General features: G+C 44.2%; 1 protein-coding gene and 1 long non-coding RNA gene across 2 annotated transcripts; both read right to left on the minus strand.

The window, feature by feature from the left end:
• Window positions 1-13416: 13416 nt before the first annotated feature.
• On the minus strand, window positions 13417-34524 carry LOC130300440 (uncharacterized). Its single transcript, XR_008851303.1, has 3 exons — window positions 34446-34524; window positions 19267-19317; window positions 13417-13436 (listed from the first exon to the last, which is right to left on the minus strand). It is a non-coding gene; the product is annotated as an uncharacterized LOC130300440 (long non-coding RNA).
• A 12939-nt stretch (window positions 34525-47463) lies between these two features.
• SUCLG1 (succinate-CoA ligase GDP/ADP-forming subunit alpha) lies at window positions 47464-113061 on the minus strand. The gene is made up of 9 exons (XM_056553886.1): window positions 112755-113061; window positions 92596-92699; window positions 92157-92273; window positions 88909-89121; window positions 88182-88239; window positions 77503-77586; window positions 73290-73441; window positions 56968-57156; window positions 47464-47716 (listed from the first exon to the last, which is right to left on the minus strand). Exons 1-9 carry the CDS (start codon window positions 112786-112788, stop codon window positions 47690-47692), a joined length of 978 nt encoding a protein of 325 aa, XP_056409861.1. The 5' UTR covers window positions 112789-113061; the 3' UTR covers window positions 47464-47689.
• Window positions 113062-123836: the final 10775 nt, after the last annotated feature.

Raw genomic sequence — 123836 nt, forward strand, 5'->3', positions numbered from 1 at the left:
CTGAAGATAATTGTATCAGTTGTAAATAATTTGCTTAGACGAGAAATACTGTTACAGCTCGGACATTTATATCCATTTATGTATATAAGATTCCGCCCCGGGATACAATCATCATTACTCTAGTTAGATGTGTCTCACACTTTACATCTTCCCAGAGAATTTGGATGATTATTATGGGAGGTATTGACCTTCTGCAACTAAACCTGATCTCCACTGCCGTACACTGCATACGCTTGGTTATCTTGGCAATAGAAAAAAAAGAGCTAATTTCTTTAAAAAATAACAGCACCTCAACTGTTCTTAGGTTGTGTGTGGTATTGCAACTTGGCTATGTTCACTTTAATGGAACTGAGCTGCAGTAATGCACAACCTGCTTGGTAACAGGGGGTAATGACGTGAAGAAAGTTCGTACAGTGGTCCCTCAACATACGATGGTAATCCGTTCCAAATGGACCATCGTTTGTTGAAACCATCGTATGTTGAGGGATCCGTGCAATGTAAAGTATAGGACAGTGGTCTACAACCTGCAGACCTCCAGATGTTGCAAAACTACAACACCCGGCATGCCCGGACAGCCAACGGCTGTCCGGGCATGCTGGGAGTTGTAGTTTTGCAACATCTGGAGGTCCGCAGGTTGAAGACCACTGGTATAGGAAGTTGTACTCACTTGTCCCCGCCGCTCCGGACCGTCACCGCTCGTCACCGCTGCCCTGGATGTCGCCCTCCATTGCTGTTGCCGCGTCCCCGGGGTGTCCCCGACGCTCCGGCAAGGCCTCTGCTTCCCCGACATCTTCGCTCTCAGTCGCCGCCATCACGTCGCTACGCACGCCGCTCCTATTGGATGACGGGACGGCGTGCGCAGCGATGTGATGGCGACGATGGAGAGCGCCGACGATGCAGGGGATCCCGAAGAGGAAGTGCCGGAGCCCTGAGGACAGGTAAGTGATCATCCCCGGACCACACAGGGCACCATAAACGGCTATCCGGTGGCAGCTGAAGCAGTCTGCGCAGCCGGATAGCCGTTTATGCGATGGCCCCAACGTACAAAAGCATTGTATGTTGATGCTGCCTTCAACATGCGATGGCCTCTGAGAGGCCATCGTATGTTGAAATGATCGTATGTCGGGGGGTCACTGTATATGCTTTCTCTGGGGTCTTATCCTTTATCTCCTTCATTCAACTTGATGGACGTGTGTCTTTTCTCACCCATATTAACTATGTAACCTGAGGACAGGTGTGGTGCTGTTTTTTTAAAGTTATAGACTCTAATTTTCTAAGCTTGATACCTTTTTAATATAAATTAGAGTGCCCCTTGCCAGTACTCAACAAAGTTTGGTCCCCCCATTGCGAGTGGATGGAGCACCGAGAATTGCACGCTGCTGCTCCCGTGACATTGGACCTCCATTTTTGTGATCGGTGGGGATCCCATTGCTCGGACCCCCACAGGTCAACTAGTTATCCCATGTTCTGTGGACAGAGGATAACATTAATCTTGGAGTAACCTCTTTAACTCCTTAAGGACCAGGATGATGTACATTTTTATTGGGGAGGGGATTTTTCTAATTTTTTTACTTTTTTTTTTTTTACACTTTAATAGTCCCCATTGGGAACTATTTATGGCAATCATTTGATTGCTAATACTGTTCAGTGCTATGCACAGAGCATAGCACTGATCAGTGTTATCGGTGATCTTCTGCTCTGGTCTGCTCGATCTCAGACCAGAGCAGAAGACCCCTGGAGATGTATGGAGGCAGGTGAGGGGACCTCCGTCCGCCACTATGGATGATCGGATCCCCGCGGCAGCGCTGTGGGTGATCCGATCATCCATTTAAAGTACTGCACTGCCGCAGATGCCGTGATCTGTATTGATCCCAGCATCTGAGGGGCTAATGGCTGATAGCAGCCGGGACCTGCCGGGCATGACACGAGCACTGGTCCGGTGCTTGCAGTCATGGCGGAGCGTAAATGTACGTCATGGTGCGTTAAGTACCACGCCACCATGACGTACATTTACATCCATTGTCGTTAAGGGGTTAAGTTTGGATGTAGGACACACTTGTTGGCTGAGTCACAACAAAAATAAGTGTAAATAAATGCATGACAACATGGTGTGACTGATGATCATCAGTGGTGGCCTTTCACCCCATGGCAAAACTCAAAATGGCCCTCCTATTTTGGCATATGATTTTGCCCCAGGACAGAACCGCCTTGTATTTTCTATTTACTTGCTTTTTACTACCCTTAAATTTATACCCTTATCTCTTTATTTGCTGACATTGCAGTAACCTGTGTCCTGCACTGTTTATTACTAGTAGCAAAAGCAATGGGACCAACCAGAATGGGGCCCTCTTATTTAACCCCTTAAGGACGGAGCCCATTTTCACCTCTAGGACGAAGCCCTTTTTTGCCAATCTGACCACTGTCACTTTAAACATTAATAACTCTGGAATGCTTTTAGTTATCATTCTGATTCTGAGACTGTTTTTTCGTGACATATTCTACTTTAACATAGTGGTAAATTTTTGTGGTAACTTGCATCCTTTCTTGGTGAAAAATCTCCAAATTTGATGAAAAAATTAAAAATTTTGCATTTTTCTAACTTTGAAGCTCTCTGCTTGTAAGGAAAATGGATATTCCAAAAACATTTTTTTGGGATTCACATATACAATATCCAACACCAGTAGTCCCATTGGGTTATGGGTTCAATAGTCAATTTTCCAATACAATATGTCTTCTTTATGTTTGCATCATAAAATTGACGAGTTTTTACTTTTGGAAGACACCAGAGGGCTTCAAATTTCAGCAGCAATTTTCCAATTTTTCACAAAATTTTCAAACTCACAATTTTTCAGGGACCAGTTCAGGTTTGAAGTGGATTTGAAGGGTCTTCATATTAGAAATACCCCACAAATGACCCCATTATAAAAACTGCACCCCCCAAAGTATTCAAAATGACATTCAGTAAATGTTTTAACCCTTTAGGTGTTTCACGGGAATAGCAGCAAAGTGAAGGAGAAAATTCTAAATCTTTATTTTTTACACTTGCATGTTCTTGTAGACCCAATTTTTGAATTTTTACAAGGGGTAAAAGGAGAAAATGTATACTTGTATGTGTAACCCAATTTCTCTCGAGTAAGCACATACCTCATATGTCTATGTAAAGTGTTCGGCGGGTGCAGTAGAGGTCTCAGAAGCAAAGGAGCGACAAGGGGATTTTAGAGAGTATGTTTTTCTGAAATGGTTTTTGGGGGGCATGTCGCATTTAGGAAGCCCCTATGGTGCCAGAACAGCAGAAAAAAACACATGGCATACCATTTTGGAAACTAGACCCCTTGAGGAACATAACAAGGAATAAAGTGAGCCTTAATACCCCAAAGGTGTTTTACGACTTTTGCATGTGTAAAAAAAAAAAAAACTTTTCACTAAAATGTTGGTTTTCCACCAAATTTCACATTTTTTAAAGGGTTAATAGCAGAAAAGACCCCCCAAAATTTGTAACCCCATCTCTTCTGAGTATGGAGGTACCCCATAAGTGGACCTGAAGTGCACTGAGGGCGAACTACAATGCTCAGAAGAGAAGGCGTTATATTTGGCTTTTTGAGAGCAAATTTAGCTCTGGGGACATGTTGCATTTAGGAAGCCCCTATGGTGCCAGAACAGCAAAAAAAAAAACACATGGCATACCATTTTGGAAACTAGACCCCACACAGAATGTAATTTTTCATTTTCACGGACCACTGTTCCAAAGATCCGTCAGACACCTGTGGGGTGTAAATGCTCACTGCACCCCTTATTACATTCCGTGAGGGGTGTAGTTTCCAAAATGGGGTCACATGTGGGTGTTTTTTTTTTTTTGCGTTTGTCAGAACCGCTGTAACAATCAGCCACCCCTGTGCAAATCCCCTCAAATGTACATGGCGCACTATCCCTTCTGGGCCTTGTTGTGCGCCCCCAGAGCACTTTGCGCCCACATATGGGGTATCTCCGTACTTGCGTTAAAAATTTTGGGGGGCGTTTTTCCCTTTTACCTCTTGTGAAAATGAAAAGTATAGGGCAACACCAGCGTGTTAGTGTAAAAATGTTTATTTTTTTACACTAACATGCTGGTGTAGACCCCAACTGTTCCTTTTCATAAGGGTTAAAAGGAGAAAAGCCCCCCAAAATTTGTTAGGTAATTTCTCCTGAGTACAGCGATACCCCATATGTGACCCTATTCTGTTGCCTTGAAATATGACAGGGCTCCAAAGTGAGAGCGCCATGCGCATTTGAGGCCTGAATTAGGGACTTGCATAGGGGTGGACATAAGGGTATTCTATGCCAGTGATTCCCAAACAGGGTGTCTCCAGCTGTTGTAAAACTCCCAGCATGCTTGGACAGTCAATTGCTGTCCAGAAATGCTGGGAGTTTTTGTTTTGTAACAGCTGGAGTTAGAAACACTGCCGTACAATACGTTTTTCATTTTTATTGGGGAGGGGGGTGGTAGGGGGGGCAGTGTATGTGTGTATATGTAGTGTTTTACTCTTTTATTTTATGTTAGTGTAGTGTTTTTAGGTTACATTCACACTGGAGGCAGATTACACTGAGTCTCCCGCTAGGAGTATGAGCTGCGGCGGAAAATTTGCCGCAGCTCAAATTTGTAGCGGGGAACTCACTGTAATCTGCCGCCAGTGTGAATGTAGCCTGTACATTCACCTGGGAGGGAGGTCAAAACTACAACTCCCAGCATGCACTGACAGACCATGCATGCTGGGAGTTGTAGTTTTGCAACAGCTGGAGGCACACTGGTTGGAAAACCTTGAGTTAGGTTCTATGACCTAACTCAGTATTTTCCAACCAGTGTGCCTCCAGCTGTTGCAAAACTACAACTCCCAGCATGTACTGATTGCGGAAGGGCATGCTGGAAGATGTAGTTATGCAACGGCTGGAGGCACGCAAGTACAACTCCCAGCATGCCAAGACAGATTTATGCTGTTCCTGAATGCTGGGAGTTGTAGTTTTGCAAGATTTAGAGGGGTTCAGGTTGTAAATCACTGTCCAGTGGTCTCAAAACTGTGGCCCTCCAGATGTTGCAAAACTACAACTCGCAGCATGCCCAGACAGCAAACTGCTGTCTGGGCATGCTGAGAGTTGTAGTTTTGCAACATCTGGAGGGCTACAGTTTGAGACCACTTAGTCATCTACAACCTGAACCCCTCTAAATATTGCAAAACTACAAGTCCCAGCATGCCCACACAGCAAACAGCTGTCTGGGCATGCTGGGAGTTGTAGTTTTGCAACATCTGGAGGGCCACGGTTTAGAGACCACTGTAAACTGTGGCCCTCCGAATGTTGCTAGGCAACAACTCACCTAGCAGGACCCGGAAGTATTGCTGCCGCCGCCGCCGCACGTGGGGGAGTATCGCGCTCGGGGATCCGGGATCCAGGTAGGGGACCTTCGGCGCCGACCTTCCCTGGACAGTTCCCCCGTTTTGCCCAGACACCGATAGGTGGGCAAAGCGGGGGAACTGAACTTTAACCCCCCCTCCCCCGGTCTGCTATTGGTCGGTCGCTCGGCCGACCAATAGCAGGGATAGGAGGGGTGGCACCCCTGCCACCAAACTCCTATCCCTTTAGGGGGATCGAGGACACCCCCGATCCCTCTTATTTTCCGGCCGGCCCGATCCTGGCCCGATCACCACTACCGGTGACGCGTCGCTCCCGGAACCCCGTGACGTACATGTATGTCGCCGCGCGCCAAGTGACACTTTGCGGCGCCGTACATGTACGTCGCTCGTCGTGAAGGGGTTAAAGGGGAACTCCGGTGGAATTTTTTTTTTTTTTGACAAATCAACTGGTGCCAGATTTAAACAGATTTGTAAATTACTTCTATTTAAAAATCTTAACCCTTCTAGTACTTATCAGCTGCTGTATACTACAGATATACTACAGAGAAATTTGTGAATTTCTTTAAGTACTAGAAGGGTTAAGATTTTTAAGTAGATGTAATTTACAAATCTGTTTAACTTTCTGGCACCTGTTGATTTGTCAAAAAAAAATAATTCCACCGGAGTTCCCCTTTAAGGTCTCCGTAGATGTTGCATGATGTGTACACTCTTGCTATTCAGATAACTCCAACTCATACAGTATCTCTATAGCCCCACAGCCATGCCCCACTGAAATATATTGTGCGGCTATGTGTGCCCAGAGACATACTATGTTGCCATATGTGGTCAATATACTATACTGTGCAGATTAGAAATTAAAATAAATGCATACATCAGATCCCAAAATAAATTCAGACCTCAGAAAAAAAAAAGAATAAAAAAACGTAATTTACTTTTTAGGCTTCAGACTAAGCCCCTAAATCAACTCCAATCAGAAAGCAGACCATCAACAAATTCAGACCACACACACTGTATAAATTCAGACCCCAGACCAGACTCAAAAATGAATGCAGAACCTGAGTCAGACCTCGAAGAATCAATTCATTCCCCAGACTAGACAGACCCTCTTTCTTCTGAGTCTCCTTCAATTTTTGATGCTACTACACACAAGACCTAAAAGCAGGACTGTGTGTGTGAAAGCACCTAGAAGAAGACCTTTGACCAATTACATAACAAATAATGCTGAGGATCGGCCATTAACCCACATGGTTGCCGCTGGGGACCCATGTGATCTTCCACGCCGCACCCCGTTAGAATCAGCCCCCAGAGCGTGCTCGCTCCAGGTCTGATTACTAGCGATCATGGGGATGGAACATAGTGACGCCACGGCTCCGCCCTCATGTGATGTCACGCTCCGCCCCCTCAATACAAGCCTATGGAGGGGACGTGATATCTGTCACGCCCACTCCATAGACTTGCATTGAGGGGGCGGAGCGTGACATCTCTATGCTCCGTCCCCGTGATCGCTAGTAATCAGACCCGGAGCAAGCACGCTCTGGGGGCTGATTCTAACGGGGTGCGGCGTGGAAGATCATGGGGGTCCCCAGCGATCAGGAATCTTATTCCCTATCCTATAGGGGATAAGATGTCTTAGCACCGGAGTACCCCTTTAATTTAGTTGTTATGGCATTACTTACACCCAAGTCAAGTTCTATCTGCTATACTGTAGTGAAGCGGGACAAGATTGCACAAGAATTTATGTATCGTAAAGAGAAACAAAACAGAAGAGAAAATGTGCAGGAACGAGAAAGATTGTAAGCAATGTGATAACTTTAACAATCTGCAACCACAGTGTAGCATACATGTCTTCTGATTGTTGGCTATCATATGGTTAACAGCGATCCCACTTGATGCAAACAGTCTGTCCATGTCTTAGTTTATGTACCCCAGTAAGTCTTATATGTTCATAATATTTAAGACAATACCTTAATAATATGTGATACAGTTAAAGGGGTACTCCACTGGAAAACATTTTCTTTTAAATCAACTGGTGCCAGAAAGTTAAACAGATTTGTAAATTATTTCTATCGAAAAATCCCAATCCTTCCAGTACTTTTCAGCTGCTTTATAATACACAGGAAGTTATTTTCTTTATGAATTTCCTTTCTGTCTGTCCACAGTGCTCTCTGCTGACACCTCTGTCCATGTCAGGAACTGTCCAGAGCAAGAGAGATTTGCTATGGGGATTTGCTACTACTCTGGACAGTTCCTGACACGGACAGAGGTGTCAGCAGAGAGCACTGTGGTTGGGCAGAAAGGAAATTCAAAAAGAAAATAATTTCCTGTGTATTATACAGCAGCTGAAAAGTTTTGGAAGGATTGGGATTTTTTTTTTTTATAGAAATACATTACAAATCTGTTTAACTTTCTGGAACCAGTTGATTTAAAAGAAAATGTTTCCCAGTGGAGTACCCCTATAAATATAGATAATATCTACATGCAAAATGTAGGGGTCCCAAAAGCAAAATCTGTAACACGACCCCTGCTTGCCACCTTCTATTTCAAATACTTGTATTTGGGTCCTTTGGGTCCCCTCTGGCACTAGGGTCTGGATGACACTGTTGCCTCTGCACATCCTATAGCTACAGCCATTAAAGTTGAGTTACTTTGTATGCATACTCAATGACAAAAAAAAATACCTCAAATCACGAAAAAAGAGGCCACACTTCCTGGTACAAGGGCAGGTTAGGCACCTATTCCCACTACGGACTCTGTCCTTTCTCAACCTTACAAACTATGTTACTATGATTGCGTGTAGTGATGCCCATAGTATTCAGACGGGCTGCCCAACATACTTATATGTGCACCACACAACGCACTGACACCCCGGGCTCCCCCAGCATCAAACCCCGGACCACATCATAAAAAATATATACTCCATATGATAACATGGGGTATTAGTTGATATTTTGGCCAAAATACACAAGCTTGCAACCCACATCAAGGGTCCTCTTGCGAGTACCTACACTACTTCAGGATCTAAGCATGACAGGACCTTTGCATGCCTACCGGTCATATGAATGGCGCGTCTCACCTATTAAGGGTGTGCCATTACACACCATGGATTATTTTCTCTATTTCACTTGCGGTCATTCATCTTACTGTTGGTTCTAGTAATCTATTGTATTCCTTCCTAGGCCTTTTCCTCTATTATGCATTATGTATACCTAATATGAAGGACACACCAGAGCCCGCACACCAACGCCAAGATTTCTCAAATTGGTGTGAGACCTAACGCTAATCCTACCTGTGCTTGAAGCACAGGTAGGATTAGCGTTAGGTCTCGCACCAATTTGAGAAACCTTGGCGTTGGTGTGCGGGCTCTGGTGTGTCCTTCATATAAGGATACACTGGCGAATGTCTCAATTTTAACATCAGTGTTGAGGGATAGCCAATGTCATTGTGTACATCTACCACAGTAGTGCACCCATATTCCTGTATTGTATTATTCTAGTTGTTACACATCTACACCGTTTATCTGGTGTAGGATTCTATTGTGGCACTTGTAGTCCGCTGCAGGCATCCTCCATTGTATGCATTTTTATGCTGGAGATCGCCCTTAGCAACGGACTACAAGGGCAAGATCTGCTCCCCCAGTATAAATGCACAACCGCGTTTGGGGTTGAGCACCTCCAGCCATTTGAGACCACGTTTTTTTGTTGTTTGTTTAAATTATGTATACCTAACATGTCTATGGGTGTGTTTTTGACATCTCAGAATAGTCATAGCACCTATGATAATACATTTGGGTAGACATTATCTCTGCTAGGAGTGCATTCTTGCATTTCTCATATTAGTTGATCCTTGCGACTGACCTAGCTTGTGCCATCTTTGAATTGTTTAAACATTAATCTATATAGGGTATCTACCTGTATTTGCTTACTATATTGATTGCGGGTTAGTTGCATTGTATTATCAGAGTGCACAGCCACCCTGGCTTCTTTGTTTTAAATTGCATTCTTCTACCAAAGTTTATATTCCCTGATGACCCTGTGAGAATCTGACAGGTGAAACGCGTTGGAATTGGGAATTGCGGTTTCCATTGGTGATTTTTGCTTTATTAATATATTTATTTTGGTGAATGGTTTCACAGAGCTCTTTGGTGTGTATTTGATCAATATTTTTCTTTCTTTTTTGCCATCCATTTGAGACCACCCTATTAAGGAAGTGGGTCCCTCAAAGGGCAGGGACAGAAGGGCCCCCCCCCCCCCCCCCCCCCCCCCCCCCCGCATTCTCTCTACTGGCTAAACATCAGTTTACTCCTAATACTTTCACATTTAGAGAACTGAACCCTAACCTGACTAATAGGGGAGACTATCATACCTTGACTATTTGGTTAGACTAGCACACCCCAGAGCTCCGTGTTTATTAGCATTAGTATTTTTGTATTATTTGTGGTGTTTCACTATACCCCACTTTTTGTTCTTTATTTATCAACTTATTTTTATTGTTGAGTTATGAAAGGTTATGTTTTAACTCTTTATATTGCTGTTGATGAGGAGGCATCTTTGTCGGTGATTTTTGAGTGCCTACACTAACATTACAGAAAAAAAATCGCAGAAAATGGGACAAAAATTACTATTATTCTTCTCCTTGGCTTTCTGTGGTCCATGTTCAATGTGGTTCACACCATGATATCAAACAGCACAGTGACTAAAATTCACCCTATAAATAGGCAGACTAACCAATTACAAGTTTGGAGACACCTCTGATGCTGTATGCAGGACGCACCTTAGTATAACATGTCCCTTTTGTCAAATTATATTGTTGAGAGGGTGCAATGAGGGCAGATGTTATATCCCTAGGGGCAGATGACATTAACCTCTTGCATTCGTGATGCCAGTGCGTGATTAACCTCAGCACCACCCGAGGTAGGGCCGCTGGATCCTGGGCTGGCACTGGACAAATAATGACTCCGATGCCAAGTTACGGAACAACTGCAGCTTTACTGAAGCAGACAGATGGAATAGTCTTTACAGCTCAGTTAGGCCCAAGGAGGTGACCAGTGACTTTAGAGACTTGCGAGCTGACTGGGACTTGTAGTGGACTTGGACAGAATGCTGCAGACCCACGCTGAATTTAGACAGACTTGACTGACTGTACTAGGACTGACTAGACTTCATTCCTTGTGTGGGTGAATTCACACCACTTTTTTACAGAACAGTTTCTGTATCAGGTTTTTGATGAAAAATGGATTCCTCAAAACCTGACTAAAATGCATCAAAACGTGTGTACAAATTTTAACCCGTATGTGGGTAAAAGCCGTATACAGTTTAAAAAATGGTGTCCAGTTGCTTCCGTTTTTTTAAGAAAAACAGTTTTTAACTTTTTACTCCATTATGAATAAAGTTTCACATGTTTGATTGAAATTCCAAGAAAAAAACTGTTCAAAGTCAAAAACCGTATGTGGGAAAACCGGATAGAACAGTATGCACATACGTTTCTCTACAGTTCCCATTGACCCCCATGTTTAAAAAAAAAAAAAAAAAACGGTTTCAATACAGTTTCCATACGGTTTTTCCCCCAGACAAAAAACCGTGGTAGGTTACGGTTTTGGGTATGGGAAAAAAAAGGACAAAACCGTACAAGATGCAAAATGGGTGCCACCAGATGCATCGTTTGGCATACGGTTTTCATTGGAGGGTCAATGCATATGGTTTTCAAATTGAAAACGTATACGGGAACTGTATTGCAAAAACGTGGTGTGACACCAGACACTCACAGGTCTTGACTGTTCTGCTCCTCCGCTAAGACTGAACTAACTAGCTACTCCCTGGGTTTATGGGGGAGACTTTGGAGGGGTCTCATAGGTCACCCACAAGTCATCTGGTCACTGATACCTTCCCTGGTTACATGACTTGGTAACAACATTTAAAGGTAAATAACATTATAAAGACATTCTCATACATAACATGAGGCACTTAACCATTTCAGATCCACAGATTAAGAGGGGACTCGGGGACACTGCAATATAGTCTGCCATACAGGACAGCAAGGGTACAGGGGTACAACTCCTGTACTGGGCCACCACAATATCCTATCTTTTTTATGGGTACCATCATTTTTGTCCAGGACAGTTTTATTAAAAGGATTCTGTTGAACCACAATAAAAAAAAAAAGTCAGATTTTTTTATTAATTCTTATTCATTCCACACCTGTATATGTGTGTGTGTGTGTATGTATATATATATATATATATATATATATATATATATATATATATATATATATATATATATATATCTTGGAAAAAGTTCCATTTTACTAAAAAAAATTATTTAGGTAAAATATGAAAAATAAAGTAATTGTCTTAATGTCTGAAAAATATAAATGCTTAATGGTCTAAAACTGACTAGGGGAGAATTGACTTGACAATTACAGGAGATCTTACGAACCTCATAATGAAATATACATGGAGCCTCCCTTTCAAGTTGACAGCGCATCTCCTGATGGTGAGCTCTCAAATAAATTGGAGGAAAGTGCGGTCTGCCCTCTACCCAATAAGTTATTAAAGTATTTCAACTTGATACTGAGCCTGAGGGGTCACATTGGGGGTTTTTAATAGGGAAGAGCCTTGATTCAATGATGACCTTGGAAACCATAAAATTTCTCTTTCAGGGAAATAGTTTTACACGGTTTTGCAGTAGAGTTTGAGCCATTGTTTTATTATTAATCACAACATTATATGACCATTAGGCATGATTTATGTATATTTATATCAATATTCCACACGTTCTCTGAAAGCCATTCACGGCCCTCCATTCCTGAGCTGAAGTGTCGAAGGAGCTTCGTCTTTATGATCCCCCTAATATTGTGGAGATCTAATGTTGTCATCCTCGGGCTGCTGTGCTTGAAGGCAAAAACCAGATAAAGCCTCGTTCACATCTGCATCAAAGGCTCCATTTGGGGACAGAAAACGTGACCAAGAGTCCATTGCACAACAGACACTGATGGATCCAGATGAATTGCATTTACCGAGGTTTATCTGGTGTCCACCTGGCAGCATTTGTCCTCTCAGGTCACCCTTATTGAATAGATTCTGCAATGAGCCCACTAAACAGAGCTCCAGCGCAGATAGGAACACAGCCTAACAGCAATTGAAGGAGTTAAAGGAGTATTCCAGGATCTAAAAATGTATCGCTTATCCTAAGGTTAGGGGATAAGTGTCAGATCGCAGGGGGGGCTGGGGAATCCGACCGGTGAGCCCAAAGAGTGCAGCGCTCCAGCTCTCCTATAGAGCTGCGTTGAGGGGGCATGTCAACTGCTTTGTGCAGTGGTCAAACACACCTCATCCAGGAGCAGAGCCAGAGCCCCGTTCGGGATATTTCAAGGGGGGGAGGGGGTCACCGTTCGGACCTCCCTGATCTGACACTTATTCCCTATCCTAAGGATACGTTTTTGTCTCCTCGAGTACCGCTTTCCGGTCTGTCCATATCACATTTGTCTATTGTGGTGTCAGGTGATGGTAATGTGCAAATTAACCATTTTGTGACGCCAGGGCGCGGTTAACACCATCCAAGGTTGAGACAGCTTCTCCTGGGCCAGGCACGGGGCAATAAATACTCCGACGCAAGGTTACAGATAACTGGCTTTACTGAGGCAGGATAAATGATAAAATCTGTTACAGCTCAGATTGGTACAAAGGGAGGTGCAGGGTAAACCTTGGAAGCTTATCGCCTTGCTGGGACTTGTAGTAGCATGAATTGTGCTGTAAATGACTGATTTGAATCCCCAGGACTGATTACTTGCCGCGAGGCTTTGACGTTTACCTAAGCACAGGGGACTTGCTTTAGAAGATGCGTGGTGGTAAGATTAGGCTTGTTAGATTTAGGCCTCCTCAGAACACCTCCCATTCTCTGTTCAGACTTTCTCCAGGCTGTACCTCAGCTTACACTGAACTCTCCTCTACTTCTCCGAGACTGACTCTGATCTCTGAACCCCCTTTATATGGGGCAAATTTGGACGATTCCCATTTGGGCTGACAGGTCACCTGGTTTACTTCTGCACATTCCCCTAAAAACAGGTTTTAACAGGATTAACGCAACAGGTACATAGAAAATGCCAGAACATAAACCATAGCAGAACATTGCATTATATTGAGTCCTGAGTAATGTGGGCCCAAGACGGACACTAAAGGCAACATCTGCCACACAGGATGGGCAGAATACTATATTCGGTACTGGATCAACACACATACTGTTGAAATATTTGTCTAACTATGTTGTGGTGTCCCGGTACTGGACTTAGTCCCGTACCTTAGTCGTAAGTCCCCACAGTCAGAGTTCCTCTATGCTGGTAGGGCTTCCCTGGCGGGTTAACCCCTAGTTGCCTCCTAATGTCATTAGAAAATGTATATATTTAATATATTTTATATATATTTATATATTTTATATAGTGTAGTTAATGTACAGGACCTTAGCTCATGTGATCACTAAGAATTGTGTTATGCTTAGGTTTAAGTACCTTTTGAGTTATGTGATAGGTCATGTGATGTACCATAATGCTTTGTACTAGGACTGACAGGTTTGGGGACCTATAAGCTTTGATCCTCACAGTTTCTCCATATGGACATGATGACATCACACAGTTCCTCTATATGGACATGATGACATCACACAGTTCCTCCATATGGACATGATGACATCACACAGTTCCTCTATATGGACATGATGGCATCACACAGTTCCTCCATATGGACATGATGACATCACACAGTTCCTTCATATGGACATGATGACATCACACAGTTCCTCTTTATGGACATGATGGCATCACACAGTTCCTCCATATGGACATGATGACATCACACAGTTCCTCTATATGGACATGATGACATCACACAGTTCCTCTATATGGACATGATGACATCACATAGTTTCTCCATATGGTCAGGATGACATCACACAGTTCCTCTATATGGACATGATGACATCACACAGTTCCTCTATATGGACATGATGACATCACACAGTTCCTCCATATGGACATGATGACATCACACAGTTCCTCTATATGGACATGATGGCATCACACAGTTCCTCCATATGGACATGATGACATCACACAGTTCCTTCATATGGACATGATGACATCACACAGTTCCTCTTTATGGACATGATGGCATCACACAGTTCCTCCATATGGACATGATGACATCACACAGTTCCTCTATATGGACATGATGGCATCACACAGTTCCTCCATATGGACATGATGACATCACACAGTTCCCCCATGTGGACATGATGACATCACACAGTTCCTCTTTATGGACATGATGGCATCACACAGTTCCTCTATATGGACATGATGACATCACACAGTTCCTCTATATGGACATGATGACATCACACAGTTCCTCCATATGGACATGATGACATCACACAGTTCCTCTATATGGACATGATGACATCACATAGTTTCTCCATATGGACATGATGACATCACACAGTTCCTCTATATGGACATGATGGCAATACACAGTTCCTCCATATGGACATGATGACATCACACAGTTCCTCCATATGGACATGATGACATCACACAGTTCCTCTATATGGACATGGTGACATCACACAGTTCCTCTATATGGACATGATGACATCACACAGTTCCTCCATATGGACATGATGACATAACACAGTTCCTCTATATGAACATGATGACATCACACAGTTCCTCCATATGGACATGATGACATAACACAGTTCCTCTATATGAACATGATGACATCACACATTTCCTCTATATGGACATGATGACATCACATAGTTTCTCCGTATGGACATGATGACATCACACAGTTCCTCTATATGGACATGATGGCAATACACAGTTCCTCCATATGGACATGATGACATCACACAGTTCCTCCATATGGACATGATGACATCACACAGTTCCTCTATATGGACATGATGACATCACACAGTTCCTCCATATGGACATGATAACATAACCCAGTTCCTCTATATGAACATGATGACATCACACAGTTCCTCCATATGGACATGATGACATCACACAGTTCCTCCATATGGACATGATGACATAACACAGTTCCTCTATATGAACATGATGACATCACACAGTTCCTCTATATGGACATGATGACATTACACAGTTCTTCCATATGGACATGATGACATCACACAGTTCCTCCATATGGACATGATGACATCACACAGTTCCTCCACATGGACATGATGACATCACACAGTTCCTCCACATGGACATGATGACATCACACAGTTCCACCACATGGACATGATGACATCACACAGTTCCTCCATATGGACATGATGACATCACACAGTTCCTCCATATAGACATGATGACATCACACAGTTGCTGTAGATTTGTCAACTTCACATCCATGGTGAGAATCTCCTGCTCCATCACATCCCAGCGGTGTTCTATTGGATGAGATCTGGTGACTGTGGAGGCCATTGGAGTCCAATGACCTCATTGTCACATATGAGATGATATGAGCTTTGTGACATGGTGCATTATCCAAAATTCCCAGCAGTATGTCCACTATTATTACAGGCAGGATTACAATGATAGGGGATACCAGTATGTATGTACATAAGACAGGATCAGGTCATTCACAAAATGTAACAGTCAAAGTTCCCCTACTCCAATCTCCTCTGTACAGTTCACAGGGTATGCCTACAAAACTTTTCTATTAAAATCAATGAGCCCCCTCCATTGCTCCAAAGAGTTTGCAATTTAGAAGGAAATAAGGGGGATACAAGCAGTAAAAGTACTTGTTCTGTAATGGTCCAGCCATACAAAATAGGGAAGTACCCATTGCCCTATCATACAAAACAATACCCATGTACATTTTTGGACCCAGATTTCACAGCTCAGCTAACAAGCTGTGAAAAAAGTGAAAGCTGAGCTGTGATTGGTCACTGTGGGAAAATCACTCCATTTTTTTCTCTCACACAGTTTGATAAATCTGGACCTTGGAGTGCATTAGGGTGGAAGGAGCAGGAGGGGACATTAATGAATAAAAGGTTTAGATCTTGAGAAATAATGGTGTTAATGGTGTTTCCTGGTATGGGTGAGGGCTAGGCCAAAGTACTAAGAGATACTAGGACAAGGTACTGGAGAGACAGACAGAGGCAAGTCTAGGTACAGGTCAGAGTCAGTGGCCGGCAGAGTACTACCGCAGTCATAGACAGGAAAACTAGTGTAAGGGGCAGCACAGGTTCACAGTCAACATGCTGGGTCATACACAGGAGTACCAACATGGTACATGAACTTAGGAAACAAGCAGAGGTCAAACCCTAAGGTCTTGTTCACACAGAAAAAAAAATTGGAATGTCACAGGTGGCCATATTAAAAAATAGTATGTTCACCGTCACTGGCTATTTTTCTTTTCTTTTTCTTTGTTTGTTCACTGTCAAAAGTACCGCTAGGAAATGCCCTTTCTCCATGGACAGGAATGCATTTCCAAGTGGATTCCACCAAAAGAACGAACAACTCAATTCTTTCGGTGGAGAGCGGAATCAGAAGTTCGCTGTGTGTACGGAGCAGCAGATCCCTATTGAAAACCATAGGACTTTTGGAATTTTCAAGCAGAATTTGCCTTGAAACTGAACAGCATATACAGTGGGGATCAAAAGTTTGGGCACCCCAGGTAAAAATTTGTATTAATGTGCATAAAGAAGCCAAGGAAAGATGGAAAAATCTCCAAAAGGCATCAAATTACAGATTAGACATTCTTATAATATGTCAACAAAAGATTTCCATCATTTACACTTTCAAAATAACAGAAAACAAAAAAAATGATGTCTGCAAAAGTTTGAGCACCCTGCAGAATTTATGGCATGCACTGTCCCCTTTGCAAAGCAGAGACCTGCCAGTGTCATGGATTGTTCTCAATCATAATCTGGGAAGACCAGGTGATGTCAATCTCAAAGGTTTTAAATGCCCAGACTCATCTGACCTTGCCCCAACAATCAGCACCATGGGTTCTTCTAAACAGTTGTCTAGAAATCTGAAACTGAAAATAGTTGACGCTCACAAAGCTGGAGAAGGCTATAAGAAGATAGAAAAATGTTTTCAGATGTCAATATCCTCTGTTTGGAATGCAATTAGGAAATGGCAGTCATCAGGAACAGAGGAAGTTAAAGCAAGATCTGGAAGACCAAGAAAAATATCAGACAGAACAGCTCACAGGATTGTGAGAAAAACAATTCAAAACCCATGTTTGACTGCACAATCCCTCCAGAAAGATCTGGCAGACACTGGAGTTGTAGTACATTCTTACACTATAAAGAGATACTTGTACAAATATGGTCTTCATGGAAGAGTCATCAGAAGAAAACCTCTTCTACGTCCTCACCACAAAAATCAGCGTTTGAACTTTGCAAATGAACATATAGACAAACCTGATGCATTTTGGAAACAAGTTCTGTGGACCAATGAGGTTAAAATTGAACTTTTTGGCCGGAATGAGCAAAGGTGCGTTTGGAGAAGAAAGGGAACAGAATTTAATGAAAAGAACCTCCGTCCAACTGTTATGCATTGGGGTGGATCAATCATGCTTTGGGGTTGTATTGCAGCCAGTGGCACAGAGAACATCTCACGAGTAGAAGGAAAAATGGATTCAATACAATTTCAGCAAATTTTGGATGCTAACTTAATGCCATCGGTGAAAAAGCTGAAGTTAAAGAGAGGATGGCTTCTACAAATGGATAATGATCCTAATCACACCTCGAAATCCACGGGGATTACATCAAGAGGCGTAAACTGAAGGTTTTGCCATGACCTTCACAATCTCCTGACCTCAACATAATTGAAAATCTATGGATAGACCTATAAAGAGCAGTGCATGACAGACAGCCCAGAAATCTCAAAGAACTGTCCATTTTAGGAACAGTCCAGAGCAGCATAAGTTTGCTAAGGGGATTTTCTCCTACTCTGGACAGTTCGTAAAATGGACAGAGATGTCAGCATGTCATGATTCACCAGAGAGCTCTGTGTTCCAAAAAGAAAATAATTTCCTCTGTAGTATTTAGCAGCTAATAAGTACTGGAAGGATTAAGATTTTTTAATAGAAGTAATTTACAAATCTGTTGAACTTTAAAAAAAAGTTTTCCACCGGAGTACCCCTTTAAGGGCTGTCCCCAAGCCCCAAACGCGTTCTCGCGTGTGTTTTTATGCATTTTGTTATGTTCAGTTCTTGTACCATGTTTTAATAGGTAAATTAAAAGTCAAGTTTTAACCACACCTGAAGGTGTGTGAGCTGGACCACCATTCCTTTGTCTGCTATTTTACAAATCTGTTTAATTATCTTGCATCAGTTAATAAAAAAAAAAAGGGGTTATCCAGTATAACAAAACTTATTTCCTATCCGCTTAGGGGATAAGTGTCAGATGTCGGGGGGTCTGACTGCTGGGACCCCAGCAATCTCCCACCCGGTGCCCAGCTCTCTTCATGAATAAAGTGTGTTGACCATGGCACCAAGCTGTGGTTGAGACATCCCCTCCATGCATCTCTATGGGAGAACCGAAGATACAACACAATTCATTAGACTTGTGCAATTCTTTTCGTAACGAACACGGAACAAAACAAATTTTCCCATTTTCGGATGTTCGTTACGAAAAGAATGCAAAAAAAAATCACAAAATCCCGAAAAAGCATACGAATATACAGTTAATGAATGCATTCGTTTACTAACGCATAACGAATATGCATGTTAACAAACAACGAATGCATTCGTTATCAGTATACCGAATGTCGGGGCCATGCATCAACTGTTATCCGGCAGCGCATAATGCTTAAGCTGCTGCCGGATAGCAGTTGAAGCAGCCCGGGCAGGTTCACGTACCTTTCCGCGCTGCTCCGGGCTTTCCTCCGGTGGGTCCTGGGCTGGTCCATTCTGTGGACAGATTAAACCAAAGTTGAGTTGTTTGGAAGAAACACACAACACTATTTGTGGAGAAAAAGAGGCACAGCACACCAACATCAAAACCTGTAAAGTATGGGGGTGGGGGCATCATGGTTTGGGGCTGCTGCTGCATCAGAGCCTGGACAGATTGATATCATCTAAGGAAAAATGAATTCCCAAGTTTATCAAGGCATTTTTCAGGAGAACTTAAGGCACCAGCTGAAGCTCAACAGAAGATGGATGTTACAACAGGACAATGACCCAAAGCATAGAAGTAAATCAACAACAGAATGGCTTAAACAGAAGAATATACGCCTTCTGGATTGGCCCAGTCAGAGTCCTGACTTCAACCCCATTGAGATGCTGTGACATGACCTCAAGAAAGCGATTCACACCAGACATCCCAAGAATATTGCTGAACTGAAACTGTTCTTGTAGAGAGGAATGGTCAATAATTACTCCTGACTGTTCTGCACGTCTGATCTGCAACTACAGGAAACATTTGGTTGAAGTTATTGCTGCCAAAGGAGGTTCAATTAGTTATTAAATCCAAGGGTTCACATACTTTTTCCACCTGCACTGTGAATGTTTACATGGTGTGTTCAATAAAAACTTGCTAACATTTAATTCTTTGTGTGTTATTAGTTTAAGCAGACTGGGATTGTCTATTGTTGTGACTTAGATGTAGATCAGATCACATTTTATGACCAATTTGTACAGAAATCCATATAATTCCAAAGGGTTCACATACTTTTTCTTGCAACTGTATGTGTCTTTGACATTTTTATCCAATAAATGGGACTTCTTGCACTGGCTACTTCTTACGCTGGGTTCACACTACATTTTGGACATACGGTGATGGATTTTTGCCCCGTATCCGGTTTTTCTGACTGGACCTAAAACCGTGGTATACCGCAATTTTAGGTCCGGTCAGAAAACCGGATAGAGGGCAAAAATGAGTCGACCAGAGTCACTATCTGACTCCGGTTAGCTCATTCACATGAATGAGATCAAGGCCTGGTCCAGCTGGGATACGGGAGCGCCCGGTTTTTACTCCCCCCAGCCGGATACGGTGACCGTATGTCCAAAACGTAGTGTGAACCCAGCCTTATCTTGGATTTATGCTTTTTGTGGCCCATCACCTGCCGTGAAGTGGACGAGCTGAATTACTGCACTTCTTTATGAAAAGAGGTTGTCCTCTGTAGACAGTCACCTTCATGCCTTTGAAAAGAATGTCTATTGTAAACCACAGGGATATTGGGACCAGAGAATATTTTCTATTGTAGTTACGTTCCCATTGTTGATTTTCTGGCTGCGGCACCAACTTTACTTTGAGTCCTATGATGTATCCTTCAGGAACACATCCAACAAACTAAGGTGAAGACAACTGTTAATACCGTACAGTAAATAATTTCTGAAACTGCTGCGTGAGCGCGAGATGCTGAGAGAGTTCCAGATGCTTATTACAATATTTTTTTTATCTCTTTTACTTCCCCACTTTGTTAAATGTTTTTATAGGGCTGTATTTCAAGTGGCTGCCCTTTACACGAAGCATGGTTCAGACTTGCTCAGAAAAGAGACTCTGGCGCTGTATCGATGTGGTACCTCCTGGAGCTGTCAGTATAAATACTTTTTGCTTCTTTCTTGCCTGCCCTTTCTTTCTTAGCCATCCATGAAATGATTTTGCCAGGATAAAACAAGACAAAACACCCCAAACACCCAGCGACACTTCTCTAACCTTGAACTGAAACAGCAACTAAACACAATTGTAGTGTCTGGAATCTACTGCTCGACAGCTACATTAAAATGCTGACTATGGACATAGGAATAAAAATAATATGATTATTATTATTATTATTTTTACCTATAGTGAATCTTTTATCAATTTTCAAAATGAATGTTCAGTGTTTTAGAAAAGAAAACGTGCCCCCTTTTTCAATGACCCAAATAACTACATATATAAGAGCAAGATAAGAATGCCTCTATATGAGGGGACCAGACACTGGTGCCCCATAGAAGTGGGCCACAAAAAATCCCATCAACACCAGACACAAAAACCATTTACAAAAATGTGAGCAAAGACGGCCCTCATAACTGTGTTTGCTTTTACATTTGCTTTACTTTATAGCGAGTATTGTTAGACTCGTAGTGTCTGCAACTCCAGAATACAATTAGTTCACATGGTTCTGGGAATGTAGCTATGAAGGGTGTAGAATTAGTAGTCCCATCTGAGTTCAATGGCCACTTTGTTACATATAACAGTACTATAAAAGAGATGTTTGAAGGGGGCTTTTAAGATTTTCCACTGGGGGCCAAAGGCCTCAAATTATATCTCTTTAAAGGGGTATTCCACCACCAGGTTAATAAAAAATAAAAAAACATCACTAAAAACGCATTGTTTTACCCGTCAGACCCAGATCTGAAATAAGTACAATTAATTTGGAGGTCTCTTCTTATGTCAGATAATCAATGTGCTTACTGGTTTAGCAGTTGCTCAGTACTACCTTACCCAGAATGCATTGCTTCCCCTCAGCTCTTCATCACAGTTCTCCCGCCCTGCTCACTCCCCTTTCATAATATTCCTCAGCCACAGATGCTGAAGCACATGTCTCTACACAGCAGACTGTTTGATCACACAGCAAGTCTGTAAAAGCAGTTGTATTCTTTCCCTGTCTGTTCCTCTGCCTGTTGCATTGTTCAGCACAAGGCGGCATGCTGTAACCACACTTCATTCTTCTGTAAATGTCCCATAAAATATATATATATATATATATATATATATATATATATATATATATGTATATGTGTATATTACAGAGAGATGTTGATGTAGCTGGAGGGGCTGGTCAGAGGTGATGACATCACTCAGGGGGAGGGGCTATAGCCTATAGACCAGACCCAGCCGTGCCTCTTAAGAGAGCAGAAGATGATTTGTTGTCACAGGACAGAGGGATAAGTTGGGAGCTGCGAGATAACACCAAACTGACAGGACTACACAACTTTCTGTCAGGGGTAAATCACTTAAAAAAATAATAGAATTACCACACTTTGGTGCTATGGATACGTTTTTGCCCCACAGCAGTTAAATAATGCCACGATATTGGGTCCCTGTTAGACCATTTAAGGGGTTGTCTGAAAAATCACATAGAGTTTGATTGGCAGCAGCGCTATTAAGGACTTAATCTGCTTAGTTATAATCCACATGTAAGTATAAGTGACAGGTAATAAGATTTATATGTACACCTTCTCCAGAATATCGCAAACACTATTACTCCTGAGAGTTTCGGAGCGTATTATGTTATTTACCAGGAACATGTTACCTTTCAAGCTGTCTGTGTCATTGCTGCCGTTTCGGTCCGGTCCTCCGGTATAAGCTGGTTTGTATTGATGATCTGGGTGTGAGAGAATGTCCGTGCAGCAGCAAGGAGATCTGCCCCGGCCGGAGGCATCTCTACCTGCGTGCTGCAAAAGTGAAAGGAGCTGAGTCCCATAGCTGAGAGAGACATCACTGCAGATACATGCAAAGAGGTTCTGCAGCACTCCAAAGAATATTCAAATAGTGGTTTTATTTTCCCATAAGAAAGTGAAACAACGTTTCACTGGTCTCACACCGGCTTTTTCACTACAGACAGCTAGTTGGGCCAAAAAGGTTACTCCAACGTCGTTTTGGAAAAAAGGCGTTTTCCTTCTTCAGGGGTACCCTGGCCTCCAGAGACTCAGCTATTTATACTCTTCACTATTATCAATCCTGTATTTAAAAGCTTCTACTTGTAGTGGGCTATATGGTCATGTATCCATTTTCATTATATTAAACCATTTATGCAGAGTATGGCCCATGGAACCTGGATATCTTGGAGTAAAAAAATGCATGCAGAAACACATTGGGGACAAATGGGGACAAAGTCAAATGTGTCAAAAAGTTTTTTTCTGTTATCCCGGAAAGACAAACATTTTAAAATCAACATTTAGGCCAGAAGGAACCAATGTGTTGAGGTTAAACATACATCTGCCTTCAGCTTTAGATAGTTGAGATAAATTGTTCCCTCCTCTCCAATGTGGATGTATACATTCAATCCCATAAAAATGGGATCCTTGGAAAGATGCATTGTGCTTTTCCATGTAGTGCTTGGACAAGGGGGCGTCCCTGATATTTTCTCTCTATATTGTACACATGCTCCCCGATGCGTTTTGATAACAACCTTTTAGTACGCCCTATATATATGTTTCACCACAATGCCATATATAACCCCCTCATGACTTACAATTAATATGGGTATTGATTTTCTTTTCAAAAATTCCATCTTTATCTGGTAGAAGGCTGAAATTTGGGGATTTTTTTATTAATATAAAAAAAATCCCAAAATGTAAGCCTTCTACTACACACCTAAGATTCCTAAGTCAAAAGAGAACCCTCCAGGCAGACTAATTACATCTGGAGGGGTATGTCTAACCTCTAACCTCTTCAGATACGTAGACACACATCTGCAAAAATGTGTGTCAAAACTACCCGCCTTTTTAAAGGATATAAAACATGTTTTACAAATTTTACAAAATATTAAATGGGAGTCTGACTTTGTCCTAGGGACTTTGGACGTCACTTCTCTATACACAGTAATTGAACATCAAAAGGGCCAAGCTGCTTCAGAATTATTTTTAAACCAAGAACCAGAATTTTTTAACCCCTCAGGTGAATTTTATTGGTGAATGTATTGATTTTTTTATCCTTACTCATAATTATTTTATTTATAATGAGCATTTTTATTTACAGCAGTGGGGCACCGCCATGGGGATCAGATTTGTGTCAAGTTATTTGAATTTATACATGGGGTACTGGGAATGACTTTCCATACATCCTGGCACCAACTTGGTGGAAAATCTGGTCCTATGGTGGCGCTTCATAGATGACATCATTTTTATATGGAAAGGGGATGAACTCAGTCTGACCGAATTTTTAACAATCTTAACCACATAGGACCCAGGGCGTACAGGTACGCCTTAGCTCCCTGGTACTTAAGGACCCAGGGCATACCCGTATGCCCGTGGGAATTTCGGTCCCCACCGCGCGCCAGGTGGGGACCGGGGTGACTGCTGTTATCTATCAGCAGGCACCCCGCGCAAATGCCCAGGGGGTGATCAGACCCCCCATGTCGGCGATTTGCGCCGATTCCAGGTCATACGGGTCTATTGTGATCCGGTGACCCAGAATATAAGGGGGATCGCGGTTGTCCAAGACACCCACGATCCCCCTGAAGGGTTAGGAGTGAGGTGGCAGGGGTGCCACCCGTTCTATCCCTGCTATTGGTCGTCAAGAAGCGACAACCAATAGCAGATTGGGGAGCGGGGGGATTAACTTTTGGTTTACCCACTCTGCCCACCCACAATAGGCGGGGCAGAACAGGAAACCTGACACGGACCGTCGCCGAAGTCCACTTACCCATCAGCGGCAGCAGCAGGCAGCGATTGGCGGCAGAGATCGACGAAAGAAGAGGACGGCGATGCTGCTCCCTGGATCCTACGGAAGCCGGTGAGTTACCTAGCAACATCTGGAGGGTTACAGTCTGAGTGGTCTCTAAACTGCAGCCCTCCAGATGTTGCAAAACTACAACTCCCAGCATGCCCAGAAAGCTGTTTTCTGTGTGGGCATGCTGGGATTTGTAGTTTTTCAACAGCTGGAGGGCTGCAGTTTGGAGATCACTTTGCAGTGATCTCTAAACTGGGGCCCTCTAGATCTTGAAAACCACATCTCCCAACATGCCCACACAGCAGTTTGCTCTCTGGTCATGCTGGGATTTTTAGTTTTGCAACATCTAGAGGGCCACAGTTTGGAGATCACTGTGCAGTGGTCTCTAAACTGTAACCCTTCAGCTGTAGCAAAACTGCAAATCCCAGCATGCCCAAACAGCAAACAGCTGTCTCGGCATGCTGGGAGTTGCAATTGCGTACCTCCAGCTGTTGCATAACTACATCTCCCAGCATGCCCTTTTGGTGATCAGTACATGCTGGGAGTTGAAGTTTTGCAACAGCTGGAGGCACACTGGTTGGAAAATACTATGTTAGGTAACAGAACCTAACTGAAGGTGTTCCAACCAGTGTGCCTCCAGCGGTTGCAAAAGTACAACTCCCAGCATGCATGGTCTGTCAGTACATGCTGGGAGTTGTAATTTTGAAACAGCTGGAGGTTTGCCCCCCCCCCCCCCCATGTGACTGTACAGGGTACATTCACACGGGCAGGTGTACAGTGAGTTTGCTGCTTCAAGTTTGGGCTGCAGCAATTTTTTTGCCGCAGCGCAAACTCCTAGCGGGAATCTCACCGTAATCTGCCAGTGCGAATGTACCCTAAAAACACTGCACTACACTACACTAACACATAATGAAAGGTAAAGCACTACATATACACCCCCTTACACTGCCCCCCCCCCCAATAAAAATGAAAAACATATTGTACGGCAGTGTTTCAAAAACATAGCCTCCAGCTGTTGCAAAACAACAACTCCCAGCATTTCCAGACAGCCACTGACTGTGCAGGCATGCTGGGAGCTAAGCAACAGCTGAAGGCACCCTGTTTGGGAATCACTGGCGTAGAATACCCCTATGTCCACCCCTATGCAATCCCTTATGTAGTCCTCAAATGCGCATGGCACTCTATCACTTTGGAGCCCTGTCGTATTTCAAGGAAACAGTTTAAGGCAACATGTTGGGTATTTCCGTACTCGGGAGAAATTGCACTACAAATTTTGGGGGGCTTTTTCGCCTTTTACCCTTTATGAAAAGGAAAAGTTGGGGGCTACACCAGCCTGTTAGTGTAAAAAAATAAAAATAATTTTTACACTAACATGCTGGTGTTGCCCCATACTTTTTCTTTTCACAAGTGGTAAAAGCAAAAAAAGACCACCAAAATTTGTAACACAATTTCTCCTGAGTAAGGAAATACCCCATATGTGGGAGCAAAATGCTCTGCAGGCGCATAACAAGGCTCAAGAGTGAGAGCGCACTATGTACATTTGAGGCCTAAATTGGTGATTTGCACAGGGGTGGCTGATTTTACAGCGGTTCTGACATAAATGCAAAAAAATAAATACCCAGATGTGACCCCATTTTGGAAACTACACCCCTCACGAAATGTAACAAGGGGTATAGTGAGCCTTGTTAAAGAATTTTCATTAAAGTTGGATGGGAAAATGAAAAAAAAAATGTTTCACTAAAATGCTGGTGTTACCCTAAATTTTTCAGTTTCACAATGGAAAATTGGAAAAAAGCCTCCAACCCCATTTCTTCTGAGTAAGAAAATAGCCCATATGTGGATGTAAAGTGCTCTATGGGTGCACTACAATGCTCAGAAGAGAAGGCGCGGCATTGGGATTTTGAAGAGAAAATTTGTCCGGAATTGAAGGCCACGTGTGTTTACAAAGCCCCCATAGTGCCAGAACAATGGACTCCCCCCAAATGTGACCCCATTTTGGAAACTACACCCCTCACGTAATGTAATAAGGGGTACCATGAGCATTTATGCCCCACAGGTGTCTGACAGATTTTTGGAACAGTGGTCTGTGAAAATGAAAAACTAAATTTTTCATTTTCAGAGCTCACTGTTCCAAAGATCTGTGAAACGCCAGTGGGGTGTAAATACTCACTGCACCCCTTATTAAATTCTGTGAGGTGTGTATTTTCCGAAATGGGGTCACATGTGTGGGGGGGGGGTCCACTGTTCTGGTACCACGGGGGGCTATGTAAACACACATGGCCCCTGACTTCCATTCCAAACAAATTCTCTTTCCAAAAGCTCAATGGCGCTCCTTCTCTTCTGAGCATTGTAGTGCTCCAACTCTCCAACTTTAGAAAAAAGTCCTCAAACAACTGTGGGGTGTTAAGGCTCACTGTACCCCTTGTTACGTTCCTTAAGGGGTGTAGTTTCCAAAATAGTATGCCATGTGTATTATTTTGTTCTGGCACCACAGGGGCTTCCTAAATGTGACATGCCCCCCAAAAAAAACATTTCAGCAAAATGTGTTTTCCAAAAGCCAAATGTGACTCCTCCTCTTCTGAGCATTGTAGTTTGCCCACAGAGCATTTTATGTCCTAGCATGGGATATTTCCATACTCAAAAGAAATGGGGTTACGAATTTTGGGTCATTTTCTCCCATTACCTTTTATAAAAATGGTAAATTTGGGGGAAAAAACTGCACTTTAGTGAAAATTATTTTTTCCTTTTACACATCCGACTTTAACGAAAAGTCAAACACCTGTGGGGTGTTAAGGATCACTGGACCCCTTGTTACGTGACTTGAGGGGTGTAGTTTCCAAAATGGTATTCCATGTGGGGGGTTTCTGCCGTTTTGGCACCATAGGAGCTTCCTAAATGTGACATGCCCCCCAAAAACCATTTCAGCAAAATTCACTCTCCAAAATACCATTGTTGCTCCTTCCCTTCTGAGCCCTCTACAGCGCCCGGCGAACACTTGACATACACATATGAGGTATTTCCTTACTCAAGAGAAATTGGGTTATAAATTTTGGGGGACTTTTTCTCCTATTACCCCTTGTAAAAATTCAAAAGCTGGGTCTACAAAAACATGCAAATGTAAAAAATGAAGATTTTGAATTTCCTTCTTCACTTTGCTGCAATTCCTGTGAAACACCTAAAGGGTTAACACACTTACTGAATGTCATTTTGAATACTTTGAGGGATGCAGTTTTTATAATTGGGGCATATATGCAGTATTTCTAATATGAAGGCCCTTCAAATCCACTTCAAAACTGAAATGGTCCCTAAAAAATTCAGATTTTGAAAATTTTGTGAAAAATTGGAAAATTGCTGCTGAACTTTGAAGCCCTTATAATGAAAATATAAAGTAGACATATTGCATATGTGAATCAATATATAATTTTATTTGGAATGTCTGTTTTCCTTATAAGCAGAGAGCTTCAAAGTTAGAAAAATGCAAAATTTTCAATTTTTTCAACAAATTTTGGAATTTTTCACCAAGAAATGATGCAAATATCGACAAAAATTTTCCGCTAACATGATGTAGAATATGTCACGAAAAAAATATCTCGGAATCAGAATGAAAAGTAAAAGCATCCCAGAGTTATTAATGCTTAAAGTGACAGTAGTCAGATGTGCAAAAAATGGCCGGTCCTTAAAGGGGTACTCCGCCCCTAACATCTTATCCCCTAATGTAATGATGGGTGATACAGGGGACGGAGCAGCGTGACATCATGGCTCCGCCCCTCGTGACATCACGACCGGCCACCTTAATGCAAGTCTATGGCAGGGGCATGACCTCCGCCACGCCCCCAGACTAATATTGAGGGGGCGGGCTGTGAGGTCGCGAGGGGCAGAGCCGTGACATAACAATGCTCCGGCCCCTGTATTGCCCGTCATTACGCACAGAGCGAACTTGCTCTGTGCAGTAATGACAGCGGGGTGCCGCAGCGGCGATCCCGGGGGTCCCCAGCAGCGGGACCGCGGCAATCTAACATCTTATCCGCTATCCTTTTGATAGGGGATAAGGATAAGATGTCTAGGGGCAGAGTACCCCTTTAAGGTGAAAAACAGGCTGGGTCCTTAAGGGGTTAAATAAAAATGAATTTTATCATAATTTTACTCCGGCAATAAGTCAGACTGAGATCAACTTTTTAGATCTGACTATTTATATGGACAATGGGTGTTTGTGTACTAAAACTTATCAAAAAGCAACCAATAGTGACAGCTTTATCCCTACACCTCCCATTGTGGCTTGAAAATATATATCTAGAAGCCAATTTGTGAGACTCCGTAGGAATTGCACACAGGAATAGGAATTTGAAAAGGAAGCTGTGGATTTACAGAAAAAAATTGAAAATAAAAGTTATGATATTGACATTCTTACCCAGACAATTAATGAAGTACACAAACTGGACAGAATCTCTTTATTAAGAGATAAGAATATAAGTACACAAGATGCCAGCGAAGGTACAGGGGAAATTACAGTCAAAATACCAATAATCACCACCTATAATTCTCACAGTTTCCTTCTAAAAAAAGATCATAAAAAAACATAGCGGTATTTTACAGGGTGATAGAACGATTGGAGAACTGCTACCTAAAAATCTGTGTTTTGTGTTCAGAAAAACACAGAATATAGGAAACATGGTAGCCCAAACAGTAAAAAAATTCCAAAGGGACAAAAAACACTAAAAATGCTTTTTTTCCCCCAAAACACATTTTTTTCCCCCCTGCCATATGAGCAAAGCATGCAAACTCAAAGGAGTAAATGAACTGAAATTAACAGTAAAAAATAAAGATAGGACCTTTGAGAAGAAAATCAATACCTATATTAATTGTAAGTCGGTGGGGGCTATATATGGCATCGACTGCCCTTGTGGTAAATCATCATATATAGGGCCTAATAAAAGGTTGTCATCAAAATGCAACAGGGAGCATGTGTACAATATAGAGAGAAAATATCAGGGACACACACCCCTTGTCCAAGCACTACATGGACAAGCACAATGCATCTTTCCAAGGATCCAATTTTTATGGGATTGAATGTATACATCCACATTGGAGAGGAGGAAACTATATATATCAACCATCTAAAGCTGAAGGCAGATGGATGTTTAACCTCAACACATTGGTTCCTTTTGGCCTTAATGTTGATTTTGAAATGTTTGCCTTTCTGGGATAACAGAAAAAAAACTTTTTGATACGTATGTAAGCAGATGTAGCAGAGGGGAACCCGTAGCAGAATAGTGCCTTGACAAGGGGTTTAGTTCTTCCAGTGGGTAATATGCATTTATGGGGGGTTGCTTTGCATGAGGCAGTGGTTAGTCGGGGCTGGAGTTAAGGGAAATGGGGGGGTCAATAGTTCAAGGGGTGGGGGCTAAGAGGTTACTTAAGGGCGGGTAGGGTAGGAGTTTTCTCAGTGGCAGTAAAGATCCTACCTGAAAGTTTGGCTGCACGTCTCTCGGTCCTCCCCTCATGGATTTGGAGGCCTTCTTCGGGCAGCTGCGGGAGGCGGCAGAACGTCATGGTGATGCGTGGTTTCGGGAGCAGGTCCGGTCTGTGCTGGGTGGAGGTTCTGCGGACGGACAGGTGGTGGCTTCCTCTCCTGCAGGGCGGCGGCACGGGACCCCCCGGTTCCATCACCCGGAGCGGTTAAGTCCGGAGATTACCCCGCAGAGGGTGAGTAGTCCCAGCAGTCCCTCCCGGGGACCTGCGGTGGCGGGGACTTCATCTGCAGCGGGAGCTGCGAATTTGACTTCAGGGAAGGCTGCGGGGGGGGGGGGGGGAGGCAGGGTCAAGCTCTGCTCCTCCTCCTTCATGGTGCAGTGGCAGGTCTAGTGGGGCTGTTTCCCCTGCCCGGTCCCCGGGCTCGGGTGAGTCACGGCGCGGGAGAAGCAAGGATCCAAAACGTGGCAGTTCCAGCAGGGGAACTGGCTTCCAGCACGTCACAGCTGCAGGGGCTGTACGGGTGTGTGTCCTCTTCTGATGTGTATTTACAATTGATCGCTAAGCGATCACTAGAACCCTATATTTCCCACCCAATATAAAACTTAACGTTTAATGAGCCAAGATTAAACTAACCCCACACATAGACTTCCGTATTCCACTATTGGCATGTCACTGCATGCTATCTGATAAGAGTGATTCATTTGTGGCTGCAGTCCACAATCTGTAGGTGTGAGACAAATTAAAATATAACACATTGCCCGCCCGCCCGAGGTTTCCCCACAAGCTGTGGCTTTATCAAGGGCTAAGAGGCAAGTGGCGGGCAAACAAGCCTTGCTGGGGTTTAAATAACCTCCTATCTCTGACATCACTAACACATGTCACTTCCTGTGTAGACATTGGATCTGATTGGTCACGATCCTATACAGGTTCTTTTCAACCAATAGTTGTCAACCCACTGGCTAATCAACATGTTCCAAGATGCATCATGTTGTAATTGCTTGATTGACAACAACATCAGCCTATCAGATCACTCCATTCATACCTCTATCTTCCCTATTGGTGCCAAGGCTGTCCACGTATATGCGCCGCTTCTTCTGCGCTAACAGAAAGGTTCCTGAGCAACCGAGCCGGGCGCATGCGCGGTCAGGATGAGCAGAGGAACGTGCGTGAATATTTAGTCATTGTAACATCGGGACTGAACCAAGCTGCGCGAGAGACATATGCGCCGACACTTAGCCGATTTTCTCTTCTTGTTACATTATTACAATCCTCATTGTCTGCATCTGAATGAACTTGCAGTAACTTGGTTACAGCCCGACTAGATACTATATGTTACTGTGTAGACTCATAACCATAGTGAGAGCACCGCTATCTCACTATCTAATTTACTAGATTAATGAAATGACAGTTCGGCAGTATTAGGGGGATGAATTGTCTATCATAATTATATATAATTATGATAGACAATTCATCCCCCTAATACTGACGAACTGTCATTTCATTAATCCAGTAAATTAGATAGTGAGATAGCGGTGCTCTCACTATGGTTCTCGGTGTCGGGCCTTTAGCTTTTCCATCAATTCGTCCATTTTGGCCTCCTGACGGGCCCTTTCCCTCTGCGTCCTAGGGACCAGTGGAAGGGACCTCCCAGGCAGGGGTTGGAGAACATCATGCATGTACTGGATCATTTCGGGTTCATCCCCAAAGGTCCATTTAGGCAATCTTGGTGAGCGCGGTCGTGCACTCGGCAAAGCAGACAGGGGTATTTCTGGCTCAGGGCTGGTGGAGGAAGAAAATGCAGCTTCTTATGGGGTACTCACAGAAGACTCCTCCATCGGGATCTCAGCCCACGAACCCCATGTCCGGTGGTGAGGGGACAGTCTCACCGATGAAGATGCTCCATGTGTCCCAGCGATTTCCCCTGGAGGGTTATCCGGCCAGTCATTGTTGGGCAACAGGGGAAGATTGCAGGCCCCCCTCTTCATCCAATGATAACTGCTGAAGACCGTCGGCAAGGTCGTGGAATAGTTGGGCTGCGACCGCCGCAACTTTCCTTTGCTCCGGCGCCATCTTGGTGCTCACGCCACGTGGAACGCTGCTCTCCGCCATGTCTGTACTCTCCATCTCTTCCTTGTGCAGACTGAATAGGTCGTTGTGCAGGGCTCCTTTTATAATGGGCTTCTCCAAAATGGCTGCAGGCCGGAAGGACGTCATCGGTGCAGCCCCAACTTCCGGTCCCCGCAGAAACAACAGCAGTGAATTTAAGTTCCCTTTTGGCTGCGACACATTTACTTGATAGCCACGCTCAGGGGCGGGTGGTGGTGCAGCACAGGCCTTTTTTGCGCGCTTTTCTGGCAGCAGGTTAACTCTTGTATCGCTGACCGGACCAGAGGATCGCAGCATATATTCACTTCTCACTTTACACATTTCTGCAGCCAATAAATTTTCGCCTCCCCCCTTACTTTTCGCGTGTGCTCTCTGCACGCAACACCATCCACACAATTCCGTACACTTAAATGGTGCTTCATAACACATTGATAAAGTCTTTTACATAGGGGGGGGGGGGGGGGAGAGTACACTTTAACTGGTGGCAACAGCTGTAGGCACACACCCATATCCTGTTCGTAAGATGCCAAAAAGCTATGTGATCACCCGGGGGTGTAGGGTATATGGGGTGTAGCGGTGCGGTAATTAAAGGGTGTCTGATTAACCCTTTCTATTCGTGACGCCAGGGTGTGGGTTCCTCTGCAATGCTTGTCCTACCGCTACCTTTCCCAAGAGAGATAAGGAGGTATGGAATAATTGAATGTCCACAACTGGAGAGTTTGCTTAAAACAGTCGGAACTTTTACTGAAGATTTTATGCTAGCTTTATAACCGTAACAGTCTCTGTACAAGCAAAATCTCTTAGAGATTGACAGTGGTTGAGACCTTAAGCGTTTTAAAATCCGCAGACTGATATGCGTTGTTCCGCTGAATTTAGGGGATTTAGTTGAGGTCCAGCAGTCACGCTAGCTTTAGCGGGGATTTTGTTTAGGACTCACAGTTTGATTGAGGCTGAGGTCGGCAGGCTTCAGGCCTAGAGTGTCTTTGTAAGTTGCGCAGATCCGTCCTGATAGTCCGGCATCCACGAGAGCAGCAACCCAAGAGAGCGATCATTGGCTAGAGCTCCCTTATATGGTCAGGGGCTGGACTTGAGCTGATTGGTCCAGTACTTCTGTCAATCATCTTTACAAAGGGTTATGGGTAAACATGTGACCCAAGGACCTCCAAAGGTCCTCCAACATACCATAGATGAATCAACAAGTTACATGACCGAAGGTCCTGCGACGCTACAAAGGTAAGCATACTAATATACATTATATTAAATATGTACACATAAACATTATAAAATTTGAGAAGGAGGAGGCTGTCCCACCGGGGAGACCCTACCTGAACGTTGTAAGTCTGACTTTGGGGACCACCATACAAGGTACGGTATGCACTAGGGTACCGGGACACCACACTGAGTTGCCCATAGCAACCAATCAGATCTCTTATTTCATTTCTGAAAAGGCCTGTGAAAAATGAAAAAAAAAAAAAACAATCTGATTGGTTGCTATGGGCAACTCAGCAACTTTTCCTCTGGACAGGTTTTGATAAATCTCCCCCTATGTGATTTTTCTCTTAAAGAACATGCCAAAACCATTGCAATTTGTGATAACACTAAATTAGAAATTTAAATGTTTTGGGGTAATAGTTTTATTTAAAAATAAAATAAAATTTCTGATGCCCCTCTAACAGCTATGTGATAGCTTGGGGGTGTAGGGTAGGGTAGGTAGGGTGTAGCCGTGCAGTGATGAAAGGGTGTCGTATTAACCCTTAACTGCCGTGACGCCAGAGTGCGGGTTCCTCTCTGTATATGTATCCTACCGCCACCCATCCCAGGAACGATTGGGAGGAATAAAGGATTGTCCACAACTGGAATTTTAGTAAACTGAAGATAACTTTACTGCAGATTTTATGCAGGTTAAACATAGTAACAGTCTTTACAGAGGACTGGACTTTAGGCTCCTCACAGGTTTGGTTGGGACCTTGTAGGGAATAAGCTTGGAGGATTTGCGTTACACTGTTCCACTGGATTTAGGGGTATTGTTTAGGTCCAGCAGTCACGTAGGATTAACAGAATTTGGATTAAGTAGACTCACGGTTTAGTAAGGCTCTGGATTGGTAGGCTTCAGGCCTAATTTGTCTTGTAGGTAAGCACAGAGCTCCGCTCGCTGTCATATCCCAAGGGAAAGAGCCGGACAAGAGAGCGAGGATTGGATAACAGCGCCCTTATATCTAAAGAGGCAGGCTTCAAGCTCATTGGTCCCCCAGACCTGTCAGTCCTAATACAAAGCATTGTGGTACATCACGTGACATGAGCACATGACCTGGAAGGTCCTTAACCTTAGCAGAACAACATAATTATTAATCATGTGACCTAAGGTCCTGGAAGCAACAGTTACACTATTCAATATATAAAATATATACATAAAATTAAAGAAGGAAGAGGTGACTAGGGGTTATCCTATCAGTACGGAGGAACTCTGATTTTGGGGACTTATTACACAAGGTACAGTACACGTACAGTATTGGGACACCACAGCTATTACAATTCTTATTCATGGACCATAAGTGAGATATGTGAATTATTATCCCAGTCCCTTCAGGCTGCCTAGTAAAACAGAGGAGGCACTACTAGTCTCAATTTAACATGGGATCTGGAGGGCCCCATAGCATACATGACCATCCATACCATAAAAGAGGGCACACAACAAAGACCTATTCAGTGCCACAGATATCATTACTGTTGATCAATAAAACCTCCATGTCTGCCACAGAACGTTGACCAAATGACAGTAATGCTAACCTCGAACACTCACATAAATGTCAGTCACAAATGCCCCCTTAAAGGAGTACTCCGCCCCTAGTGATCTTATCCCCTTTCCAAAGGATAGGGGATAAGATGTCTGATTGCGGGGGTCCCCAGCTGCTCCCTGCTTCACTCGGCATTTGTTTAGAACTTAGGGTGCAGCGTCGGAGGCTCGTCACATCATGGCCACGCCCCCTCAGTGCAATTCTTGCATTGAGGCGGCATGACCATGACATCACAAGCCTCCGCCCCGCATCACCAGTCATCCAGCACAGAGCGAAGTTCAGCCGAAGTTCAGACCATGCAGCCGAGATCGCGGGTGTCCCCAGTGGCGGGACCCCCGCGATCACTACATCTTAAAAAAAAAAGTACTGGAAGGATTAAGATTTTTTAATAGAAGTAATTTACAAATCTGTTTATCTTTCTGGCACCAGTTGATTAAAAAAAAAAAAGTTTTCCATGGGAGTACCCCTTTAACCCCTTAAGGACCAAGGACGTACCGGTACGTCCTTGGTCCTGCTCTTCCGATATAACGCGGGGTTACACAGTAACCCCGCGTCATATCATGGCGGGCCCGGCGTCATAGTGAAGCCGGGACCCGCCTCTAATAGCGCGCAGCGCCGATCGCGGCGCCACGCGATATTAACCCTTTAGCCGCGCGCTCAAAGCTGAGCCGCGCGGCTAAAAGTGAAAGTGAAAGTTCCCGGCTAGCTCAGTCGGGCTGTTCGGGATAGCCGCGGCTAATCGCGGCATCCCGAACAGCTGACAGGACAGCGGGAGGGCCCCTTCCTGCCTCCTCGCTGTCCGATCGCCGAATGACTGCTCAGTGCCTGAGATCCAGGCATGAGCAGTCATCCGGCAGAATCGTTGATCACTGGTTTCTTATGAGAAACCAGTGATCAACATAGAAGATCAGTGTGTGCAGTGTTATAGGTCCCTATGGGACCTATAACACTGCAAAAAAAAAGTGAAAAAAAAAAGTGAATAAAGATCATTTAACTCCTCCCCTATTAAAAGTTTGAATCACCCCCCTTTTCCAATAAAAAAAAAACACAGTGTAAATAAAAATAAAAATAAACATATGTGGTATCACCGCGTGCGGAAATGTCCGAATTATAAAAATATATCATTAATTAAACCACTCGGTCAATGGCGTGCGCGCAAAAAAATTCCAAAGTCCAAAATAGTGCATTTTTGGTCACTTTTTATATCATTTAAAAATGAATAAAAAGTGATCAATAAGTCCTATCAATGCAAAAATGGTACCGTTAAAAACTTCAGATCACGGCGCAAAAAATGAGCCCTCATACCGCCCCATACACGGAAAAATAAAAAAGTCTGACAAAATCAAACCTATATAAGTAGGGAATCATTTTAATCGTATGGACCTACAGAATACATATCAAGTGTCATTTTTACCGAAAAATGTACTACGTAGAAACGGAAGCCCCCAAAAGTTACAAAACAGCGTTTTTTTTTCAATTGTCGCACAATGATTTTTTTCCCGCTTCACCATAGATTTTTGGGCAAAATGACTGACGTCATTACAAAGTAGAATTGGTGGCGCAAAAAATAAGCCATCATATGGATTTTTAGGTGTAAATTTGAAAGAGTTATGATTTTTTAAAGGCAAGGAGCAAAAAACGAAAATGCAAAAACGGAAAAACCTCCGGTCCTTAAGGGGTTAAGCTTATATGTGGAACATATGACATCAACCCCTTCTATTTGACCATTTCAGACACATTTAATAGGGTGAATGAGATAAACAAGACAGAAAGAGAATTTGTTAGTCTTGAAGTCTCTACATTTCTGACTCTCTTACCTCTGCCTCAGTATATAAATATGCAAGATGAACCACTCAAAAAAACAAAAACAAAGGAGCTGTGAGATATCCCAACTTTTTGTGTCTGTCCTATTATAAGGCAATGTGACACTATTTTAGGAACATGACCTTACAGTCCAAATTTCCCCAAGAGCAGGTGACGGCTGATATTCCGCAGATCTTGCACCCATGTTGTGTATTTATAAACAAGAACGTGCCGCGAATAAGATTCCGATCTGAAATTCCACCTCTGTCTGAGCCGCTTTATATTACTAAGCAGACACGACAGAGGGATTAGCTGCAGTTACCTGGATGTGTCTTTCGTATTTCCTCATATTCAAATGGCGTCTTCAGGGGGTTTGCGAATATTCGTATGTCTGCTATTTTATTGTCAAAAAACATTTGGGATCATTAAAGTGGCTTAGCCATTAGACGCTTCTTGACATTTTATGATTTTTTCCCCCCGTACTATTCCTCGTATTAAGTAACTAGGTTCTAGGCACTTAATAAGAATATTACATGCAGCTGCAGCTTTGTAAGATCTGCTAATAAGTTCAAGATATTCCAAGTGGCAGACAGTCCCCACAGGCTTGGCAGCTGCAGATTGTGCTGACTTGAATGAGATACGTTGCTGCAAACACATTAGCATATCTACTTAGCTGACAGCGGGATCTGATCTGGTCCTATAACTCACACAGGTGATGTATGCATCATATTGTACATCAGTCTAATCTCTTATGATGGGAGGTTGTAAATCCTTCTGCAAAGTGCTGGGCATGAAAAGCGGAAAAAAAAAAAATTCTGCTGATAAAACTGGTTGCTCCTAAACAGACGGAGCGGGCTTTATTGCAGCATTTCGGTAACATTCTCCTGGTACCTGAATCGGATTGGATTTGGGTCTGTGCCAGAAACACTCGCTGAACTATTGTATACCAGATTACCATCAGGTATGTGTGTGTATATATATATATATATATATATATATATATATATATATATATGTCAAATTTGTTTTAAACAGCACTAAATTTTATTAATGCATGATTATTGGCTAGGGCTGATTCTTGCTTATCCCCCTCTGACTAGTCACTGTCTATGCACCAGGCCCGATAGCAGCTGACACTTTAAAAAAAGCAGTGAGTGCCGAGACAAGTAGCCTAGCAAACGTGTCCCATGCAGGCATGTCCGCCACATGATTATGCCCCTTACCTGAACTGGGAGAGCTGCAAGACACAGCATTTGTAGGGTCCCAGCGCCAATAGCTGTCCTGTAGCTTTGGACTGTCTCGGGCAGCTTGGTAGCATACAGTGTTGGGCCCACCAGAGACTTATAGTTATATTAATGATGATGATTACATTCTATTGCAAAATAATATATTTTTTCTAAATTAATTATATTCTTGTTATTTGTATACATGTTATTCTGGGTTATTGTACCCTTAAATGAGAGCAGTGAGCCTCATGTGACCCTGCCTGCCAATGGGAACCCCTAAAGTCTCCCCTCTATAGTGTAGTGGGGGAGTAGTTAGGTCAGTTGACACTAGTGTGGCTCCTGAGCAGCAGCTTAGCTCAGGTGTGCTGCGTGTCGTGTGCTCTGAGGAGAGGCCTAGCTCAAATCTAATCCCTCAACTGGTCATCCTGCAAGGATTAGTCACACGGTGGAAGTTCAGGCCCCTGCGGAGAAGGCTTCAGTACCTTGACAGGACCCTGCCTACCAGGAATTATTTTTCCGTTACCACAAGTCAGTATTAATCTGGTGTAAGCGCCACAAGTCCCAGCGAGTCAACAGGGATCCCAAAGGGTTATGCTGCACTCGCTTACCTAAAGCCAGCTGTAAGTGTATTATCATCTGCACCCAGCTCAGTAAAGACATTTATCTGTATCCTGACGTCGATATGTTCATTTACTACCCGTGTTTAGCCCAGGAGTAACTGTCCCCAACCTCGGACCGTGTATAGGATAACGGTGCCCTGGCATCACGAAAGGATCAGGTATTCTTACTAACACCCCATGGCTACCATACATTTCTTGGGGACTGACCCTGTCTAACATCTTGAGGAGTCTGAGTGTGACAGTCACACTGGCTGACCTGTGCCCAGAGAGCAACTATATCATGTCCGTCAGTCTGCAGCTCCAGTGGAGCATAGACATTTTTATATGGCTGCTGGCACTGCAACAGAGTTGGGGTATTGGCCTATAATGGGGGCAAGCACAAAGCGGGCCTAACTATATTGGAAGCAAGCACAGATGAGGCCTAACTATGCTGTGGGCAAGTACAGACCATGTGGGCAAGTACAGAGAGGGCCTACAACCATGTGGGCAAGTACAGAGAGGGCCTAAAACTATAAGAGCAAGCACAGAGGGGGCCTTAAATGGGTACTCCGGTGAAAAACAAATATTTTCAAATCAACTGGTGTCAGAAAGTTTCTTCAATTTAAAAATCTTAATCCTTCCAGTACTTATCAGCTGCTATATGCTCCAGAGGAAGTTGTGTAGTTCTTTCCAGTCTAACAATAGTGCTCTCTGCTGACACCTCTGTCCGTGCCAGGAACTGTCCAGAGCAGGAGAGGTTTGCTATGGGGATTGCTCTGGATCATTACTGACAAGGACAGAGGTGTCAGCAGAGAGCACTGTGGTCAGAATGGAAAGAACTACACAACTTCCTCTGTAGTATACAACCGCTGATAAGTAAGTACTGGAAGGGTTAAGATTTTTACAGAGACATAATTTACAAATCTGTTTAACTTTCTTAACCACGAAAGCAAGAAAGTTTTAGCTCACCCTGTATCTCACTGCAGCCCGGACCAATGCGGAGCACACCATGAACTTGGTAGTGAGTAGGAAAGAAAGGACGGTCCAGCATGGTGGCTTTTTAGAAGCTATGAGCCTTTATTTGATAAAACATGGTACCGTGTGAACCTGTGTTTTATCAAATAAAGACTCTTCGCTTCTAAAGAGCCACCATGCTGGACCATACTTTCTTTTCAGTTAAACTTTTTGGCACCGATTGATTGAAAAAATTATTTTCCCACTGGAGTACCCCTTTAAGTATTAATATAAGGTACATTTAGAACAGATGAACATGTTTGGTTATGTTGCGATTAACCATAACTTAACTCATGACAATCATGCAATTAAACATTTTAATCGATTGACAGATTATAAGAGATAGAGAGATAGAGAGATAGATAGATAGAGATAGAGACAGAGACAGAGAAAGAGAATACATACATACAGTGGGGATCAAAAGTTTGGGCACCCCAGGTAAAAATGTGTATTAATGTGCATAAAGAAGCCAAGGAAAGATGGAAAAATCTCCAAAAGGCGTCAAATTACAGAATAGAGACATTCTTATATGTCAACAAAGGTTAGATTTTATTTCCATCATTTACACTTTCAAAATAACAGAAAACAAAAAAATGGCGTCTGCAAAAGTTTGGGCTCCCTGTAGAATTTATAGCATGCATTGCCCCCTTTGCAAAGCTGAGACCTGCCAGTGTCATGGATTGTTCTCAATCATAATCTGGGAAGACCAAGTGATGTCAATCTCAAAGGTTTTAAATGCCCAGACTCATCTGACCTTGCCCCAACAATCAGCACCATGGGTTCTTCTAAGCAGTTGTCTAGAAATCTGAAACTGAAAATAGTTGACACTCACAAAAGCTGGAGGCGGCTATAAGAAGATAGCAAAACATTTTCAGATGTCAATATCCTCTGTTCGGAATGCAATTAAGAAATGGCAGTCATCAGGAGCAGTGGAAGTTAAAGCAAGATCTGGAAGACCAATCAAAATATCAGACAGAACTGCTCACAGGATTGTGAGAAAAACTATTCAAAACCCACGCTTGCCTGCACAATCCCTCCAGAAAGATCTGGCAGACACTGGAGTTGTGGTACACTATTCCACTATAAAGAGATACTTGTACATCCTCACCACAAAAATCAGCGTTTGAACTTTGCAAATGAACATATAGACAAGCCTGATGCATTTTGGAAACAAGTTCTGTGGACCGATGAGGTTAAAATTGAACTTTTTGGCCGTAATGAGCAAAGGTACGTTTGGAGAAGAAGGGAAATAGAATTTATTGAAAAGAACCTCTGTCCAACTGTTAAGCATGGGAGTGGATCAATCATGCTTTGGGGTTGTATTGCAGCCAGTGGCACAGGGAACATCTCACGAGTAGAAGGAAAAATGGATTCAATAAAATTTCAGCAAATTTTGGATGCTAACTTGATGCCATCTGTGAAAGTTGAAGTTAAAGAGAGGATGGCTTCTACAAATGGATAATGATCCTAAACACACCTCAAAATCCACAGGGGAATACATCAAGAGGCGTAAACTGAAGGTTTTGCCATGGCCTTCACAATCTCCTGACCTCAACATAATTGAAAATCTATGGATAGACCTTAAAAGAGCAGTGGGTGACAGACAGCCCAGAAATCTCAAAGAACTGGAAGACTTTTGTAAGGAAGAATGGGTAAAGATACCTCAAACAAGAATTGAAAGACTCTTGGCTGGCTACAAAAAGTGTTTACAAGCTGTGATACTTGCCAAAGGGGGCAGTACAAGATATTAACTCTGCAGGGTGCCCAAACTTTTGCAGATGCCATTTTTTTGTTTTCTGTTATTTTGAAAGTGTAAATGATGGAAATAAAATGTAACTTTTGTTGACATATTATAAGAATGTCTAATCTGTAATTTTGATGCCTTTTGGAGATTTTTCCATCTTTCCTTGGCTTCTTTATGCACATTAATACAAATTGTTACCTGGGGTGCCCAAACTTTTGATCCCCACTATATATATTATGAAGGAAGTCTAAAGCACCTCATTTGTGAATATCGCTTTCACTCCATGGCAATATTTCAAATATAAACTGCACATAATAGGGGAGATTCATCAAAAGCTGTGCAGAGGAAAAATCGACCAGTTGCCCTTAGCAACCAATCAGCTTGCTTTCATTTTTGAAAAGGCCTCTGAAAAATAGAAGAGATCTGATTGGTTGCTTTGGGCAACCGGTCAACATTTCCTTAGCACAAGTCTTGATGAATCTCCCCCACTGTGAACTGACACCAACCCACTTATTAAAGTCTAATCAGGTCCCCTGGGTAACCACCAGCAGCCTACATAGATGACCAGGTGCAGTGATCAACCACCACACTCTCTCCACACAGCTAGAAGATTATTGGGAAATGTAAACAACATCAAGTCATGGCATCCAGCATTGAGCTAAACTCATGCCTACACAAGAAACATTGGGGGAGATTTATTAACACCTGCACAGAGGAAAAGATGACCAGTTACCCATAGCAACCAGATTGATTTTTTTAAAAAGGCCATTGAAGAGAAGGGGGGAAAAATCCACCTGATTGGGAAACTGGTTAACTTTTCCTCAGCACAGGTTTTGATAAATCTCCCCCATTATTTCTAACTATAGCCTATGCTGCATTATATAAAAAAAAAACAAAAAAAAAACGGAGTGCTTCTTTAATTTAGCAGATCCCAGAGGTCATCCTGAACTTCTAAAGCTAAGTGGTTAAAAAATGGTTTATTTTTGGATCCCATTACACACTTACATTTTATAAAAGGTTTTGAAGTGTTGCATTTTTGGCACTTTGACATTTTAGAAGACAACATTTTAACCTGTTGACTCCTGGATCAGTTTTGCTCTACCTTCCCTTTTTTTTTTTTTTTTTACTTGTATTTTGCTTTGTATTATATCAGGATTAGAGTAAGGACCATTGTATTGAGACCTTATACCACTAGTTTGACATCTGATGCCAGTGTTTCAGCTGTTGTAAAACTACTATTCCCAACATGTTTGGAGTTGTAGTTTTGCAACAGCTGGAGGCACCCTGGTTTGGAAACACTGCCTTATGCCATAACATTGCAAGCGGTGCCAGTATTACCAATGGTACCAAACAAATCCTCAGAAAAGAATCTGTGTAAGTCCAGTTGCCCCTTATAGAAATACGAGTCCTCCTTTCACACCCATTATTAACCCTATAACAACGCATGATGGGTATATCAGTCATGGCAGCTTTAAAAGAGGTACTCCACTTTTTTTTTATCAGAAAGTTTAACAGATTTGTAAATAACTTCTATTTTAAAATCTTAACCCTTCCAGTACTTATCAGCTGCTGCATATTCCAGAGGAAGTTCTTTTCTTTTTGAATTTCCTTTCTGTCTGACCCCAGTGCTCTCTGCTGACACCTCTGACCATGTCAGGAACTGTCCAGAGTAGGAGCAAATCCCCATAGCAAACTTATCCTGCCACGGACAGTTCCTAAAATGGACAGAGGTGTCAGCAGAGAGCAATGTGGTAAGAAAGAAAATAAATTAAAAATGAACTTCCTGTGGAGCATACAGCAGCTAATAAGTACTGAAAGCATTAAGATTTTTAAATTGAAGTAATTTACAAATCTGTTTAACTTTTTAGCACCAGTTGATAAAAAAAAAAAAAAAAAATGTTTTCTAGGGGAGTACCCCTTTAACCTCTTAAGGACTCAGGGCGTACCACGCATTACACCGGGTCGGTCCCGGCTGCTAATGACAGCCGGGACCCTGGGCTAACAGCATGCGGCACTGATCGTTGTGCTGCGTGCTGTTAACCCTTCAGACGCGGCGATCAAAGTTAACCGCCGTGTCTGAAAACGAAAGTAAATGCTTCCCAGCAGCTCAGTCGGGCTGATCGGGACTTCGCGATAAAATCGCGATGTTCCGATCAGCTGGGACGCAGACGGAGGTCTCCTTACCTGACTCTGTGGCGTCCGATCGTCGATTGATTGCTCCAAGCCTGAGCTACAGGCTTGAGCAATCGAGCCCCTATCTAACTGATCCCTGCAAAGCTATGGCTTTGCAGGGATCAGCATAGGAGATCAGTGTGTGGAGTGCTATAGCTCCCTATGGGACCTATAACACTGCAAAAAAAAAAAAAAAAAGTGAAAAAAAAAGTTAACAAAGGTCATTTAACCCCTTCCCTAATAAAAGTTTGAATCACCCCTTTTTCCCATAAAAAAAACCCCCAAAAACTGTGTAAATAAAAATAAAACTTAAATGTGGTATCGCTGCGTGCGGAAATATCCGAACTATAAAATGATATCATTAATTAAACCGCACGGTCAATAGTGTACGCGCAAAAAAATTCCAAAGTCCAAAATAGCGTATTTTTGGTCACTTTTTATATCATAAAAAAATTAATAAAAAGCCATCAAAAAGTCCAATCAACACAAAAATAGTACCGATAAAAACTTCAGATCACGGCACAGAAAATGAGCCCTCATACCGCCCAGTACGTGGAAAAATTAAAAAGTTATAGGGGTCAGAAGATGACAATTTTAAACATATACATTTTCCTGCATGTAGTTATGATTTTTTTCAGAAGTACGACAAAATCAAACCTATATAAGTAGGGGATCATTTTAACCGTATGGACCTATAGAATAAAGAGAAGGTGTCATTTTTACCAAAAAATGGAAAGCTCCCAAAAGTTACAAAATGACATTTTCTTAAATTTTGTCGCACAATGATTTTTTTTTTCCGTTTCGCTGTGGATTTTTTGGTAAAATGACTAATGTAACTGCAAAGTAGAATTGGTGGCGCAAAAAATAAGCCATAATATGGATTTTTAGGTGGAAAATTGAAAGCGGTATGATTTTTAGAAGGTGATGGGGAAAAAATGAAAATGAAAAAACGGAAAAACGCCGAGTCCTTAAATGGAGATCGCTCGGATGCAGTCTGCTCCATACCAAGCACCTGTGAGCTGCAGATAGCTGCCGCTAACAGCAGGCATGAATTGATCTCCACTGTCAGCTATTAACTGTTTAAATGCCACGGTTAAAGCTGAAAACGGCATATAAATAGTGTTGAATGCCGTCATTACTGGTACAGTTTGTATCTGCTCCCAGCAATGTGATCGCTGTGAAGGAGCTGATCTGCTTTTATGACAGCCCGACCTACAGTGACTGATCTGCTTCTACCGTCTGCCATAGGCAAGCTGAATAAGCAGATCACATATTAAAAAAAAAAAAAAAAAAAAAAAAAAAAAAGTGTACCTCTCATGATCTTGTTACATTTTATAAACTTCCCAGTTCACTGCCCCAATCATGATAAACCACCCCTGCCTTTATTTTTATTGATTTTTCGGTTTTCTACCTTGATATTGCTCTGTATTTTCTGCTCAGTCAGATTCAGATTGGAAAGGGGCGTTCCCCAGCAGGTGACATCCTCTGAAGCTGCTACACACAGCCCAGAGCAGTTCAATGTGAGATGAGCTATGATTGGCTAAGGCTGCGCACACGTCTGTCAGGCCAGCAGTAGTCTCTGCAAATGATGGGGGGAAAATGTGCTCTGGACAAGTAGGGACACCTAGTGGCAGCTTTTCTTTTTTTAAACACAAAACAGAAAACTTCATGCAAAAATTAGGTTTTAATGAGAGTGGCAATTTAAAATGGATCAATGCAGTGTAATAGCTCTGCATTGATCTGTATGAGCAAAAATTAAACAAAAAATGTGCATGGTCAAAATAAATAAAAAGATATGTCAGAGACATATCAAAAGTTTATTGGTTGCAGTGAGTGTACAGAGCCTTATTAGCCATGAGAACAAGCTGCAAGAAGGGTGCTTAGCACATTTTCTCCTGCCTTAGTGTCACATGATCAAAGCAGACTTCTTATGTAAGTCTATGGGGGCCATCCTAGTCTTATAGACACAGAGTGGCCGCGTGTTTCTCTGCCCCTTCATTTTCATTATTGGCAATAGGTAAGACAAGAAAAGACTCAGCAATTCACTGCTGCTGCTCACTGTATGGACTTTAATCCGAAAGAACAGATCATGACATAGTAAGTGATGGGGGAGGGAGAAGATGGAGGCAGAGGGTACTGGTGGAACAGCGCTTTTTCGTGCCAACCTGGCACTTCAAGCCAGGTCGGCACCGAGGAGGAAAACCCATATGCAGTCTCCTGCTAATTAAAAAAGCATATGGGATTTCTCCAAGCACTCTCCCAGTCCTCTGGCAGGGAGCACATGGTAGGTGTGTGGTGCGCTGTGGTAGCCATTGTTTCTGTGATGCTTTGTCTTTGGGGTGGTGTGGCCCGGAGCCAGGGGCTTCGTCAGGCAGCAGTGGGGCTGCCTGGCCACTGGGTCATTCTCCCTGTGGGCTTGGCGTTGGAGGCAGTGGTCGCCGCTTGGTGCTATGCCAGTGTTAGGTTAGGGACCCACTCTGACTAGGTGGCCTGGACGTGGCGAGTCGGCTTGTACTTTTATACTAAAATGTATAAGAACAACCTGTTAGTTTTTGAAATTATGCTAAGAAGCAAGTAGATCCAAATACAAATGGTGGATGTGTGGCTGTGTTTCTCTATTTTTGTTGTACGTTGTAAGTACCATAGTGGCAGAACATGAGTGGCTGCTATATGAGGTCCTCTGACAGAGGAGGCCTCGTCCTGGTTGCTCCCATTCCTTTATTGGTAAGAAAATGTGCAGAACTTCATTATCTGTATTATCAACAAATGAATGGAAGGGGGAATTGACCAATATATCATGGAAAGAAAAGACCTTTGCTATGGGGCCCCCTCTCATGTGTATGCAACTGGCCTATGGCATTGCTCAGCACAAGGCAGTATTTAATAACACTGTGCTCTTCCCCAAATGTCCCAATAAAGATACGAGAAGAATATAGTGATGATGTAAGGTTGTAGGGGTTAGTCCAAGGCGATGGAATTATTCAGGGGACCTGGCTTAAGCTCAAGAACAAGATCCAGCCAAGTCAGCAGAGAATGAGCTGGAGACAACACTACACTGACAATGAAAAGGACTACACAACTTTCTATCAGGGGTAAATCAAGCAAAAGTGCGCTAAAGGTTAGTACAATTTTTGATAACACTATAAATAGTAAGATATATATCTTGGTGTGATAATTGTATTTAACAATTTGATACCTGATACTAGAATATCCCTTTAAGTGCCATGTGCCAGAGCACTAAACAACAAAATGGGGGTATAGGGGTTAACAAGAGCATGAAGTCTGTGAGGTGCAGCGGTAGAACAGGGAGTCAGAAGAGGGGGAGTTATTTTGGTAACTTCTACTGGTTCTCCCAGTAGCACGCAGGAATTGTTATTTACAAAAGTGAAAAGAACTGATAGGGTCGGGTCACACACATTGCATACGCTGCACACACAGGGCTACCAGTGATGGCCCTGTACGTGCAGTGAGGTGTGGAGGCAGGGCCGGCGTGCTGACATAACTAACGCGCAGGCCTGCCTCTAAACCTCACTGTGCACACAGGGCTGCAGTGGTTTTTGCGCAGCGCAAAATACAATTAATATATGCTACATGTGACCCTACCAGTAATTTACAAATCAGACTGAAAACATGCATTTGTGGGGGTGATCTAGAGTGACTAAACGACTGGCCCCAGTATATGATATGGCCAGTTATTCTTGTAATTCCACTTTGCCGTTCACCGCTCCAATGAAAACACAACACGTTTTAGGATCCAAAATAAATGGAAGTATTTCTTTTATTCATGAAGGCTGTACAGTCTAAATAGCAGATCCACAGAGATCCTCTTGATGTCGGGGAAAGGCTAAAATAACAGTTATGGCTTCACATGTAGCTTGTGCAAAGACACTGGTTCTCGAAAGAAGATCTGGACGAAAAGAAACGATGTGGACGTGATCATGTGCAGACATTGCCGTCTTCTTTTCCGGCACTTACAGCATTTTCCTCTTCTCGAATTCCTGCGGGGAGATAAATAATGTATGTTAGTGACATGGAACAAGCTGCAGGCAAACACTGCCTTCAGATTAACACCTGGTAATTTTTTATGTAGTGTGGGCACGAGGATGAATCAGACGCATCAGAGCTTTCTAGGACGCTCCTAATATATGAGAAGGTGAAGGACACTTGCAGCGCGCGGAGGAAGCACTTGGGTATTTGCATGTAGTTGCAGATCTGCCACCTATAACCTCAGTAAATCACACCTTGCTTAAATTAGCACAGGAGACGTCCACAGCGCTCGACAACAAAAACCTTACAAATTGGCTCTCAATCTGGCTGTCACCGGCAATATATTGGGGAAGAGAAAGACTCTGCTGCCATCAAGTGCAAGCAAAAGGCTCTTACATCCCTGCTCACAAATCACTCCAGAATACCGGAGCGTACCCCATTATTACACAGAGAGGTCCCCTTCTCACTGCACACCCCATAAGGCAGTCTCCAAACTGTGGACCTACAGATGCTGCAAAACTACAACTCCCAGTATGTCCAGACAGCCTTTGACAGTAAGCAGAAAGACCCACCATTAGTTCCAATCATTAAAAAATAACCCTTTATTGCGAAAGGCAATTTTTGGATTTTTTTTTTCTTTTGAGTTTTTATTTTTCACTCCACCTTCCAAGTTTTTCTTTTTATTTCAACATAGTTTATAAGGGCTTATTTTATTTATTTTTTTTTTTTTTCCATGCCACCTTTTTGGGGCACATATCATTTGTGAACTTTATTAAATTCTTTTAGGAAAAGAAATTCCGCAACTTACAATGTGGTGTGCATGGCCTAATAGGAGTTCTAAGATGGTGGACCTGGCAGCCACTATTAAAGGGGTACTCCAGCCCCAATACATCTTATCCAAAGGATAGGGGATAAGATGTCTGATTCCGGGGGTCCCGCTGCTGGCGAACCACGCATCCTAGCATGCAGCAGCCACCTGTAAGCACTGCAGGAAGCGCTGGAGGCTCTCAGTGTTATGCCTCCCGACCACGAGGACGGTGTATTGTGACGTCAAGACTCTGCCCCCGTGTGACATCACACCCCCTCCCATAGACTTGCATTGAGGGGGCAAGGCTTGATGTCACACGGGACATGTGACGTCTTGATACTCTGTCCCCGTGGTCGGGAGGCATAACAGAGCCTCCAGCGCTTCCTGCAGTGCTTACAGCTAGGTGCTGCATGCTAGAATGCGGGGGTCCCCAGCAGCGGGTCCCCCGCTATCAGACATCTTATCCCCTATGCTTTGGATAGGGGATAAGATGTCTTGGGGCCGGAGTACCCCTTAAAAGGAGAACTCCAGACCATAAAAATTGTCGCCCATACTGCCGGCAGTAAAAAAATAAAAGATGTACATACCTTCCTCTGCTCCCCCGGGGCCTTTGGTCTCTGCCGCAATCAACTTCCTGGTTGCCGGTGGTCGGATGAATCAGCCAATCACCAGCCGCAGCGCAGTCCGACTCAGCCGGCGATAGGCTGAGCGGCAGAGTGAAAACGCTTCAGGACACAAAATTCTTCACTACACTGGCACCTGCGGCCAGAGCCGAAAAAGTCATACTGCTGCTCATCCTATCGCCGGCCGAGTCGGACTGCGCTGCGGCTGGTGATTGGCTGATTCATCCGACCACCGGCAACCAGGAAGTGGTTTGCAGCGGAGACCAGAGCCGGTTACCGGAGGCCCTGGGGGAGCGGAGGAAGGTATGTATATCTATTTTTTTACTGTCGGCACTATGGGGGACAATTATTATCTTCTGGAGTTCTCCTTTAAGCCCCGGGGCTGCCACAGCAACCTGTGGCTGCATCTTAGAGAGCCAATGGAATGATAGAGGGATTCTCATCCATTTGTAAACCATTTAGGTGTTGGCATTATATAAGCTGTGCCACATACAGGTTTCTGGGGGGGAAGTACCTTTGGCTCATGTTACGTTTTGCTGGGTAAGGAACCTGAACTATGAATCTATAAAGGTTAGCTAAACTGCACAGTTGATGAAAATTGTGCATTTTTGGTTCCTTCATATACCATAAAAAAAAAAAAAATGATCAAAATGTCCCATAAAAAAAAAAAATGGCACTGATAAAAATTGCAGATCACGGCACAAAAAAAAAAATTAGACCTCATACTACCCCGTATGCAGAAATATAAAAAAAAAAAGTTCTAGGTGTCAGAAGATGACAATTTTAAACATACTAATTTTGGTGCATGTAGTTATAATTTTTTTTAAATGGGCACTGTCAGATACAAACACTTTTGATATGTTGTAAAGCATTAAGAACCAATAGGTTTTGCAATTGCTTTCATTAGAACATTTTCTGTATTTCATTCTGAAAAAGCCAGTCAAACAACTGCCCTCCCTGCCTGCTTGGACACATACTAGTCCTGCTGTGTCCATGCGTCATCACCTATGTCATGGACACACTTCCTTGATTGACAGCTGTGAGTGCAGGGCTCACACCTGGAGGAAAAATCCTCCCACTGTCAGCTTGTGTCCCTCTACTGTCACTGAGGACAAGCTGGGAGTTGTAGTTTTGCTAATGCTAGGGGAGATGTGAGCAGACAGCATACTGAGGGAGGGGGCGGAGACCTGCACAATGAGGCCACGCCCCCTACCTTTGAGAGGAATTCGGATTAGTGAGCTAAATTAAAAGTGTAGTAAAAAAATATAAAGGTGACATGTACATGGTCAGGATTAGGTACTGAGGGATATAGAAAAAAAAATGTTGTTGGATCTGACGGGTACGCTTTAAGTAGTAAAATAAAACCTACATAAATTGGGTATCATTGTAACCGTATGTACCTACAGAATAAAGGTAAGGTATCATTTTCACTGAAAAGTGCAATGTGTAGAAATGGAAGGGCCAAAAATTAACAAAATGGTGTGTTTTTAATTTCACCCCACAAATACGTTTTTTGTTTAGACGCAGATTATGCTATAAAATAAGTGATGTCATTACAAAGTACAGTTGTTGATGCAAAAAACAAGCCCTTATATGGGTCTGTAGGTACAAAATTGAAAGTTAGGATTTTTAGAAGGGGAGGAGGAAAAAAACGAAAGTGTAAAAACAAAAATAAAAATGGTCAAAATGGGCTCAGTCCTTGGGTTAAGCTATCAAAACAGTTTATAGTTCTATACAGAGGTTTAGGGAGGGAATGTAACCATATCTGTGGTCTCGGCCAAGCAGCCTGCATGATGAGGAAAACGTAAAAGCTCCCGGCCTCCGCAGGCTATTTTTGTACAGAGCTGTGTACGGTTAATTTTTTGTGTACTTTTTTTATTAGTACCATTTTAGTGTCCGTGGAAGTATTTGATCACCTTTTTTTATTTTGTCTGGTATAAGATGTGACCAAAAAGGAGTGAACGCTTGCATTTAGAATTTGTTGTTTAAAAGGAAAACTGTCATCCTGTTCACCCACACTAAACCCAATACCCTGGGGGTTACAGTGCGGGTGAACAAGAGACTGATGAGGGGTCAAATGAGTTAAATACGTTCCTGTAGTCCGGAGCTGTGTCCCACCGAAGATCCTCTTCTATCCCCACTGAATTGCACACAGGAGGCGGGCCCTCTGAGTGAATTTGAATATTCATTGGTGCTGGTCACATGAGCACTCAGTAGGCACAATCGCTCACGTGACCAGTGCCAATGTATTGGGTTTAGCGTGGGTGAACAGGATGACAGTTTCCCTTTAAGCCGCTGACCATAAGTGATCAAGTTATATTTTAATAGTTTGATGTTTCTGCACACACGGCAATTGCAAATTTTTTGAGGGGGAGTTTAGATTCTTATTTGAAAAAAAAAAAATAATAATAATTACATATAATTAAAAAAAAAAAAAATAAAACACACAACAGCTTTCTTATAAGCAATCATTTAATTGCTTATACATTTCACTGCCATACTACCAATGGACTGGCAGTAAACTGTCAAGTCAGCAATCTTATAGTACAGCCTGCCTGAGGAAAGATCACCCTATAGGAAGCATAACTGATGGGGCACCTGTCGGTTCACTCTCTGCATGCCACAATCACTAAACTTAAATGCAGGCAGGTGTTGGCTTTAAGATACAGCTGCCAAAAGTGGACTCGTGTTCAATTGCTGCTATAAAAAAAAAGAAAGCATATCCACGGTCATTAAAAGGTTAAATGGGCACTGTCAGAATCAAAACCTTTTATATCTTGTACATCTTGGCAACACAATAAACCTAACGTACTTTGTACATACATTTTAGCTCCTTTGTATAGAAATTATGGCTCATAAAGAAAGACCACTAGGGGTCCCCATAGCATCCATGTCAAAATGAGTGAGCAGCAGAACAGAGGGATTTATGAGCTAAATACAGAAGCTAGACATATGTAAAGAATCTGGAAGATTAAGTGAGGAATATATACAGACATATATTCTTGACCTGTCATGTAGAATATGGTATCATGATACACAGGAGGAGCAGAGCTGTATAAATTTATAGTGTTGAGGGGAAACAGTCAGTAAATTATTGAATCTAAACTCCTGCACTCCCCAGGCTTGGGAAAGTGTCCAATGGCCATCATAGCTGCAATCCTATGGGTATTAAAGGGGTATATACATCTTATCCCCTAGCCAAAGGATACAGGATAAGATGTATGATCGCAGGGGTCCTGCCGCTGGGGACACCCCCGATCTCTGTGCAGCCCTCGGCATTCTGTGCCGGGCGCCGCCTTTGAGACAGGGACGTGATGTCATGGCCACGCCCCCTAGCAAAGTTACACCACGTCCCCTTCATTCAAGGTTTAGTATTCACTTTAGTGAATGGAGGGGCGTGGCGTGACATCACTAGGGGGCTTGGCCGTGAAGTCATGTCCCCGTCTCGGAGGCAGTTTTCTTCACTACACAGAATGCCGGGGGCTGCACAGAGATTGTGGCGGTCCCCAGCAGCAGTACCCCTGCGATCATACATCTTATCCCCTTATCCTTTGAATAGGGGATAAGATGTATAAACTTGGAATACCCCTTTAAGTAGAGACCACTGCTGTACATGTAAGGGGCCATGCACACCACGTTTTTGCAATTCAGTTCCTTTATCAGGTTTTTGATGAAAAAAAAAGGATTCCTCAAAATCTGACTAAACTGTATAAAAATGTGTGTACAAATTTCAACCCGTATACGGTTTGAAAAATGATGTCCGGATGAATCTTTTTGTTTTTAAGAAAAAAAAAAAAAAAAACGGATACATTTTTAACTTTTCACTCCATTTTGAATAAGTTTTACTTGTTTGCACAATTTATTTTCTTCTTAGAATTTCAAAGTCAAAACCCGTATGGTGCAAACCGGATGGAACCGTACGCGCACAAAAAAAAAAAAAAAAAAAAAAAACTAACATACGGTTTAATACAGATTTTCACCCGGACCAAAAAAACGTGGTAGTCTATGGTTTTGGGTACGGGTAAAAAAAAAAAAAAAAAAAGAATACATTTAAAAAAAAACACTGTATTAGGGTACGTTCAGACGAGCGGATTTTCCACGCGTATTTCGCTGCGGATCCGCAGCTGAAGGACCTCTATACGCTGCCTTTACATGTGCCTGCTCGGAGCGGCAATACGCCGCTACAAGCAGACACTGCGATGTGCGAGTCGCCGTATGCATGCGCAGTATTACTCGCACATCGCGGCAGCTCTCACCCTAGCTTATTGAGCAGGGGGAGCGGCCGCGGTGTGTGCGAGTACACCGTGCATGCGCGGCAACTCGCACATCGCTTCAGAGTGTCTGCAGGTAGCGGCGTATTGCCGCTCCGAGCAGGCACATGTAAAGGCACCATATGGAGGTCCTTCAGCGGCGGATCTGCAGCATAAAATACGCTGTAAATCCGCTTATCTGAACGTACCCCAAGACGCAAAACGGACTAAACCGGATAATGCGGTTGACACGCGGTTTACAATGTTAAGTCAATATATACGGTTTTCTATACGGTTCCGTGCGGTTGTTACCTTGAAACCATATCGATAGGATAACGCTATAGAATAGGTGATCAGTGGGGGTAATTTTCTAATTTTCTGCAATGGCTAAAGGCAAACTGATTGGGAAACACTGCCATTGACTATGCTCAAGAGCAGTGATTCCCAACCAGGGTGCCTCCAGATGTTGCAAAACTACAACTCCCAGCATGCCCGGTGCATTGCCGTGGAATGAGATTTACCATAGAATGAGATGGTCCGCCTCCATCACATCCTATTGGCTCTCTGATGTCACGTGACATATTTAAACTTCACGCATCGATGCGCACAGTAGTCTCAGTTTGGCTATCACAGGGAGAGGATCTCCTCACCCTGTGATAGCTGAAGCTGCACGGAGCTCTCATGGCCTCTGTGGCCCGACAGAAGTTCACACATGTACGCAGCTCATACGGCTGCCTCATATACACTTACTCTATTATTACATGTACTGTTGATCCACAGCGCTATCGGGATTCCTATGCCCGATGGCGCTGTCATCAGTGTGCGTCCCCGCGAGCGCCCCACGCCCGCAGCTGTACTCCCCGTCCCCCGCAGCTGTACTCGCTCTACTCCCCGTCCCCCGCATCTCTACTCCCCGTCCCCTGTGAACGCTCAGGGAGCGATCCACAGCGATATGGGGATTCCTACGCCCGATGGTGCTGTCATCAGTGTGCGTCCCCGCGAGCGCCCCACGCCCGCAGCTCTACTCCCCGTCCCGTTAACGCTCAGGGAACGGGGAACAGAAAGTAGAGCATCGGGTGCAGGTAAAGTAGTACTGCGCATGCGCAGCACTACGCGAATAACTTTACCTGCGCCCGATGCTTTACTTTCTGTTCCCCGCTCCCTGAGCGTTAACGGGACGGGGAGTAGAGCTGCGGGCGTGGGGCGCTCGCGGGGACGCACACTGATGACAGCGCCATCGGGCATCGGGATCCCGATAGCGCTGTGGATCAACAGTAAATGAGGCAGCCGTATGAGCTGCGTACATGTGTGAACTTCTGTCGGGCCACAGAGGCCATGAGAGCTCCGTACAGCTTCAGCTATCACAGGGTGAGGAGATCCTCTCCCTGTGATAGCCAAACTGACACTGCTGTGCGCATCGATGCGTGAAGTTTAAATATGTCACGTGACAACAGAGAGCCAATAGGATGTGATGGAGGCGGACCATCTCATTCTATGGCAAATCTCATTCCACGGCAGTGCACCGGACAGCCAAAGGCTGTCCGGGCATGCTGGGAGTTGTAGTTTTGCAACATCTGGAGGCACCCTGGTTGGGAATCACTGCTCAAAAGAGTGGGCTTGCCTGGCGCTGGGAATGGGCTTCCGCCCAATAAAAGGACATGGCCTAAGTGGTGCAGGCTATGTGCTCCTCCACTTCTATTATACCTGGTAAGAAAAAAAAAAAAAAAAGTCTACAGAAATATTATGCTGCAAACAGATAACAAGGCAGACGATCATCTAGAGAACGCGCTCCGGATGAATATGACAATTACATGTTATTAAAAAAGAAAAACCGAAGCCGTTCTCAGCCTTGAAATACCTCCAACATTGCAGGATGAATGTTTCCCCAAGCAGTGTAACCAGTGCGCCAATTCCTGACAGCTGTGCTGTAATAGAGATTTTTTTCTTCTTCCTTTTTTATTTTGCCATTTGCTTGCTACAGTGCCAAATGCAATTTTAATTCTAAACAATTATATTTGGCTCACGCTGTAACGGCATTTTTCTCCGATAAGGGAAATTATAGGCAATGAGCACGACTCCCCCAATAAAGGAGTGGTTCTGCAGGTGGTGACCACAGATCACTTCTCAGTTCCTATGCTTCCTGGCTGATGTTTTGGTCACTTTTGAATGCTGGCGGTGCTTTCACTCTAGTGGTAGCATGAGACCGAGTCTACAACCCACACAAGTGGCTCAGGTAGTGCAGCTCAAACTGGATGGCACATCAATGCAAGCTGTGGCAAGAAGGTTTGCTGTGTCTGTCAGCGTAGTGTCCACAACATGGAGGCGCTACCAGGAGAAAGGCCAGTACATCAGGAGACGTGGAGGAGGCTGTAGGAGGGCAAAACCCAGCAGCAGGACCGCTACCTCTGCCTTTGTGCAAGGAGGAGCAGGAGGAGCACTTCCAGAGCCCTGCAAAATTACCTCCAGCAGGCCACAAATGTGCATGTGTCCACTCAAAGGGTCAGAAACAGACTCCATGAGGGTGGTATGAGGGCCCGACGTCCACAGGTGGGGGTTGTGCTTACAGCCCAACACCGTGCAGGACGTTTGGCATTTGCCAGAGAACACCAAGATTGGCAAATTTGCCACTGGTGCCCTCTGCTCTTCACAGATGAAAGCTGGTTCACACTGAGCACGTGACAGTCTGGAGAATGTTCTGCTGTCTGCAATATCCTCCAGCATGACCGGTTTGGTGGTGGGTCAGTAATTGTGTGGGGTGGCATTTCTTTGGGGGGGCCGCACAGCTCTCCATGTGTTTGCCAGAGGTAGCCCGACTGCCATTAGGTACCAAGATGAGATCCTCAGACCCCTTGTAAGACCATATGCTGGTGTGGTTGGCCCTGGGTTCCTCCTTATAAAAGACAATGCTAGACCTCATGTGGCTGGAGTGTCAGCAGTTCCTGCAAGAGGAAGACATTGATGCTATGGACTGGCCCGCCAGTGCCCCAGACCTGAATCCGATTGAGCACATCTGGGACATCATGTCTCGCTCCATCCACCAACACCACGTTGCACCACAGACTGTCCAGGAGTTGGCGGATGCTTTAGTCCAGGTCTGGAAGGACATCCCTCAGGAGACCATCCGCCACCTCATCAGGATCATGCCCAGGCATTGTAGGGAGGTCATACGGGCACGTGGAGGCCACACACACTACTGAGCCTCATTGTGACTTGTTTTAAGGACATTACATAAAGTTGGATCAGCCTGTAGTGGGGTTTTTCCCTTTGATTTTGAGTGTGACTCCATATCCAGACCTCAATGGGTTGATAAATTTGATTTCCATTGATAATTTGTGATTTTGTTGTCAGCACATTCAACTATGTAAAGACGAAAGTATTTCATATGATTAGTTCATTCATTCAGATCTAGGATGTGTTATCTTCGTGTTCCCTTTTGAGCAGTGTAATATAAAAAACATCTCCTGTGAGGCAGCCAGAAGAACTGGTGACCACAATGGAGGAAAAGGCAAATGCTAATCTAAGAATCAACGCTAAACAACACAGAGTCATTGAAAGAAGAAGAGGGGGAATTGTCTACCTACCTTGTGCATGGTGCTTCCAAGTTGGGCAGGAGACATACTGACAACCACGCCAGCTCTCTGCAAAGCAGCAATCTTCTCCTTGGCTCCACCTTTCCCGCCAGCAATGATGGCTCCGGCATGACCCATCCTCCTGCCAGGAGGGGCGGTTAGGCCAGCAATGAAGGACACCACAGGCTTAGTAATAGAGCCCTGTTAGAGGAGAAAATGAATCTGTTATCAGCAAATAACCTATAGTTTTAAAGGTTAAACTGAAATCTTGCAGTGTCCATTCTGGCCACTAGGCCTAAAACTAAACTGAAACTTCCTGTTCTGTACAGATAATTTCCCAAAAGTGCCCTACTTATCTTCAAGATAGGACTCCAGTAAAAAGTGATATTTGTAAATAGGAGGTACACAAAATAGCTGTTGATCACAGCTCAGCCTCTCCCTCCCTGCAGAATGACTTCTGCAAGGCACCATCTTTTCCATTCATATCAATGGGACAGCTTCAGTCTATTGTTGCCTATGGCCATGGGGCTTAGTGTTAAGCAAATCTTTAACCCCTTAAGGACTCACATTTTCACCTTAAGGACTCAGCCCTTTTTTGCAATTCTGACCACTGTCACTTTATCCATTAATAACTCAGAGATGCTTTTACCGTTTATTCTGATTTCGAGGTTTTTTCATGACATATTCTACTTTAACATTGTGGTAAATTTTAGTCATTACTTGCATCCTTCCTTTTCATGAAAATTTAGCATTTTTCTAACTGGACATTCAAAATACATTATACATTGATTCACAAATACAATATGTCTTTATGTTGGCATCGTAAAATTGACATGTTTTTACTTTTTGAAGGCATTAGAGGGCTTCAAAGTATAGCAGCAATTTTTAAAAATTTTCATGAACAAATCTAAATCTGAATTTTTCAGGGACCAGTTAAGCTTGAAGTGGATTTGAAGGGGCTTTTCTGTGAGAAATACCCAATAATTGACCACAGTATAGAAACTGCACCCCTCAAAGTAATGACATTCAGAAAAGTTTGTTAACCCTTTAGGTGTTTCACAGGAATAGCAGCAAAGTGAAGGAGAAAATTCTAAATCTTCACTTGCATGTTCTTGTAGAGCCATTTGTTGGAATTTTTACAAAGGGTAAAAAGAGAAATCCCCCAAAATTTGTAACCCCATTTATCTCAAGTAAGGAAGTACCTCATATCTGGATGTAAAGTACTTTGCAGGCGCAGAAGGGAAGGAGCGACAATGGGATTTTGGAGAGTGAATTTTGCTGAAAAGGTTTTTGGGGGGAATGTCACATTTAGGAAGCCTCTATGGTGCCACAAAAAAAAAAAAAAAACCCACATGGCATACTATTTTGGAAACTACACCCCTCAAGGCTCCCCTTGCAACGTTACCCCTTGTTACGTTCTTTAACACCCCACAGGTGTTTGACTTTTCGTTAAAGTCAGATGTGTAAATGACTTTTTTGACTAAAATGCTGGTTTTTCCCCAAATTTTACATTTTCACAAGGGATAATAGGGGGGAAAAAAAAACAGAATGTGTAACCCCATTTGTTCTGTGTAAGGAAATACCCCATATATGGATGTAAAGTTTCCTGCTACTGCACTACAGGGCTCAGGAGAGAAGGAGCGCCATTGAGCTTTTGGAGAGAGAATTTGGTTGGAATGGAAGTCAGGGGCCATGTGAGTTTACAAAGCCCCCCGTGGTGCCAGAACAGTGGACCCCCCCACATGTGTCCCTATTTTGGAAACTACACCCCTCACAGAATTTAATAAGGAGTGCAGTGAGTATTTACACCCCACTGGCATTTGACAGATCTTTGGAACAGTGGGCTGTGCAAATGAAAAATTTAATTTTTCATTTTCACGGACCACTGTTCCAAAAGTATGTCAGACACCTGTGGGGTGTAAATGCTCACTGTACCCCTTATTACATTCCGTGAGGGGTGTAGTTCCCAAAATGGGGTGGGGGGGGGGGTCCATTGTTCTGGCAGCACGGGGGCTTTGTAAACACACGTGGCCCCAAATTTTCTCTCTAAAAGCCCAATGGCGCTCCTTCTCTTCTGAGCATTGTAGTTCGCCAGCAGAGCACTTTGCATCAACATATGGGATATGATCTTACTCAGAAGAAATGGGGTTACAAATTTTGGGGGGCTTTATTCCCATTTTAATCTTGTGAAAATGAAAAATTTAGGGTAACGCCAGCAGTTTAGTTGTGCGTCCGCAGAGCATTTTACGCCCACATATGGGCTATTTCTGTACTCAGACCCCCAAAATTTGTAAAGCAATTTCTCTTTTTTTTCCCCTTTTACCTCTTGTAAAAATGAAAAGTATGGGGCAACACCAGCATGTTAGTGTACCCAAAAAAAAAAAAAAATTTACACTAACACGCTGGTGTAGATGCCAACTTAACCTTTTCATAAGGGATAAAATTTGTAACGCAATTGCTCCAGAGTACGGAAATACCCCATATGTGGCCCTAAACTGTTTCCGTGGCATATGACAGGGCTCCTCTACAAAAAAAAAAAAAAATTATTTATATGCCAGTGATTCCCAAACAGAATCAGGGGGGAGGGTACGGACAGTGTACATGTGTGTGTATATGTAGTGTTTAACCCTTTATTTAGTGTAGTGTTTTAGGGTACATTCACACGGGTGGGGTTTTTGGCTCCTATCCTTCAGGATGATCGGGATTGTCTCTGAGAGCTCCGATCATCCTTATTTTCGGGGCTATCGGGTCATCAGAGACCCGATCAGCTCCGAATCGCCAATCCCCCCCCCCAGGCATTTGCATGGGATTCCTGCTGAATGAATTGAAATTCCCACGGGCGTACAGGTACGCTCTTGGTCCTTGAGTACCAGGACGCAAGGGCGTATCCATACACCTGTGGTCCCCAACAGGTTAAAAGAAGTTGCACATTTAAAAAAAAAAAAAAAAACACACAATAGGGTAAAACATCACAGAGGAGGAATACTACAAAGTGGTGTTCTGAAGGGATTAAATTGTGCGCCAGATTAATCTTATCATAAAAAAATAAGTCGCACAAGCAAAAAAATAAATAATTGACTTCAAAACACACTTTCTAAAGACATACAATGGTAAATGTTGCTTTGTATCTCCAGGAAGGGGGGGGGGGGGAATAATAATTGCCAGGAAAGGTTAAAGGACATTAACCCCTTAAGGACTAAGCACCTTCTTTGCACATCTGACCACTGTCAATTTAAGCATTAATAACACTGGGATGCTTTTACTGTTTATTCTGATTCCGAGATAAATTCTATATTGATTCACATATACAATATGTCTAATTTATATTTTCATCATAAAAGGTGACATGTTTTTATTTTTGGAAGACATCAGAGGGCTTCAAAATTCAGCAGCAATTTTCTAATTTTCCAAAAAATTTTCTACATCGAAATTTTTCAGGGACCAGTTCAGTTTTCAAGTGCATTTGAGGGACCTTCATATTAGAAATACCCCATAAATGACCCAATTATAAAAACCCTTTATTTTGTGGTAGTGTAGTGTAGTGTGGTGTAGCAAAACACCACACTACACTACAGTGTAGCGTGGTACGTGCATGCTGGGGGTTGCAGGTGTGCAAACAACTGGAGGGACGCTGGTTGTAAAACACTGAGTGTTTGTTACTTAACTTAAACTCCAGCTGTTACAAAAGTACAACCCCCAGCATGTACGGACAGCCAAAGGGCATACCGGGAGTTGTAGTTTGCAACAGCTGGAGGCACACTGGTTGCACAACACTGAGTTACATAAACTCTCAGTGTTTCACAACCAGTGTGCCTTCAGCTATTGCAAAAACTACAACTCTCAGCATGCAGTGGCAGCCGAATGGCATGCTGGGACTTTTAGTTATGCAACAACTGGAGGCATAGTACTACAACTTCCAGCATGCCCTCTGGCTGTCCATGCATGCTGGGGGTTTTAGTTACGCAACAGCTGGAGGCATATTGGTTGCAAAACAGAGTTTGTTACTTAACTCTGTGTTTCCTAAACTGTGTGCCTCCAGCTGTTGCAAAACTACAGCTCCCAGCATGCCCAGACAGCCGAAGGGCATGTTGGGAGTTGTAGTTATGCAAGAACTGGAGGAGAACAGTTTGGAGACCACTGTGTAGTGGTGTCCAAACTTTAGCCCTCCAGATGTTTGAAAACTACAACTCCAAGCTTGCCCACACTGCCTAGGCATACTAGGAGTTGTAGTGCGGCAACATCTGAAGGGCCACATGTTGCCAAACCAACTCCCAGCATGCCTGGAGTTATAGTTTTGCAACATCTGGAGCGCTACAGTTTGGACACCACTGTATAGTGGTCTCCAAACTGTGGCCCTCCAGATGTTGCAAAACTACAACTCCCAGCATGCCCAGACCACCTTTGGCTGTCTGGGCATGCTGGGAGTTGTAGTTTGGCAACTCCTAGGAGGTAGCAGTGAAGATCACTTACCACTGATCTTCACTGCTGCCTTCCACTGCTGCTCCGACACCACCACCTCCTCACTGCCACCGGTCCCCTGGCCTCCGGTACCCACCGTCATCTTCCCCCCAGCTCTGCCCGCCATCCAGGGGGACTGTAACCCGACCAATGGCAGGGGATAGGAGGAGGTGGCACCCCTGCCACCTCGCTCCTATTCTTCAGGATGATAGGGGATGTCTCCGATCATGCCTATTTTATATCCCTATTTTCTGAATTTATATCCCTATTTTCTGAATTTATATCCCTATTTTCTGAATTTATATCCCTATTTTCCAGAACCTATGCTCTCTCCTGTCTGATAGTGCTATCAGACCCCGGAGAGAAAGCACAGAGGAGTCCTAACAGACCCCGGAGAGAGAGCGCAGAGGAGTGCCATCAGACAGGAGAGAAAGCACAGAGGAGTGCCATCAGACCGGAGAGTGAGCACAGAGGAGTGCCATCAGACCGGAGAGTGAGCACAGAGGAGTGCCATCAGACCGGAGAGTGAGCACAGAGGAGTGCTATCAGACCGGAGAGAAAGCACAGAGGAGTGCTTCCAGACAGGAGAGAGAGCACAGAGGAGTGCTTCCAGACAGGAGAGAGAGCACAGAGGAGTGCTTCCAGACAGGAGAGAGAGCACAGAGGAGTGCTTCCAGACAGGAGAGAGAGCACAGAGGAGTGCTTCCAGACAGGACAGAGCACAGAGGAATGCTAGCCCACCCTCACTTAGTGGACTTTGTCCAAGCTGAAGCACAAACATGGACAAAGCCATGATTTCTATAAAAGGGAATAACATTTTCTTATGAAGTGTATTAGAAGGCTAATGTTTTGCCAAGATGTACAACATATAATTTCTTTTTGTATCTGAGAGTGCACATTTAAATAAGCATCAATTCTAGCAATGCTTGTTAACGTATGCAAAAACTGACGATTTGTATATCCACACTGGAATAAAGCGGAACAGACATCACAGTAAACTGCAATGGGTGGATTACTTATTTTTAGTTCTATAGCCCTTTAAAAAAAAGTAATACAGCCAAAATAAACCTCAACAAACTGAACACAAAATCCTTTTAACAAAGTCAGCGATCAATGTAGAATAAGGCGGCGTAATTGCAGTACAGCGAGTGCCTCGGGGATGCGCTGTAGTGTTTGTTCTCGCACAACGTGGCCCCATGGAAGGAAGAAACTACCTCAGGACAGAGACGAGCAGATGTCAAGCCCGTGTGAGAGCGCGCGCAGCCGGGGAACTGATGAATGGGCTGTGGCAGCATTCCTAATCAAGGAGAACGTGGGATCTTTAATTCCTCATAAACCTTAGAGACAAGATCAACCCCCCTTCCTTTCCTATGGTAAGCCACAGAAGGTAATGTGTCAATTTCAAGTCTGCTCTGGGTTTGATTCAATAGTCTTTATTAAAAGTTGCCGGGGTCAATTGTTTTGTACTTCTAGTCAATAAAGAACAGCTATTTAGCTGCAAACAGGTGTTTACAAAAAAATAAATAATTCTAAAATCAATAGGCAGGAACATCAAAAAAATATAATATTATAAGAAAATGAAGTATTTCTCACAGAAAAGGATTGCAGTAACACATGTTTTTCTATACACATGTTTATTCCCTTTGTGTGTATTAGAAGTAAACCAAAAATGGGAGGAAAAAAAAAAAATAAAAATAAGCTAACATGTCACACCAAACTCCAAAAATGGTCTGGACAAAATTATTGGCACCCTTAACTAAATATTTGGCTGCACACCCTTTGGAAAAAATAACTGAAATCAGTCGCTTCCTATAACCATCAATAAGCTTCTTACACCTCTCAGCCGGAATGTTGGACCACTCTTCCTTTGCAAACTGCTCCAGGTCTCTCTTAGTGGAAGTAGCTAAGCCCCAACCTTACTTAATGTATTCTGTCTTGATCTCTGCTGCTAAAGGACAAAATTCCCCTGACAGGCAGTGGGCAGCACTTTTTCACAAAAAAAACCAAAGAGTTTAGTTTTTTTTTTCTCTCTAAAATAAGGAGCCGTGACGTCACGATGCTCCGGCCCCAGTATTGCCGGTCATTACGCAGAGAACGAGTTTGCTCTGTGCAGTAATGATAGCGGGGTGCTGCAGCGAAGATCCAAGGGGTCCCCAGTGGCGGGACCCCCACGATCTGACATCATATCCACTATCCTTTGGATAGGGGATAAGATGTTAGGGGCGGAGTACCCCTTTAAGGATGCAGGGCGTACCTGTATGCCCTGCTGCAGATTTCCACCCCCTGCCGCTCACCAGGTGGGGACCGGACCGGGATGCCTGCTGAAATCATTCAGCAGGCATCCAGTGCAAAGCCCTGGGGGAGGGTCCCCAGACCGGCAATTAGCGGTGATTCCAGGCCAATCGGGTCTCCGGTGACACGGGAAAAAAAAGGGTGATAGGTGCCGTCTCGGGTGGCATCCATCACCGTTTACCAGCAGGAGTGAGGTGGCCGGAATGATCGACCAATCACTGTCCTGCTAGGCAGTGATCACCGGTGATCGGGGCCTTCCTTACCTTGGCGGAGGTCGGCGGGTGTCCCGTCAAGCGCCAACAGCGACAGGAGCAGTGGCAGGATACAGCAGGAGGTGAGGCCTGTTCACCTACTGCTGTTGCTTAGCAACAACTCCCAGCATGCACAGCCAAAGGCATGCTGGGAGTTGTAGTTTTGCAATAGCTGGAGGAACAACTACAACTCCCAGCATGCCCTTTGGCTGTCTGCGCATGCTGGGAGTTATAGTTATGCAACAACTGAAGGCACACTGGCTGAGAAACATGGAGTTAACAACAGTGTTTTGCAACCAGTGTGCCTCTAGCTGTTGCATAAACTACAACTCCCAGCATTCATGGACAGCCAAAGGGCATGCTGTGCTGGGATTTGTAATTTTGCAACAGCTGGAGGTCGGCGCCCCCCCCATTTGAATGTACAGGGTACATTCAGACGCACGGGGGGTTTACAGTGAGTGAGTTTCCCACTGCAAGTTTGAGATACATCAAATTTTCCGCTGCAGCTCAAACTCCCGGAGGGAAACTCGCTGTGAATCCTCGCCCATGTGAATGTACCCTAAAAACAATACACTACACAAAATAAAGGGTAAAACACTACATATACACCGCCCCCCCCCCCCTCAATAATAATAATAAAAAACATCTACTACGACACTGTTTCCAAAACAGAGCCTCCAACTGTACAAGCATGCTGGGAGTCTGGAAACAGCTGGATGCAAGTGTAATGCTTGCATCTGGGCCCGTCCCTATGCAAATCCCTAATTTAGGCCTCAAATGTGCATGGCGCTCTCTCACTCTGGAGCCTTGCCGTATTTCAAGGCAACAGTTTAGGGCCACATTTGCGGAATTTGGGAGAAATTGCTTAACAAGTTTTGGGGGGGCTTTTTCTCCTTTTACCCCTTATGAAAAGGTAAAGTTGGGGTCTACACCAGCATTTTAGTGTAAAAGGAGATTTTTTTTTAGACTTACCGTAAAATCTCTTTCTCGAAGGATCCATTGGGGGACACAGACTCTGGGTATATGCTGCTGTCTCTAGGAGGCTTGACACTATGGTAACCAAAAAGTCGGCTCCTCCCAGCAGGATATACCCGCCTCCAGGCCACGGAGCAAGTCAGTTTAGTCTCAGAGCAATAGGAGGAGACCGACAGGTCAAAGGAAAAAAAAAAAACCATGAACTGTCCAAGAACCAGAAGAAATAAAAAACTGAACACTCCCTCGGACATAACCGAAAAGGAACCCCAGAAAAGGGCGGGAGCTGTGTCCCCCAATGGATCCGTCAAGAAAGAGATTTTATGGCAAGTCTATAAAAATCTCCTTTTCTCTATCGGCTCCATTGGGGGACACAGACTCTGGGACGTACCAAAGCCGTCCCTTGGGTGGGCAGAAAAAAAAAAAAAAACAGGTCAGGCAGTCGGCTGTACCACCGCCGCCTGCAACACTTTACGGCCCAGACTAGCATCAGCCGATGGGAAAGTATGAACCTGATAGAATCTCGAAAGTGTGTGCAAAGACGACCAGGTGGCCGCTTTACAGATCTGCAAGGCTGAGGCCTTGTTTTGGAGAGCCCAGGATGCTCCCACAGAGCAGGTGGAATGAGCCAAAATCCTGAAGGGTGGGATCTTCCCCTTGCAGCGGTAAGCTTCCGAAATAGCACATCGGATCCACCTAGAAATGGTGGCCTTGGAAGCAGGCTGTCCCTTCCGACGACCTTCCGTAAGGACAAAAAAAAAAAAAAGAACCGCACTGACGAAAGGAAGAGGTGACAGAAAGACAAGTCCGAACAGCCCATACCAAATCCAATTTGTGGAGCAGGCGCTCCCTGGAATGAGAAGGAGCGGGACAAAAGGACGGAATGACGATGTCCTCGTTGAGATGAAAGGCCGAAACGACCATAGGTAAGAAGGACGGGTCTGGCCTGAAAACAACCTAGTCCTGATGAATTATCAGGAAAGGAGGATGGCAGGAAAGAGCTGCCAGTTCAGATACTCTCCTAATGGAAGTAATAGCTATAAGAAAAGCCACTTTCCAGGATAGTAGGAGAAGGGAAACCTCCCTAAGAGGCTCAAAGGGTGCATCCTGAAGAGCGCCAGGAATTAAGTTCGAGTCCCAAGGGGGAGAAGGGGACCGGTAAGGGGGGCAGCATGTGCCACACCCTGAAGGAAGGTCCGGACATGCGAATTGGAAGCCAGAGGATGCTGAAAGAGAATGGAAAGGGCCGAAACCTGACCCTTAATGGAGCTGAGAGCCAGCCCTTGTTCCAACCCCGACTGCAAAAAGGAGAGGAGACTGGGAACGGAAAAGGTAACTGGAGAAAAGGTCTGAGCTTCGCACCAACGAAAGTAAGCCCGCCAGGTATGGTTATACATTTTTGCAGGGGAGGGCTTGCGAGCCCTGAGCATGGTGCGAATCACCTTGGAAGAGAAGCCGCGGGCCCTTAGAAACGCGGTCTCAACCGCCACGCCTTCAAATGCAGCTACTGTAAATTGGGGTGGCAAAGGGGACTCTGTGACAGTAGGCCTGGACGAAGTGGAAGGCGGAACGGAACTTCGTCCAGAAGCCAGACCACGTCGGCGTACCATGCCCTTCGAGGCCAGTCTGGAGCCACCAGAATGGCGGGGACTACATCCGCCTTGACCTTCCTCAGAACCCTGGGAAGGAGTGGGAGAGGAGGGAACAGGTAGGGAAGTACAAGGCCCAACCAGAGAATAACTAGGGCATCCACGGCTAGAGCCGTGGGGTCCCTGGACTGACACAAACCTTGGAATTTTCCAGTTGTGTTGAGATGCGAAGAGGTCCACGTCTGGGGACCCCCGGAGGTCCCAGATCTGCGCGAACACTTCCGGAAGAAGAGACCACTCTCCGGGGTCGGCTGAGGACCGACTGAGGAAATCCGTTTCCCAGTTGAGCACTCCCGGAATGTGAATCGCCGAAGTGGCTGGAACTACTTGTTACGCCCAGAGGATCTTTGTTACCTCAGACATGGCCGCTGAGCTGCGATTGCCGCCCTGGCGACAGGACACGGACAGGGTGGTCCTGAAGCAGACAAAGATAAATCGCCCTCAGTTCCAGGATGTTTATGGAAAAAAGGGCTTCTTGGGGAGGCCAGAGGCCTTGAACCATCTGATCCCTGAAAACACCCCCCCAGCCCGACAGGCTAGCATCCGTCGTGACCATCTGCCAGTGGAGGGGGAGGAACAAACGCCCCTGAAAAAGGGGGGAGCGGAGCCAACAGCGCAGATACCGACGGGTCCGGGGAGGGAGAGCAATCACGCGATCGAGAGGGGGCCTGTCCAATCGTGCAAGAATCGCCAACTGAAGAGGACGGTAATGAAACTGGGCAAAGGGTACGGCCGCCATGGCTGGAATGTGGAGGTAGGCATCCTTGATGTCCACCGAGGAAAGAAACTCCCCTTGATCCATAGATGCCACCACCGAACGGAGAGATTCCATTCGGAAATGGCGGATAAGAAGAGCTTGGTTGAGACGTTTGAGATCCAGGAGTGGCCGCACAGAACAGTTTTTCTTGGGAACCATGAAAAGATTGGAATAAAAAACCCCAAAGCGTTCCCTTGAAGGAACTGGGACAATGACACCCTGGACGAGAAGGGACTGAAGAGCCTCCCGAAATTCCCTCGCAAGCGAGGGAGATCGGGGAGCACGGGACTGGAAAAAAAACGATCCCTCGGAAGGGAGGCAAATTCTATCCGGTATCCGTTGGACACCACGTCCCTGACCCAGGAGTCCTGAATGTGCGTGGTCCAAATGTCACAAAAAAGCAAGAGGCGACCTCCCACCCAAGAAAAAGCTGCGGGTGGGGGCTTCCCTTCATGCAGAAGTGGGTTTATGGTTGTCCGATTTGTCCGCAAAAACGGTCGGGCCGTTTGGAGTCAGACTTCCACGAGGGACGCGCCTTGAAAAAGGGAACATTCTCGTCCCATGGAGGCGCCTGGCTGGACCCTTTAGAGGGGCCAGACGTCCGAAAGGAAGAAGACTTCCTGCGGAAAGAAGTGCTAGACTTGTTTTGAGGTAATAAAGAGCTCTTGCCACCTGTCGCCTCAGAGATAATCTCATCCAGGTGCTTGCCAAAAAGTCGGGAACCAGTAAAAGGAATGTCTGTGAGAGACTTCTTAGATGCAGCATCCGCGTTCCAAGTTTTAAGCCAAATGGAACGACGGAGGGCCACTAGATTACCGGTGGCAAAGGCAGTGCAGCGAGCTGAGTGCAAGGAAGCAGAACACAGGAAATCTCCAGCTTTGGAACATTGGAGGGCCAGAGCAGACCGTTCTTCCGGGGGAGAACCTGAAAGAATGCCCTGACGGAGTTGGGAATGCCAAACCGAGAGGGCCTTTGACACCCAGGTGGAGGCGAAGGCAGGAAGCAGGGAAGAACCCGCTGCTTCAAAGGCATACTTTGCTAACGACTCAACCTTTTTGTCTGCAGGATCCTTGAAGGCAGCTGCATCCGCCATCGGCAAAGTAGTAGCTTTAGAGAGGCGGGAAACCGGAAGATCCGCCGACGGAGAGGAAGTCACTTTGGAGACAAGGTCCTTGGCGAAAGGATATCACGCTTGGACTTTCTTCAGTCCCGGAAACTTCTTATCAGGGTGCTTCCAGGCAGATTCTAGAATGGCCTCAAATTCAGCGTGAGAGCTGAACACTTTGGGTGCCGGTTGGGCATGATGAAAGGATACTTCTGGAGCTGCGTCCTCTAGGTTAAAGGGGTCTCTTATGGCCATAACCAATGAGTTCACTGTGTCCACCGAGTCCGAACGGTCCTCCGAGTCGGATGCCGAATCGGAACCCTTGACCGCTAGCTCTTCAGGAGAGTGCGAATGAGTGGAGGCGGCCCTGGAAGAGGGAGACTCCGACCTGGTACGTGGCTCAGGAGAGCCAGAGCGGTGACCACGGGCACGTCCTCTGGAAGAGTGACGCGTGTGGCCAGAAGAAGTGGTCGGGCGAGACCTGCGAGAGGAACGCCCGTGTCTACCAGAAGACTCCTGGGATGAGTCAGAGGAGACACCCCTATTACGCTTATGCGAAGCGTAGGGAGAAGGGGAAAGGGACCTTCTAGAGGGCCGGTGAAGGGTAGACCTCTCCATGGCAGTCACCACAGAACGGGAGACCTGTGCCAATTCGGATATAGACTGGGAGAGGGAGGAAACCCAGGCTGGAGGGGCGGCCAAACCCACCGGGTCTGAAGGGGCAGCTGGGTTAGAAATAGCAGGGTAGTCTGGGGAAGCAGTGGAGCAGGCAGAGCAAGTGGGTTCAGCAGAACCTGGCATTTTTGCAGAGCAGTTTTTACAAGCGTAATGGGGAAACTAATATTCCAGATATCTGCTTAGAGGGAGGAACAGTCCTGGGCACGGACATGACAAAAAAATGAACAGTCTCACCCAAGTCTGTGTCCCAAGGCAGCTGTTGGGAGGAGAACTCCGCACCGTGCTGAGGGAAGAGAAAAGATGCCGGCCAATAGGAGAAAGAGGCCAGATCAGGGCAAGGAGCTCTGTGATTGGCCCCTGCACGGCCCCAATGCGCGAACAGCGCTAATTGGTGGCTATTTCGCGCTTCTGCGGCGCTTATGCGGCCAGATGGGCGGAGCTAATGTCCGCCAGGCCGCCGAAGGATACAGCGGGACTCACTCAGCAATGGCGCCCGCTCCAAACCCCAAGCGCACACGCCGCCTGTAGTGAGTTCCTGTGCGGCCGTGGACGGAGCGGGCGAAGTATCACTGAGACCCCTCTGGTGCCGTCGGCAGCCGCGGCTGCCGAAAGTGAAGGTAAAAAGCAAACCCGCCCGCAGGGAGAAGCCTGCGGCGCGTGCACTATAAGACACAAAGGTTTAAAATAAAGTGCCCTTTATTGTGCCCCCGTACTGTAGCCACTGCTCCCCCAATAATAAAAAAACAATCCCCCTGCAGGGAATAATAAGATATCTCAGGGCCAGCCCCAGCTTCTGCAGGATAGGGCCAAAAACAGAGGTCTCCAGCTGTTGCAAGACCTAGGGAGAGAAAGATACTCACCTCATGCCTAAGAACTTACCTAAAGAAGTCTTCAGAGTGTAGTCTCAAGTCAGCATTTTCACCTGCGGCAAGCCAAGCTCATAGCGAGGCGAACAGGGAGGTAGAGGGACCCGGACCCATGAGGTACAACCCCAAGCGCTGACCGTTGGCGAGAGGGGGTTAACAGTACATCCAAGATGCCTGCCACCTCTCGCAATGGGGAAATGGTGAACCGAAGTTCCTGAGCCCCCACCTGAAAACAGAAATAAAAAGGAATAAAGCACTAACACATTCCCTAAACCTAAGAAAATAAAAAATTATGAGACCTGGTCTGGAGAACACCAGACCAGTGTCCACCTCCTTAACACACTAAGCAAAAACTGAATTGCTCAGTGGCCTGGAGGCAGATATATCCTGCTGGGAGGAGCCGACTTTTTGGTTACCATAGTGTCAAGCCTCCTAGAGACAGCAGCATATACCCAGAGTCTGTGTCCCCCAATGGAGCCGATAGAGAATATTATTTTTTTTTTTTTTACACTAACATGCTGGTGTTGCCCCATACTTTTCATTTTCACAAGAGGTAAAAAAGGAAAAAAAAAAAAAAAAGTAATAAATTTGTAACGCAATTTCTCCAGAGTATGGAAATACCCCATATGTGGATGTAAAATGCTCTGTGGGCGCACAACAAGGCTCAGGAGTGAGCGCGCACTATGTACATTTGATTCCATTAATTGGTGATTTGCACAGGGGTGGCTGATTTTACAGCGGTTCTGACAAACGCAAAACAATAAACACCCACATGTGCTCCCATTTTGGAAACTACACCCCTCATGGAACGTAACAAGGGGTATAGTGAGCATGACTAAGGTGTTTGACAAATTTTCGTTAAAGTTGGATGTGAAAATGGAAAAAATTTATAAAAAAAAGTCACTAAAATGCTGGTGTTACCCTACGTTTTTCATTTTCACAAGGGAAAATAGGAAAAAAGCCCCCCAAAATTTCTAACCCCATTTCTTCTGAGTAAGGAAATACCCCATATGCGGATGTAAAGAGCTCTACGGGTGCACTACAATGTTCAGAAGAGAAGGAACACCATTGGGCTTTTGGAGAGAGAATGTGTCCGGAATTGAAGGCCATGTGTGTTTACAAAGCCCCAATAGTGCCAGAACAATGGACCCCCCCCCCCCCCCCACATGTGACCCTATTTTGGAAACTACACCCCTCACGTAAGGTAATAAGCAGTGCATTGAGCATTTACACCCCACAGGTGTCTGACAGATTTTTGTAACAGTCGTCCTGGAAAATGAAAAATGTAATTTTCTACAAGGGTCTACAAGAACATGCGACTGTAAAAAAATGAAGATTTAGAATTTTCTCCTTCACTTTGCTGCTATTCCCGTGAAACACCTAAAGGGTTAAACTTTCTGAATGTCATTTTGACTACTTTGAGGTAGGGATCGACCGATTTAGATTTTTTAGGGCCGATACAGATAATCTGTGAACTTTCAGGCCGATAGCCGATAACTTATACCGATATTCCGGTATAAGTTATCGGCTATTTCTCCCGCCACTCCACCCCCAGCCCCCTCCCCCAGCAAGGTAATTGCTGATACCGATAACGTCCAAAATCGTGAATATCGTCAGATAATATTGGCCAAACCGATAATCGGTCGATCCCTACTTTTTGGGGGGGGGGGTGCAGTTTTTATAATGGGGTAATTTAGGGGTATTTCTAATATGAAGGCCCTTCAAATCCACTTCAAAACTGAACTGAAAAATTGCTGCTGAACTTTGAAGCCCTCTGATGTCTTCCAAATGTAAAAAAATGTCACCTTTATGATGCCAACATAAAAGTAGACATATTAGTATACGTGAATCAATATATCATTTATTTGGGATGTCTATTTTACTTACAAGCAGAGCTTCAAAATAAAAATAAAAAAATGCAACATTTTAACATTTTTCATGAAAATTTGGAATTTTTCACCAAGAAATGATTCAAGTATAGATGAAATTTTACCACTATGTTAAAGTAGAATATGTCCCGAAAAAACAAATCTCGGAATCAGAATAAAAGGTGAAAGCATCCCAGAGTTATTAATGCACAAAGTGACAGTGATCAGAATTGCAAAAAAGGGCTGAGTCCTTAAGGGGAAAAGGAGTCCCCCTAAGGGGTAAAAAGCAGTACTGCCATTTCCAAAAATTTTGGACAGGTTATCCAGACATTTCCAAAGTTTAGATCTCACTGGGTGTCAGTCCATAATCAGTAATAATAATAAATCAGTAACAGGCGGCTGAAGTGCACTCCCCGACCAGCAGCCACAACACTGATCCAACTCGTTCACTCCATTGACTAATATGCTGTAAAAGAGCTGGATTTTATTGACAGCTGAAAATTGTAATTAAAATATATATATATATTTTTTTTTAAATCACTAATTTTCAAAAATAGTTGCGAAAAAAAAAGTGTACAGCCTGCAATAATGTCTGATTCCCCAATTTAATGTTCAAACATAAAATGTGCCATAATGTGTTTTTTTCTTTTATAGGGGCTGTTTTGCTGTTATTGTGTAATTATGCTTGTAATAAATAAAAAGATAAATTTATAAATAAATAAAATAAAGTAATTGAAATAAGTGGAGTACACACAATTAGGGATCGACCGATATTGATTATTTAGGGCTGATACTGATAACCTGGGAACTTTCAGGCCCATAGCCGATAATTTATACCGATATTCCGGTATAAGTTATTGGCTATTTAACCCCACCCCACCTAGGCACCACAGAAGCCGCTGAAGATCAATGATGTAAAGCGGGCGCTTTAAATCAATGAACTGCAGCTCCTTTACGGGGCCAGAGACCCCCACCACCACCCGCTTCTCTCCCCCTGCCTGTCCTGGGGTCCTCCCTTGTCCAACCACCGATGCTGCCCCACTGCCTCCCCCATCCCAGGTTTTATAATTACCTGTTCCCGGGATCCGCGCTACTTCTGGCTCCAGCGTCCTCCTGAGCAGTCACTGTGCGCACCGACGGTGACGTCATGTTGAGGAGATCACTCGTCATTGCGCTGTGCAGTGCCCAGCAATAGCGCAGGACGTCCCAGGAGCCAGAAGTAGCACGGACCCCGGGAACAGGTAATTATAAAACCGGGGATGGGGGAGGCAATGGGGCAGCGGCCTCTGGCCAGGGAGGCGGGGCATTATCAGCATATCGGCAAGGTAATTGCCAATACCGATAATGTCCAAAATCGTGAATATCGGCCGAACCGCTAAGTGGTCGATCGCTACACACAATGCCCCAGCGCTCCTCAGAAATGAATTGTATTACTTACAGTGTTGTGTTCTTTCAGATACTCAGCAGCATTTTCCTCAGCACTTCCACCAATCTCACCGATCAGAATGATACCTTCTGTCTTTGGGTCTTTTAAGAAGACCTCTAGGCAGTCAATAAAGTTTGTTCCGTTAAAGGGGTCTCCACCGATACCTTAAAAAAAGAAAAAATAAATAAATAAATAAATAAAAAAGGCAATAACGTTCATGATTATTATACTAATGTAAGGGCCCCAAACCCAGAAATTTTAAAACTGCTCTGATCGCTGGAGCCGACACCGGGGAGCTAGTGATGCCATAGCCCCGCCCCCTCATGATGTCATGCCCCGCCCCTCAATGCAAGTCTATGGGAGGAGGTGTGAAAGCAGTCACGCACCCTCCCATAGACTTACATTGTGGGGGTTGGGCGTGACGCCATGAGGGGGCGGGGCTGCGGCGTCACGAGCTCCCGGTGCCGGCTCCAGTGATCAGAACAGTTTGTTCCAAACGCTCAGCACCGGAGTACCCCCTTAAGGATACATTGTAAACTTAATGTGGGTTTGTCCATTTTAGCTGATACCTTTTGTTAGGTATCCTGACAATACATTTTGCATTAGTGCTCAGGCCCCTCCCAATCAGCTGTAAACTGCTGGGAAACATTGTAACAAGAGTTTGTCTTCATTGCAGCAGAATAAAGATCTATTCCCGCTCATTAAAAAACAAAAAAAAAATATAATGTTTTTGCTTCAGAGACGAGCAGTCAGAACAGGACCCGTTTGCTCAGCCAATCACTGGTCAAAGCTGTGTCCCATTTAAGGCAGTGGTTGGCTGAGTGGGCAGGTCCTACTCCACGCACTCTACTCAGTTATCAGTTATACAGATTTGTAAACAACATTTTTAAAAATGTTATCCGTCCACTACTTATCAGCTGCTGTATGTTCCAGAGGAAGTTACGTAGTTTTTTCCGGTCTGACCACAGTGCTCTCTGCTGCCACCTCTGTCCGTGTCAGGAACTGTCTGGAGCAGGAGAAGTTCGCTGTGGGGATTTCCTCCTGCTCCGGACAGTTCCTGACACGGACAGAGGTGGCAGCAGAGAGCACTGTGGTCAGAATGGAAAGGTGTAGCGAGTGAGCAACACATGCGCACTGGCTCAATAACCCTGCAGTCACCGTTACGTAGGCCAGTGTTTGCCTACTAGGGTTCCACCAGCTGTTGCAAAACTACAACTTTTAGCATGGCTTTGGCTGTCCGGGTATGCTGAGAGTTGTAGTTTTGCAACAGAAATGGCTGCATAAATGTGGACAAGGTAAACCACTTTTTAATATATCTTTATACAATTAATGTATATAAAATAGTAAGAAATAATAATAATAATAATTAATAAATATAAAACTAAATCACATCCGCTTATTTCAGTTTTGAAAAAATAAAAATAAAAAAATCAAGTGACTCCCTCCAGACTATTGCTGCCCATGTGATCTGCACCATGTGATCTGCACCATGTGATCTGCCCCATGTGATCTGCCCCATGTGATCTGCCCCATGTGATCTGCACCATGTGATCTGCACCATGCAGACACCTTTGAAATGTTCTGCGCGCTTTCCTTTACTTAGGAGGAGAGCCGCAGGCAAATCGGCTAAAGGGATGTAAATATGATGGAAAGAGACTTACTAAATGAAAACAGCTGCCATAACTTAAAGGGGTACTCCCACCCTAGACATCTTATCCCCTATCCAAAAGGATAGGGGATAAGAGGTCTGATCGCAGGGGTCCCACCACTGGGGACCCCCCACATTATTGCATGCGGCACCCACCTCTTTTTACACCGGAACCGCTGGAGGCTCCGAGTCGTGAGTCCGGGACGGAAGTCCGTGACGTCAGGACTTCGCCCCCGTGTGACGTCACGCCCGTCCCCTCAATGAAAGTCTATGGGAGGGGGCGTGACGGCCGTCACGCCCCCTCCCATAGACTTGCATTGAGGGGACGGGCGTGACGTTGTGACGGATACTGTAAATTACGTTTTTTTTTTTTTTTTTGCTGCAATGGGCTTAAAGAATAAGTAGAATTTTTAGCATAATGCAAATAAATGATACCAGAAGGACAACAGTGGTTGCTCTGATCAAAAGACAGTTTGTCCTGCTCTGTTTAAAAGGGGTACTCCACTGGAAAACATTATTATAATTTTTTTTTTTTTTAAATCAACTGGTGCCGGAAAGTTAAAACAGATTTGTAAATTACTTCTATTAAAACAATCTTAATACTTCCAGTACTTATAAGATTCTGGATGCTCCACAGGAAGTTATTTTCTCTTTGAATTTCCTGTCTGTCTGACCACAGTGCTCTCTGCTGACACCTCTGTCCATGTCAAGAACTGTCCAGAGTAGGAGCAAATCCCCATATCGAACCTCTCCTGCTCTGGACAGTTCCTGACATGGACAGAGGTGTCAGCAGAGAGCACTGTGGTCAGACAGACAGGAAATTCAAAGAAAAAAAGAACTTCCTGTGAAGCATCTAGAAACTGGAAGGATTAAGATTTTTTAATAGAAGTAATTTACAAATCTGTTTAACTTTGTCATCAGTTGATTTAAAGTTTAACTTTGTCATCAGTTGATTTTTTTTCCAGGGGAGTACCCCTTTAAATAAGATCTTTTGGTTATTTTGGGACACTTTGAATCTGCTCCTGTAGCTGACATCAGCAGGGAGGAAGTAAAGGTCTGCAATACTCCACCTACTCTGAATCGACCATGCCATCGTCAAGTAAATAAGGAATAGAGCAAAGCACTCATTACACAAAGGTGCGTATCCTAAGGGGTTTTATTTGGATGATGGGAGATACGCTTTAAATGGAACCTGTTATCCCTTTCATGCTGCCTGAACACCTGTCATGGCGCAGTCCTCTGCCTGCCGCACCGGCCTTGACTAAATGATTTGCACCCTGAGAAAATCAGTAGAGAACGGTGGGGCTGGTAGAAACCGCTGTGATGATTCGTTGTACAGGCAGCATGTAAGTGATGACAGGTTTCCTTTAGGAACACCACAGCTGGAGGTGTCCTGGTTGGGAAACACTGGTTTAGGCAATATGTAGCAACGTAGTGTTTATGATATGATTTACAGCCTATATTTGGCATTTTGCTAGAATGTTGTGCAGAACTCTTGTAATGAGAAATTATAGGCCTTTAATAGGGGTACTCCGCCGCTAGACATCTTATCCCCTATCCAAAGACACCACCCCAACTGGTGCCAGAACGCAGTATTCGTTCAAAACGGCAGGAGACACCACCCCAACTGGTGCCGGAACGCAGCATTGGTTCAAAACGGCAGGTGCTGCATGGACATTGCGGGGGTCCCCAACGGCGGGATCCCCATGTTCAAACATCTTATTGCCTATCCTTTGGATAGGGGATAAGATGTCTAGTGCCTTTGTGGCGCCAGGAGCTCATGACATTATAGCCCTGCCCCCTCAATGCAAGTCTAGGGGAGGTGGCGTGAACACCCCTCCCATAGACTTGCATTGAGGGGGCGGGGCATGACATCATGAGAGGGCGGGGCTATGACGTCACGAGCTCCCGGCGCCGGCTCCAGCGTTCTGAACAGTTTGTTCCAAATGCAGAGCAGTGGAGTACCCCTTAAAAAAAAATTATATATATATATATATATATATATAATATATATATAATATATATATATAATATATATATATATATTCCTGAAATGTTGCAGATTTCAGCCACTTGCTGAAATATCAATATAACTATGTAAAATACGATTTAAAACCTATTACACATATACATTTGCAGTTTAATTGTTCTAGTAATAAAAATAACTTTTTTTACAGTAAAGTTGACACAAGAGATGAGCGAACTCACAGTAAATTCGATTAGTCACGAACTTCTCGGCTCGGCAGTTGATTACTTATCCTGCGTAAATTAGTTCAGCCTTCAGGTGCTCCGGTGGGCTGGAAAAGGTGGATACAGTCCTTGGAAAGTCTCCTAGGACTGTATCCACCTTTTCCAGCCCACAGGAGCACCTGAAAGCTGAACTCATTCATGTAGGATAAGTCATCAACTGCCGAGCCGAGAAGTTTGTGACGAATCGAATTTACTGTAAGTTCGCTCATCTCTAGTTGACACCAGTTCAGCAGGTTTCATCTTAAGTTGCTAAAAAGTATTGGCTTTGTTGTTATACATTGTGTTAAAACTTTCCTGACCCAATGACATAAAACCCAAGAGACCTACCGATACAGAGAGACTGCCCCAATCCAACCTGCGTCGTCTGATGCACGGCTTCATATGTCAGAGTTCCTGATCTTGACACGATACCTGCGGGATGAAGGAAAAGCAAAGGCCCTTTGTGACATCAAATAAAGTGGGAATTCATGTTTTTTTCTTAGCATCGGCAATAAAGAGCCGTGAACCGCGCTGACACAATGTTTTAGGGAATCAACAAGGCAAATGTTTACAGGGGATTGTTCTTCAATGGTGCAGATATTGATGTGTCCTCACTACAGGAGTCTGTCAGGCTGTGACTAGAAGCTATCTACACTGCAGCCGCTCGTTCCTGTACAGTGACCTGCAGTAGCCGGTCGGGCAGAGTCTTCAGCTGTGCCGGATACAGCCCCCTCCATCCCATTACACAATGAGCTGTATAATGTCTTACTCTCTGCAAAAGGCATTACAGCTAATTAAAGAACTGGAAGGGGAAAAAAAAAAATAAATACAACACAACAGTAACAGATTCTCACTTAACTACAGTTTACTTCTATTTGCAGAAGCATACTTATGGTCATACAGGAGTTATGAGATACCGAAAAACGAAAATATATATATTACTATGAGATTTTCTAGAAGGATTCTGAAAAGGTTCTTTAGCACCACCTACTGGTGCTACGCAGGAACTGCAAAAGAATCAGCCACACAATTGCATGTTATTCACATACACAAATCAGGGGTGCAAAAAAAAGCATACCAACTAAAAATTAAAGAAATAAAACAAATTCCTTAGGATAATTCATGGATAGGTGATCAGTAGCGGGGGATTGATCCCAGGACCATCCTTTCCACAAGCCCTATTAGGATATATTTGCATCATACAGAGAGGGGGATCCCACAATAAGGACCAGGGTGGAGAGAAGCTTTGTCAGACTTCAGCTGTCTTTGCATTACTCAGGGAAGACATTTTACTCAATAAAGCGGTCCCCAGCGACTACTCCGTGTCCCACCAGTCTTTGTTCATAGATTTCTCTGAGTTTGGCTATGGGGAGAGATCGAACAAGGTCGGCCGGGCAGGGAGAAGCCACTTAGGACCACCCTGATGACTCCTGGTTCAGGAAGTATGAAAGTGATGACAGGTCCCCTTTAGGGTTCGTTCACACATACAGGATCCTGCGCAGATTTAATGCGCAGGATTTGTAACTGCAGATTAGAAGCTGCGCTCAGTCATTTAGTTTACATTGAAATGTGCAGCAGAAAATCCTGTGTATCAAATCTGCGTACGCGCCTTCACCACCCCACACACACAGGGGTATTCTAGGGTATTTAGAAATGGGTTTTTTAAACCAACAATATTCCCGTCTCAGCTCGTTCTTACCTATTCATAAGAGAGAGGATAAACTGATCGGTGGGGGTCTCAGTGGGACGGATGAACGGAGCACACAGCAACAGCACAGCCATCGCTCCATTCATTCTCCATGGGACTACTGACTGCCCCAAGTGTAAAACATTGGACGATCCAATATCTGAGACATTTGTCGACGCTCTGTTCATTCCAGGGACAATTATGTCTTCTTTCTCGGGGTTGGCAGGGGTCTCAGGTCAGACCCCACCGATCAGCTTGTTATCTCCTGTCCTATGGAGATAGGAATATGCCTTAAAAGGGGTACTCCGCTGCTCAGCATTTGGAACAAACTGTCTGGAAGCTTGTGATGTCATAGCCCCGCCCCCTTATGATGTCACTCCCTGCCACCTCAATGCAAATCTATGAGAGGGGGAGTGACGACTGTCACGCCCCTTCTCATAGACTTGCATTGAGGGGGTAGGGGGTGACATCATGAGCTCCCGATGCCGACTCCAGCGTTCGGAACAGTTTGTTCCAAACGCTGAGCAGCGGAGTACCCCTTTAAATCAGCTGAATTGGGAACCAGATCGCTTGAAAGAACCCAAACTAAACAATAGCAGATCAGAAGCTGTCGGGGGTTCTGGTTTTACAATAGCTGGAGTTTACAGACTGAATCCCACTTTCTCAGCATATGTCACAGTAGAACCCACTATATCCCTGCTTATTCGTGGTTAGAGAAATCCTCACGACTACCCTCCCCCCCCCCCCCAAACACTTTCTCATCCCTAAACACATCCTGCCTGCACATTTTACAATACCGTTTTTATTCAGCTCCAAACAGAGAAGCAGTGTGACTTCGCCATTAAACTTGCGCTTTATGAGCGCACAAAATATATATATCTACAAAATGTAATTGCATTCCTATTTGATTTTTCAATTTTCAGTTTATGGGTACTATCCTGGGCGCAGAGATGTTCAGAATACTAATATTCATCTTCCCCGCATGTCTATGCTTAACTCTCCCATAGGTATAAAACTAGTTTGAAGAGGGGGAAAAAAAAAAAAAAAAAAAAGTGGAATCTTAAATAAACGTCAGCCCCAAAAATCTAATTACTATTTGGAGGACAAAACGGATTTGGTGAAGGGCTCTTTTGAGTCGTTCATTTATTTCCCTGTGATGGTAGGAAACGCGCGGTGGTTTATTAACACGCAGACATTTGTCTACTCACACGTGTAATACAGCTTCTTATTATGGGAATGTTTCTAGGCATTTTAATAGGATAATATTTTTTCGCATGCAAAATCTGCCTTGTTCGTTTGCTTGTTGAATGCACAGAGTTATTTCAAGGTTTGACTGGGAATTGCGATCGGATCAGGGCCGCTAATCATAGCGAAGCCATAAAAGTTTTCTAGGTTCTCCTCACGACGCTTAAAGGAGTACTCCGCTGCTCAGCGTTTGGAAAAAACTGTGCTGAACGCTGGAGTCGTGAGCTCGTGAAGCCATAGCCCCGCCCCCTCAATGCAAGTCTATGGGAGGTTGTCACGCCCCCTCCCATAGACTTGCATTGAGGGGGCGGGGTGTGATGTCATGAGGGGCGGGCTATGACTTCACGAGCTCCCGACTCCAGCGTTCGGCACAGTTTGTTCCAAACGCTGAGCAGCGGAGTACCCCTTTAATGCATTATATCCATATGACAGGAGTGTGTGAAGCGGGAAGCTACAGAGACGCGGAATAGGGGACAGAGAATTCTGAATGCAGAGGGGACATTGCTAGAGCAAGAGGTAGGAGAAGCTTTGCTGGGAAGACTAGGGGAGTGTGCCCCAGATTCATTACTATCAACAGGATGTGTAGAACTCAACTAGCACATTTTACCAATTGACTCCTTAAGATAGTCCATCAAGGGGGTCCAAATATCAACACCCCCGCCTGACTGAAGGGACCACTGCGGCCTCTTCACCTCCTACCATGCAAACTGCCATATACGGAATATTGGGTGCACCCGGTATTGTCTGCTCACACCACTGAAGTGAAATGGATCAGCATGTACAACCAGTGAGGAACCTCTCCCGAGTCAGTTTTGCTATTAAAAAAAATAAAATAAAAAGGGGTTGGGATCAATGATACTAGGATGTTAACCCCTTAAGGACAAAGCCAATTTTATTTTTATTTTTGCCTTCTTTTTCTCCTTGTCTTCTAAGAGCCATAACACTTGATGTTTTTTTTTTTTTGCGTGACCAATTGTACTTTGTAATGACACCTCCTTTTATCATAAAATGTATGGCAGAAACACAAAAGAAAAAAAATTAATATTATATATATATATATATATATATATATATATATATATATTTTTTTTTTTTATATTTCTGTGGGGAAATTAAAAAGAGAATTTTGCTAATTTTGGAAGGTTTTGTTTTCACACTGTACACTTTACGGTAAAAATGACATGTTTGCTTTATTCTGTGGGTCAATACGATTAAAATGATACCCATCTTCACATGCTTTAATACTAGAAGATGAGGTAGGTGAGGGGACCTCCGTCCGACATCTTGGCTCATTGGCTGCCCGCTGGCATGCAACGAGTGAACCAGCCAGCCATTAGACCCGTAGCACTGCCGTAATCGCCATTGATCAAAGCACCTGAGGGGGAAATGGCGGACATCAGGGCGATCGCTGATGTCCATTATTAGCAGCTGGGACCTGCCTTGCATGTAAAGTGCACAGCTCCTGTGCTTGCTTCATGTATAGAACATAAATGCACATCCTGGTGTGTTAAGTACCAGTGCATCAGGACATATATTTACATCCCATGTCCTTGAGGGGTTAAAAATTTGCAAAATGTTTGCGCAAATAGTTACATGTGAAGAATGAACACAAAAATCTAATTATAAAATTCCTTCATGGTGCTTTAGGACTAGTTATGGGGAGTATGCATAAAATGGGGGGAGAAAAAAAAAATTTAAACAAAACTTTCGATGCTGCCATCAACTTTGCCAAGTGCATATAAAAAGGAAAAAGGTTTGTAGCTACAAGCAGCTATTGCCAAACGCTGATTATTCGCAGTGGGCCCTGCCTACTGAAATTAGCTGGGGGGGGGGGTGCCAGGATCCTGCTCCATACACTATTTCCCTGAGCCATAATAAGTGGGGAAGGGGTTAACCCAGTGTTTTCCAACCAGGGTGCATCCAGCTGTTGCAAAACTACAACTCCCACCATGCCCCGACAGCCTTTGGCTGTCCGGGCATGGTGGGAGTTGTAGTTTTGCAACAGCTGGAAGCACCCTGGTTGGGAAACACTGGGTTAAAGGGGTATTCCAGGAAGAAAAAAAAAAATAAATAAATAAAAATTATATTATATTATATTATATTATATTATATTATATTATATTATATTATATTATATATATATATATATATATATATATATATATATATATATATATATATAATCAACTGGCTCTAGAAAGTTAAACATATTTGTAAATTACTTCTATTGAAAAATCTTAATCCTTCCAACAATTATCAGCTCTGAAGTTGAGTTGCTCTTTTCTGTCTGGCAACAGTGCTCTCTGCTGATATTTCTGCTTGTCTCGGGAACTGCACAGAGTAGAAGAGGTTTGCTATGGGGATTTGCTTCTAAACTGGGCGGATCCCGAGACAGGTGTCGTCAGAGAGTATTTAGACAGAAAATAACTCAACTTCAGCAGCTTATAAGTACTGAAAGGATTAAGATTTTTTAATTGAAGTAGTTTACAAATCTATAATAAATCTTTTGGCCACATTGACCTTGAACACCTAGTTGTGAGCTGCACACGTTCTTAGTTCTGTAATTTAGAAATCTGTTTAACTTTCTGGAGCCGTGTGTGTGTTCATATATATTACACATACATACCAACAGGACTCACCGGCGTATAAGACGCACCCAATTTATAGGTGCAAACTCTTAAAAAAAAAAAAAAAAAAAAAAAAAAGATTCTGAACCCAACAGTGGTCTTCAACCTGCGGACCTCCAGATGTTGATAAACTACAACTCCCAGCATGTCCGGACAGCCGTTGGCTGTCCGGGCATGCTGGGAGTTGTAGTTTTGCAACATCTGGAGGTCCGCAGGTTGAAGACCACTGGATAGGAGGCAATACTCACGTGTCCCCGCCGCTCCGGACCAGTCACCGCTGCCCTGGATGTTGCTTCATCGCTGTCGCGGCGTCCCCGGTGTGTCCCCGACTCTCAGGACGTCTTCTTCCCCGGGATCCACGCTCTCCGTCATCACATCGCTACGCACGCCGCTCCTATTGGATGGCGGGACGGCGTGCGCGACGACGTGATGACGACGATGGAGAGCACCGACCATGCAGGGGATCCCGGCACGGAGCAGACACCGAGGAGGCAGGTAAGGTCCTGTAAGTGGTTTGGGACCGCCGCGATCTCACCGCGGCGGTCCCGAACAGCCCAACTGAACAGCCGGGTTAGTGTCACTTTCCCTTCAGACGCGGCGGTCAGCTTTGATCACCGCGTCTGAAGGGTTAATACAGGGCATCACCGCGATCGGTGATGTCCTGTATTAGCCGCGGGTCCCGGCCGTTGATGGCCGCAGGGACCGCCGCGATAGGCGTGTATTCGCCGTATAAGACGCACCAACTCCCCCCCCCCAGTTTTGGGGAAGAAGAGGTGTGTCTTATACGGCGAAAAATAAGATATAGAATTATTATTATTTTTTTTTTTTATTATTATTATTATTTATATATAAAACATATTATATATTATAAATATATATATATATATATATATATATATATATATATATATATATATATATAAATAAAACACACACATATATATATATATAAAACACACACACACATATATATATATATATATATATATATATATATATATAAATATATAAAACACACATATATATAAATATATAAATCATATATATAAATATATAAAAACACATATATATATATAAATATATAAAAACACATATATATATATAAATATATAAAAACACATATATATATATAAATATATAAAAACACATATATATATATAAATATATAAAACACATATATATATATAAATATATAAAACACACACATACATATATATATATATATATATATATACATATACATATATATTTTTTTTTTCCCCCTGGATAACCCCTTTAAGCATTACAGAGTCTCCACTTGAATCAAAGGATTGTCTGTATAATTCAGTAAAGGACAGATTCTTCAAAGCTTTTAGTAACCGTTCACAACCAAATCAAAAAGGAGAGCGCCATCCATTCTGTTTCTTTTAAGCACCTCTTCTGCCATAATGGTGTCCCCTCACTGTGGATATGTCATAAATGTCCAACACAGGAATACCCCTTTAAAAAGATAAAGTACGGATCTGGACCAGTTGAATTTTATTGTAGAAGACAAACTGCTTCATTCCCCAGCTCTTTATTTTTTAACATCCCAGCAGAAAGCATACGGCAGGTACCCATCATGCTTTGCAGCAGCTTCGGGCGAATGTGTCCCCCCCCCCCCTCTTTGAGCATCCAGAAAATGTATGTGAGCTGTAATGTCCCTGTGAGAGGCTCATGAGTCTTGTCTAATTCATCTTTTTACTGCCCGGACCTGTGCTGAATACATATGAAGGGGATAATGGATGTGTGAGGAGGCGAGCCTGGCTGCACAGTAAATAGCGGCCTCCGTAAATGACCGCCATCCCTCTCCTTTATCCCCATTGTACAGGGAAATTAAAAAACGCAGCAAGACGAAGAGATGGCTCCTGCGAGTGGACAAAATATTCTCATAAAAAGGACCTTCCCTCCAGATGAAGAGCGGCCGCACATTAAGAAACCTTCTCCAAGATGCCATAAATATAACCGGCCTATTCTCAAGGTAGATTTCTCTCCAGCAAAGGAGACAAGGGGATGGATGGATGGATATACAGTGATCCCTCAACTTACAATGGCCTCAACATACAATAGTTTCAACATACAATGGTCTTTTCTGGACCATTGTAACTTGAAACCAGACTCAACATACAATGTACAGACAGTCCAGATCTGTGAAACATGTCAATGGCTGAAAGAACCGACCAATCAGAATGGGCATTTACACCTGTACTACTGAAGTGCCTGCACTGACTGTCTGGTAGCGCACCCTACAGTACAGGGAGGTACTACATGTTCTGTACTACTCCTTACCTGTGCCAGGGTTAGCTGCTCCTTTGGATACCAGGTAAGGGCGGCTACATTTTGTGTGTACTGTACAGGACCCTGAAGAAGCTCCTGTCCTTTATATAGAATAGTCTTTCCCAACCAGGGTGCCTCCAACTGTTGCAAAACTACCACTCCCAGCATGCCTGGACAGCCTTTGGCTGTCCAGGCATGCTGGGAGTTGTAGTTTTGCAATAGCTGGAAGCACCCTAGATGGAAAAAAACTGACATAGACAGTGATTACAGCTGCAGCAGATCTTTATTACTTTTATATATAAGGATTTGCTTTATCTATATTAGATAACTACTTATTTTCTCTTTAATCCTCACTTTTTCCTATTTTTGGATGACAATTTGGGGGCTTCAAAACCAATTACCAGATTTCCATAGTTATGGTCTCAACATACAATGGCCGTCCTGGAACCAATTAATATTGTAACTTGAGGGACCACTATATTATAATATTTATATATATATATATATATATATATATATATATATATATATATATATATATATATATTTTATTATTTTATTATTATTATTTGTATTAGGAAGGATTAAGATTTTTTAATAGAAGTAATTTACAAATATGTTTAACTTTCTGCCACCAGTTGATTTAAAAGAAAAAAGGTTTTCACCGGAGTACCCCTTTAATCTCATACAGACATACATACTAGGAAGGTTCAAAGGAATCTGTCCCCCCCCCCCCCTTCCTGCTCACCTCAGGGTTCCAGTAATTTACTGCGCTCCATCTTCCTGCACACTAAGGGGCCAATCATACGACGGAATTTTCGGGTGGAATCTAGTGGAAAAATTCTGCTCAGAAATACTGATGCAGCGGCCTCTCACTGCCACCGATATTTTGCCGTGTGACTAGGCTCTCACAGAAGCATTCCAGGTTTTTTTTTTTTTTTTGCCCTTTTGATGCACTCACACCATCACTATTCCTACAGCGCCATTTGTTTTATTCTAGTACGGCTGCATCCACGCGTTTGATTACTGTAACTGGGTTTGTGTGAACCGGCCGGACCCACAGAAAATCACAATAATGGCTCCAATTTACTAAGAGTGTTGGGTATTGGCGTGGAACAGTGTTTCAGACATGCAGGATTCTACTATTCTTTACTACAGGGATTGTCAGATTTAGAAGTCGGGAAAGTTCTGACCAGCTTTTATTTGGTGGAAACGTCCGGCCATTTATTCACAGGATATTCTGTGAATTCAATAGTAAATCAATGGGGTTGAGAGAACATGCCCTTTTTAAGTTTGGAAGTTTATTCTGGCACAACGCACCACAAATTCTGGCGCAGACAATTTGTGGAGCAATATGCCAAATTATGGCGCGCTGCACTACATTTTGGGGCAAAACCTGACAAAAGCAAATGTGTGATAGGAATTTGTCCATCTTGGGTCAGCTGACTTCATGTCATACTGTAGGTCACAGGAACACCTATTAGACCCTTCCCCTCCCCACCCAGATCTGTATGCTGCTGCATTCAGTATCCCAAGATCATGGCATGAATGGTTCTATAAAAGGAACTGAAACCTCTAAAAACACAGGAGCATCTACGTGTGTCTACATTAAGTAGTAGTAATATAGCTGGTCATGATATAGCTCTGTAAAAAGCATTTTTCACCATTTTCCCTTCTGCAGGCTTCATCTTCAGTGGTCTTTGAGCTAGTGAGTGTAGACTAGCCTGTATAATATCTCCCATACACAGCTTTATAATAAAAAAAATATATATAAATATAAAATAAATATATATAAATATAAAATATATTATATATATATATATATATATATATATATATATATATATATATATATATATATAAAATATATATAAAATATATATAAAATATATATAAATATATATAAATATATATACATATATATACACATATATACACATATATACACATATATACACATATATACACATATATACACATATATACACATATATACACATATATACACATATATACACATATATACACATATATACACATATATACACATATATACACATATATACACATATATACACATATATACACATATATACACATATATACACATATATACACATATATACACATATATACATATATATATATATATATATATATATATATATATACATACATACACACACACACACACACACACACAAAGGGGAGGCGATTCTGCACTTTATGGCTTTACAGAGGCAGCAGCAGATTGGAGAACATTATACGGCAGTACTCAGCAGTTTGAGCTGTAAATTAAGCTCTAGGCAGCGTTTCCAAACTAGGGTGTCTCCAGCTGATACAAAACTACAACTCCCAGCATGTCCGGACAGCCGAAGGCTGTCCGGACATGCAGGGAGTTGTAGTTTTGCAACAGCTGGAGGCACACTGATAGGGAAACACTGCCCAGGGCTTGATTTACATACAGAGTCTAGATTTCTTCAACAGTTCAGTGAGAAATAGTAGCACTGGCACATACACCACTAGTAGCCTCACAGCGTTCACAAGGAATAATTGCTACTCTTCATGCACCTGCTCCGAGTGTGACGGTGCACAATGCTGATCCATAAATGAGATATAAAAAAGGTAAGAAAACTCCAGTAGCCAGCACTCAGCATTCAGAGGACTTTATTGTAGATATTGGCGCATTTATACAGCTTCGGCGGGCAGGATGTTAGGAGCAGAGGTATCGGGACAGCACTGTTTCGTGCAGCTTGTGTGCTTCTGTATCGGCTTGTGGAAGCGCACAAAATGCGTGAAACAGTGCTGCCCCGATACCTCTGCTCCTAACATCCAGCCCGCCAAAGCTGTATATACTATATGCACCGATATCTACAATAAAGTCCTCCGAATGGTGAGTGCTGGCTACTGGCGTTTTCTTACCTTTATATCTAGATTTCTTCAGCCTATCCCGTTCCTCTCCTCCTTACCTTTCCACAGACTTCACGGGCAGCATGAAACCTAAAATAGTTCTCTTGTCTTTTTAATATAATTTTAAGCTGTGTTTTTCAGTGTTATCCTGACCAAACATTATTTTCCAATAAGATGCATTTTAAAGTATCTGATATTCGCTTCATGAAGGATTCTGCCTAAATGAGAAGTGACCATGTAACCATTGCATCTCATTTACTTACCAATCCTTCCTTTCTTGTGAATATGTCCTGGCATGATACCAATTTTACATTCTCCAGGCTTGAAAACAAAAACAAGTAAAAAAACATAAAATAAATAAAAGGCAAAATGTGAAATAAAGAAATGTTCTAGAGAAAACTAAAAATGCTTATTTGTAATTCCACTAATTTCTTTGCCACCACCCTGGAGCTGTAGACTGACCAGGTTCTTCCCAACCACAACCCTGAAGAACATACACAGAGAGCAAGACCGCAGAGTACAAAGCCTTAAAAGGAAATTTGTCACCAGTGTTACCTGCACTAACCTGTTAGTACTGACAGGTAGTGTAGGTGACACTGATGACAATGGTACTTACCTTGTCCTGTTCCGTGCAGGGGATCTCCAGTAATCTTGGCAGTTAAGCTTCAGCTCTGGCCCAGCTTGGGGCACGGGCAGAGCTTAGTGACGTAACCGCTGCTGTTCTGTAGCAGAGGGACCCAGCAAGGAGCAGTGAAATCCTTAAGCTCTGCCCATGCCCCAAGTCGGGTGCCCGGAGCTGGAGCTAACAACCAAGATTACTGGAGATCCCCTGCACAGAACGGGACATGGCAAGTACCTTTGTCATTAGCGTCACCTGCACTACCTGTCGGTTCCAACAGGTTGGTGCCGGCAACACTGGTGACCGATTTCCTTTAAAAAACAAATAAACTGATAACATAATAGTCCCACAAATTCCCTCCAATGACTTACATTGATGACTCCAGGACAGTTGGGTCCGATAAGCCTGGTGGTGGACTGACGGAGGAGTCTGTGTTTGACCCGGACCATGTCTTGCTGGGGGATTCCTTCAGTGATACATACTACCAGTGGCACCTCAGCATCAATAGCTTCATGAATTGCAGCAGCAGCAAAGGGTGGTGGCACATATATGACAGAGGCGGAGGCGCCTGTTGCTGCCTTTGCCTGAAACAAAAGTATAACAAAAATTATATATCTCATTATTATAGTGATAGGCAATAATGGTCTGAAATTAAATATGTAAAGCACATATATACTTATAGCAAAAGTTACACACACACACACACACACTAGAATGTCACAAAAAAAAATTAATAAATAAATTTAAAAAAACACAGCCGCACATCCACAGTTTGTATTTTGATCTACTGTTTCTCAGCATAATTAAATTAATAATTTAAAAAACTCAAAGGTTGTTGTTATACATTTTGATCAAAAAGTACAAGCCCACTCGCCACGTCAAGGCCACCTATTTAGTGTGGGTCCCTAACCCAGCATTGGCGTAGCGCTAGCCAGCACCACCGCAACCCCATGCCCACAGGGGGAGAAACCTAGTGGCCATGCAGCCCCACTGCCGTCCGACCAAGCCCCTGGCTACCTACCAAGTGGTCCCTGCCAGAGGGCCGGGACAATGCTAGGAGGAAACCATTTGCAGTCTCCTGCTAGTTAAAAAAGCTTGGGCCAAATGGGTTGAGTAGAGCGCTGGCTATGAAAGAGGGGACAGACTACAATTGTTTCTCTATTTGTGTTGTACATTTGTCGTCTCTCCCTTCTTCCATGGCCAGCACTCAGCTCCACCCATCAGCCCTCTGGTAGGGAGCACATGGTAAGTGTTCACACTGGTGTGGTTTTCTGTGGCGGCCATTGTTTCTTAGATGCTTTGTCTGTGGGGTGGTGCAGCCCAGGGGCTTGTTCGGGCAGCAGTGGGGCTGCCTGGCCACTGGGTCCCACCTGTGGGTATGGTGTCTATGCCAGTGTTAGGTTATGGACCCACTCTGACTAAATGGCGAGTGGGCTTGTACGTTTTGCTGAAAAATGTTTAACCCCTTAAGGACCAGGCGGTTTTCCATCGTTTTTTTCCTCCTTACCTTTAAAAAATCATAACCCTTTCAATTTTGCACCTAAAAATCCATATGATGGCTTATTTTTTGCGCCACCAATTTTACTTTGTAATGACAGTCATTTTACCCAAAAATCTACGGCGAAACGGAAAAAAAAATAATTGTGAGACAAAATAAGAAAAAAAAAAACGTCATTTTGTAACTTTTGGGGGCTTCTATTTCTACACAGTAAGTTTTTCAGTAAAAATTACACCTTATACTGTAGGTCCATACAATTAAAATGATACCCTAATTATATAGGTTTGATTTTGTTGTACTTCTGAAAAAAAAAAAAAAATCATAACTACATGCAGGAAAATTTATACGTTTAAAATTGTCATCTTCTGACCCCAATAACTTTTTTATTTTTCCGCGTATGGGGCGGTATGAGGGCTAATTTTTTGCGCCGTGATCTGAAGTTTTTAGCGGTACCATTTTTGTATTGATCAAACTTGTTGATCGCTTTTTATTCATTTTTTTCACGATATAAAAAGTGACCAAAAATGCACTATTTTGGACTTTGGAATTTTTTTTGCACGTACGCCATTGACCATGCGGTTTAATTAACTACATATTTTTATAATTTGGACATTTACGCACGCGGCGATACCACATAAATTTATTTTTATTTACACTTTTTTTTAATGGGAAAAGGGGGGAGATTCAAACTTTCATTAGGGAAGGGGTTAAATGATCTTTATTCACTTTTTTTCACCTTTTTTTGCAGTGTTATAGCTCCCATAGGGACCTATAACACTGCACACACTTTCTCATAGGAAACCAGTGATCGATGATTCTGCCGCTTGACTGCTCATGCCTGGATCTCAGGCACTGAGCAGTCATTCGGCGTTTGGACACCAGGAGGCAAGGTAGGAGACCCTCCTCATGTCTAACAGCTGTTCGGGACGCCGCGATCCCGAACAGCTCCCTGCGCTAACCGGCATGGTTTCACTTTCACTTTAGACGCAGCGTTCAACTTTGAACTCCGCGTATAACGGGTTAATAGCACGCGGCACCGGGCCCGACCCACGTCGTGGCCCCGCGTTATAGAAAGGGAAAGGACTCAGGACGTACCGGTACGTCCTTGGTCCTTAAGGGGTTAATAACAACCAGTTTTTTTTTTTTTTTATTATGCTGAGAAGCAAGTAGATCAAAATACAAATGGTGGATGTGTGGCCATATTTCTCTATTTGTGTTATACATTATATATATATTTTTGTTACATAAGGGAAGCATATCTATTTATTCATAGATCACACAGTTCTGATAAGAATTATAATGGTGGTCCAACAAGCCATATATATAACTTATCCACACACTATCAAAATCTGAGTAGAGGAAGAAAGCGGTGCAGTTACCCATAGCAACCAGGTTGCAAACAAAAATAAATAAAAACGATTGCTACGGGCAACTGCAATACTACCTCTACACAGGTTTTGATAAATCTGTCCCAATATTTGCAATAAATCCACATAATGTGAACATACCCTAATACATAAAACTTAAAGTAAATGGAAGATGAGGCAAACCAATTTTGGGTGGATTTACTTTTTTCAAAGACCCTTCTACATCCAAAAGGGAAAGAGTATTCTTATTTGTACCTTGGAGATGAAACTGGAGTTAAGAGAGTTGTAGTACCCCTGTATGACCACTGTGGGATTTTACATAGATATTTCCATCTATTAAAGAGGTTATCCAGGAATAGAAAAACACAGCTAATTTCTTTCAAAAACAACTCCACATCTGTCTCCAGGTTGGGCGTGGTTTTGCAACTTGGCTCCATTCACTTCAATGGTACTGAGCTGCAGAACCACCCCCAACCTGGAGACAGACTGGGAGTTTTTTGTTTTATTTTAAGGAAGTAGCGCTTTTACTATTCCTGGATAATCCCTTTAAGGTCATCGCTTATCCCTAGAATATGTCAGGATCTCAACGGGAATTAAGTAAAATGAACTTTTATAGCACTGCTGCCATCTGACCCCTATTAGGGAACTACGACACAGTCCCATAAAAGTGAAGATGATGCTCCGCCCACGTATACATGCAAAGGGGCAGATTGGCGATTAGTAAGTGATGGCGTATTTGTACGTTTACACTTACCTCGGCCACAGAGTTGAAGACTGGTAATCCAAGGTGGGAACTGCCACCCTTGCCAGGTGAAACACCTCCAACTAACCTAGTTCCATATTCCAATGCCTGTTGACTATGAAAGGTGCCCTGGAGAAAAAAAAAAATATAATAATTGAAACGTCCATAAGCAAAACGTGTATTAAAACATACAACATCACAAACTATATCTTAAGACAATGATCCATCTTTTTCATACAGTAAATAAACTGGGAAATCACCCTGGTGCAGTGTTTCCACAATCAGGGTACTCCCAGCTGCTGCAAAACTACAACTCCCAACGAGTTGTAGTTTTGCAACAGCTGGAGGCACCCTGGTTGGGAAACTCCTAGACGCCATTCTAAGAAAATGTTTATAACATCACAATTTAGAACGCATTATATGTAGCACATAAAAATCTGGAGAGAAGTACCTGCTTCCCGGTGAACCCCTGGCATATCACTTTAGTGTCTTTATTAATGTACAAGTTTTTCCGGGAGGCTGTGTAGGAGCAATGCCTCGCTCCATTCTGTTGCACTAAAAAAGAACAAATACAAAAAAAAAAAAATGTAAATTTAATTGAAAGTTCTCATACACAGGGACCTGCAGCTCTGCCTTGTAACACTGCATATTGACCACTAGATGCCGCTGAAGCAGTCACAGCACTCTGGATGACATTTATCATTGTTTTTAGACTGGTTTTTGGGTGTCTAGCAAAAGGCGTAAGCAGGGTTTATTTGCGCCTTTTGGTTTACACATTTCTGCTGATTTTGGAGTTGCAATCCAGTGATTTTGGCAATACACATGATATGGACGGGTTTTATGAACTGAGCCTTTTTTGTGAAAAGGTGCAAAAAAGGCACAAAGCCACTGAAAAGTCTCTAAAACAACACCAGCCCAGACTTAGCTTTTTTTTGTGTATGTGGAGATAAAAATGTCAGAAAATGTGACCTGCATGAAATTTATGAAATGCTCTGCGACCAATAAATTTGGTGTTCCAATACATTACCAGCACAAAAAAAATAAATAAATAAATAAATAAAAAGGGTGTAGAAAAATGTTTCACTTACACCTACAATGATAAATGCCGGCTACTGTTCTTATGTTTCCCATGGACGTTGTTGGATACAGTAAATATTTGCTGACACTTCTCAATATGCAGTGTAATTTATTAAAGACGAAAGACAATAGAAAACACTATCATACAGCAACCCGCTGCATGGAGAATTTGCAATCGTAGTTAATGGCACTAGGCCCACTTGTTATTTAAGAAAAGCTGAATGACAACCCAGATAAGAGCAATGCTGGAACTCATCCATAGAAGGCTGCGAAAAAAACCTAATAATAGATCTATATTTACAAAGCTTCATATGACTAGAACTGCATTGCTGACCAGGTACAGTCCTATATCAGGGGGGAGTGGAAATTGAAAAAATAAAAATAAAAAATAAAAAACTACTTGTCCAAGGGACTAAAGCAGAACACAATCTACTTGTCCCTCAAGAAAATCCACTTGTCCTGGTAGATAAAATAATTTCAACCAAAATAGTCTGTAAATAAGGTCTTTATTAGTTTCTGCACTTCCGTTTTTTCCTCCTCGCCCTATAACAGCTGTCATATACAATGGCTAAAATATGTATCCATGTTGAATAGTGATTGCTGGTCATTCATTACTGGTGATCTATGGCCTGCAAAATTTCTATCGGTATGTACAACTTAATTCCATCACGCACTTATCTGTGTTAGTTTAACATTTCAAAGAATCCCTCCTGTTTGATCAAACTGCCAGGAGACGACAGTCTAAGTTAGGCTGGGTTCACACTACGTTTTTGCCATACTGTCTTCAATCCGTTTTTCTAAAGAAAACCGTATGGCAAAAAAACGGATGGAACAGTATGGGAAAAAAGTAAATCGTATGTGTTTTGAGCCAGAAGAAGCACAGAATTGTGTGAAACGGACGTCGCTCATTGCATGGGAGTCTGCACTTGTATGTTCACCTGTTACAAATAAAGAAGCCTGAAGCTACGTTTGGTGAGCTGCCACCTACTTTCTTTTCTTCTTTTGTAGTATATTACAGTTGTATGGACTTTGGTATGCTGAGCACTACAGGCTATAATAAGTGACTGACACAGACCTCGGCACAGGACTTCTGCATCACTCCATAGCAACCACAGTAGTGCCAGTTGAGACTTCTGTCTTATCTACAAGATCAAAAGAAGTGTTTGGGACGTAGCCCTCGCCTGTGCAAATGCCATATCTTCCAATATTAAATAGGGGGGGGTCAGGGAAAAAGGTCAGCAGCCCCTATCTTGTACGGTTAGATTCTCCATCATACTACCTTTAAATTGAGTCCTCACATGACCCTTGTCTATTGATCCCTGCCCGAACTGTATGCACTGGGTAAATCATACACAATAAGGGGGTCATGTCAGGTACCCCTAGAAAGAGGATTTGATGGAGAACCCAAATATAATTATGTGGGTGCCTGGCCCATGATAGAAGATAGAGGACATTTCCTATTCTTTGGGCATGAAGGTATCACATCTATCTCTCCCCCTTGTCCCACCCAGGGGCTGAACATAGAGGGATCACCTGTCCATAGCAGGGTATAAAACTGCAGACCTGGGGGGGGGCTAGGGTGTGCTTGCATGGGGGACAAGATAGGGCTGGGCGGTATGCCGGTTGATGCCGAATACTGAAATTTTTGGGCTGCACGATATGAATTTTTCCCATACCGCAATACCCGTTGGGCCCCTCCCCATTGGGAATGAATTATCAGCCCAGCGCAGCGCTGTCCCCACATCGGGGAACTAATCATATGTGACCCGCTAGCGCTGTTCTGCTCCCCCCACCAAATCATGTGACCCGCCAGCACTGTTCTGCTCCCCCCACCAAATCATGTGACCCGCCAGCGCTGTTCTGCTCCCCCCCCACCAAATCATGTGACCCGCCAGCACTGTTCTGCTCCCCCCCCACCAAGTCATGTGACCCCCCCCCAAGTCATGTGACCCGCCAGCGCTGTTCTGCCCCCCCCCCCCCCCCCCCAAGTCATGTGACCCGCCAGCGCTGTTCTGCTCCCCCCCAATTAAGTATCAGCCCAGCAGGCTACTTAATACTCACATGTGTCACCCGCAAGCACTGCCATCCTCCTCCTCTTTGTTGGGGGCCGCCGGCGCTGGAACTCTATACTGTACGCCAGTGGTCTCCAACCTGCGGACCTCCAGATGTTGCAAAACTACCACTCCCAGCATGCCCGGACAGCCAACGGGCATGCTGGGTGCTGTAATTTTGCAACAGCTGCAGGTTGGAGACCACTGCTGTACGCTGTATCCCTATGCCGGGGCTGCAAAAGATAAAGAAAATAAACTTTAACTTACCTACATCGGCCTTACGCTGGGGACGGGAACGTCGGACAGCTGTCAGACTATCACCGGCCGGAGCGACATCCCGCACCGGCCAGTGATAGGCTGAGCCCAATGTCATGTAAGGAGCTCTGGCCGGCTTCTTACATGACAGTGCGTTTAACCTATCACTGGCCAGGGCGGGACATCGCTCCGGCCAGTGATAGGCTGACGGCTGTCCGATGTTCCAGTCAAAAGGAACAGCGCGAGGCCGACGTAGGTAATTTAAAGTTTATTTTCTTTATCGTTTGCATCCCGGGCATGCTGGAAGTTGTAGTTTTGCTACATCTGGAGGTCCGCAGGTTGGAGATCACTGGCGTACAGTATAGAGTTCCAGCGCCAGCAGCCCCCAACAAAGAGGAGAAGGGCAGTGCTTGCGGGTAACATATGTGATGATTACCCCGCTGGGCTGATGAATTGGGGGGGGGGGGGGGGGGGAGCAGAAAAGCGCTGGCGGGCAACATGATTTTTTTTTGGGGGGGGGGGGGTGAAAGAAATACCGTTATTTACAGTGGAACAGCCATATGTTACAAAAATACTGTGATACACATATCTGGTCATACCGCCCAGCTCTAGGACAAGATCCATTTCCTACCAGACCCCATGGAATAGAACTCTGTAACTTTTTGTAAGTAAGGATTCTATTTTTTCCTATTTATTTTCTGTGTGGTGAAACTTTGTCTTGTTATCATCTATTTTTATATGTACTGTGAATATTTTTCTTTCATAATAAATCATTCATTTATTATGTCCTGCCTTATGTCTGGTAAAACGGACGTACATTGTCCTTGAAGAGAGCTACCGTATTTATCGGCGTATAACACGCACTTTTAAAACTTAAATTTAAGGCAAAAAGCCTGCCTGCGTGTTATACGCCGATAAGTCTTCTGGTCTCTGATTTAAAGCGGCTGCTTGTTAAGTATTAGCAGCACGGCCGCTTTAAACCAGTGACCAGTGGCTTCTCCTCCCCGCTCTGTAAAACTGTCACTTGTTTTCTCCCGCACTATCCACAGGTACTGGTGTGGTGGATAGTGCAGGAGACGCTGATTAAAATGAGCCCTACCTTGTCCGGATCTGCGCTACCTTTTAATCAGCGTCTCCCGCAATATCCACCATCCCAGTACCTGTGTATAGTGCGGGAGAAAACAAGTGACAGTTTTACTTTTCATTTTCCCTCCCTCCCCCCTCCCTCATCATTCCCCCTTTCCCTACTTTTCATAGTTTTGTTTATTGTCCTTACCTGGCTGCGCTTCAGCAGGTCAGACGGGGGGTCTTTTGCGGTCTGCGGTCAGTGAAGCAGATGAGTGACTTCCTCTGCCGGCTTCTCTGCACCGCATCAGTGACGTCACTTTTCATTTCCTGTAGTCGCCGCCGAAAAGTGACATCCCTGATGCCGCACAGAGAAGCCGGCAGAGGACGTAACTCATCTGCTTCACTGACCACAGCCCGACTAAGCGCAGCCAGGTAAGGAAAGGGGAAGAATAGCATATAGGAGGAACATGATGAGACAGGGTGGGGGATGATGAGACAGGGGGAAATGATGGTGGGGGGGAGGCACTAAATGCTTAATGTCTGTATGGCTAGTGGTGGTCTATGACAGGGGGAAATGATGAGACAAGGGGGGGGATGATGAGACATGGGGGGTGGCGATGAGAGGGGTAAATGTGGCACAGGGACTGATAAAAGGGAAGGAATGATGTGGCACTGGAAGGGACGGGACCAAACTGAGGTGCAGAAGAAAACGAAGTTGGGGGGATGATGTGGCATTTAGTCCAAGTCATTTATTTAACATTTTCTTTTTTTTACTTAAATTTCCCTGTTAAAATGGGGGTGCGTGTTATACGCCAATAAATACAGTAATGTATAGTCTTAAATTTACTTACCAGTTCGGCTACATTATAGATTTAGATTAATCTTTTTCCTGTTTTTATATACTACTGGGGATAGTAGATTATATTTGGGAATTGTAGCATATCCAGATTGGATTGATAGCTTCCTGTCGGTTGAAATTGACAGGTGGTGGCAGCTATACCTTTAAATTGGGTGGTGTAAGAGGGATTTTTTATCATTATTTTAGGTCTAGTGTAGACAAATAGCCATAACTCTTATTTTTCCATCTACAGAACCCATATGAGGCTTGTTTTTTTTGCAGGGCCAAGTATACTTTGTAATGGCACCTTTCATTTTTCCATAACTTATGCTCTGAAACAAAAAAATGTATATACTATCATATATATATATATATATATATATATATATATATATATATATATATATATTTTTGTGAGGTGAAATTGAAAAAAAATAAGATGCAAATTTTGGGGTTTTCTTTTTTTTCGCCATTCACCTTGTGGTCAAACTTACATATTATTTTGATACTTTAGGTCAGCCTGATTACACCAATAGTAATTATTTTTAGTTTCTCTCATGTTTTAATAAAACTTATTTTTTACTTTTTAACCCCTTAACGGCCACGGACATAAATGTACGTCCTGGTTTGGCGGGACTTCCCGCACCAGGACGCACCAGGACTGTGTATGACCGCGAGCATCGGAAGGGTGCTCGTGTCATACACGGCAGGTTCCCGCCGGTAATGGCTGACATCTGCGATCACGTGGATGTCCGCCATTAACCCCTCAGATGCCGTGATCAATACAGATCACGGCATCTGCGGCACTTTGATTGGATGATCAGATCGCCCGCAGCGCTGCCGCGGGGATCAGATCATCCAGCATGGCGGCCGGAGGTCCCCTTGCCTAGCTCTGGTCGTCTCCCGGGGTCTTCTGCTCTGGTCTGCGATTGACCAGACCAGAGCAGAAGATCACCGATAATACTGAGCAGTGCTGTGTCCTATGCATAGCACTGCACAGTATTAGAAATCAAATGATTGCTATAGATAGTCCCCTATGGGGACATAAAAAGTGTAAAAAAAATATTTAAAAAAAATTGGAAAAATGTAAAGATAAAAAGTAAAAAAAAGTGAAGTGAAAAATCCCCTCCCTCAATAAAAATTGTCAGTTTTTCCTCATTTTACCCCCCAAAAATCGTAAAATATTTTTTTTTAATAAACATATTTGGTATCGCCACGTGCGTAAATGTTCGAACTATCAAAATATAATGTTAATGATCCCGTACGGTGAATGGCGTAAACGTAAAAAATTTAAAAAAGTCCACAAATCCTGCTTTTTTTGTCACGTTATAAAAAAAAAAAAATGTATCTAAAAGTTTTATATATGCAAATGTAGTATCTAAAAAAAGTACAGATGACGGCATAAAAAAAAATGAGCCCTCATACCGCCCTATATACGGAAAAATGAAAAAAGTTATGGGTGGTCAAAATAGGGCGATTTTAGATTACTGATTTTGTACAAAAAGTTTTTGATTTTTTTTTTTTTTAAGCGGTACAAAAATATAAAAGTATCTAGCCATGGGGATCATTTTAATTGTATTGACCCACAGAATAAAGAACACATGTAATTTTTACTGTAAAGTGTGAAAACAAAACCCTCCAAAATGTGCAAAATTGTGGTTTTCATTTAAATTTCCTCCCTAAAAAAATTTTTTGGGGGGGTTCGACGTACATTTTATGGTAAAATGAGAGGTTTCATTACAAAGCACAATTGGTCACGCCCTTATATGGGTCTGTACATGGAAATATAAAGGAGTTATGGATTTTAGAAGGCGAGGAGGAAAAAACAAAAACGCAAAAATAAAATTGGCCTGGTCCTTGAGGTGAAAATGGGTTTGGTCATTAAGGGGTTAATTAAAAAAAAAATCCCTGACCCCTATAATATTTTTATTTTTCCGTATACTGGTCTGTATGAGGGCTAATTTTTTGGGCCGTAATATGATGTTTGTATCGGTATCATTTTGTTATTGATCACACTTTTTGAACACTTTTTAACTTACCGTATTTATCGGCGTATAACACGCATTTTTTAGGCTAAAATTTTTTGCCTAAAGTCTACCTGCGTGTTATACGCTGATAAGCCGCTGCAGTTCAATGATTTAAAGAGGGCGCTTTAAATCAATGAACTGCAGCGGCTTTTGCAGGTCCAGAGACCTGCCGTCGGTGCCGGCTTCTCTGCCCCTGCCTATCCTGGGGTCCAGAGACTGCATAGACACCACACCGGAGCCAGAAGCACCGCAGACCGGAGCCAGAAGCACCACGGACCCGACCCCGGCAACAGGTAATCATAAAACCGGGGATGGGGGAGGCAATGGGGCAGCGACGGCCTCTAGACCCCAGGAAAGGCAGGGGGAGAGAAGCGGGCAGCGACAGCCTTTCGTGGGGGCCTCTGCGGGGTCAGAAATAGTGTATCAAGGTATACACATGCACACACACGCACCCTCATTTTACCAAGGATATTTGGGTAAAAAACTTTTTTTACCCAAATATCCTTAGTAAAATGAGGGTGCGTGTTATAGGCCGGTGCGTGGTCAACTCCACTGATCTGTGTTCATTTGGTTGAGCCTGCTCAAGACAGGCTCATTCGTTGCAGATCTATGGGGGCAGCCATGAATGCAGAGGTAAGCCCGGTTACCTCCACAAGGGATCGCCCCCGCGATCGTGCTGCAGGGGGCCATGCACCCCGCTAGACTACCAAGGATGGTTAAAAGATCCCTTTAGACACCGCAGTCAACTTTGACAGTGGTGATCTAAAGGGTTAATAGCCGCATACCGGGCTATTTGCGGCGGCCCCCGGCTACTGAAATCAGCCGGGGGTCGCTGAGTATGGAGCAAGCTCAAGTCAGGAGCCAACTCCATACACCCTGTGCGCCGGTGTGAGGTGCAGACTTGCGTCCCATGCAAGTCTGCGTCCGCTCCTGCACCTCACACTGAATTCACCTGCCCGGTGCCTGGAACTACATGTCCCAGGGGTCGGGCGATAGGATTTCCACATCCCTGTATATAGTCTACTGGTCTAGGTAGTCTAGGCCGGATAGAGAAGGAAAATCTAATGTCTGATCAGAGAAGACGCCACCTATGTTTCACTCAGGAAAGACATCACATGTGATTCATTGGATGTAATTGATCAATTATATGGTCTGCAGAGCCTGTGCACAGCTGGTATCAACCAATATATGATCACTGTATGTGGGGATTTTTTTAGGGCAATATTGTATCTTATGAGTTTCCCATTCTTTTCTCAAAATCTTGTCACCCTGATCAAAGAGCACATATGACTTTTTATATTATGAACCTATAGGAAGTTATTTTAAGTGGTTCGAGCGATTTTCCCAGTAGTGACAACCTCACCTATCGGAGGGGGTTATTTCACATGCTGATTTCTGTCCATAAGTAACATGACAAAAAATAAAACAATCAATAAGCGTCTGATCGGGGGGGGGGGGGGGGGGGGGGTCTGACCCCCTGCCGGACACCACGGCTCTCCCTGTGCTAGAAGCGGCCACTGCTGTGTCGACCACTAGACAGAATGCCTGTTTTTACAATATTACCATATTATGGATTTCTCAAAGGATCATGGAGGAGATTTATCAAAACCTTGCCTTGCCCATAGCAACCAGATTTCTTTCATTTTTAAAAAGGCTTTTGAAAATGTGCTCTGACTTGTTGCTATGGGCAACTGAACCACTCTTCCTCTGCACATGTTTAATAATAATAATAATAATAATAATAATAATAATAATAATAATAATAATATGTCCTTTATCTGTGCATTTCCGCTTAAACTCTCTGCAGCTTTTTCCTATTGTTGCGTATGTAAATCTGCACCAAAATCAGCATAAAAAACAATAGATTTCAGATAAAGAACCTGAGGGAGACAAAATTTTCAGCATCTTAATATTGCAGTCTGAACAAGCCTTTACCAATCAAAACTATAAACCCCAGCATTCCCGGACAGCCTTTGGCTGTGTCAATTTGCTGTGAGTTGTAGTCTTAAAACAGCTGGATGCACTCTGGTTGTGAAACACAGTTTTCAGCAGTGCAAAACCCGTCTAACAACTACAGGGTTAAAGGTTACCGTCAACTGGAGAGATCTGCTGCTATATGCGAGAGGTGAGCGGAGAATCCGGCTCTAGCCCGGAGCTGAGACAAAGCACTGGAGCAAAGTTCACCGGCCGGAGAACGGCTACTGCGGAGATATACTGCAGCCTTGTACTTTGCTCACACAACAACATGTTTGGGATCATTACTTTTTACCTTGTTAAAACTGGAGTAACAGGCGTTATGGAGTCAGCGATGTAGAGAAGAGTTCACATGACTACTACATATCAGCGCACCCTAAGATGGGAAACGAGTGAATTCCATAACCCCTTAAGGACCAGGCCCATTAACCTTAAAGGACAACTGCAGTGGTAAACATTTATATATGCCCGTGCCCAGGCCTCAAAAAAACAAACAAAATAAACTCCTACATACCTTCCTACGAGCCCCCGTTGGTCCTGCACAGGCCTCACGGTCCGGCAGTGCTGACGTCATTCCACTTCCTGGGGACGTGGATGCCGCAGAGCCGTCGTGGTATCACCGGTCATAGCGATGTCCCGCCCCGGTCTGTGATAGGCTGAGCCCACTGTCATGTAAGGAGCTCTGGCCGGCTTCTTATATGACAGTGGGCTCAGCCTATCACCGACCGGGGCGGGACATCGCTACGGCCGGTGATACGCCGACGGCTCTACGGCGTTCCAGTCCCCAGGAAGTGGAATGACGTCAGCACTGCCGGACCGTGAGGCCTGTGCCGGACCAACGGGGGCTCATAGGAAGGTATGTAGGAGTTTATTTTGTAGGCACGGGCATATATAAATGTTTACCACTACAGTTGTCCTTTAAGGACCAGGCCCATTTAGTTTTTGCGTTTTCGTTTTTTTCCTCCTCGCCTTCTAAAATACATAATTTTATATTTCCATCTACCAGACCCATATAAGGGTTTGGACCATCCCACTGCGATAAGGTGACCTCATTGGGACAGACCCTACACTGTGAATGTACCTCTGGTTAAATGAAAACTCAAATGAGATTTAACCATATATAGTGTGTGGCAATGGTAAAATCTCGTGACAGGTTCCCTTTAAATTTTTGCACACTTGTCGCACTATTTGGCGCGCACACACACATGACCACCACACAAATTAGAAAAATGTAAAGCAGCAGTGGTCAGTAAGCAGAGTTTGCAAACACAACCATGGCCCAAAGTAGATTATAGATGAAAGACAACAATCGGGCATTAAGCGTTCACTATATTCTAGTAAAGGGTTTCCCCAACCAGGGTGCCTCCAGATGTTGCAAAACTACAACTCCCAGCATGCCCAGACAGCCTCCGGCTGCCTGGGCATGCTGGGAGTTGTAGTATTGCAACACCTGGAGGCACCCTGGCTGGGAAACACTGGTCTAGTATATAGCTTCTCACTTTATACTGGGGTCTTAGGCCTCGTTCACACAGCAGAATCTGGCAGAAAAATTCAGCTCGGAAAGGTCATCGCATTTCCAAGTGAACCAAGAGTCGGCATGTTCTGTCAGCCGCTGTCTGGGGAATGGCCGATGTGTGAACATAGCCTTAAAAGGAGTTATCTAGGAATAGAAAAACAAAGCTAGTGTCTTCCAAAAACAGCTCCACACCTGTCTTCGGGGCATGTCTGGTATTACAACTAGGCTCCATTCACTTCAATGGAATTAAGCTGCAATACCACACACAACCTGAGGACAGTTGTGGTGCTGTTTTTTGAAAAAAAAAAAAAAAATCCCCTTTCTCCAAACAACCCCCCCCCCCCCCATTCTTGGATAACCCCCTTTAAAAGTCTGCACACAGTGATACCTGGGCCTCAGCATTGACCATACACTATGCAAACATCTCAATTTATTTTAAAAGGAGTACACCAGCAAAAAAAATTACTTATCCCCTATCCACAGGATAGGGGATAAGTAGCTGATCATGGGGGCCTGATCACTGGGGCCCCCCCGCGATCTCCAGGATAGGACCCTGGAGCTCTCAGTGAGCCCCCAGCACTCCCAGTCCCATTCATTTCTATGGGAGCGCTGATGATGCCTCGGGTCTTTTCGGCGCTCCCACAAAAATGAACGGAGCACATGCCAGTAGCAGCACGCGCTCCTCACTGAGCGCCAGGTCCCGTCCTGGTAATCACGGGGGACCCCAGCGGTCGGACCCCCCGCGATCAGCTACCGTATATACTCGAGTATAAGCAGAGTTTTTCAGCACGATTTTTCGTGCTGAAAACACCCCCCTCGGCTTATACTCGAGTGAACTCTCTGCCCTCAGTGGTCTTCAAACTATGCCAGACACTGTATCAGACATTGACAAGCGGTGATGATGAAGGGGGGGGGGGGGTGTGGGATCATGACAGGTGGTGATGATGAAGGGGGGGTGGGATGATGAAGGGGGGGGTGTGGGATCATGACACGTGGTGATGATGAAGGGGGATGATGACAGGCGGTGATGATGAAGGGGGGGATGATGACAGGCGGTGATGATGATGATAAGGGGGGATGATGACGGGGGTCTGGATGATGACAGGGGGGGGGATGATGTATTTCCCACTCTAGGCTTATAGTCGAGTCAATAACTTTTCCTGGGATTTTGGGGTGAAATTAGGGGCCTCGGCTTATATTCGGGTCGGCTTATACTCGAGTATATACGGTACTTATCCCCTATCCTGTGCATTGAAGATAAGTACATTTTCGTCGGAGGTCTCTCTTAAAGGGGTAGTCCAGTGGTGAAAAACGTATCCCCTATCCTAAGGATAGGGGATAAGTTTGAGATCGCGGGGGGTCCGACTGCTAGTGCCCCCTGCGATCTCTCTGTACGGGGGTCAGGCTCCGCGGCCAGATAGCGGGTGTCGACCTCCGCACGAAGCGGCGGCCGACACGCCCCCTCAATACATCTCTATGGCAGAGCCGGAGATTGCCGAAGGCCGGCTATGCCATATAGAGTTGTATTGAGGGGGCGTGTCGGCCACCACTTCGTGCGGAGGTCGACGCTGTCGGGGCTCAGTACAGGAGATCGCAGGGGGTCCCAGCGGTCGGACCCCCCGCGATCTCAAACTTATCCCCTATCCTTAGGATAGGGGATAAGTTGTTCACCACTGGACTACTCCTTTAATGTGTGATTCCTATACGTTCAGGGAAGCTCCAGAGAATGAATAGAGTGCTGGCTGTATATGCCTTCAGCTCTCAAAATTGGTGGGGGGGTCCCAGTAATTAGCTAGTTAACCACCATCTCACAGAGAGCACGAGATGTACAGTGACTATAGAGAAACACAAAGGGAAGTACAGAAGGTCACATCTGGTATTATCATCCTGCACACTGAGCTGCTTCTCATTTTATAGTACTGCACCAGCTTCTCCCCTACAGGGTCACACACCGAGAGATCAGAAGCCATTACTTTATAGCTGAGCTCACGTCACTTTAACCCCTTAAGGACGCAGGACATACTCAAATGGCCCCTTTTCCGAGTCCTTAAGGATGTTTGAGTACGTCCTGTCAAATCCCGGCCCCCTGCCGCTAGCTGGAGGGGAGCCGGTGCCCGATGCCTGCTGAAATCGTTCAGCAGGCATCGGGGCATATCGCCCAGGGGGGTCATTATGCCCCCCCCCCCATGTCGGCGATGGCGATGGACAATTCAGTCCAGCGATCTGCGGCAGATTCCGGGTCAATCGGGTCTCCAGTGACCCGGAATTACAGGCTGTTCGGGGCCGTCTCCGACAGCCCCGAACAGCCAGAGCCTGCAGGGGTGAGGTGGCATTGGTGCCACCTCACGATCGCCCTGATTCGTCGGCCGGTTTCCCGGCCGACCAATCAGGGCGCCTGCTGCGGGTGTCATTCCCGCAACCGGCTCCATCCCTCTTCCGGAGGACGTGAGCGGGTGCGGGACGTGCACCCCAAGTGCTGGGGACCCCGATCCCCGGCGTCAGTGTTGGGATCGGGGCCCCAGGAGCAACGGCCGCGGCGGCGATGTGGCTGGATCGTTGGAGGTGAGTGACAGCCTCCTGCTGTTGCTTAGCAACAGCTCCCAGCATGCAAAAAGGGCATGCTGGGAGCTGTAGTTATGCAACAGCAGGAGGCAGACCACCACAACTCCCAGCATGCCCTTATGGGCATGCTGGGACTTGTAGTTTTGCAACAGCTGGAGGCACATTTTTTCTATGGAAAAGTGTACCTTCAGCTGTTGTGTAATTACAACTCCCAGCTTGCACAAACAGCTAAAGTGCATGCTGGGAGTTGTAGTAGTGCATCTGCTGGTTGCATAACTACAACTCCCAGCATGCCCGTTGGCTGTCGGTGACTGCTGGGAGTTGTAGTTTTGCAACAGCTGAAGGCACACTGAGTTATGTAGCAAACCAGTGTGTCTGCAGCATCCCCAGCCAAAGTAGTATGCCTCCAGCAGTTGCATAACTACAAGACCCAGGATGCCCTTCCGCTGTCCGTACATGCTGGGGGTTGTAGCTTTTGCAACAGCTGAAGGCACACTGGTTGCAAAACACTGAGTTTGTTACCAAACTCGGTGTTTCACAACCAGTGTGCCTCCAGCTGTTGCAAAACTACAACTCCCAGCATGCACTGATAGACCGTACATGCTGGGAGTTGTAGTTTTGCAACAGCTGGATGTTCCCCCCCAATGTGAACGTACAGGGTACACTCACATGGGCGGAGGATTACAGTAAGTATCCAGCTGCAAGTTTGAGCTGCGGCAAATTTTCTGCCGCAGCTCAAACTGCCAGCGAGAAACTACTGTGAACCCCCGCCCGTGCGACTGTACCCTAAAAACACTACACTACCACACAATAAAATAAAAAGTAAAAAACACTACATATACACATACCCCTACACAGCCACCCTCCCCAATTAAAATTAAAAATGTCTGGTACGCCACTGTTTCCAAAACGGAGCCTCCAGCTGTTGCAAAACAACTACTCCCAGTATTGCCAGATAGCCACTGACTGTCTAGCCATGCTGGGAGTTTTACAATAGCTGGAGGCCCCCTGTTTGGGAATCACTGGCGTAGAAAACCCCAATGTCCACCCCTATGCAAGTCCCTAATTTAGGCGTCAAATGCGCATGGCGCTCTCACTTTGGAGCCCTGTCGTATTTCAAGGCAACAGTTTAGGGCCACATATGGGGTATCGCCGTACTCGGGAGAAATTGTGTTACAAATTTTGGGGGTTATTTTCTGCTTTTACCCTTTTTATAAATGTAACATTTTTGGGAAAAGAGGCATTTTTTTTTTCTACATATGCAAAAGTCGTTAAACACCTGTGGGGTATTAAGGTTCACTTAACCCCTTGTTACATTCCCCGAGGGGTCTAGTTTCCAAAATGGTATGCCATGTGTTTTTTTTTTTTTTTTTGCTGCTCTGGCACCATAGGGGCTTCCTAAATGCGGCATGCCCCCAGAGCAAAATTTCCTTCAAAAAAGCCAAATGTGACTCCTTCTCTTCTGAGACCTGTAGTGCGCCAGCAGAGCACTTTTCACCCCCATATGGGGTGTTTTCTGAATCGGGAGAAATTGGGCTTAAAATTTTGGGGGGTATTTTCTGCTATTACCCTTTTTAAAAATGTAAAACTTTTGGGAAACCAAGCGTTTTAGGGAATTTTTATTTTTTTATTTTTTTATTTTTTTTTACATATGCAAAAGTCGTGAATCACCTGTGGGGTATTAAGGTTCACGTTACCCCTTGTTATGCTCCCCAAGGGGTCTAGTTTCCAAAATGGTATGTCATGTGTTTTTTTTGCTGTTCTGGCACCATAGGGGCTTCCTAAATGTGACATGCCCCCCAAAAACCCATTTGTCGCTCCTTCCCTTCTGAGCCCTCTACTGCGCCCGCCGAACAATTAACAGACATATGAGGTATGTGCTTACTCGAGAAAAATTGGGTTTCAAATACAAGTAAAAATTTTCTCCTTTTTACCCCTTGCAAAAATTCAAAAATTGGGTCTACAAAAACATGCGAGTGTAAAAAATGAAGATTGTGAATTTTCTCCTTCACTTTGCTGCTATTCCTGTGAAACACCTAAAGGGTTAAAACGCTGACTGAATGTCATTTTGAATACTTTGGGGGGGTGCCGTTTTTATAATTGGGTCATTTATGGGGTATTTCTAATATGAAGACCCTTTAAATCCACTTCAAACCTGAACTGGTCCCTGAAAAAAAGCGAGTTTCAAATTGCTGCTGAACTTTGAAGCCCTCTGGTGTCTTCTAAAAGTAAAAACTCATTAATTTTATGATGCAAACATAAAGTAGACATATTGTATATGTGAATTAAAAAAAAAAATATTTGGAATATCCATTTTCCTTACAAGCAGAGAGCTTCAAAGTTAGAAAAATGCAAAATTTTCAAATTTTTCATCAAGAAAGGATGCAAGTTACCACAAAATTTTACCACTATGTTAAAGTAGAATATGTCACAAAAAAACAATCTCGGAATCAGATTGATAACTAAAAGCATTCCAGAGTTATTAATGTTTAAAGTGACAGTGGTCAGAATTGCAAAAAATGGCTTCGTCCTAGAGGTGAAAAAGGGCTCAGTCCTTAAGGGGTACTCCAGTGAAAAACTTTCAATTTTTTTTATTTTTTTATTTTTTTTAAATCAACTGGTGCCAGAAAAGTTGAACAGATTTGTAAATTACTTCTATTAAAAAATCTTAATCCTTCCTGTACTTATTAGCTGCTGAATACTACAGCAGAAATTCTTTTCTTTTTGAAACACAGTGCTCTCTGCTGACATCTCTGTCCATTTAGGAACTGCGCAGAACAGCATATGTTTGCTATGGGGATTTCCTTTTACTCTGGCAGTTCCTAAAATGGACAGGGATGTCAGCAGAGAGCACTGTGGTCATGATGTCAGCAGAGAGCTCTGTGTTTCAAAAGGAAAATAACTTCTACTGTAGTATTCAGCAGCTAATTAATACAGGAAGGATTAAGATTTTTAATAGAAGAAATTTACAAATCTGTTTAACTTTCTGGCACCAGTTGATTTAAAAAAAAAAAAAAAAAAAAAAGTTTTTCACCGGAGTACCCCTATAAATCTAAAACTTTACATTAACAGTCTCCAAATTATAGCTCTGGAGCTGCCTGGTGATGCTGAGAGTTGTAGTATTACAGTTGTAGCCACTAACATACATAGTCCCTTTAAAATTAAAATAAAGTTTGGTCGAGATATAACATTGTCCAATACTCTGCTTCCCAATACTGCCCTGCAAGAGATCTGATCCAAGTGATCCGGCCCAAGAAGTTCTAGGACCTGTGTCATAGCACAGGCATCTCTATAGTACAACTGGGGCAAGTGCTTGAAGGGTTAACACACAATTGTGTCCTGCCAGGGACTCCCTTTCTAGGAATCAGAGGTCTCCTGCATAGAGAGAGTCTTCCATTCTAGAGGATTCAGCGTGACTATGGATTACATGGTCACCCATTTGTCTCAAACAGGGACATGCAATACCACATTTCTCCTGTAGTGGCCACTCAAAAGCAGATGTCTGTTTAGGGGGATCTTGGCTGATAAACATACATGGGGAGATTTATCATAACCTGTATAGTGGAATAGCTGATCTGTTGCCCAAAGCAACCAATCAGATTGCTTCTTTAATATTTAACAATACCTCTGGAAAATGAAAGAAGCAATCTGATTGGTTGCTATTAAAGATGAGCGAAGTTACAGTGGTTCAATTCGTCATGAACTTCTCGGCTCAGCGGTTGCCGACTTTAGCCTGCATGAATTAGTTCAGCTTTCAGGTGCTCCGGTGGGCTGGAAAAGGTGGATACAGTCCTAAGAGACTCTACTAGGAATGTATCCATCTTTTGCATCCACCAGAGCACCTGGCCCAACAGAGTTTCCTATGACCCGTGACTGTTGGGCCAACCCCAGGGTCCTGGGGGGGGGGGGGATTGGACCCCTTTGGAGGGGTCATACAAGTAAGAGATATGAACACTGTGATTCCTCCGACTGTATTAAACCCCACACTACCTGAAGCCCAGTCTCTAGACCCGGTAAAACACCTGCTTCAACCCTCTGTCCTACAGGAATTCCAGCAGTTAAAAGCTTTGATACAAGCCTTACCTACCAGGCAAGAGCTGGATATTGTGGTACAGACACTGGAAGTGGCGCAACAGGAGGCACTTTCTGAAATGCGGGCTGAAATTGTGAATATTGATAATCGCTCTGCTACTAATATGTCTAATTTGGTGCCATTATCTGAAAGAGTGTCTGCTCTAGAAAGTGAGGCCACTGTCACTCAGAGATATATACAACATACTACATTAGAAAATAGGGGGGAGGTGAAATAATATACGGCTTAAAGGCCTCCCAGAGTTATTTCCAAATGATAACTTGCCCCATAGGGTGGTGGAGATCTTTAAATATGTTTACATTGCGACCTTTGGGAGGCCTCTTTTACCATGGATAGAATCTATAGGGTGGCGCGCGCCCAATCTGCTACCCGGGAGGGCCCACGAGATATAATTTGCCGGCTTCATTATTATAAAGAGAGAGAATTAATTTTACGGGCAGCCAGGACGATGGGAGTGGTTAACTATGAAGGCTCCCAAATACGTGTTTGTCCAGACATATCATCTCGCTCATTATATATGAGAAGGCTACTTCAACCCTTGCTAGAGAGAATATGTGACTCTGGGGCTAGTTATTATTGGGGCCATCCCTTTCACCTTATTGTGCGGAAAGAAACAGAGACCTTTTTCTTGAGACGTCATTCGGATCTCCCGGCCCTATGTGTTTTTTTGGGGGAATTGAAATGATCGTATTACCTGACTGGTTGGCAATGGATCATTTGGTAGCTACTATACCCCGCTTTCCCAATCGGAGAACGGAATCTAGGGCGAGGGAACCCCACTCATTCTTTAGTGGGGAGAGACTTGACAAGTGCCCTACCTGAGGAGGCCTGAGATTTATGTGATATTATGAGGACCCTTCCCCCCCCCCCCCTTTTATTTATTTATTTATTTATTTTTTGTGGGGGGCGGGGGGGGGGGGGCAGGTTTTGGAATAGTGTATCTGGTTCTGCTATGCCTCCACTGCATAGTAATATATGTAGGGGTCTGGGTCTGGGGTGGGGATAGTATAAGTTAGGGTGTGGGATGGGGGGGGGGGGCAGTAGGTGGGATAAAGGCAAAAGTTAGTTTTAATGACAGCGCCCATTTAAACTACAGACATCCAGCTGTTTCAAAACTACAATTCCCATGATGACTTTAGCAGTCAGGGCATGATGGGAGTTGTGGGAATGCAACAACTGGAGTTCCATAGTTTAGGGAACACTACTTTATAGAGACCATAGATCAGTGGTCTCCAACCTGCGGACCTCCAGATGTTGCAAAACTACAACTCCCAGCATGCCCGGACAGCCGTTGGCTGTCCGGGCATGCTGGGAGTTGTAGTTTTACAACATCTGGAGGTCCGCAGGTTGGAGACCACTGCCCTAGATTATACAATTATCTATACTAAATCTGTATGACTGTGGGAGGGAGTACGGCCCTTAGACTTCTGGGAGTTGCAGTGCAACAGCACAATATGACATCATCCTGGCACCATCTAGGGGGCGCTATGTGGCTCAAGTCATATGTTTGGGCTTAAAGGGGTACTCCACTGGAAAAAAAATTATTTTAAATCAACTGGTGCCAGAAAGTTAAACAGATTTGTAAATGACTTCTATTAAAAAAATCTTAATCCTTCCAGTACTTATCAGCTGCTGTATACTCCAGGGGAAGTTGTATGGTTCTTTTCTGACACCTCTGTCCTTCTCAGGAATTGTCCACAGCAGGATAGGTTTGCTATGGGGATTTTCTCCTGCTCTGGACAGTTCCTGACATGGACAGAGATGTCAGCAGAGAGCACTGTGGTCAGACAGAAAGGAAATGTAAGATAACAACTTCCTCTGTAGTATACAGCAGCTGATAAGTACTGGAAGGATTAAGACTTTTTAATAGAAGTAATTTACAAATCTGTAACTTACTGGCACCAGTTGATTTAAGGAAAAAAAAATAAAAAAAAAATAAAAAATACTTTTTTTTTATATCAACTGGATCCAGAAAGTTAAACAGATTTTTAAATAACTTCTATAAAAAAAAATCTTAATCCTTTCAATAATTATCCGCTTCTGAAGTTGAGTTGTTGTTTTCTGTCTGGCAACAGTGCTCTCTGCTGACATCTCTGCTTGTCTCGGGAACTGCACAGAGTAGAAGAGGTTTGCTATGGGGATTTGCTTGTAAACTGGGCGGCTCCCAAGACAGGTGTCATCAGAGAGCACTTAGACAGAAAATAACTCAACTTCAGCAGCTCATAAGTACAGAAAGGATTAAAAAAAATTAATAGAAGTAATTTACAAATCTGTTTAACTTTCTGGAGCCAGTTGAGATTTATAAAAAAAAAAAAAAAAAAAAAAAAATGAAAAAATAAAAGTTTTTTTCCTGTATAACCCCTTTAAAAGAATGTTTTTTTCCAGTGGAGTAGCCCTTTAATAGGTGCCACAGTGCACTGACCTTTCAGACATATTGAAACAATGTACATTTTTGCACCCCCATGCAACTAACACCCCAATAGAAGCCAATGTACTGCAAAAGCACTAGTGGGACCTTTTACGAAGGTGCAGCCCAAAAAGGGCAGAGCCTGACTATAGGTCACTGTTCAGACTGAGGAGGAAGCGGTCACCGGACTGTGACCTTGGGGGGGGACAGGAGGACAGTAAAATGCAGGCGCTAAACTGCAGCCAGAATAGAAGGTGGATAGAATGCAAGACAGTGTAGACCAGTGTTTCCCAACCAGGGTGCCTCCAGCTGTTGCAAAACTACAACTCCCAGCATGCCCGGACAGCCTTCGGCTGTCCGGGCATGCTGGGAGTTGTAGTTTTGCAACAGCTGGAGGCACCCTGGTTGGGAAACACTGGTGTAGAATGACACAAGGCTAAATCACATGGGATTAACACAGAGTCCCAGGGGAGGGGCTAGACACTATACAAAGTGCAGGAAGCCATTCACATACATAGAAACATAAAACACAAGTGTATTAATCTGACAGTTACCATGACGACCGGTGAGGTGTCCCACTTGGGACAGACAGCAGCAGCACGTGACTCCCCTCAAATACCAGGTGACCGCATTAACCCTAACAGGTGGGTGTCTTCTCCCTCCTCCTCCTCCAGCTCGAGCCCTTCCCGGGTGTAAAGAATAAACACCTCCCCCCGACACCGCGCACACCCGGAGAACTTACCTAGGAAGCGGGCGAGGAGCCTTCCCTGGAACATGGTGCGGGGTCCTTCACCAATGACAGCCCAGGGCCCAGGTAGCAGCCGCAGGCAGGAAGAGGCGGGGCCTATGGCTCTCAGGACGTCGGGGCTGCCCAAAAGACTGCCGGAAGAAAATAATAAATAAAACAGCGTAGCGACAGGGTCCTAACTTACGGGGTCACGTGATCATATCCTGATAACAGCTAGTGATACATAATTCATAGTCATTACGAGCAACTAATAGGAGGAGGGGTGACCTAAGCGCTGCCTGACTCGGTTCCTAGCCCTGAGGTCCCCTAGGGCTGTCCTTTCTCTGCCTGAATAATTTCACCGTCTGTACGCTAAATTTAACGACCACAAAAAAAACGCAACGCTTTCCTAATCCGCCGTGTGGGGGCGTGGTTACCTGCTCAGGCGATATCGTGACGTCACACGTCTTTTGCGCTAATACGAAAGGGTCTTATTTTTCAGGACCCCGTAGGCGTTTACTTTATTGCCTGCGATAGGATTTCGTTACAGTAATCAATCAAAGTACACCGGTATTGGCAGTCAGGACCCCCGCCCTCTCTCCCGGGATTGTCTTCGTGAATGCCTGATGAAAATACAGACACATTTTTAGCAGCACTGTTGAAAAGTTGCCACAGTTTTGATGGGAAGTGAGGTTGGGATTCCACAACATGGCTTTTTTTCACACAGCTACTTAAAGGGGTACTCCCGTGGAAAACTTTTTTTTTTAAATTAACTGGTGCCAGAAAGTTAAACAGATTTGTAAATTACTTCTATTAAAAACACCAGTACTTATTAGCTGCTGAATACTACAGAGGAAATGATTTTCTTTTTGGAACACAGAGCTCTCTGCTGACATCGTGACCACAGTGCTCTCTGCTGACATCTCTGTCCATTTTAAGAACTGTCCTGAGCAGGAGAAAATCCCCATAGCAAACACATACTGCTCTGGACAGTTCCTTAAATGGACAGAGATGTCAGCAAAGAGCACTGTGGTCATGATGTCAGCAGAGAGCTCTGTGTTCCAAAAAGAAAAGATTTTCCTCTGTAGTATTCAGCAGCTAATAAGTACTGGAAGGATTAAGATTTTTTTTAATAGAAGTTATTTACAAATCTGTTTAACTTTCTGCCACCAGTTGATTTAAAAAAATAAAAATAACGTTTTCCATGGTAGTACCCCTTTAACGTTATCTGAGAGTCAATAGGAAAATATGAAACGCCAGACCCACTTGATACTTTTTTGGCTCATCAAAAATCACAGCATGCTGATGCTGTGGCATTTTTTCAGAGGATCTTATCGTTTTTTTCTTCCATAGACTTCATTGTGAGGTAGAAAAGAAAAAAAAATGCAATGTGGCTTTAAAATAGTTTATTTTTATATATTTTTTTTTTCTGGCTATCCCCTATCCCTCCACCCCCAATATCTCTACAGAAATCCTTAAATGGGCACTGGCAGATATAAAAACTTTTTTATATGTTGTACATCTTGGCAAAACAATAATTTTTCTAAAATACTTCTTTAAAAAAAAAAAATATTGCATTTCATTAAAGAAAACTGCCTTTGAAAATCCCACCACTAGGGGTCCCCATACCTCCTGGGACACTGATGAGTCCCACAGCAGCATAAGTGTGTCCAAGGGTCATAGACATGAGATGGTTGATTGACAAGGCTACAGGAGGAACACAGCTTACAGCAACACTACTGTAGACCAGAGTATTACCTGTGCCTCCAGCTGTTGCAAAACTACAACTCCAAGCATGCCTGGGCAGTCAATAGGATGTCTGGTCATGTTGGGAGTTGTAGTTTTGCAAAAGCTCTAGGCACAGATCTAAAGGCAACACTGCTGCAAGAAGAGTTATCCAAACACTGTACCTCTAACTAACTATTCCTGTACAACCATACAATGGGGGCCGCCGGGCACCGTTATGAATAGCGGGAGAAAAAGAAGGCACAAGCAGTAATTGTTCTGCTATTCTGCTCGGCTCTCCCGATGGCCGCCACAATGCCGTGTACTAACAGCAGTGTGAAAGAAGCTTAAAGCGTACCCGTCAGATCCGACCAAAAAATAATTATTTTTTTTATATATCACTCAGTACCTAATCCTGACCATGTACATCTAATTTTTAAGTGTAAACGCCAAAATAATGATTAATAGATACCAAGAAAGTAATAGAAAACATAACAGAATCTTTATTTAGACAAATGCAAACATACATAAGAAATGGCACAGTAAGATAACACATGGATAGCAGATGCCAAGGTAAGTCATGACTACATATAAGGTAACAGTCCAGGTAGAGAGTCTCATACAAGAAGCAATAGTGCAACAAATAGTAAATAAAAGTGTAAGGAATACAATGAAGACATAAACCAGACCGATACAGTGGTCCCTCAACATACGATGGTAATCCGTTCCAAATGGACCATCGTTTGTTGAAACCATCGTATGTTGAGCGATCCGTGCAATGTAAAGTATAGGATAGTGGTCTACAACCTGCGGACCTCCAGATGTTGCAAAACTACAACACCCAGCATGCCCGGACAGCCAACGGCTGTCCGGGCATGCTGGGAGTTGTAGTTTTGCAACATCTGGAGGTCTGCAGGTTGAAGAACACTGGTATTGGAGGTTATACTCACCTGTCCCTGCCGCTCCGGACCGTCACCGCTGCCCTGGATGTCACTTTCCATCGCTGTCGCCGCGTCCCCGACGCTCCAGCAAGGCCTCTGCTTCCCCGGCATCCTCGCTCTCCGTCGCCGCCATCACGTCGTTACGCACGTCGCTCCTATTGGATGACGGGACGGCATGCGCAGCGACGTGATGACAACAATGGAGAGCGCCGACGATGCAGGGGATCCCGAAGAGGACGCGCCGGAGCCCCGAGGACAGGTAAGTGATCGTCAGCGGACCACACGGGGCACCGTAAACGGCTATCCGGTGGCAGCTGAAGCAGTCTGCGCTGCCGGATAGCCGTTTATGCGATGGCCCCGAAATACAAAAGCATCGTATGCTGATGCGGCCTTGAAACATGCGATGTCCTCTGAGAGGCCATTGTATGTTGAAATGATCGTATGTCGGGGCCATCGTAGGTCGGGGGGGGGGGGGGGTCACTGTATTACCAATACCATATGATATAATAGGCCTTACCGAGGGATATGCTCAACCCCTACATATGTTTCGCTTCTTCAAGCTTCCTCAGGGGGCGTGGCTTACTGAGGCTTCTGACCGGCCTTATATCCTAATTGCGGGCCAATAACATTCATCCATTCAGAGGGTCTTGTCCTATCCTAGAACATGATACAATAAGAGGAGACTGCCCAGTACGGGTGTATAAGGTAAATACCTTGATGTATACCGTGCGGCATTGTATATCCGCCCGGAAGTGTTCAGCTCCTAGTCACATGACCGCCGGGTCCCGATCTCGCGAGACCACTACCCCCGCATGTAAACACAACGGCTCGGCACTGCTGCGTCTGACCACGGGTATGTTCTCAAACGCCGCGAGTAATTGCGTCACAGCCGAAATCATGTGACCAAATAAGGTCACATGATCGGCGTCACGCGAAAGTATCGCAGGAGTACGCACCCAAGTCTATTACACAAAGGTAAGCCGTCAGTCCGTCCAAGTCACGCATTTACTGGAGTATTGGCTGTACCCCCTGACAGTGACCCTGTGTACAAGGTAGGGCTGGCACATAAGCCTGGTTGTTCCCTATTGAGAGTGTTTTGTCCCCTTTCGGGTGTGTACGTCTCCGTGAAAAAATTCAATTTTTTTTATTTTCACGTCCAACTTTAAGGAAAATTCAGTAGTTTTCAAAATGGGGTCACATGTGGGTGTTTTTTTTTATTTTTATTTTTTGCGTTTATGTCAGAACCGCTGTAACAATCATCCACCACTGTGCAAATCACCTCAAATGTACATGGTGCTCTCACTCCTGAGCCTTGTTGTGCGCCCGCAGAGCATTATATGTCCACATATGGGGTATTTCCGTACTCAGGAGAAATTGCGTTCCAAATTTTGGGGGTCTTTTTTTTCTTTTACCTCTTGTGAAAATGAAAAGTATGGGGCAACACCAGCATGTTAGTGTAATTTTTTTTTTTTTTTTTTTACAACAACATGATGGAGTAGACCCCAACTTTTCCTTTTCATAAGGAGAAAAAGTCCCCCCAAAATTTGTAACGCAATTTCTCCCGAGTACGGAAATACCCCATATGTGGCCCTAAACTGTTGCCTTGAAATACGACAGGGCTCTGAAGTGAGAGAGCACCATGTGCATTTGGGTAAAACACTACATGTATATGTAGTCTTTTACCCTCTATTTTGTGTAGTGTAGTGTTTTTAGGATGCATTCACACGGGTGGGTTTATAGCGAGTTTCCGGCTGGGAGTTTGAGCTGCAGCAGAAAATTTGCTGCATCTCAAACTTGCAGCGAGAAACTTACTGTAAACCCCGCCCTTGGCAAACCTCCAGCTGTTGCAAAACTACAACTTCCAGCATGCTCTTTGGCTGTCCGTGCATGCTGGGGGTTGTAGTTATGCAACAGCTGGAGGCACACTGTTGGCAAAACACTAAGAGTTTGTTACTTAACTGTGTTTCGCAACCAGTGTGCCTCCAGCTGTTGCAAAACTACAACTCCCAGCATGTCCGGTCTATCAGTGCATGCTGGGAGTTGTAGTTTGCAACAGCTGGAGGCATTCCGGTTGTGAAACACTGAGTTAGGTAACAAACTCTGTGTTTCACAACCATTTTGCCTTCAGCTGTTGCAAAACTACAACTCTCAGCATGCACTTACAACTGAAAGGCATGCTGGGACTTGTAGTTATGCAACAGCTGGAGGCACACTACTGCAACTTGTGCCTGCTGGGGGTTGAAGTTATGCAATTGCTGGAGGCACACTTTTTCATAGAAAATTTGTATCTCCAGCTGTTGCAAAACTACAACCCCCAACATGCACAAGCTACCAAAGGGCATGCTGGGAGTTGTAGTTTTGCCTTCTGCTGTTGCATAACCTCAACTCCCAGCATGCCCTTTTGTTGCTAAGCAACAGCAGGAGGCACGGCCTTATATCCTGCTGCTGCTCTGTCTGATCCTCCTGTCCGCTGCCGCCGCTCCGGGGGCCCTGATCCCACCACCGATGCACGGGATCGGGCCCCCACTCCAGGTACTGGCAACGCACAACTCGCAGCACCCTCTCTCACCCTCCAGAGTAGGGGGGGAGCGGATGCCGTTAGGGACACCCCCACAGCAGGAGTCCTGATTCTGTTCCGCCTCACTCCTGCTGCTAAAGGGTGATAGGTGCCGTGTCGGACAGCACCTATCACCCTTTTTTTTTCCAGGGACCCAATTGACCCTGAATCATTTCAGTAGGAATCCCGGTCCGGTCCCTGCCTGGCACGTGGCAGGGACCGGAATCTCCAAGGGCGTACAGGTACGCCCTGGGTCTTTAAATGGTTAATAGGGTAAAAAGATGTTCACCTACACCACTTTTGATGCCCCCCCATGGTCCTTGTACAATGTTCTCAGTGTTTTCTTACTGGGTACTATGCTGACATCTAGTGGTCATTTTATAGTTTGACAGTAAAACTAAAGCAGAGAGTCACAACACTCCAGTCTGATCTCATCTGTGTCCAGTGACCTTTCTTAATCTGCACTGGAGTCAGGGATCTTTTTATTAGGGTCAGGGATATAATTAGGGAATCTCTAATAACAAAACTGTACATTGCAACTGAATTACAATGGAGAATGTTAAACCCTTAAGGACACAGCCCATTTTATTTTTGCATTTTCATTTTTTTCTTCTCGCCTTCTAAAAATCATCTTTTATATTTCCATCCACAGACTAGTATGAGGGCTTGTGTTTTGTGCGACCAGTTGCCCTTTTGTAATGACATCACTAATTTTACCATAAAATGTATGGTGCAACCAAAAATAATATTATTTGTGTGGAGAAATGAAAAAGAAAAACCTAAATATTGAACATTTTGGAAAGTTTTGTTTTCACGCTGTACACTGTACAGTAATAATGACATGTTTTCTTTATTTTGTGGGACAATGCAATTAAAATTATTCCCATGATTACATCATTGTCTGTTATTGTTCCACTTTAAAAAAAAATAAACTTTTTTAAACAAAATAAGTACGTTTAAAATCCCTCTATTTTTGACAACCTATAACTCTCTCATTTTTCTGTATACGGAGCTGTATAAGCGCAAATTTTTTATAAAAATTTGGTGTATATGTAACTTTATCATCGCTATATTACATTTTTTTGGAATGTGATGTGAGAAAAAAAGAGCAGCAATTTTGCCCTTTTTTTCTCTTTTTTACTTTTTTGATAGTTCGGACATTTACACACTCGGCTATACCAAATATGTTTATTCATTTTTTTACGCTTTTTGGGATAAAATGGGGAAAAGGGGCCATTTAAATTTTTATTGGAGGAGGTTTTTTTTGTCTTTTTTCTTTTTTTTACCTTTTTTTTTCTCTTTTACACTTTTTATGTCCCCTTAGGGGACTAGCTAAAGCAATCATAAGATTGCAGACACTGAACAGTGCTATGTATATACGTGCTTGATGTGAGACCAGAGAAGAAGACCCCGGGATGACATCCGGAGCAGGCGAAGGGATCTCTGGCCGCCATGTTTGATGATCAGATAAACCCCCCGCCCCCCCCCCCCCCCCCAGCAGTGTCGGGGGCGATTCATTCTACCATTCAAACAGCTGCATTGCCGCAGATCATATGATCTATATTGATCACGGCATCTGAGGGGTAAATGGAGGACATCAGCATGATCGCTAATGTCCCCAATTACCAGCGCTGATAGTACCCAGGACCTGCCATGCATGATACGAGCATCACTCCAGTGCTCCTATCATGTACAGAACATAAATGTACGTCCTGGTGTGTTAAGTACCAGGGCACCAGGACGTACATTTACGTCCTATGTTATTAAAGGGGTACTCCGGCACTAAGACATCTTATCCCCTCTCCAAAGAGTATATGGGAGGGGGCGTGATGGACCTCCCATAGAGGGGCATTTACTAAGGGGTTTAGTCATTTTTTTCTGACTATTTTTGGCGCAAAATTGACGCAATTGCACCTACCCTATTTTTTGTGCGACTTTCTCTAGCAAGAGCTAGAAAGTCAATTTTTTTTTCCCGCTTAATTTACGCAAGTTTTCAGTTTTTACTTGCAGTGGTCAGGAATTTATTAACTGAGACAGTCGCAGTTGCTCAATAAACTGTCGCAACGGCCGTAAAAAATTACTAAATTTACTCCAGCTCCAACATGGAGCAGGAAAAGCTACTGCCGCCCGGGCTCCGACATACTTTCTCCCCGCTACCCTCACTGCGCTACCGGGACATTGCAGTGATTTACATCCCCCCCCCCCTCTCACCTGCCAGCGCCACACAACTCCCATCTGTCTGCTGTAGCAAGACTACAAGTCCCAGCATGCCCTTACAGTGAGGACACGCTGGGAGTTGTAGTCTTGTAGCAGCGGGAGCTGAGCGGCACGGGCGGGAGACAAGGGGCTGGGGGGGGGGGGGGGTAGCGGGGAGGCCGTATGAGAAGCCCGGGCGGCTGCACTGCAATCTCAGCCCGGGCTCCTGCCCTGAGAGCCAAAGGCTTTGGCTGTCAGGGCATGCTGGGTGTTGTAGTTTTGCAACAGCTGGAGGGCCACAGTTTGCAGACCACTGGTGTGTGGTCTGTAAACTGTAGTCCTCCAGCTGTTGCAAAACTAAACAGCTGAAGGGGACCGGCGAAAACGTTCACTTACCCTTCCGAGGCTCCAGCGACGATCGCTGACGGAGATCGTCGCTCGGCACTGTCGCGCGGCAATGTCGCGCGGCAGTGTCGTGCAGCGCTGGATCCTACGGAAGCCAGTAAGTTGCCCAAGCTTCCCAACCAGGGTGCCTCCAAATGTTGCAAGACTACAACTCCCAGCATGCCTGGACACCCTTTGGCTGTCCAGGCATGCTGGGAGTTGTAGTTTTGCAACAGCTGGAGGCACCCTTGTTGGGAAACACTGGCCTAAAACAGTGTTTCCCAACCAGGGTGCCTCCAGATGTTGCAAGACTACAACTCCCAGCATTCCTGGACAGCCATTGGCTGTCCAGGCATGCTGGGAGTTGTAGTTTTGCAACAGCTGGAGGGCCACAGTTTGCAGACCACTGGTTTGTGGTCTGTAAACTGTAGTCCTCCAGCTGTTGCAAAACGAAACAGCTGAAGGGGACCGGCGAAGACGTTCACTTACCCTTCCGAGGCTCCAGCGACGATCGCTGTCGGAGATCGTCGCGCGGCAGTGTCGTGCAGCGCTGGATCCTACGGAAGCCGGTAAGTTGCCCAAGCTTCCCAACCAGGGTGCCTCCAGATGTTGCAAGACTACAACTCCAAGCATGCCTGGACAGCCAAAGGCTGTCTAGGCATGCTGGGAGTTGTAGTTTTGCAACATCTGGAGGCACCCTGGTTGGGAAACACTGTTTTAGGCCAGTGTTTCCCAACCAGGGTGCCTCCAGATGTTGCAAGACTACAACTCCCAGCATGCCTGGACAGCCAAAGGCTGTCTAGGCATGCTGGGAGTTGTAATCTTGCGGGTTTTTTTTTTTTTGCGTTTTTTTTTTAAATAAATAATTAAATATATTTAAAAAATGCATAGGGTCCCCCTATTTGTATTCTGGCCCTCCCCAACCTAAATAACGCCAGCCTGTTACCGCCTAGGCCCAGGAGCGCCATTTTTGACGCTCCGGGCCTGTTGGTACCGGCTCTTCCCGGCACCCCTGTGGTGTTGGGTACCGGGGTAATAATTGGGGGTTAGCGCTAGCTGTTTTTGTGGCTAACGCTAAGCCCGGCTTAGTAATGGACTCCATCTATAAGACAGCTTCCACTACTAAATGTGTTTAGTAAAGTAAAATTAAAAAAAACACAACAGGTTTAAAAAAAATTTTATTACAAAAAACACTCCCCCACAAGCCCTCGTTAACCATTTTATTAACATCAAGCAAAGAAAAACACTGGTCGTCGAAGTAGTCCACCGAATCTGAAGGAGTCCACAGGATACACAGATCTGTAGAAGAAGTAACCAAAAAAAAAAAAAGTGTAAGTACATTTAGGGAGAAAAAAACTGTATTAAAAAAAAATGTAATAAACACACACACACACACACACACACACACACACACACTAAACACCCTTTACCACTTCTGAGCCATGACTACAATTTACAGTGATCCCTCAACTTACAATGGCCTCAACATACAATAGTTTCAACATACAATGGTCTTTTCTGGACCATCGTAAGTTGAAACCAGACTCAACATACAATGCTACAGACAGTCCAGATCTGTGAAACGTGTCAATGGCTGGAAGAACCAACCAATCAAAATGAGCATTCACTGGTAAAACCCCTGTATTACAGAAGTGTATGCACTGACTGGTGTCTGGTATTACATGTTCTGTACACTTTACCTGTATCAGGGTTAGCTGCTCTTTTGGACACCAGGTGAGGGCGACTCCATTATTTGTTTGGGACATTGCCTGTACTGTACAGGACCCCTGAAGACGCTCCTGTCCTCTACATAGACCAATGTTTCCCAAGCAGGGTGGCCCCATCTTTTGCAAAACTACAACTCCCAGCATGCCCGGACAGCCTTTGGCTGTACAGGCATGCTGGGAGTTATAATTTTGCAACAGCTGGAGGCTCCCTGCTTGGGAAACACTGACATAGACCAGTGATTACAGCTCCTAGCAGATCTTTATTACTTTTATATGTAAGGATTTGCTTTATCTATATTAGTTATCTACTTATTTTTCTTTGTCACTTTTTCCTATTTTGGATGACATTTTGGTGCCTTTAGAACCAATTACCAGGTTTCCATAGAGTTCTGGTCTCAACATACAATGGTTTCAACTTACAATGGTTGTCCTGGAACCAATTAATATTGTAACTTGAGGGACCACTGTAGTTATTGAATTATTTAGATGTGGTGAAAAAGCTAAAAAAAAAAAAAACTCAAAAACAAAAGATCCAGAAGGAAACCAGCAGCCAAACCTATTCAGACAGCAGGAAAAAGGAACAGACTATTTTTTCTACTACATGAAGTAAATTTCCCACTTTTGCCAATGTGTGCCAAATTTATTAATGCCGTGCAACAATTTAGTAAATTTGTCGCACATTGTCAAAAATGAAGTAGAAAAAAACAGGGTAAAAACCAGACTACATAGTAAAAGATTAGTAAATGCCCCTCATAGACTTGCATAGCGGGGGCGGGGCGTGACATCACACAAGGGCGGAGTGGTGACGTCACGATACTCCGGCCCCCTGGTTGGCACCCAGCAGTTTGTGAGCTGGCAGCGTGGTGTGCAGCTCAAAGAGGTGGGTGCCGAATGCAAGATTGTGGGGGTCCCCAGCGGCGGGACCCCCGCGGTCAGACATCTTAACCCCTATCCTTTGGATAGGGGATAAGATGTCTTAGGGCCGGAGGCCGGCATTAACCCCTTAAGGACCCTTGATGTACGCGTACGTCATGACACCCTGGTACTTAAGGACCCATGACGTGTACGTCATGGAGAATTCCGGCCCCTGCCGCGTGCCAGGCGGGGATCGGACCGGGATGCCTGCTGAAATCATTCACCAGGCATTCCGTGCAAACGCCCAGGGGGGGTCATTAGACCCCCCCAGGTCGGCGATCGAGGCAAATCGCAAGTGAATTCACACTTGCGATTTGCGCGATTCCGGGTCATTACGGGTCTATGGTGACCCGTAATAAAAGGGGGATCGCGGTTGTCTAAGACACCTACGATCCCCCTGAAGGGATAGGAGTGAGGTGGCAGGGGTGCCACCCCTCCTATCCCTGCTATTGGTCGCCAGAAGCGATGACCAATAACAGATCGTGGGCGGGGGGGTTAACTTTCGTTTTCCCCGTCCTGCCCACCCACAATAGGCGGGGCAGGACAGGGAAACCCGACAGGGACCAGCGCCGAAGATCCACTTACCCATCCGGAGGCTGCGGGCGACGAAGATCGGCCGGCGGCGACGTCGTGCGGCTGGATCTTACGGAAG

This window comes from Hyla sarda, chromosome 1 (assembly GCF_029499605.1).
Source record: "Hyla sarda isolate aHylSar1 chromosome 1, aHylSar1.hap1, whole genome shotgun sequence".
In the NCBI taxonomy this organism is placed as follows: Eukaryota; Metazoa; Chordata; class Amphibia; order Anura; family Hylidae; genus Hyla; species Hyla sarda.

Bases quoted from the DNA above. Each gene is read 5' to 3' on its own strand.
- SUCLG1 (XM_056553886.1), bottom strand. From the start codon at position 112,788: ATGTTCCAGGGAAGGCTCCTCGCCCGCTTCCTAG. The intron at 92,274-92,595 runs GTACTTCTCTCC...TTTTTTCTCCAG, and splicing joins AGGGGTTCACCGGGAAGCAG to GGCACCTTTCATAGTCAACA. The intron at 88,240-88,908 runs GTAAGTCATTGG...TTTGTTTTCAAG, and splicing joins ACTGTCCTGGAGTCATCAAT to CCTGGAGAATGTAAAATTGG.